A 126,504-nucleotide genomic window follows, 5' to 3' on the forward strand; every position below is an offset into this window, starting at 1 on the left:
GCAGGAAAACCATCGACTATGACTTCATTGATTGGCTGCTGCCCAAGGCGACGCTGACAAGGTAGGGCGTTCTCTTGCTCCTCTTATTCTCCAACTGTAGCTGGAAAGGTACTGTCTGACATTGGTAGACAACCTGTGTCATGGATTCTGAACTCCACTTTTTATACTGAGAGGGGTCTTAAAGAAGTTGACTGATTATTAGTAATTATGGGTCACATTTTAGGATGAGCGCATTCGGAGTTTGGGAGAAGAGATACTCAGGAACAAGATTCGGAGGTGGAAGTATTTAGGGGAGCGCACAACCAACGAAATGAGATGGAGGGACCCTCGATTTAACGTCTCTACATTTCTAAAGTTAAATGTCAGTGCACGCCCCAGGATAAGGATGGCACAAAAGGGGCATTGGAAAGGTGCAGGCCATTTATCACAAGTAATTTGTTATCTCACTAAAGTCTGATAATCTTTTATTGCACAGATACTAAATACACTAATAAAATACAAATGATTTAGGCACATACTCCAAGTTTTCTTCAACTGAGCCGAATGATGATTAATTAGTTAATTTAAAAGAGTAAGGTTCACCTATTCAGGAAGGACTAAGAAGTAGGTAGTACAATCAAATATAACTGAAACACGAGCTTAGCGCTGGCAAACAACGACAGCAATGATCCTAATGATTACAATTCCAACATCTGGAGGGAAAAAGAGGGTGCTTGACATTAATGAACATAACTTACAAGGAGTGTAGGAACATAAAAATTACACAAGTCTGATATCAATACAAATATCCAGTATTTGATCAATCAGAAAAGTCCCTTTGGTATAATCAAGATAATGATGTGGAAAAATAATAAAATACCATTTACGAAATTGAGCATCATACCAATATTAAAACTATTATGTAAAACCCAAACATCAGACCTGGGAATCATGGAATGGGCAGGTACGCCAGGTCAAGTCCGAATAAGATGGTCTAAAATAATGGGCACTTCTGGTTAAATTGACGCCCGCCGATTGCTACGAGGTAGGAACACAAATTATGAGGGATGTTGTAGCAAGACAGGAAGCTGCAACGTCTATAGCCAGCGCGGTAGATCAGCGCGTTCGGTCAGAGGGTTAGCTGTCCTCTGTAATAATGAAACGGAATTAATGGATCAACGAAGAACTCGAATGTGTGTCATGTGCCGTCCGCCCCGAGCAAATGCAACGACAAAAAAAAAAAAAAACAAAAAAAGTGGCTAGCGTCTGCCTGTGGATCACAGGGTCCCGCGTTCGATTCCCGGCCGGGTTGGGGATATTCTTTGCCTGAGAACTGGGTGTTCGTGTTGTCCTTATCATTTCATCATCATCCGTGACATTGGGTGTGTAAAAAAATTGGACTGCGAAAAATTTGGACTTTGTACGGGCGCTGATTACCGCGCTATTGAGAGTACCACAAACCAACCATCATCATCACCACCAGGCAGCGCCTCCAAACTCTACGAACAGGTCGGGAACCCTAAAGCAAATAAGCAAACACACAATTCAAGTATAATAATCATAGAACATAGGAAACTGCTGAGACCAAGACAAGGAACAGAATGAGATCGTGGCCCCAAGCACCAACCAAACTGTACACATTACAACAACAATATTACAGTAAGATTTACTAAAAGGATTAACCGATTAATCTTACAATAAAATATAACCACAGGTTAAAGTAATAACCAGGGGATTCAAACACAATAACTTAACTTATTTAAAAGGTAACAGGCAAATCTTGAGGGTTAACATTCGGACAAATAAAATAGTAATTATACTTCAAACGATAAACACTCGTATTAATTTTTTTGAAAGGGACAAAATCTCCTCAGAGTTATGGAACTTAATTACCCAAATCAGCCAAGAATCCCTGGGCCGCAAGCGTTTGCTTAATATACCCATAGGCAATCTTATAGTCGCTACATTAGTCAGGAAAGCAGCAACTTCCATTACAAATCAGACTCAATCTCGACCTCAGTGGCCACTAATACACATGGCTGCCTAGAATATATAACACAATTAATTTCAATCCCGAATGACAAGCTAAGCAGACATTGAACAAGTTGTAAATAAAACAAATTTTAAAACTCACAAATGTAGCACTCGCATAATTTCAAACAGAAGCACCAAAAGGTATATTTATCACTTTAGACAGAGTGAGGGAGAACCACAGGCAATCTAGCGTAGCGGGAGCAACTCCAACACGGGAGCACGTGTGTCAATCAGGTAATGAGTATCTTAGCACCAAAGCGCAGAACAGACGGCAACAGAGAATGAACACCACTGCAACACCCACAGCAACAACTATGCCTCCTTCATCCAGGACAAACTGGTTGCGTCGACATTAGGCCCAAGTACTGCCTCCGAACACTTCTCTAGCGACCAGCGGGTGCCAAGACAACTGTGTACCCGAAAGCTCTGTGAACAGTTCACCGGATGTCACATGTCCCTCTTCTCTCTCTCTCTCTCTCTCTGACAGCGATCGACTATTCGCCCATCTGGTCAAGCCGCACCAAGAAACTACAATCAAATACTCAACTAACAGGCTGTCGAAGTGCCAGCCGGTGACTAGACAGAGACGGTTCGCGCCAGTAGGCAAAGATCTAAAAGATGTAAAATGAAATTACAATTAAATGAATACCCTAGCTACATACAGGCGTTGATATAAGTCAGTGGGGACAGTTGAAAATGTGTGCAGATGCTCTATCCACCTTTATTGTCTTATTTTTGTTCTATGTATGTTGTTCGTTGTATTTGTTAATGGCGGACGTCCGATGACACTCGTTCACGTTGTTCGTTGATCCATTTAATCAGAGGGTAACCAAACCCTCTGACCGACTGAGCTACCGTGCTGGCTTCCATCTGAGCCACCGTGGACACATGGGGTAGTGCGACTGCAGGGACTTATCTCTGGCACACCTCCCGTGAGACCTACATTCCCAACTTATTGTCCAGCACTATATTCATAGTGCCCCTGTTCATTATACTCATTACTCGAGACTTTTTGCCGATTCCCGTAAGAGTTCGGGCACTGTTTGTGCATCTGTACAGAAGAAGGTGGTCAAATGGCCGGTGAGGCTTAACTATATATATACATATATATAAAGATCTAAAACAAAAAACGAACCACACGTCTCAGATACCAACCACGGCTACTTATGGTAAGAACGGAGCATGATAGGGGTGGATGGATGTGATAACGTTTTATATTTCACGGAAGTGGCCAACCATCTATGACGGTCGGCCCCAGTATTATACCTGTCTTCATTTGCTGTCTTCCTCAGACCTAGCAGTCACTGCCTTTCTGCCTTTTAATTTCAAGATTTAAAAACGGTGGTAGTGGATTAGAGTAATCAAATTTCCGTTTGGGCTGCCAATGTTTGGATGAAATTGCTAATTCGTTTGTGATGTGATTATATGCGCCACGTTAGCCCACTTTAGAGTTTCAGTGTGAAAATATCGAAGTCGCATGGCAGCATGCGCAATACTGACGAAGTGCACATGTTTAAAGGTGTTTGCCATGTTTAGTGTTTCCAGCAGCAAGTCGTTAAGTTCGTGATCTGCTAATCATAACCGTTCTTAATCCAACCCGTCGTCAACAACTTTCTTAAATTATCAGCGAGCGACGTAATCAGATTGCTACCCCCATCCACCTTACAACCTTGCCAACAGTTAATAACATATTAGCGTATCCATCTACATAATAATTACTTCGAATCGCTTAGTAATTATTGTTGAAATCCCTCGAGATTTAACATACAATTACGGAATAAATTAAAAACATATTTTACAAATTGTTTTTCCCTTCGTAGTTAATGAATTCCGTGTCCACAGGTAGGTGTAATAAAAAGTTAACTGAAACCCGCTTAGGGTAGGAAGCTTAGGGCTCCGTAACTGATCGCGCTTTATTAAGTTCCTTTAAGCAACTTAATTAATCAAAATTGGTCCCTGAGTAGTGATCTATTACCGTAACTATATTGTCTAGATCAGTCAGGTGAAAAACCAAACGATTCACGGGTTCTTGCAAACTGATGATGAAATGTTTCAATTACTGAGACCTGGTCATTCACGTTCGTTCATACGACCGCCTTGAGTAATTGGAAATGTTCCAGGACCTGAACGTGATGCTGATTTTATGATAATTCTTTTTGTTTGACAGCATCAGTCTTGTCCGCCACATCTGTTACAAAATGATTCTCCTGTTGCATCATCATATTTAATGAATTCAAATATGTTTTGATGCGACCATAAGAGATTTTGTCACCACTCTACTTAGCATGAACTCAGTTTAAGGCTGCCTTGTGTTCAGCCATCATTCACTGTCATTCTTCAGAAGACAAGTACATCATGTCATCCTTGTTGTTGATGTTATAATCACGTTTCATAATATTGCTAGGGAATGTTTTGCACTTTGTATGGCCCTTAAACGACACGCATGGAACGCTTTTCCCACTCGACATTGACAGATGTACGAGGGCGGTTCAGAAAGTAACCTCCGATTGGTCACAGTGCGGGTTGTGGGGGGAGTAGCGACGCCATCTGTGCGTTCACGCACTCAACAGGTCAGTCGGCATCAAGCCGTGGTCGAGTGAACGTCGTACCTGCGCTAGTTTAGTTTTTGTGGCAGTTTGAAATGTGTGCTGCAATAGAAAACCCCGCCAAATGTGAAGTGCGTGCTGTCATAAGGTTTTTTACAGCCAAAGGATATTCTGAAGCAGCTATTCATCGTGAGCTTTGTGCCGTGTACGGACCAAGAGTTATGAGTGAAGGAGTTGTCCGTGAATGGGTACGTTTATTTAAAAAGTGGACGAGAAAACGTTCATGATGAAGAGAGGAGTGGTAGACCATCATTGGTGACTGACGAACTCGTTCAGACAGTTGATGCAAAAGTTCGTGAAAATCGACGTTTCTCAATGTCAGAGTTGTCTACTGGTTTTCCACAGATTTCTAAGACTCTCTTGTACGAGATAGTGACAGCAAGATTGGGTTACCGTAAGTTCTGTGCACGATGGGTGCCCAAAATTCTTACCGGCCACCACAAAACTCAAAGAATGGCCTCTGCATTAGACTTTCTGTCACGTTATGAGGACGAAGGAGAACCATTGTTAAACAGAATCGTGACCGGTGACGAAACCTGGATTAAGTACGTGAACCCTGAGACAAAAGAACAATCAAAGATGTGGGCACATTCAAATTCGCCTACCAAACCAAGAAAAGCCTCGCAAGATTTTTCTGCCAGAAAACTGATGGCAACGGTGTTTTGGGATGCCAAAGGGGTGTTGTTGGTTGAATTCATGGAACGTGGTACGACCATTAATCAAGACGTGTACTGTGAAACAATAAAAAAGTTACGACGGGCTATACAGAACAAACGCCGTGGTATGCGGACTTCCGGTATCGTTTTTTTGCACGATAACGCCCGTCCTCACTCTGCTCGCAGAACAATGGCCCTTCTTGAGTCCTTCAGGTGGGACGTTATCAACCATCCACCTTACAGCCCAAACCTGGGGCCAAGTGATTATCACCTCTTCATGCATTTGAAGAAATGGCTCGGGTCACAGCGGTTTGATGACGACGAAGAGCTCAAAGATGCGGTCACAGGCTGGCTCCAGGCACAAGCGGGTGATTTTTATGCAGAAGGAATTTCAAAGCTTGTGAAGAGATACGATAAGTGCCTCAATCGCTATGGAGACTATGTAGAAAAATAGTGCAAAGATGTAGTTGTAAGATGTATATATTAAAATATTTTTATTTAACTTGGTGTATTTTTTTAAATCAACCAGAGGTTACTTTCTGAACGGCCCTCGTATTATTGATGCAGAACGTAAGTCTGATTAAGTTAAGTAGTATTGTCAATAGATTTTGCTTGGCTTGCGACAGTGTGACTGTCTTGCTTTAGCGGTGTCTGCCTGCAGCCCGACTCGCGACTACAGTCGGAGCGCTAGGCAGGAGCGTCATTTCAGCGCTCGCTCTCTCAGAGCGCTGTTTGGCCAGCCCTGTCCTAAGGCTTCTTTCTCTAACTTTGAACGCGCGAGTCACAGCCAGCGGGCTTGCACTGCCCACAGTAGACCTGCGTTTTGCTTGTAGTGGTTGACTGTCTTCAAGGTGGTTGACTGTCTTCAAGCTGAAGTTACGGCAGATTAGATCAGAATCCCAGGAGATGTGCATAGTCCACTAGACACAGAGCTCCTGTCTTATACCTGAGAATTATTCTCTGAGGGAAGTAATCAAGATAAATTCCACAAACGGAAGAGAGAACGAAGGATGAGACTGTAGAATGATGTAATTAAAGTATCACTCGACAAAACTTAGCTACCTATGCAACTTTTGAATGTAATAACGCGTTGGCCTTCTTGCAGAAGAATGTCACTGCAGATATCAGGCCTAAGCTGAATCGACGTGTAAAGACTGGATGTATGTCTAAGGGAAGACTGGAAGACTTATTCTTCACACAATTTAAAATAAGCCATAGATATACATGGTGTCCCAGCTATCTTGTCCACCCAAAATATCTCTGGAACAATAACAGCTATTGCATAACGACTTTCACCGGTATCAATGTAGGGCTGGGGCCCATGAATGTACATATTTGGAAACATTCTAAAAACGAAAGCGTATGTGTTTTTTAACACAAACTTACGTTTTTTTAAATGGACTTCCTATACTTTTTCTGCAGCAATCCACAGCATGACAAAGCACATACGCAATGGCATTGATTGCATCGCAATGTTCCCATTACCTCCCGAGATATTAAGACGCGAAGTTGACGCTTGAAACACCTGACATGCGCTGCTAGTGCACGTCCTGAGACTCAGGCGTGAACCCCATGCTGCCCGTAATCGCGATGTGATTGACATGCGTAATCACACTTCCATACTTATCAAGAGGTCCGAAACGAATAATACGGTCTGCTGCCATCCTGCATTAACGTCGTACATTCCAGCAAGTATTTATCCCATAGGCTAGGGGTGATTCGGTTCTGTAGCATATCTGTGTACCGCAACGTTAGTCACAAAGTAACGGATTAACGATAAGCGAAGTTAACTTTGTGACTAACGTTGCGGTACACAGATATGGGATAAATGGGATAAATACCTGCTACGTAGGCTGCCGGCCGTCCAAGGTGCTGCCATCAGCAAAGCGAGGCGCCTGAGCAGCATCCTCTCACCAGGGTGGAATCCCGGGCCCATAAGTCAGCGCCGGCCAGGGTCAACACAGTGAGGCGTGCTTTGCCCCAGTGAACCTTGACAAACCATGTACCGAAGTTGAATAAAGTATTCTTCACTGTCAGCAGTGATTCTATTATCCCATCCTGCCCATAACCCCCATCACATCACCACTCATCCCGACAAGTGTAACTCTCCAACATCTTTGGTTATAAAATCTGGTAGTTGATTTGTGATACGTCATTCAGAATGTTGAAGACAGGTACGATATCTTACGACATGGCAGATACAAACAGAAAGAATTTCTTGTGCAAATGAACTCCCTGAGCATGTGGTAAATACTTAAGACAGGAGAATGTAATCTATATACTACCTCATATATTTAATAGCCATAATAAATTTCATAATAAATTTAGAATCATTCGAGGTGTGGAACCACAAGAAGTAACACACGTTTGAAAGTAACTTATGAAAACTTTCGATTCTACTGGTACTAGTACTATACAAATGCAACCGATAAAAAAAAATACTCCTAAAATCTCAATCAGCATACGAAGATGCAGGATTAATGACGTGATTTTAAAAATCTTCATTTTTGCCCATTCCATATCATTTGGTCAATACTTAAATTATTTCCTTGTTCTCGAGAGAAAATATAAAAATGCAGTCAATGAAGCAGGCGGAAGGTAATTAAACAACGGCATAATGATATCAACAGGAAGTGCAAAATGACTAAGCAGGAATGGCTACAGAACAAATGTAAGGAAGCAGAAGCATATATCACTAGGGATCAGTCAGATACTGCCTACAGGAAAACTAAAAAGACCTCTGGCGGAAAGAGACGCAGCTGTATGAATATCAAGAACTCAGATGGAAAACCAGTCCTAAGAAAAGAAGGGAAACGCGAAAGCTGGAAGGAGTAATCGAGGGTCGATCCAAGGGAAATGTACTTGAGAGCAATATTACGGAAGCGGAAGAGGACGTAGACGAAGAGGATAAAGGAGACATGATACGGCGTGAATAAGTTGACGAAGCACTGAAACACTTAAGTCGAAACAAAGCCCTGGGAGAAGACAACATTCAATTAGAATTTCTTATATACTTAGGAGGCCAGCCATGACGAAACTCTTTAGTCTGGTGAGCAAACTGTATGAGACAGGCGAAATACCCCCAGACTTCAAGAATGATATGATACCACCAATAACAAAGACAGCCGATGCTGCCAGGTGTGACAGTTATTGAACTATCACTTTAATAGGTCACAAGAATCCTTTACAGAGAAATGGAAAGACTGGTAGAATACGACCTCCGAGAAGATCAGTTTGTATTCCAGAAAACTGTAAGAACGCCTCAAGCAATACTGACCCTACGACTTCTCGTACAAGATAGGTTATGGGAAGGCAAACCTACATTTATAGCATTTGTAGACTTAGAGAAAGCTTTTCACAATGTTGACTCGAATACTCCCTTTAAACTATAAAGATGGCAGGGCTAAAATCCATGGAGCGAAAGGCTATTTACAATTGGTTCAGAAACCAGACGGTGTTTATAAGAGTTGAGGGATACCAAAGGGAAGCAGTGGTTGGGAAGGGAATGCGACACGGTTGTAGCCTATCTCCAATGTTATTCGATCTGTACACTGAATAAGCAGTAAAGAAAATAAAAGAAAATTTTTGAATAAGAATTACCGTCCAGAGACAAGAAATAGAACTGTGAGGTTTGCCGAGGACATTGCAGTTCTGTCAGAGACAGCAAAGGGCATGGAAAAGTAGTTGAACGGACTGGACAGTGCTTTAAAGGAGAATATAAGATGAACGTAAACAAAAGCAAAACGATAATAATTGGAATGTAGACTAACTAAAGCAGATAACGCTGCCGGAATTAGGAAATGAAACACTTGAAGTAGTAGATGAGTTTTGTTATTTGGAAAGCAGAATAAGTGATTACTGTCGAAGTAGGGCGGATATAAAAAGTAGATCGTCAATGGCTAGAAAAGCGTTTCTGAAGAAGAAAATTTTGTTAACACTGGGTATACATTTAAACGTCGGTAAGTTCTTTCTGAAAGTATTTTAACGGATAGCAGCCACGGCTGCTGGTGGCGATTCCCAGTCGCCCCGCTGTCCAGTGTGGCCCTGGCGCCGTAGTGGTGCTGCTGTACCCCGGTGACGACAAGCGCCTCTCCCTCAAAATTCAGACATATTTATACCGCTCCGACGTGCAGTTGTTTCACTAAAACCCGGTACCTAGTCCCGTCGGCCATAATAAGCGACTTGAGTCTGTACTGTACCATACCACTCATCCCAATGGTCACATACCACAATTTTTCTCTTCGTGTCCTGACAGTAAATGCAAATAGCTACTCTATTGGCATCACATAACTTCCTAAAAATCGTTTAGAAAAACCGTTTGCGATTTCTTCATTTGAACTGTTATAGCTTCGTAACTTCTGTTATAACAAGAATCAGCAATGGTCAACGGCATGACGATGCAGAAGGCAATGGAAACCACTGCATTAAAGAAACGTAACGTGTATCCAAACGACATGTGACCTGTAATTGAAGAAGTGTCATGATGATCTCTCGATTGGCAAAAGATTCCGGAATAGACTTCCATTCAGATCTCCCGGAGGGGACTGCCAAGGGGGTGGTTACCATGAGAAAAAGATTGAATAACAAACGGAAGGATAACGTTCTACGAGTCGGGGTGTGGAATGTCAGTAGCTTGAACGTGATAGGGGAACTATAAAATCCGAAAAGGGAAATGCAAAGGCTCAATCTAAATATAGTAGGGGGTCAGTGAAGTGAAGTGGAAAGACGACAAGGATTTTTGGTCAGATAAGTGTAGGGTACCATCGACAGCAGCAGAAATTGGTGTAACAGGAGTAGGATTCGTTATGAATAGGAAGGTAGGGCAGAGAGTGTACTGCTGTGAACAGTTCAATGATAGGGTTGTTCCCACCAGAATCGACAGCAAACCAACAACGACAACGATAGTTCAGGTATACATGCTGACGTCGCAAGCTAAAGATGAAGAGATAGAGAAAGTGTATGAGGGTACTGAAAGGATAATAAAGGGGGATGAAAATCTAGTAGTCATGGGGGCCTGGAAAGTGTAGGAGAAGGAGTAGAAGAAATCGTTACAGGAGAATATGGGCTTGGGACAAGGAATGAGAGAGGAGAAAGAGTAAATGAGTTCTGTAAAAAGGTTCAGCTAGTAATAGCGAATACCCTGCCCAAGAATCACAAGAGGAGGAGGTATACATGGAAAAGGCCGGGCGATAAGGGAAGATTTCAATTAGATTACATCATGGTCAGACAGAGATTCCGAAATCAGATACAGGATTGTAAGGCGTACCCAGGAGCAGATATAGACTCAGATCACAATATAGTAGTGATGAAGACTAGGTTCAATTTCAAGGCATTAGTCAGGAAGAATCAATACGCAAAGAAGTGGGATACGGAAGTACTAAGGAATGACGAGATACGTTTGAAGTTCTCTAACGCTATAGATACAGCAATAAGGAATAGCGCAGTAGGCAGTACAGTTGAAGAGGAATGGACATCTCTAAAAAGGGCCATCACAGAACTTGGGAAGGAAAACATAGGTACAAAGGAGGTAGCTGCGAAGAAACCCTGGGTAACAGAAGAAATACTTCAGTTGATTGATGAAAGAAGGAAGTACAAACATGTTCCGGGAAAATCAGGAATACAGAAATACAAGTCGCTGAGGAATGAAATAAATAGGAAGTGCAGGGAAGCTAAGACGAAATGGCTGCAGGAAAAATGTGAAGACATCGAAAAAGATATGATTGTCGGAAGGACAGACTCAGCATACAGGAAAGTCAAAACAACCTTTGGTGACATTAAAAGCAACGGTGGTAACATTAAGAGTGCAACGGAAATTCCACTGTTAAATGCAGAGGAGAAAGCAGATAGGTGGAAAGAATACATTGAAAGCCTCTATGAGGGTGAAGATTTGTCTGATGTGATAGAAGAAGTAACAGGAGTCGATTTAGAAGAGATAGGGGATCCAGTACTAGAATCGGAATTTAAAAGAGCTTTGGGGGACTTACGGTCAAATAAGGCAGAAGGGATAGATAATATTCCATCAGAATTTCAAAAATCATTGGGGGAAGAGGCAACAAAACGACTATTCACGTTGGTGTGTAGAATATATGGGTCTGGCGACGTACCATCTGACTTTCGGAAAAGCATCATCCACACAATTCCGAAGACGGCAAGACCTGACAAGTGCGAGAATTGTCGCGCAGTCAGCTTAACAGCTCATTCATCCAAGTTGCTTACATGAATAATATACAGAAAAATTGAAAAGAAAATTGAGGATGCTCTAGATGACGATCAGTGTGGGTTTAGGAAAGGTAAAGGCACGAGAGAGGCAATTCTGACGTGTTGGTTGATAATGGAAGCGAAACTACAGAAAAATCAAGGCACGTCCGTAGGATTTATCGAACTGGAAAAAGCGTTCGATAATATAAAATGGTGCAAGATGTCGAAATTCTGAAAACAGTAGGGGTAAGCTATTGAGAGAGACGGGTCATATGCAGTATGTACAACAACCAAAAGGGAATAATAAGAGTGGACGACCAAGAAAAAAGTGCTCGTGTTAAGAAGGGTGTAAGACAAGGGTGTAGCGTCTCGTCTGTACTGTTCAATCTGTACATCGAGGAAGCAATGATGGAAATAAAAAGAAAAGAGTTCAGGAGTTGGATTAAAATTGAATGTGAAAGGATATCAATGAGACGACTCGCTAATGATATTGTGAAGGAGAATTACATGCTCTGCTGAACGTAATGAATAGTCTAGTGAGTACACAGTATGGAATGAGAGTAAATCGAAGAAAGACGGAGGTAATGAGGAGTAGTAGGAATGAGAACAGCGAGAAACTTAACATCAGGATTAATGGTCACGAAGTAGATGAAGTTAAGGAATTCTGCTACCTACGCAGCAAAATAACCAATGACGGACGGAGCATGGAGGACATCAAAACCAGACTAGCTATGGCAAAAAAAAGGGCATTCCTGGCCAAGAGAATTCTACTAGTATCAAATATCGGCATTAATCTGAGGAAGAAATTTCGGAGAACGTACGTCTGGAGTACAGCATTGTATGGTAGTGAAACATGGAATGTGGGAAAGCCGGAACAGAAGAGAATCGAAGCATTTGAGATGTGATGCTACAGACTAATATTGAAAATTAGGTGGAATGATAAGGCAAGGAATGAGGAGGTTCTACGCAGAATCGGAGAGGAAAGGAATATGTCGAAAAAGCTGATAAGGAGAAGGGACAGGATGATAGGACATCTGTTAAGACATGGGGGGATGATTTCCACGGTGCTAAAGGGAGCAGTAGGGGGCAAAAACTGTAGACGAAGACGGAAATTGGAATGCATTCATGAAATAACTGAGGACGTAGGCTGCAACGGCTACTCTGAGATGAAGAGGTTAGCACAGAAGAGGAATTCGTGGCGGGCCGCTCAAACCAGTCAGAAGACTGATGACCAAAAAAAAAAAAACTTAATTATTTTTCATACCACCTACTCATAAATATGGTATTCTTTATCCTTCAGCAATGACCACGATGTGGGCAGGATGTTAAATACTAATCTCCTTTTTTGATATCCTTTACACCTCCTATGTACCTAGAATTTAATGCAAAGAAAAAAACCACATAATTCTTCAGACAGACGTACACTGTCATGTTCCATCCTGTCGACCTGCTTCCTTTTCCCGTAAGCATACTGTACTTACGGCACTTACGATTTGGGATAACCTCTTCTATACACAATTCTTTTAAAATTATCAGAGAACTCGAAGAATACAGGGCACAACTGGACAACTGGGCAATAATTAGCGCTACATTTATTAGCGTCTTTCGGTTACGCTGAGGCAACAAATATAAATTGTGAAGACAATTTTTAACTAACCGCATAAGGAGCTGTGTAACGCGTTACGTGAAGCTGTAAGTGATCGCCTGTGATTTTGACCCATCGAAATAAATTCCACAGTATGCGACTTCGCTAATCTTGAATCGAGGTGTGTACTGTCTTCAGAGCGGAGAGGCGCTGTACAGTAGCTATCACGTTAGATTAGGTCGCCTGATAAATTGTTTCCAAAGGTTTGAAGAGTTTTTAAGCCTGTGGCAAATGTTATGTCATGATACCACACTGCCACTCGAGATTGCCGAACCATTGCCATCACGCAGTTGTTACGGGATCATTTCACCACTTCCCACAGGAAAGTAGACCTGTTAGATTTCGCAAGACACACAGATTTCAAGAGTACATGTACTAGAACAACAACATAACAATGTCACAGCGACCTGTGCTGGCCAAGATATATGATTCGACAGAATTACGGCGACTCCTCTTTTCGGGCGGGAACAGCTTGGCTGTTGATCTAAACGACCAATCAGAACGTTCCTTCCAGATCATTCTCGCGCTAAATCTTGCCTTATCCAATCACTAATTTGATGGTAATTAATGTGAGTAAAATTTCAGATTCTTGTATTTTGTTTAATCAGAATAAACGAAGCGCGTAATATTCTTCAAATTCATGAATAAACTTATTCCGCCTCTATCTTCCATTCTAGCTGCTTTTATACAAAAGCCAGCACACACCGATGTGCGTCACCTGAATCGTGGTTGCAACATAACTTTCCCACGGTTCGTTTGTACAAGGTTTTACGTAAAACGAAAGATTAAATTTTAATGTATGCCCTACATACACCCTCTCAATCATGCTCGCGCACTCACACGGCGAAATATAATCAAATAATGATTTGCGTTTGCAGATGGTAGTACTGCTTTTTGCAGAGAATCTGCAAATTGCAACTAAACAGATTGAAGTGCTCAAGGAATCAGCAGTGAAAGTAGGATTGCAAATATCTTTTGAGAAGACGCAATATATGAACATAATTGCCACTGATCCAGTCTGGACAATGAGGACCAAGTATGGCGACATAAAAAGAGTTCATAATTTCAAGTGCCTAGGGAGATTTTGACTCCGAACAATGAAAAGGCAGCAATTGACGAACGGGCAAGAAAAATGGAAATAGCATTCACATTGTGTCAGAACTCATACAAATCTAAATCACTCTCATACCAGGCCAAATTCCATCACTGCAACACAGTCGTCAAACCTGAATGTTTATATGCATCTGAGAAAATAGCCAGGAAGAGACTTTCAGACTTGGAAAAGAAGAAACGGAAATTCCTTAGGAAGATTCCTGGGCCCAGAAAAATATCTAATGAATTTACATTCCGCCTAAGATCAAATTATGAACTTTATCAACGATTCGAAAATATCACCACCACAATGAAGAAAAGAAGACTGTCTTTCTATGAACATATCAAAAGAATGGAATCAGAGAGGCTCTCCAACAAGATTCTTCTCTTCGAGGAAAACAGGAAGACACAAGTTCCATGGGTGAAAGAAGTGCACTGGGATCTAGAAAAATGCGGGACCATGGGAAAAGAAATTGTGAACACGCAGATATTTACGAAAATGGCAGCTAAGGTGAAGGATTTCTTCCAGGAGAAAACGAGGAAGAACAGAGTACTCTAGGCAGAAGAACGTACACGAGGGAGCCAACGGATGAAGGAGTACTGGCGAACGAGGAAGGAAGAGAACTTTAGAAAGTGAGGGAAGTTGTGTAAACGTAGTCCATAGATGGCTGTAACGAAAAGAAATATATAATAATAATTCTGACCGATTTTTGTATTACGTAATGCACAGTGACTAAAGCTTTAATTAGACAATTCTAATTAATTGATTTTTATGCATTGATTACTTTGGATTGGCTTCAAATGATAATGAATGTCAATCTTTTATTGTTCCTAACTTGGTTTTAAAAAAACAAGCATAAGTTTTACGAGCTTTAGGTAATTCTCTTTCTCTCCAGAACAATAGTAAATAAAAATCTAAAATGTTGACAGCATCTTTCCATCAATAACAAAAGGCTGTGTACCAAATTTGAACAAAATCGGATAATAACTAATATGGATTATTTAGATTCGTGGAGGGTATGAATCTTCATATCTACTGAATGTTACGCTATGCAGTTCTCACGGCAGGCAGCGTAAGCTGTGCTGTGAGCAAGGCGAAAAGAAAAACGTAGCCATCCTGCAGCCACCTTACTAGACGGCTTCGTGCCTTACTGCAACGAATGCCATCTCTTAATAACTTGCTACATTACGGGAATTTTAATTAAAGGATACAGGACTTCATATTCTGGTAGTTTCATTTTAGCCTTCAAGTAGATATCGGCAGCTAATGCAACCCCGCAATATCTGTTTTTGTCGTCAGGTAAAGAATTTGATCAAAGAGCTTTAAAAGCGAACTTATCAAGAGGGAAAAAGGAATCAGATCCCGAGAAAGCTGCATCAAAATCCATTCCGTTCTACATCACCAGTTGTCTTCGCCAACGTGTGGAAGTACAATATGCTTTAGCGTGATTTGCTGCCAAACTGTGCAATGAGGGAGAACATTTTGAGCGTGTAAGCCAATTTTGTTTCTAAAGAACCACGTAATTATAAAAGTAAGATGTTTGCAAAACATGTAAGCCGCCGAGAAAACTTCTGATTCCCCTTCTATTCTATCACAGTGCCTGTGATCAGCAACTGTAGCATAATAAAAGTGCCAAATTTCACAACTGTATACCAGGATTTCTTGTACGCCTTATGGACTGTTTCTAAAATATCTTGCTATTCCCAATTCTCTTGTGTCTTTCCTTTCTATGGCTTTGCTGAAAACATTTGCAACTACAATCTACTGAGCATTATTTCGGTTTACTTGCAGCGTATATTGTAAAACCTGAAAGTAAAAAAAAAAGAGTTTCCGCAAAGGTACTCGACCCCAGTGTCACCGGGGTATCGTTCAGTACTCTTCCCGCTCTCGCAGGACTCTCCGCTAGCGTAAATGCCTTGCCCGACCCGCACCAGTTTTTATAAACCCTTTCTTCATTTTGAGTTTCAACTTGTGCCATTTCTATTTCAGGACGGGCCCCACATACAACATAAATTTGGATTAGATCGATGAAGACGAGTAGGCGCGGTCTCTTCGCAAGATTAAGAGAAAGGAAAACTGAGCTACAGTTGGTTTATTATTACTTGACGGTTTACACTTCACGTGTTGGAGATGTCTTCCTCCATCACAGCGACCACCATCACGTCTGAACTGTTCGTCGTTGCCATACAGCTACAACAAATGCTCAATTAACTTCCAATTCCTTGTCTGATTATTTTCTTGTTGCGTTTCGATTCCAAATCATGAGTCCGGTCGTTTTATTTCAGATTTCATCACACACGATAAAGACGCTCAAAACAACAAAATCACACAACGATGTAAACGAAATACACACATTTTGTGCGCTCAACTAGCCAAAGATTACTGGATTCTTTCGCACAAGGCGCGATTCGGCTTCACATATTGAATTATTACCACAGATATCGGCCCACTGGAATGAAATGATCATATGGCATTGTTGGCCGGGAGTTCGAGAAGTACTTTGCCTTTCCTAGACCGTCAAGAATATCGTCAATTCTTGGCAATTGATAAATTAAGGGAGATCTCATTAAGTCGCCTGTAGTACTCAACTGTTCGCCACTTTTTCTTTCCACTGGCATCCATCTTCTTCGAAATTAAAATTAAGGGAAAACTCCAACCACTTGTACTTCGTACTGCAACGTCATCTGCTAACATTTTTTTGTTGCCTACTGGTGCACCTCCTTTTGTGTTTGCGATATCCTGTTGGGTCATGAACGTATCACCCAACCTTCTGCTTCTGGCAGCAGTTTAATTTCGTACCAGATGCTATCAGTGTAAGATAATATGTATCCCGGCAAATGGAGAACGTCGCTGTACGTGGTTCATAACTCTATGATTGCTGCCTTCTCTTCCGCATTCAGATGACTCGTGCAGATGTTCTCCTTTAGCACGCTTATTCTTGAATTCAGCTGTGGCTTATTTTTATTGGCACGTTTCATACTGAGCGATTTACGCAAAAAGGTCCACTCCCGAAATGTTTCTGCTACCACCCGTGTGCAATCTACTGACACACTCTCATCTGCAGTGTTCAGTACACTCGTTAGGCATTCTCCTGTTGTCACTTTTACTAACGCCTCAGGTAAACATACACCCTTGGTGATTTCCTGTTTCGGATTGATAGCCTCTCTCATTCCATTCGCCTCTATTTCTATTCGACACACTCGTTTCTCCCGGGGCCCTAATGTTAATGCTGAAACAATTTGTTTGCGCTCGTTTTGCTTCTCTGTTGCCTGCCTCTGTTGCATTCTGATAGTTAATGAGTTTCTGTCACTATTCGCTCTCGCCTTCCCACATGTTTCGCGCTTTGCGCTTAAGCGTCATTCGCAAGAGTCTTCAACATTGGTTCAAATGGCTCTGAGCACTATGGGACTTAACATGTGAGGTCATCAGTCCCCTAGAACTTAGAACTATTTAAACCTAACTAACCTAAGGATATTACACACATACATGCCCGAGGCAGCATTCGAACCTGCGACCTTAGAACTCGCGCGGCTCCGGACTAAAGCGCCTAGAACCGCTCGGCCACCACTGCCGGCAAGAGTATTCCATTTTATTGGAATGTACAATGCGGAGCTCACCCTTCCTTTTGTTACACGACATTCGCTCCGCGTCTGAGGTTTCTCCGAAAGAGACTTGTCTTTCTTGTACCTGCACAACGATGTTAGCAAGTTTCCGACTTCTGATCCCAATGAAAATCGCACCCTTTTCCGTTTTCATTCTGGTCCATTTCCTGCAGATACACAGGGTTCCGGTGGCATAACTGATCATGACTTCACGTTCTTTGAAAACGTCTCACCCACCAGCCCGCCAAATTGAAGATCTATATTTTGCCCAGTTACCTAGAAACGATGCCTCACTTTCATTCCGTTTCTCGTTCATATTTATAGAGTCACAGTTACCTCTGTCTCTGTAACCGTAATAGCTACTTCTCTTAATTAGACTTATCTGTGTACCGGTGTCCACAAGAAATCTCAGGCAATTAGTAATGCCGTCCTGACGCTCCAATGGTATAAACTCAATTTTACTTGTGCAGTCGACTGTTAATATCTTTCCAGGTAAGGGGTAAGGCGATTGCGTCCTTACGCCGTGACTTAGTGCTCTGGGCTTTTATTTATCCTTTGTGCATTCTGGGGATGGAAAACACTTTCTGGGTATTCTCTCACGACATGGCCGTTTCGTTTCCATTTAAAACACATTACGGATTCTGCTGCACACATGGGCCTCTACGACTTGGAGAATTACATTCTGAGCACCTCACACGTGGTTGATTTCTTTTCCTGACTTTTCTTGATACAACCGGTCCCGTTTCTCTTGTTCTTTTATAAGCACGACTCTATCTCGCCACATAGCCCGGCTTCTCACATGTGAAACACTTGGTGACTTGCTTCTCGTTCCGCGGTACCGCACCATACCTCAGGCGATCATCTTTCCTCAGACCGAAGCTACCGTGGTCTCCTGTGTCAGAGCTATCTCTACAGCCGCAGCTAACGTTGGCTGCTCATCTCATGCACGTACTTTTGTCTTTATCCTGTCACCGCAAAATCCCTTGGATAAACACTGCTCGGCTTAATTTCCAAATGAAAGCAAGGCTGCCTTCTAACTCGGATTATCGCATAGTATCTCTGATGGTTACCCTGAAATTGTGCTGCATCGTAACCATCTTCAAGACCCACTGAGCTGTGCTTTCCCCACGTTATTGCCGACTTACAAACATTTGACACGCGTAGAAGTCAAGTGTCCTTTTACTAGCACAGTTTTCTACTAATATGGCGAGCACATTTCACCACGTGTCACTTAGATCTCTGAACAATAATGTGCTACATGCTGAGACCACTATTAAGTTTTAACAAATTTCAAAAGGGTATCATGCTGCTCTTGGTCTATAAGTTCAAATACGAGATCGCAATTGTCAAGGAATTCATTTAGAGCATTCTTAGTGCCAACAGACAACTGTGGTATTAATTTCAGCACATCTGACAAACTAACAAATTGCAATTTGTGACTCAGGTGCCCCAGAGCCTGTACCGTAAACATTGTCTCCATGTCGTGACTGGCCTGCTATTCTTTTAACTCACCGTTGGAATTCTCACTGCTGACACTGCTTTCGCGCGCCGCCTGCGACTTGGTGCGTCTGTCTGCACTGTCGCCGCTGCTGCCCGCTCTAGGGCCGCGTGTGACCAACGCCGCTGCCCGTCGTCGCCGGTGCTGCTGCATCGCCTCTGTGTCGTCTGCGACCCCGCAGTGTCCGCTGCGGCTGCCACTGCTACTGCGTGCCCTCGCACCGTCGTCCGTGACCACTCGCCGCTGTCCGCAACGGCCGGTGCCACTGCACCTTCTCGGCACACCGTTGGCGACCTGGAGCCGTTGTCTGGGAGCCCCTGGCCGCCTTCCGGGATGTCCACCTCGAACCCGTATGCTATCCGTCCCTCCCTGCTGAGGCTGCGCAGCCCATGGACGCCTCCGGGATGATGATCTCGTTAGAGTTAGCTGCCATTCTTTACACCAATCACAAATCCTGTCCAAGTCATGTTGTATCCTCCTACAGTCTCTCAACGACGACACCTTACCGTACACTACAGCATCATCACAGCCACACATTGCTATCCACCCTATCCAAAAGATCATTTATGTAGATAGAAAACAACAGCGCACCTACCACACTTCCCTGGGACACTCCAGATGATACCATCACCTCAGATGAACGCTCACCATCGAGGACAACGTACTGAGTTCTCAAAGTCGTGCCGTCGTTTTGCTTGATGTCTGGCTATGTTCGAAATTTCAAAGTAGAATGACCTATTCCTGTAACTTGTGGCATGACAACTGTACGCTAACCGACGACCAACCCCATACATGGCTACAGTAACAGAGAACCTCATGTAGCGTCCAGCGAGAGGTGTAGACGGTCAGTCACACTGGAGACTGGTGAAGGTCAGTCCCGTCAGCTAACGTGGAGACGGCAAACTGGAAGTTTGAAATAATCGAACAAAGGAAAGAATTGAATAACTATAGTCGAAAATTGTTTGTCTCAACAACAACTGCATATGACGAATGAAACTACACTACTCCTGATTGCAAAACTTCATGGAGGGAGGTAGCCGGCGAAGTATGATTGCGAGCAGAGCAGAGCAGATCCGTAGTCACTATGCTTCATCCCACTCGTCGAAGTAGTAATTCAGAAAGCAATGAGACTGGCTTGTTACATATCCGCCATGTTATTAAATCTGTACATTAGCCAGGGAAACCAAGGAGAAATTAGGAAAGGGAACTACAAAGAAGAAATACACGAAGGTGGCTAAAGTCGTGGGATACCTCGCTATACCCCAGCGTACTTCAGCGACTCGACATGGAAAGTACTCAAAAAGTCGTTAGAAGTCTCCTCAAGAAACAATGAGCCATGCTGCTGCCTCTATACCCACCCATAACTCTGAAAATGTTACCGGTGCAGGGTTTTGTGAACAAACTGACCTCTTGATTATATCACATAATGGTTCGATGGATTCATTTGAAGTCATCTAGGTGGCCAATTCATTCACTGGAATTTTCAAGAAGGTTCTTCAAACCAATGTCGACTAATTTTGTCATGGCGCACGGTCATCCATAAAAATTCCATAGCTGTTTGGGAACCTGAACTCCAGGAATGGCTGCATATTGTCTCCAAGCAGCCGAAAACATCCGTTTTCAGTCAGTGATTGGTTCAGTCTGAACAGAGGACCCACTCCAATCCATGTAAACGTATCCCACACTGTTATGGAGCCAGCACCGGTTTTCTCAGTGCCTTGTTGACAACTTGGGGCTATTGCTTCGAGGGATCTGCGCCGCTCTCGAATCCTACCATCAGCTCCTATTAATTGAAGTAGTGACTCATCTGAATAGGCCACGGATTTCCAGTCGTCTAGGATCCAGTTTCTGGTCAGATGACTATACGTTAACGTCAACTGAAGCTTCGGAATGAATAGGAAGGTCAGACAGAGAGTGCGTTAGTGTGAACAGATCAGTGACGGGGTTGCTATCATCAGAATCGACAGAAACGAGCACCAATAATAACAGTTTCAGGTACGCACACCGACGTCGCAAGTAGAAAATGTACATATAGAGAAAGTATATGAGGATACTAAACACAGAATTCGGTACGTCTAGTGATAGCAAAATATACTAATCATAGGCGACTGGAGTGCAGTTGTAGGGGAAGGAGTGGAACAAATGGTTACGGGAGAATATGGGCTTGGTAGTAGTTCTGCAGTAAATTTCTGATTTCAGTAGCGAAGACTCTGTTCAAGAATCACAGGAGGAGGAGGAGGTATATTTGGAAAAGGCTAGGAGAAACAGAAAGATATCATTTAGATTGCATCATGGTTAGCCATTGATTCCGAAGTCATGTTATTAGATTGTAAGGAGTACCAAGGGCAGATACGGGCTCAGATCACAATTTAGTAATGATGAAGAGTAAGCTGAAATTGGAGAAACTAGTCAGAAAGAATCAACGTGCAAGGAAGTGGGATAGGGAACTACTAAGGTACGAAGGGATACACTTGAAGTTCTCTGACACTACGGATACTGCGATAGTTCAGTAGGCAGGTAAGTTGAAGAGGAATGGACATCTCTAAGAAGGGCATCAGAGAAGATGGAGGGAAAAATGTATGTACAAGGAAGCTAACTACGAAGGAACTACGGGTAGCAGCAGGAATACTTCAGCTGATCGACGAAAGAAGGAGGTACAAGAAATAAACTACTGGCCATTAAAATTGCTACACCACGAAGATGACATGCTACAGACACGAAATTTAACCGACAGGAAAGAGATGCTGTGATATGCAAATGGCTAGGTTGTCAGAGCATTTACACAAGGTTGGCGCCGGTGGCGACACCTACAACGTGCTGACATGAGGAAAGTTTCCAACCGATTTCTCATACACAAACAGCAGTTGACCGACGTTGCCTGGTGAAACGTTGTTGTGATGCCTCGTGCAAGGAGGAGAATTGCGTACCATTACGTTTCCGACTTTGTTAAGGGTCGGATTGTAGCCTATCGCAGTTGCGGTTTAGCGTATCGCGACACTGCTGCTCGCGTTGGTCGAGATCCAATGACTCTTAGCAGAATATGGAATCGGTGGGTTCAGGAGGGTAATACGGAACGCCGTGCTGGATCCCAACGGCCTCATATCACTAGCAGTCGAGATGAAAGGCATCTTATCCGCATGGCGTTAGCTGATCGTGCAGCCACGTCTCGACCCCTGAGTCAACAGATGGGGACGTTTGCTGGACAACAACCATCTGCACGAATAGTTCGACAACGTTTGCAGCAGCATGGACTATCAGATCGGAGACCATGGCTGCGGTTACCCTTGACGCTGCATCACAGGCAGGAGCGCTACGATGGTGTACTCAACGACGAACTTGGGTGCACGAATGACACAGCGTCATATTTTCGGATGAATCCAGGTTCTGTTTACAGCATCATGATGGTCACATCCGTGTTTGGCGACTTGGCGGTGAACGCATATTGGAAGGGTGTATTTGCCATCGCCATACTGGCGTATCACCCGGCGTGATGGTATGGGGTGCCATTGGTTTCACGTGTCGATCATCTCTTGTTCGTATTGATGGCACTTTGAGCAGTTGACGTTACATTTCAGATGTGTTACGACCCGTGGCACTACCCTTCATTCGATCCCTGCGAAACCCTACATTTCAGCAGGATAATGCACGACCGCATGTTGCAGATTCTGTACGGGCCTTTCTGGATACAGAAAATGTTCGACTGCTGCCCTGGCCCGCCCATTCTCTAAATCTCTCACCAACTGAAAACGTCTGGTCAATGGTGGCCAAGCAACTAGCTCGTCACAATACACCAGTCACTACGCTTGATGAACTGTGGTATCGTGTGGAAGCTGCATGGGCAGCTGTACCTGTACATGCCATCCAAGCTCTGTTTGACTCAATGCCCAGGCGAATCAAGGCCGTTGTTACGGCCAGAGGTGGTTCTTCTGGGTACTGATTTCTCAGGATCTATGCACCCAAACTGAGTGAAAATGGAATCACATGTCAGTTCCAGTATAATATATTTGTCCAATGAATACCCGTTTATCATCTGCATTTCTTCTTGGTGTAGCAATTTTAACGGCCGGTAGTGTAGTCTGGGAAATTCAGTAAGACAGAGATGCAAGTCACTCAGGAATGAAATAAGCAGGAAGTACTGGGAAGCTTAGCGAAATTGTTACATTAAAGATGGGAAGAAATTGAGAAAGTAATGATTGATGGAAGGACTGACTCAGCACATAGAAAAGTGAAAATAATCTTCGGTGGAATTAAAAGCAAGTGCACTGAAAATTCGAATGAGAGGAGAGTGGAGAGACTGTATAAGTGGGAAGGGTACATTAATGCCCTCTATGAGGTGAAAGACTTACCTGATGATGTGATAGAAGAAAACTGAGACGGAAAGGAATAAGTGATCCAGTATTAGCATCTTTAGAAGAGTTCTTCAAGACTTAAAATCAAATAAGGCAGAAGGGATAGATAACATTCCATCGGAAATTCGAAAGTCACTGGGGCCGGTGGCAACAAAACTATTATTCCCATTGGTATGTAGGAAATATGAGATTTGCGATACACCAGCAGACTTTCGGAGATATATCATTTGCTTAATTCTCAAACTGCAAGAGCCGACAAGTGCGAAAACTATCGCGCAATTGGTTTAACAGCTCACGCACCCAAGTTGCTGACGATAATAGTATACAGAAAAACGAAAAAAAAAGAAACAGGATGTGTTAGACGTCGACTAGTTTGGCTTTGGGAAAGGTAAAGACAACAGCGAAGCTGTTCTGACGTTGCGGTTGATATAGAAGCAATTCAGTTGCAATAAGTACAGAAAATTCTCTTGTCAAATGTAGTAGAGTTACATTGAAAGCGTTATGAGAATGGTAGCAAAGTCCTCAATCTACATTGTCATCGAAGGTACGGGAAAACTAAGTCCATTTCGTAATCACAATACACAAAACAATTCAGAGTGGAACATGAAGATTCACAAATTATCGCAAACGATGCAAAGTTTAGTAACTCACACACTGTCTATTCTCAGTTCCGTAAATCAGGCGGAAATAGATCCCTACGATGGAGTGCATTCGGACCTCTCGAAAAATACAGTCCCTTAAGAAATTAGTAACTTATAGTGGCCGTTCGCTGCCCAGAATCTATCACCAACATGATCGAAAATTCAAAATTGCTAGCATCTCTACTTTTTTCAAGAATCGCTCTCTTGAGCTCGTCACTCGAATAATCCCAGTTTCCTATTGATTCTCGTGTTGTTCCGCTACTGTAGTCTTTTACATTGGCTGAAGGCTGTCCTCACTACAAGTACGTCTTTCTCACGTTCTAACAGACACCATTTCACTCATCTTTATCATTTCCCATCAACTTATGTATTACAACTATATTTATGTAAATAAATGTTATAATCATTTGGTCACTCTCACAACATTCGCAATAAAAATATGGGTTTGCCCACAAATAAGTAAGCGAGTATTCTTGCGCAAGTACACTAACGCTAAATGACAACAGACTGTCGTTCAATTTCGTTCACCCAGTTATTTAAGCCTGTTTGTAAGAAGCGTACTTTGGCACTCTTTTATAAAGTTGATGTCAGCTAACACATGTGGTTCACTATTCCTTATATTGCAATAATTTAGCGTTTTCATCGTGAACGCTATTTCAGTAAAGTTCCTGGTAATACAGTAAAGGTTTCTAACATAAATACACAAGTATTCCATTATATGAACTATTTGTGTAGTATTCATTTTCAGTGTAAGTGCGGATAATACGATATTCTGACAAACATTTGCATAATGAAAGGATGTAATGTACGCAATAAATAAACAAATAATTCAGATACAGATAAGTAGTTTTCAGTGATGATGGCTATGGTGCAATGTTGTAATGTGAGATATGGTATTGTGAAATCGCATGAATCGTTTAGAAAATGTTAATTCAGAGGCTCACTGCGAAATATTCATTGTGAAATATTAGTCGATGAAAATTATTAATTTTTGTCGTTTTAGCGACAAAAATACTGTTGTGTCACTCGATGTGCCCCATTTATCTGAGGTCGCAGGTGTATTCAGATTCGTTTTGATATGTAACTGCAATTTATTGTCGAATTTCAGACAAGTGTAACTTAGCCGTCGTTAAGATTGTGTCACACTTCACCGTTTCTTGGAGCATTGTGCGTCCTGCTGAGTTACTGTCCATCGTCAAAGTTTCCCATAGTGAGATTAGTCCACATTTGGCTTTTAACGACGTACGTGCCACGGCTGGAGCGGCCGCGGTGGCCGGCCCGGCCACAACGTGCTCTCGGCTTTGTGCCACACAGCTTCGCAAACAAATTTCGCTGTATTTCGCTCCCGAAATCCACCATAGGACTTCAGTTGAAAGACTTTCGGGACTGCCTTGATGAAAAGTGCACAAAAAATATGATGATGTTTTTTAATGTTCAGGTGTTCTATCCTCTCAGCATTTGAGTACAATGAACCATGCGAAACTGTGACAAATGTTCTTATTAGGGAGAGTGTTTTTCTCGGGCCTCACATTGGCTTAAATGTTGGGCCTCTCATGTGAATTTCTGAACTCTGTCGTTCTGTGATATCTTCATATAAATAACAACGAGTGTAGTTCGTCACCTATACTAATTGTCAGTGAAGACGCAGAGGACGTCCCTGTGTCCATGGTTTTGTTCGAGAGTCAAGGTCTGCGAGAGAAACTTTGCACACCATTATCTCTTTTTCAAAACATTTTGGAGAATGTCTTGAACACTTGATACAGAGATGTTGGTCCAGTATGATTTGGGACACGACAATGACACACTAGGCCAACATATCCACCTATAAACATTGCCTGCTCTCAAGCGACTGGTCGAATGCACATCTGCTGTTTACAGTTCTTAGTTCAAGTTGTCACAATAGTTGCTGTACTGACGTCGCATATATAACAGAAAAAAAATCGGTCTCGAAAGTTTTTTCTTGGACAGTGTATGTTTCTTACATGGGAGGATACTAGCAGTTGTCTTCTAATAAAAACACTCAGCTCATAGTGCTGTATTCTTAGAAGTACCTACGACTGTGTTTAAACCCTAAGCTGTTGGCTTCTGTGCACAATTTCATTACATCTCTTTTGTTGCTATACACCAGAAATACCTAATCCATCGATTCAACTGAAGCGAACAGAATGATTACTGTGTACAGCTGCAGACTACAGCTAGAGCAATGTAACACTATAATTAAATGGATAGTTGCTACTCACCATATAGCAGAGATGCTGAGTCGGAGAAAGGCACAAGAAATAAAGACTATCGGAAAGTTAGCTTTCCGACAACAGGGCAATTGTCAAAAATAGAAAACATACACACACGATCACATTCACACAAACGCAATTGCCGCACACGTGACCACAGTCTCTGGCAGCTGGAGCCAGACTGCGAGTAGCAGGGCAATATGGGAGAGGCAACTGGGTAGGGGTAAGGAAGAGGCTGGGGAAGACAGGGGGACGGATAGCTGGCTAGGGGTGAGAGACAGTAATGTACTGCTGCAAGTGTGCAGGTAGGAGGTGCAGAGTGGGGAAGCTGGGTGGATGTGGGGGTTAGATAGTGGGGCGAGAAAGAGGGGGTCTTGAAGAAAAGGAGACAAGTAAATAGAAGGGATGCGATGGTGCAATAGAGGGCTGTGTAGAGTTGGTGTGGAACAGAGAAGGTACAAATGTTTAAGGACAATGACTGACGAAGGTTGAGGCCAGGAGGGTTACGGGAATGTAGTATATATTGCAGGGAGAGATCCCATCTACGCCATTCAGAAAGGCTGGTGTCGGTGGGAAGGATCCGGATGGCATGGGCTGTGAAGCATTCACTGTAATGAAAGACGTCATGTTGGGTGGTCCAGTTTTCTCTTGGCCACAGTTTGTCAGACGCCATTCATCAGGACAGAAAGCTTACTGGTTGCTGTGCGCAGGTAGAATGCAACACAGTTGTGCAGCTAGGCCTGTATATCAGACAACTGGTTTCACAGGTAGCCTTGCCTTTGATAAGATAGGTGATGTTTGTGACAGGGATAGAGTACGTGATGGTGGGAGGGTGTATGGAACAGGCCCTGCATCTTGGTCTGTACAGGGATAGGAGCCATGAGGCAACAGGATGGGAGCAGGGGTTGAGTAGGGATGGATGGCAATATCATGCAAATTCAGTGGGCAGTGGAGTACCACAGTCAGAGGAATGGGGAAGTTAATGGGTAGGACCTTACTCATTTCAGGGCATGACGAGAGGTAGTCAAACCCTTGCAGAGAATGTAATTCCGTTGCTGTAGTCCAGCGTGGTTCTGAGTCATAAGGAGAATGGTCCTCTGTGGCTGAATAGTGGGGCTCTGGGAGGTGTTGGGTGACTGGAAAGATAAGGCACAGGGGATCTATTTTTGTACAAGTTTGAAAGGGTAATTATAATCTGTAAAAGACTCAGTGGGTTGCATGGAAGGAATTTCTCAATATGGAGAGGGTAGCAGCTGTCAAAGTCGAGGTATTGCTGGTGGTTGGTAGATTTGATATGGGCAGAGGTACTCATAAATTTATCTTTAAGGTGGAAGTCAACATCGAGGAAGTTCGGTTGATGAGTTGAGTACGACCAGGTGAAGCGAATAGTGGAGAAGTTATTGAGATTCTGGAGTAAAGGGTGTCCCCACCATCAATCCATACCACGAAGATGTCATAAATGAATCTGAACGTGGTGAGGAATTTGGGACTCTGCGTGTTTAGGAAGGATTCCTCTACAGGGCCTGCGAACAGATTGGCATATGAAGGTGCTACATGTGTGCCCATTGCTGTTCCCTGGATTTGTTTGTAGGTAATGCCTTCAGTTGTTGATGGGAGTATAGTTAGTTATGGCGACTAGGAAGGAGAAAGTTGGTTTGGAACCCGTTGGGCATTAGGAAAGATAGTGTTCAATAGCAGTAAGAACATGGGCCTTATGAATATTAGTGTAAATGGAGGTGGCATCGCTAGTGTCGCACAAGGCACCACGTGATAAAGGAACAGGAACTGTTAAGAGTTGGTGCAGGAAATGGTTGGTATCTTTTACATAAGAGGGTAGCTTGCTGGTAATAGGCTGGAGTTTTTCGTCTACTAGAGCAGAGATGCCTTCAGTGGGGGCACAATTACTGGCCTCAACTGGTCACACTGGGTGGTTTGGTATATGGACTTTAGGAAGCATCTAGAATGTAGGAGTGCAAGGAATGGCAGAGATGAGGAGAGAGAAGGGCTCCAGAGACAATTTCTGGGATGGGCAAAAGTATTTGAGGAGAGACTCGAGATCCTACTTGATTCAGGATTGGGGACACTGTGGCAGGATTTGTAAGTGGATTAATCTGGGAGGTGGCGAAGTTCTTCTGCAGATAATCCCTGGGGTTCAAAACAACTGTGTATAGCCTTTGTTAGCAGGTAGGTTTATAAGGTCAGGTTCATATTTTAGACAGTGGATTGCGGTTTTCTCTAATGATGTGAGGTTAATTAGCACGTTGAGAGATTTGGGGAATTATGGTGAAGCAGTTTTTGAGGTTAAGAAATTGTAGGCAGTGGAGGGGGGGGGGTCATTTTGGAGCAGTGGTAGTGGGACAGTTGGATGGAGGAGTGAACAGATTCAGACAGAGTTCAGCATTGGTCTTTAGTTGAGTCTGATAAGTAGTGTTTCCACTGTAGGGTCTGGGAGAAGGAGGAAAGGTCTTCAACAAGTCCTGCGTTATTGAATTTGGCAGTGGTACAAAAGGTGAGGCCTTTCGAGAGGACTGATACTTCTGCAAGGCTAAGGCTTTTGGAGGACAGTTTTACGACTGTATTTTGGGCCTCTTTAGGTTCCTGATTCTGTGTGGTGTTGGGAGGAAGTTTCGGAGGGTGGTGTAAATGTAGTAGGTCTGTGCGACAGGGTTTGTCAGCTATGAGGGGACGTCGATGAGGCTTGGAAGTTGTTGTAGAGGTGCTGGATAGTAGTAGACCAAGGTGTGAGTAGTAAGTGAGCAGGTTCGTGGTTTTTTGATGTGGCATTGTGCATCTTTCTCCAGTTCCTGAAGGCCAGGATGTGTATTATGGCATCCAAGAGTTTGGGATTAGATAGCAGGATGTTTCTATAAATGGTAAGAAAGTATCACACAGAAGTTTGGGCGTGACAGAAATGGTTTTGCATGACTATGTTGGTGAGGGCTAAGAATTGGCGGAATCTGAACATATAGAGGACATTGTGGAAGGAAGGGAGGCAACCAGAGATGTGTAATTTGATGGTAAGGCTAAGCAACAGGAAAGAACAGTATGTGGAACTGGGTTCTGAATAGGAAGAAGGAAACTTTTCTGTATGGATCCATGGTGATGGGAAAAACGTGTAAAAATACAGAAATAACGTAGACCTACGTCGGAAAAAGTTCGCAAAAGTACACTCAACCACGTGGGAAAAATAATGGAAAGGAATAAACGGATGAGAAAAGAGGAAAAAAGATGAAATCTGATGGAGTAGGCCGACAGTCGGAGGCGAAAATCATCTGAAATTGGTGTGAAGAGACAATGAGATCAAATGGAATATTAAAATATTTGTAAAAAGGGTTCCAGCTCTGTGGGGGGGGGGGGATAAGTGTCAAGAGGAGGATGGCAGAGGTGACTAGATTCCGTGAAGTTAGTAGATGCGAAATGGAATAGAGAGGGGACTGAGTGAGGCTTGGGGAGGAGTTGGTTGGATGAGGTACGAGTTCGTGTGTCACAGTAAAGGTGTGGGAAATAATACACTAAAAGTACGTGAGGGTGTCGCAGGGAGAGTGATCAATAAGGGGGTATAGGATTAATGACATCGGTGAGTGTAATGTGGGACATAAGATGCTGCACCAACAACCAGCATGGTCCCGTAGCCATCTGCTGTGTGCGGCAAAAGACGATTCATACAGTGTGGCTCGTAGGTACAGCGTGCAAAGTGGTTTTTAGGGCGACAAGAGAAACGTGGTACAGAAGAGAAAGGGCAGACAACGAGTGCATCAGTGTATTAGAAAACAGTGACAGAGGAAAACAGCACGGACCTATGATGAAACATAAGCTGCCCGGTAAATCAAACAGTAGAAAATTTATGTTGGTATTTGACAAAGTACTGAAAAGGAGTTGCTACCCACCGTAAAGCAGAGATGCTGAGTCGTAGAAAGGCACAACAAAAATACTGTTGTAAAGTGACATTTCATTCAGCAAGACCTTTGTGAAAAATGGAAAACACACACGCGTTCACTCTCGCAAACGCAACCCACACACTTATGACCACAGTCTCTAGCGTCTGGAGCCAGACTGTGAGCAGGAGGACATTATGGGAGAACCAGTCATTGAAATGAAGGACGTCACGTTGGGCGTCATGTTCAGCGACAGGGTGCTCCAATTGTTTCTTTGCCACAGTTTGTTGGTGGCCATTCATGAGGACAGACATAATGTAGATTGTCATGCCCACATAGAATGCAGCACAGTGGATGCAGCTTAGCTCGTGGATCAGATGAGTGGTTTCACAAGTAGCCCTGCCTTTGACGTGTTACGTGACGTTTGGGACAGCTTTGGAGTGGGTCTTGCATCTAGGTCTATTACATGGAGAGGAGGCATAAGGTAAGGGCTTGGGAGTGGGGTTGTGTAGAGATGGACGACGATATCTTGTAGATTTGATGTGTGATGGAACAGCACTGTGGGTGGAGTGAGAAGGACAGTGCGTAAGACAGTTCTGATTTTAGGGCACAACGAGAGGTAGTCAAACCGTTGCAGAGACTGTAATTCAGTTGCTCAAGTGCTGCGTTGTACTGGGTTAGAAGGGAAGAGCCCTTCTGTGGCTGGATGTGGGGCTTTGGGAGATGTTGGATGACTGGGAAGATAAGGCATGGTAGATCTGTTTTTGGGCAAGGCTGTGATATTAATTACGACCTATAAAGGCCTCAGTGAGACACTTGGTATATTTTGAGAGAGACTTCTGCTCACTACGGATGCGATGTCCATGGTTGGCTAGGCTGTGTGGAAGGGACTTCTTGGTATGACATTAGTGGCATCTGTTGAAGTGGAGGTATTCCTTGTAATTGGAATTTTTTATATTGACAGAGGTACTAATACAGCCATCTTTCAGATAGAGATCAAAATCGAGGAAACTGGGTTGATGAGTTGAATGAGACCAGATGAAGCGAATGGGAGAGAAGGTGTTGAGGTTCTGGGGGAAAGTGGTGTCCTCACATTCTCTCCATTGGTAAAATTCTCCCTCTACATAATCCCAAAGTCCTTGATCCCATAACACACATTGAAACCCTTGTTCAAATGGTTCAAAAATGGCTCTGAGCACTATGGGACTCAACTGCTGAGGTCATTAGTCCCCTAGAACTTAGAACTAGTTAAACCTAACTAACCTAAGGACATCACAAACATCCATGCCCGAGGCAGGATTCGAACCTGCGACCGTAGCGGTCTTGCGGTTCCAGACTGCAGTGCCTTTAACCGCACGGCCAGTTCGGCCGGCGAAACCCTTGTTCTCCACCAGCTAGAGCAACATGTGCAATGCCACCTCAGAAAACTCTTCTACCTGCTCATTTCCTACACCCACCTTGGACTACTACATTTGACCATGTTTACAACAACCTGCAAGGCTCTTCCATGTCCCCCCCCCCCCATTAACTGTTCAGAAATTTTTAACTTCAAACCTTGTCTCACCATCAATTTCCAAATATCTCAGCATACAACAAACTAACCTTAAATCTTCAGAAAGATCTGCAATAGACCATCTATAATCTGATCCCAACCTTATAATCCCACCCACTGACGATGGTTTCACCACTGTTGTTTTGAACCACAAGGAGTACCTGGCAGAAAGACTTTGCCAGCTGTCAGAACCATCCACCTACAAACCCTGCCACATTGACCACATTCCAGAAATACAGCAGGATCTATAGTCTCTCTGCGATGCCTTAAGCCCATTCCAGAGCCTCTCTTCAGAATCCGTCTCTTTACTCACCCCCTGACAGTCCTCACACTCCTACCTACTGCTACCCATGATGCCACATTGTGGTCAGTTATTGTGTCCCCACTTAAAGAAGCTCTGCAGTCTTAGACTAACGCATTCAGGCTACTACCCACAACCAACACTCCTATATACAAGAAACCAACCATTTCTTTCATCGACTCTCCACAGTTCCTGTTCCTTTATCACTCCTTCGAATGTATCCTGCATTGCCACAACCCTCCATGCCTCAACCTTCGTTAGTCATTGTCCTTAAACATTAGCGCCTTCCCTGTTCCCATTCCAGCACTACACAACCCTCTACTCCACCAATGCCTCTAGTCTTATTACATCTCTCCTTTTCTGAAAACCCTTCCTCTGTTTCCCAACCTGTGTCTCACCTTCCGACTCCACACAACTGACCACTCTGCACATCATCCCTGCATGTTCCCAGCAGAACTTTACCGTCCCCCATCCTACCACCCTACTCAGTTAACCCTCTCCCTCACATCCTCAGCCTTTTCCTTACCCCCACCCAGGTGTCTCTCCCATAATGCCCTGCTGCTCACAGTCTGGATCCAGATGGCAGAGACTGTAGTCATGAGTGTGTGTGAGTTGCCTTTGCAAGTGTGTGCATGTGCGTATGTTTACTATGTTTGACAAAGGCCTTGTTGGACGAAAGATAACTTTCTGACAGTCCTTTTGTTGTGCCTGTCTGCGACTCAACATCTCTGCTTTATGGTGAGTAGCAACTAACCTTTTAATTATATTGTTACATTCCATCCTGGATTTTCCATTGTTAGATTTGGCAATGGATTTTTCAGGCTTTTTATATTGTTAATCTTAGTACCTGTACTGCAGTACATTTGCTCCTTACTGCTTTCTTATTGATTGTAAAGAATAAAAATCTGGTTTCACTGAACTATTATTTGCACTATCATAATGCAAGACTTAAAAAGCATCTTCAAGTAGACTCTGTGTCCTTATCAACTGTTCATAATGGTGTTCTGTGACATGAATGTCTTCAAGAAGCTTCCGTTTAGTATAAATCAAGTATTTGAGAATCCATAACAATTCAATAGAAAATTAAAAACACTCTTCGCAAGGCATTCGTTCTACAAATTACCTTATTCGGGGATTGAATAATCCTGTTAGTCATAATGTAAACGACAGTTCTCATCGTAAAGATGCATTGCAAGTTTTTGGATTGAGTTACAAAAGAAGGTAACCATGTTCTTTGAAAAATTTCATTGTAATCAAGCTACCAACAGAACTCGAAAATCAGCTATGTAATATAAATAACATAAGAAATCAGCAGCTTCTTTCCAGGCTAACAGCTTTACTAGACTATATTTAAGGAGCGTAGGCTCAAATAGTGTTAAGTAGTATAGTGTAGTACAGTTGTAGTTCATTGTTTGTAAATTATACATGTTACATCTTTGAGAGTTGCCTGTCTTTCGTTAGTGTATATGATGACCTGTTCTACATAACTCAAGGTTGCCTATGGACCATGATGAATGAACGTCCACTAAATCCCAGATTATTTGTAAGACTAACATGGAAAAGAGCTGTTACGCTAAAGGAGTTTCACAATGATTGCAGGGCTGGAGGAAACGATCATTTTGTTCTACTAGCTAAGGTTATGATATGATTTTCTCGAGTTTTCGGCAGTGCAAATTGTCGAAATGGTACGAAGGTTAGACGGGTGTCACTCTAATCACCTTCTGACGAAATCTAAGAAGTTTTACTGATGATACCTTGAGTGTCATTGAAATATCGCACTTTAACAGGATTGCACCTGACTACGAACAGCATAAATTTGTACTACCCTACTTTTCAGTCTAATTGCAGCTGTTGTTTGTCTCACTGTGGTGTCTGTTAAACAGTAAGAGGAGCTATTTCTTTATTGTCAATTAGTATTCTACGAGCGTTGCCCAGAAAGTAATGCACCGAATTTTTTTCTTCAGCAGTTCTTTAATGAACATAATGATGATAACACACACGAAAGAATGATGTATTATCTATACACCCTGTTTTTCCACGTAATATCCAACCGCATCTATGGCATTCCTCCAGCACGAAACAAGGGTGTATGTGCCCTGTCGGTACGAATCCTAGTCCTGGTGGCGGAGCCAGTGCTTGACTGCGTGAATCACCTCCTCATCGTCCTCAAAATATCTTCCTCAAAAATTGTTCAAATGGCTCTGAGCACTATGGGACTTAACAGCTGAGGTCATCAGTCCCCTAGAACTTAGAACTACTTAAACCTAACTAACCGAAGGACATCACACACATCCATGCCCGAGGCAGGATTCGAACCTGCGACAGTAGGGGTCGCGCGGTTCCAGACTGAAGCGCTTAGAACCGCTCGGCCACCCCGACCGGCTGTCTTCCTCGAATGGCATCCTTTAATGGTCCAAAGAGGTGGGACTACGTCAGCGCTGTAGGCTGTATGTGATAACACTGTCCAATCTTGTTTTGCGATGCGTTCAGCAGTCCTGATACATGTGTCGGGCCAGTGTTATGGTGTTGCAGCAAAACATCTCCTGGATTGCTGTGGCGCCGAAGTCGTCTGAAGCGCTTGTGAGTTTTGTTAGTGTGTTGACATATACTTATGAATTAAGCGCCTCTTGGCGTCACATCAATGAGAATGACACCTTCACATTCCCAGAATACGGTTATCATGACCTTACCGGCGGAAACAGTTGCTTTGGGTTTTTTCTTCTTTAGGGTGTGGGAATTTCATCGATTGTTGTTTTGTTTCGGGCTCAAAATAGTTAACCCAGGTATCACCACCTGTCACAATACGGGACAAGAAGGTCTCCCCCTAAGCTTCAAAGCATTGCAACAAATGAAAAATGTTTTTTCTGTGCGATTTGTGATCAACCGTTAGACACCGTGGCACCATCTTGCACACACTTTTGAATATCCGAGAGTGAGGATAATTGCATCCACGAATGATCGCATAGCTAATGTCATCAGCTCGCTGCAACTTGTCAGGTGTGACAGCCCTGGATGGTTTGTTTCCCCGACCGCTGAAAATCGTGGAGTTCCGTCGAACCGCCTTCTCATGACCTCACCCTCCGTACCCAGTGACTAACTGTACTTCTGTCGACAGTAGATGCTCCACAGACTTTCCACAAGCGTTTTTAAACATTCCCCAGAGTTTCTTTCTGTGCAGTCAGAAATTCAATAACACCACGTAACTTGTAACGTACATCACCTACAGATGCCATTTTGAAACTGTCCTGCAGCTACGCTGTCTGTCGGAAGCGACGGAAACTTGGCGCGTTCACTCAGGAGACTTCAAGTAACGTTTCGCATTCGTACCACTGTTTTCGGCTGAGAAAAAAAAAATGCTGTGCAGCCCTCTTATATTCAACACCTACTCGTAGTATATTTCTCTAGAATAATATTTGCACTTCCAGTTGCCCTATATTGTTTTGTACCTCCTTCAAGTTCTTCTGCGACTATTATTCCTTAACTTGGAAAGAACTTCGTCTAAACGTTCGCACTTTTATCCTATATCTCTCGTTTTACAGGACATTCCTCAGATTATTATTCTTCATGTAGCCTGTTCCTTATGATGTACACCTAAATATGTTCCATATTCTGCGTATCCCTGTGATACGTGCATGTAGCCAAAGGTAATCTGCGTTGTAGTATTTGTCGAGGCTTTGTGCTGTTTAGTTCACAGATGAAGCAAATTTGAAATAATTACTACTTCTACGCGTACCTTGATACTATCACATTTCTTTTCATTTAAATACTGCTCCATCCATCGAGACTGAAATCTTGTGTGTTATATCAAAAGCACTTCAGGCGAACTCTCAAAGCTCTCTCCGACCTGATTCTAGTCATCGTTTTTCCCATACTTGTGAACCCAATTAACAGTGCTGATAAAGTGCTGTTATGAAACTTGAAAGCTTTCTGGAGAGGCTGTTGGATACTATCCGATGCGATATTACATTCCACTGTATCGTGTTGAGCCGCTAATTCTTTTATGTAGCCTTGGAAAACCCGTAGCCGGGATAGCAGAAAAGGTGACAGCAGGCTTATAGAAGAAGACGTACAGCTGTAGAGCAGACGAAAGCCAGTGGAGCGTGCTTTTAGAAGAAGTTACAAGCGGACTCTGCTGACAGCCAGAAAAGCTGCCGAGCCCTCGCAGTGGGACAAGTTATTATGTTCCTAGCTTCGACGAGCGCTCCCGGGGCTGCAACGCCGTTGAAACCACACAAATACGGAAGCACTATAGCGACAGCGACCTAGATTACACGACGCCCAGGCCCGACTCTAGATGACCTCGCTGTTCTATGCGAAGAGGAGTGACGACTTGGCAAAACAGTCGTGGTTGGAACTGCCATAAATACGTCTTGTTTCTGCTCAGTAGCGTCTCTCGCCACCTGTCACCATCTACGAGAGGTGCTCTACGCCAGTCGTCCTCAGATGGATCACTAAGCTGCAACCAGTAACCACTAAACGCTGCCTCCGCTACCTGCGAAAGTACTACGTGTGCGCAGATCTGATGCACCCAGGAGTCTAACTGGTGCCTTCCAGCCGTGGGATCATTTGCTGGGCCCTTCTACAGACTTCAGGTTACCTACTTTGGGGGACAAGGCTAACGCCTTGGCCTGACTAGCGGGCTTCCTTGTGCGGGCCTATTCTACTACTGCAGTCTTAACCTTGCGTGCTATGTCACTGCTCCCAGCGTTGGGGTTCTTGGTTCAACTCCACCCGCTCAAGTGCTGTACACACTGAGTTTCGTATCTGCACCAGCCGACATCACCCACTTCTGTGGTGTCTTTTATTGCAGCGTGCTGACCGCTTGCCTTGATGTCAAGCAGTGCTGACAGTGTAACATCGCCTCAGATGCCACCTGCTCAAAGTGGTGACGCCGCATGTTGGCTGTCCAGTGAAGCTGCTTGCTGAGGTAAGCACATTCCCATGACCGAGATCAGCCTGTGTCTCTGGGCGCTGACTGCTGCCTTTCAAATCTATGAGTGCTCTATTTTTCCTCAGAATTAATGAATCAATGTAGTTGCTGTTTCTGCGACTTACTGACGGATATCACAAGGCTCCATGAACCTGCCGTTCTGCTAGGCGACGATCAGCACCATCACTGCTTGCAGTGGGATACCTAATGTCGCCTCGCTGGATTAGCCGAGCGGTCTTAGGCGCTGCAGTCATGGACTGTGCGGCTGGTCCCTGCGGAGGTTCGAGTCCTCCCTCGGGCATGGGTGTGTGTGTGTTTGTCCTTAGGATAATTTAGGTTAACTAGTATGTAAGCTTAGGGACTGATGACCTTAGCAGTTAAGTCCCATAAGATTTCACATACATTTGAACGTATCTAATGTCGCCCATCATCCTTATGCCCCACTACAATAATATTAACAGTCATTTTGGGACTCGTAATCTCTTTCTGCCTTCAGTGATGACATGCTCCCACCACTGATAAACGTCTTCCGCAGAATTATGGGTCTTTGTCGAATAGTCATTTTGTTTGCCACAGCGATATTAAGAGTATTTATCACATATTCACTCTAAAGACACTGTCTTTTTATTAGCCATCAGTAATGAATAACGTACAGCCAATAACTGTATGGCAAGTGCTCAGCTACTATAATGTAATCTAAGACCACACGTCATGAAAATATAGAAAAGAGATTCATATAACGAAAGTGCTATAAACTGTCTAGACAGAACCTTCAGGGAGATCACCTGTTGGTCTGAGATGTGATTCAGTGCGAACTATAGTACATAATCTCACTAAAGGCATTTGTTCACTAGCAACGTTTTGAAAACGATGGCCACGCAGAAACTACCACAAGCCCATAGACGTGTATAGATAGCCTATGTGTCTCACCAACAATTGAAGAGGTGGTCTGACTTGATAATCAGGTGCTTTCAGGCAGTGTCTGACTGGGAGTCCATAATACAAAGGAAATAGAAATGCCATTGACGGGAATAAATGCAATGACTCGACATAAATGTCTATTGGTAACGATTTCTGGACCGTAACTGAGTGACATTCCTTTCTGTGAACTGAAACAAATTTGACAAGAACTGTAGCAGACGTTTCAAACCATATACATGGATGCCGGTCTATCTAACGTTAAAGATCTCGCATTGTGCTGTTATCGAGGTTCACAGAGTCAAAACCTGAGGCGGACTGAATCGCCTCATTTGTCGGTGGGACAGTTCTCTTCGGATAGACAACTTGGTTTCAAATCGCACCTCCATTATTCTTTGCAAATTGTAAAAAAAACCGTGAGATTTGGTGAAAAAGACATCCACAACTACGTTTCATGGTAGAATCAGACAATCAACTGCGTTAGTTATAAATAATTTCACTGGTTCATTCACAACCAATTTCAGCGATTATAAGCCCATCTTCAGCTGAACATGAATTGTAAAGCGCTTGGCCGCCGCACACTTAACACCAAGCACTCACCTGTCCGGCACCTGGTGTTCACTGTACAAGGGCCACACGCCTTACTGTTCTTGTACACCTGAAGATGTGCTTTAATCGTTAAAACCGGTAGTGATTGAACCACTAAAACTATTTACAACAGACGCGATTAAATATGTCATTCTACAACAATGGAACATGTTATCATTAATATATCTGACGAAGAATAGATAAACGTGTCAAGCAGCTGCTGTTTTTATATATATATATATATATATATATATATATATATATATATATATATATATATATAAACTATTATTGCTTCGAAGGGCAAACAGTATATCATCACGAGCTATTATGGAAAGCAGAAACGTTAAACGTTACAGACGAACATGAAATGAATTGATTGCTACTGAAGAAAACAGAATGTTCGGTAAAAGAAGGAAGATAATGAGATTATTGCGCCCAGAGTACAATTTCCGATTGGAGAACTATGAGGAACGGCACCAGTCATGTTCTTTCTAAAGAACAGTCCCATAATTCCCCTTAAGCGAGTTACGAAAATCACTGGAAATATCAATGATGACGGCCCGAATAATTCTGAAACGCTATCTCCCAGGATACAAATCCAGCGGCTTACCATCGCGCCCCCTTACTCGATCAAAATCTGATCGAGTATAAGAGAAGTTAGAAAAACGTTGCCGCTATCTTTCACGGAGCTCTCACTGTTTTGCACCTAGATTTGTAGAGACAGTTGTGGGGTTAGTTCTACTACAATCCTGGGAATGTTTGTTCGCTTTTGTTTGGGATGCTGGCTATCTTACTACAGCCGACAGCTTTTTGTTACGGTTTTCAGTCCGTAGATTGGATTTGATGCAACACTCCATTCTAGTCTCTCCTGAGCAAGCCTTTTCCTCTCAGCTTAGCTGGTGCAACTTGCACACATTTTATCGTGCTTAATGTACGTAAACCTTGAACTCCCTATATAATTTTAACCCCTTCCCTTCCACTCTTCCCATAATTATCAGATTGACTATTCTTCGATGCCCCACTATGTGTGTTATCAACCGATTCCTTCTTTTCGTCAAATTCTGCCATAAATTACTTATTTCCGCAATTCCATTCAGCATCTCGCCAATCGTTATACAATAGACGGATCTAGCTTTTAGCCTTCACCTTCAGCACCACATTTAAAAATCTTATATAATTTTCTTATCTGAGCGTCTGAAATTCAACTTTTTATATCCGAACAAGAGAATTTACTCCAGACAAATGGTTCCAGAAAAGACTTCCTAATGTAAACATTTATATTCAGTGTTAACAATTTTCTCTTTTCAGAAATTATTTCCTTCTGTTCCCATATTGACCTCTCAGTAATCGTCACTTATTTTGTGTCCACATGGCAAAACTAATGTGTCACGTTTAGTTTCTCATTTCATCAACTAACTACCGCACTTCACTTCATTCCACTATATTTCATTAACCATGTTTTAGTTTTGCTGATTTTTTTCTTGTAACTTTTTTAAAGACCCATCCGTGCCTTTCGACTGCTCGTCCAAGTCTTTTGTTGTCTCTTACAAAACTGTAATGTCATAGGCAAACCTCAAGGTTTTTACTCTGAGGTAAAAAAAAAGTTATAGTAAAGCGACATCAGCAAACAGAGATGGTGGTAGTATCGCGCACATAAGATATAAAAGGACAATGCATTGGTGGAGCTGTCAGGCGATTCCTGTAAAAAGCTTTCCGATAGGATTGTGGCCGCACGACGTGAACTAACAAACCTTGAACGCGGATTGGTAGTTGGAGCTAGATGCATGGGAAATTCCAGTGTGCCGAGATTACCAAATTTCAGACACTATCTCTCAGCACCGACAACGGTGGCCGACGAACAACACTTGGCGTCCTAGGGAAGTGGTGATTCGAAGAAATGTGAGTGCTAATAGACAAACAACACTGCCTGAAATAAATCCCATCTCTGTTTGCCTCTACACCTTTTACCCCTTACAGCTCCCTCTAGTACCATGGAAGTTATTCCCTGATGTCTGAACATATGACCTACCATTCTGTCCCTTAGTCTTCTCAGTGTTTTCCATATATTCCTTCGCTTTTCGCTTGTAGGGAGTTGTACATAGCGCAGAAGTTTTAGTAATGTTTATTTGAAAGAATAAGTAATATTACCTGTAACATCACAGTCGCAGCCCTGCAGTAAAGAATGCTGTCAAATAAATTATGGAATATTTAGGCACCAGAGATTTTGTGCGCTATCCGATCAGAGAGGTATCCTCTTTGCTATTATTCGTTGGTCGATGTCCGACGTAACACGAAGTTTATCATAATTTACTTTGAGGAGTATGAAGAAGAACAAACTGTCGACCTCACACAGCGTGAGGCAACTTAAGGTTCTTTTGCTTTTTCGAGTTTCAGTTTAATCACTGGAACATCTCTTTTACGTGATTCGGTAATTATTGTTGGTCCATTGTCAGTCGATACAGAATCTGACTTCGTAGATGATCTCTCATAAAACATTAAATAATTACGATGGAACACGCAAGCTCATCATGGGCTGTACAATACAGTGAGCATGATACAGACTTGCTGGTTACCAATATGGAAAAGACTGAGTATCAAAGTTCCAGTTAACTTCAGTAGCAATTACTTGATTTATTAAAAAGGCTGCTGATATAATTTATTCATTCATTAAAAATATCTCTAAGAAAGGTTATAGTATATATTATTAGACAGAATACATTGGTGAGTAGATTATATGATCATGCCCTTATTAATATTATTTAGAAGAGAGATCTTTTGGTATCTATGTAGCATAAAGAATCACATAATACACAATTCCAACTATTAATATTATTTAGAAGAGAGATCTTTTGGTATCTATGTAGCATAAAGAATCACATAATACACAATTCCAACACTGTGTTGATATCAGGATCAGCAATTCACTGTACCTGTAATTTATTAATTAGGGTTTCTCTCAGTGTTCCATACAATTATTTTATTATTTTAGCAGTCACAAGTTTCGAAAATATTTGTTAATCCTCAAACCATTACCTACATTACAAGATACTACGTTATTTAAAAAATATGAAATACAAAATGTTTAGTTACATTAATAATTTTCAAACTTTTTGTGTGCTCAGAACACAATAGAGGAATAAATCTTTTATGTCATGCTTACATTTACAAACATCAAAAAATGTTTTCCATCATCCTCGGTTCCCAGAATTCCTGAAGATGGACGTTGACTGTGGATATTGTATCACAGACTCAGTCCCTTTGACTGTTCAGAGATGTCACTAAACCCGCACAAAGATGTAAACAGCCATGAATGAGCAGCGTATGTTAGACAAAAAGGGGTCCGACAGATGATCATTCCAATAATTCCGTCAGGAAGGAGATAAACTGCTCATGTTGTCTGTTCAACCATTCCGAGATGGTCAATACCGCGGTTCGATCGAGTCCGCATTGTTACTTTGAGCCAGGAAGGGCTATCAACAACGGAAATGTCCAGGCGTCTCGGAGTGAACCAAAGTGATGTTGTTCGGACGTGGAGGAGATACAGAGAGGCAGGAATTGTCGATGACATGCCTCGCTCAGGCCACCCAAGAGCTACTACTGCAGTGTATGGTCGCTACCTACAGATTATGGCTCGGAGGAACACTGACAGCAACGCCACCATGTCGAATAATGATTTTCGTGCGGCCACAGGACGTTGTGTTACGACTCAAACTGTGTGCAATAGGCTACATGATGCGCAACATCACTCCCGACATCCATGGTGAGGTCCACCTCTGGAACCACGATACCATGCAGTGCGGTACACATGAGCTCAACAACATGCCGAATGGACCGCTCAGGATTGTCATCACGTTCTCTTCACCGATTGAGTGTTGCATATGCCTTCAACCAGACAATAGTCGGAGACGTGTTTCGAGGCAACCTGGTCACGCTGAACGCCTTAGACACACTGTCCAGCGAGTGCAGCAAGGTAGATGTTCTCTGCTATTTTCGGGTGGCATTACGTGGGGCCGACGTACGCCGCTGGTGGTCGCGAGAGGAACCATAACGGCTGTACGATACGTGAATCCCATCGTCCGATCGATAGTGCAACCATATCGGCAGCATATTGGCGAGGCATTCGTCTTAATGGACGACAATTCGCGCCTCCGTCGTGCACATCTTGTGAATGACTTCCTTCAGGCTAACGACATCGCTCGACAAGAGTGGCCAGAATGTTCCCCACACATGAACCCTATCGGTCATGACTGGAACATATTGAAACGAGCTGTTGATGGACGACGTGACCCACCAACCATTCTGAGGGATCTACGCCAAATCGCCGTTGTGGAGGGGGACAATCTGGACCAACAGTACCTTGATGAACTTGTGGATAGTATGCCACGACGAATACTGGCATGCATCAGTGCAAGAGGACGTGCTACTGGTGTGTACTGCAATCTGAACCACCACCTCTGAAGGTCTCGCTTTATGGTGGTACAACATGCAATGTGTAGTTTTCATGAGCAATAAAAAGGGCGGAAAAGACGTTTATGTTGATCTCTATTCCACTTTTCTGTACAAGGTACGGAACTCTCGGGACCGAGGTAATGCAAAACTTTTTTTGATGTGTGCATAATGTCTGACTGTACATAGTAGATTTGGTTTTTACATCAAGTAAGTACAACACATGTTATTTGACTGCAGTATGATTGTCTTGGTACTAATAACATTTGTTGTATTGACCAAAAGTAAATATAAATCCATTACGTACAGCGAAGGAGTCCTAATGCAGGTATATCATCAACGATTTATTGTACTTCTGTCAACTGTAATCTGTGCACACGAAATGGTTGTAAATTATTTTAACGTTACTAAAGGTTTTGCATTTCGTATTTCGCACTACCATTGTACCTTCTAATGTAAGTAATGGTTTAACAATGAACGAAAATTTTCAAAGTAGCCGTTAGCAACTATACTGTATGAAGCAATGACGGAAACTTTAATTAATTAATCGTTAGAATTGACGTTGGTTTCTGGACAAGTTGTAAATAACCTTTCGCTCCCTGAATTTTATCTATCCTACCTACAGCGTTTCAAGGAGGTTATTTTGGTCAACATTGTTTAAAGCTTTGGCCAAGTCTACAAATACCATAAGCCTCGGTTTGTCTTTCCTTAATCTGTATTCTAAGAAAAGTGATACGGTCAGTACTTCCTTGCATGTTCCTACAGTTCTCCAGAATCGAAACTGATCTTCGCCGTAGACGGCTTCCACAAGTTTTCCATTCGTCTCTTAGCAATTCTAGGTTGTATTTTGCAGCCATAACTTACGCAGCTATGAGTAATTAAACTGATAGTTCGATAATATTCGCACCTGTTAGCACCTGCTTACTTTGCAACTGGAATTATCACATTCATCTTGAAGTCTAATGGTATTTCGCCTGTCCGATACATCCTGCGTACCAGATAGGATAGTTTTGTCATGGCTGATTCTCCCAACGCTGTCAGTAGTTCTGACGGAATGTTCAAAAAGAAATGTTCAAATGTGTGTGAACTCTTATGAGACTTAACTGCTAAGGTCATCAGTCCCTAAGCTTACACACTACTTAACCTAAATTATCCTAAGGACAAACACATACACCCATACCCGAGGGAGGACTCGAACCTCGGTCGGGACCAGCCGCACAGTCCATGACTGCAGCTCCTCAGACCGCTCGGCTGATCCCGCGCGGCTCTGACGGAATGTCTTCTACTCCAGGCGCCTTGATTCCATTTAGGTCTCTCAGTACTCTGTCAACTTCCTATCGCAGCATGATATCTCCCATTTCGTCTCCATCTAACTCCTGTTCCCTTTTTAAAATATTGCCTTCAAGTCCATCTCTCTATACATAGTACTCGTTTTCCGTCTGAGCTCTTGACAATAATACAGCTCTTTCTCCTCTCTCCAAAGGCCTCTTCAGTTTTCCTGCAGGTGACATCTAACTTTCCCCTAAAGTTTGTAGATCTCTACGTTAGTCATCAAGTCATCTGGTTTATCCATTTCGCACTTCCTGCTAATCTCATTTTTAGGTGTTTGTATTCAATTACTCCTTTTTCATTTACTACATTTTCATAAATTCTCCTTTCATCAATTAAATTTAGTAAGTCGTTGTAATATTCAAAGATTTCCACTTATCCTTGCCTTTTTTACCTGTCCTCTGCTGCCTTCACTATTTCGTCTCTCAAAGCTGCCCATTCGTCTTCTACTGTATTTCTTCCCCCTATTCTAGTCAAGCGTCCCCTGAAGTTCCGTCTGAAACTCTCAACAACCTTTTGTTCTTTCAAATTATCCGACCCTCATATCCTTAATTTCCTGTCTTTTTGCCTTTTTTTTCAGTTTTAATCAACAGTTCATAACCAATAAACTGTGGTCAGAGGTCACATCTGTCGCTGGTAATGTCCTACAATTGAAAATCTGGTTCCGAAATCTCCGTCTTACGATTCTGTAATCTATCTGAAACCTTCCTGTATCCCTGGTCTCTTCCATTTATACAACCATCTTTCATCAGAACACAATTAAATTTTCGTCTGCCCTAACCATTTATACAACCATCTTTCATCAGAACACAATTAAATTTTCGTCTGCCCTAACTACTTGAATACCTTCTTATATCCCATCACCCATACCTTCAATCTCTCCATCATCTTCGGAATTAGTTGGCATATAAACCTGTACAATTGTGGTGGGTGTGGGCTGTGTGTCTACCGCGGCTACGATAACGCGTTCACTTTGCCATTCACAGTAGCGTATCTGCAGTACCTATTTTCTTAGTCATTATGAAGCCTATTCCCGCTTGTCCATATTTGATTTTGCATTATGTTTACCCGATCACAATCCCTGCTCCTCCTACCACCGTGTTTCACTAATTCCTACTGTATCGAACATCAACCTACCATAACACTATAATGCAACGTAACTTGTGCATTGGTATTTGTTCACTACTGAAATATTACGTAAACTCAAGGAAAATTGAGGTTATGCATGTCTTCTTGCACGCACAATTCAAAAATTCATTTCGCAGCGATCTGCACTAGGTACCCTGCAACTGAAGGCAGAGTACTACAACATATCTGTATTACACTATAAAATCGTAGTAATAAAAGGATTTAATTTTGTAAATCTCTAGATTGACCAGCAGATTTATGACACAATTTATGTACCGAAAACTGAGAGAGCGTTGTGATTACTTTATTAACTACAATGTGTGGGTGCCATCGTCTGTTGATAGAACATCGTTTTGTTTTGTTGACCACAGATCGTTGTCCTGGAACCATTAATTGTTCTGATTTACACTGAGGAATATTTATATTGTAAGGTACTATCTTACTTTCCTCAAGTAACCTTCCAACATAATCAGAGGGAGTGTTGGTTACTGCACCTACATCTGCCTCTTCATGGATTTTCTGCAAATCACATTTAAGTGCCTGGCAGAAGGTTTATCGAACCACCTTCACAATTCTACATTATTCAAATCTCGTAAAGCGTGCGGAAAAACGGAACAATTGTATCTTTTCCTGTGAGCTCTGATATCCATTATTTTATTATGGTGATCGTTTCTCCCTATGTAGGTCGGCGTCTTCAAAATATTTTCGCACTCAGAGGAGAAAGTTGGTGACTCAAATAGTATACAGCTCTTTTCTTCCTTTGAGCTACGGTCTTCATCCGGCCGTGTTGGAAGTTAACTGTTGAAGTCAAATTGTATAACATTAATAAGGTTTCAAAATCTTGTTATCAGAATCGGATGGAAACCTATGTTGAAATCACTTCAGACTATTAACTGCTTGCTGCTGTCTGACAGACAGCATACTAAAGAATCCATATGCCTTGCAACCAGTTCAGAATTTCCAAGTGTGGATTTGTACACAGTTACAGTTAAAAGAGAACTATTTTGGTACTTATTCACAAGTACATACTTTTGTGTTCTGACCATCACAAAATCTGCTTGTTTCAGCGTTTATGAACTAATGCTATGCCTTAATATGTGTAAAAACTCCGCTGTTCCCATATTAGTGCTACATAAATAATATGCTACAGTGTAATTTTGTATACTTCTCCAACCCTGTGATTACGTGGTACCCAGATAGGCGAAGGATGGCCATCTTTTCGGAGAGCTGTAAATATTCCAAGCAGACTAGAAGTTCTTTTACGTTATTAAAGGTGGATGTTTACCATAATTTAGGCATCTAAAATTCCACGCTCTCCAATCTCGCTCATTTTTAAAACTTCACCTTCGATATAAATATTTTGCCCACGAGACTTTCTGTGAAACTTGAATATTAAGCATGTTCATGTAGCAAGACTTTTACCAAGCACTTATTTTATTTTGGTTATGTTTTTTATACCTCTGGCAATGACATCTTTCTGTTAAGTTCGTTGAAGTGCACTGCATTTAATTGTAAGCTGCTCATCATTTTACGTGTATTTTCATTTTAACGGTGACGTCAAAGTATTTTAATGTTAACTAGGCTAGTAGAATGGCATAACTCGCATGAGGATGCACTTTCTTCCATTTTACACATCTTTTACTAGTCGGAGATAATAATGCAATTTTTAAGCTTTTTATGTTTATTAAATGCTGACGTGTACAGAGGCAGTGACCACAACCGATAGAAAGTCGGAAACCGTTATTAGTTACGTTATGACGTGTTGTGTAACCTCTCGCACGCTTTCCGCCATCCATCGTTCGTAAGAACCATATTCGTAATGTTTTATAAAACATCGAAGTGGTAGTTCAGCAAGTAACTTCAGCCTGAGATCGTTTTAGTCACAGTTAAGACATAGTTTACATCTCTGTTTACTTTCTTATGTTTCTCACTTTCATGTGGAAACCGAAGATTAGTTATTATGACGTTTGTAGTATCTGTCTTGATTAACGGTCGCCATGTGGGATTAGCCGAGCGGTCTCAGGCGCTGCAGTCATGGACTGTGCGGCTGGTCCCGGCGGAGGTTCGAGTTCTCCCTCGGGCATGGGTGTGTGTATTTGTCCTTAGGGTAATTTTGGGTTAAGTAGTGTGTAACCTTTGGGACTGATGACCTTAGCATTTTTTTGATTAATGGTCGCAGAGAGTGAGTTTGGGGCGAGGGCTACGATCCGCCGACAACAAAAGCATGTAAAAATGGACGGAAGCAGCTACTGTAGTAACTGATTCAAGGAGTGGTTCCAACGGCCGTAATTAAAAGAGGATCTGAATACAAAATGAGAACTTTTCCATATCGCATACGCAAAAAATACATTGTGTGAAGAAGAAGAAATATGGAGGTACTTTTAATAGTCCATTATTATCCCTTGACATGACACTAATACAATGCGAACTTATGTTACCGGATCCTCTACCAGGTCTGCAGTCCAATTGTTTTTAATGACATGTATTTCAGATTTAATAGCGCATCTTTTGTAGTATATTGTCGATAATTCGACAACATACTTAGAGGTATTCTTATGGGTTGTTTACGGCACAAAGCTGTCAGGAATACATCCAGCCGTAATGCTGTATGAATTACTACGAAAATTCTTCTTTTTTACTGGAACGTAACATAGGCATGTTACGTTTGTTGTTTCTTCTTGAAGCTGCTGCAAATTCTGGGACTCTTCCCACCAACGTGTTGCTTTATAATACCTGACGGGCCGAAACTAGCCCACAATCAAATTATTAAATAAAGTGGTTATTTAAAAATAAAACAACATTTTACGAAAGAAAGAGACTTTACTCAGTTTTCTCAGTTTTATCGATCACATTACTGCAATGAAGATGTGCTGATGTCAGATTTAACCCCTAACACACATTACAGCATTGTAAATGTGTAGATTTCATATTTTACGCCACAATCACGTGTCTTTTATGATTCCACTATAGCCGACATATTCGTTTAGTGAAAAACAGCAACTGCATTGATATTTAAGGTAATTCCGATTTATTGTTGAGTGTCAGTTGAACAGTTTAATAAATCTACATTTCCTATCAATCAGGAATTGAAGTAGTTGCGCCAGCAGCCCATCTTGTAGACTCATTTATTAACAATATATACATAGCTTGTTTCTACTAGGCAATTCTTCATTAACGTAGGAGGTGATGAGCGCTTGTAAACGATTTCAGCTCCTCCATATGAATTTTATTATCAGCTTAATTTTCTTGTGGCTGTAGCCACGTTGTTCAGCAGCAATCTTCCTGAATAAGTCTCGACATTCTGGAGGAAAGGAAATAATTCTAAATCTGTATGAAGAATATTGTTACAACTAGTTTTTATTTCATGAATTGATCATGTGAAAAAATTATATGTTACCTATTCCGAATTTCCTTAAGTAAAAAAAATACTGGCCAAAAGTTCTTAGAATCCCTGTTCTATGAACTAGTCTCTGTACGACTTTCTTGTGTGCACATCATTAATAGTTCGTATTGAATGCTTTTATACTCGGAAAACGTTTCTTTGGCTTGTCGCATTGCTCCAACATGTAATCCTTTGTCAATTGTGAAATGAAACTAGCCTACGAGTAAGACGCTATTAATCTCACCACTTTCTGGCAACACTCGAATAATGACCTGTTTAGACGTTTCAGCCTTTCTGTGGTGTGTTCCAACAAACTGAACTTGTTATCATCCTAGGAATTTAACAGAGTCAGTCTCTTACATCTGCTTGTCGTCTTATATTAGACATGTACTCCGAAGAAGTCTCTTACAAGTATTCAACTGTGGGGGTGGAAAGTAGGGCTGAAAGAACTGAGCACAAATAAAAAACCGAAGCCTTACGGAGCATCGACAGTGCGTTCACTTATCGGTTTATATACCACCGCTCGATCTCAGAGCTATAACTGGTGATCGTAATCTATCCTTGTTAAACAGACCGTGATGTAAAAACTTCCTGTCTTCGAATGAAGGATGACAGCATTTTTTGCGGTGTGTAAACAGTCATGTGTTGGAATTCTGAAAATTCTCCTTAGCTGTGTCACTTACCATTTAATCAAGTGAAAACCTAATTGTGGTGTGCCATTACTATTACCTGAATTTATGACCGGACCTTTCTCCAACGAAATCCTTAAGTCAGATGGGTGCGAGAACAATACATTGCAAATATTCTTTAGAGAAATAATAATTAAGTAAAAGACCTACAGCTATTCTTGGAAAACTCTGCAACAGCAATTACCGACGGTTAGCCTATGCCACTATTACAAGTTACGCTATAATAGGGACAATTCTTCCAAGTTCTCTACGAAAAGGTTACAGTATATTAATCACATTCGTAACAGAATTTACCGTTTGGTGCGAAGCGGTCCTTCCGGCAATTGGTATTTCACCACACTGTTGAGTTGCTACTGATTGTTTTCAGCACCCCATCGTCCGTTGTTCTCTAAGTTCACGTCACGTCACAGACAATTTTCGTTATTACAATATTTTTGATTTCTGTCACTCCAGCAACCGTGTAGCAGCCAACGCGAGAGTAAGGGCAGTAGGGAGGAAACACACACAAATGTTAGTCATCCTGATGGCGTGAATCGAGGATATCCAGCAAAATCATGGTTTGGTGACTCACCATAATAAATCCCGCAGGAAACAGCATACTACGCTACCATAAAAGTAGCTTATTTGTCAGGAATGTCAACGTTAGGCACATTATTTGTATTGTACAATCACATTTGCAACAATCAAGTAACGTCTGAACACCAACCATCAGAACGTAAATGTTTTCAGTTATATTAGAAATGAAATGTAGAATCAAACACGTTTGTTATTAATTGCAAAAACAAGCACACTCGATATTTGTCGATTTCAGCGGCATCTACTACGAAAGGGAACAGTAATTTGAGTAAACCGCACGTGTTTTTTGGCTTAGAATCCAAATATGCAATAAAAAGGTGGTTTCCAATTTGAAAATACGACGTTGACACAGCCCGCGCAGGAGAGGTGGTAAGGAGGTGGCCGGATGCCGCACAGACTGTTGTACCCTTTACTATTAGCTTTCATCTGGAATACTTTTTCGTAAAATTCATCGTTTGCTAGCGGTTTGTCTGACTCATTTTAAAAGAAACGCCCTGTATCGAACCAAGCGTCCAGCATAGTATTCATCACGTGCAATTTCTCATTTCCGGTTTCGTTTCTTGTGTTCTGTAAGTGTCCTAGGGTTACGGAAACCGTTTCTTTATACAAGTGTTTTTTATTCCAGTCTTCGATCACAGTATCAATTCCTTTGACGATGACCGGTTTCAGTCACTAATGACCATCTTCAGATCTGTTCTGCACCACGTCCTAATGTGATAAGACCGTAATGGCATCGTCAAAACATATAAATATACTCATCACAGCATATTTATACGTTTTGACGATGCCATTATGGCCTTATCGCATTAGGAAATGGTGTAGAACAGATTTGAAGATGGTCATTATTGACTGAAACCGGTCATCGTCCAGGGAATTCATAGTGTGATCAAAGACTGGAATAAAAAACATTTGACATTATTGGATCACTGTTCATATTCGCGACTATGTCGCAGCTGGTGTTTCTTTATTCACTATGAACGGTATAGAAACAAGGGCAACTGCAGGGCTCACGGACGTGGAAATATTTCGGCTACACTGTGCCATCCAGGAGCGACGCCGCTACGAAAAATTCGTACTGTGATTCGAATCAAGCAACAGGAAATCGAGTCCCAACACCGGAGCAACTGCCCCCGTCATAAATTGAACAACGTGCTATTTGCTGGTATTTCCGAGGTTACCAACTACGGATTATATCCTAGCACGCAAAGAAAAAAGTTAGAACAAAAGGCGAGACTGAAGTCCACGCGCATGCATGGAGGTAGTGACACATATTCGGTCTAAATGCATTCAAATCTTCGGACCTTCCATTCAGGATAAAATCTGTACGGTTTCGGTACTACTTCATATCAGAAACTGGCTGACTATTATACACAGTATGTGACTATATCTACGGAACAGTAGGCTGTCCTAAACATCTGGACGCGAACAACCTTCTTTCCAGTAACAGTATATAAGGAGCTACCCAGTCCGTTAGGATTATGGGAAGCGAGGGAGCTGGATGGGTTACATACGAAATTATCATCAAGCCACTCACGTCTAAGGTATGGGTTACGGCGTTAGGAACCGTCAAGACACCAGACTAGGCTCTGGACTAGGAGACACAACACGTCGCAGTCATCTACGCACTTATCAGATTATGGAACTACAAAAGCTTACCAATCGGTATCTCTAGTGCTCCTGCCATATCTCAACGATATCTCAAGCAAGTCACACATCGATAAGTGCTAAATGCTTTTATCATGTCATCATAACACGTGCAGCACTATTTGGCTATTCTCGAAATGTTTGTACGCTTTTCCATAAACTCAAGGGATCTGTGCCAAAGGTAAAGCCTTGCAGTGCTGTACTGAGAATGTAGATCATGTTTTGAGTAAAAACTGCATAGTTCCTAGGTATCAACATTTTCCTTAGAAAATTTACGCCAAATATTCTCCTGGCGTCCTCTTAAATGTTCCGCTACCACTGCTTCTGAGGCGGAGAGTCTGCTGAAGCACCCGAAAACCAAGTTTCAACCTTCTGTAGCATTTACCTTCACTCAAATTATTTTGCTTTCGAAGCCGGTAGTAACCTTGAAAACTCTTAGTTTGAATTTCTAACAAATATATGTGCATTGCTTTCAAGACAGTTAGCCTCGCTTCCTCTGGCTAAGCAGACAACTGCTCATAACAATGCCCTGAACGCTATGTTTGCAGACAAATGCAATGTGGAATTCACGTAAATAGAATAACCTGCATGCTGGGGGCTCGTGGATTGATCTGGCAGTCGTTAGAAACTGAAGTGCATGGTGATCAATGAATAATTTAGTATGCGTACCACACAAATAGAAATTAAAGTTCCTGAAAATCCAAACGATGGCAGTCACCACCAAATCTTTGACCGAACAGCTATGTTCGGAATTTGACAATACTCTTCTGGTAATTGTTATTATTTCCTGTCACACAGCACTATTTTCTTCTATTTCTTGGAACAAATAACTACACAGACTTGCTTTCCAACTGTCACCCGAAAAATAAAAATCTTTCGAGAAATCGATGTGTTACAGCAGTAGAGCACCCAGAAGAATAGATTCCACACTTTGAAATTCAGCTTGTGCCTCGTCATACCAGTTCCATACCACGTTCTCACCTCTTATCTCACAAAATCTAGTCGGGGTCAAGCCCAGTTGATTGACGACACTCATATAAAATCTATTAGGCGCAACAATCCACTAATTTGACGTTTGGTCTTGGGAACATGAAAATCCTGTATAGCTTTTAATGTATCTAGATCCGGTCGAATTCCTTCAGCGTGAATAGCATGTTCAAAAAGTTTAATGCTAATTCACAAAATTCTGACTTTTCTAAGTTCACTGTGGCACCAGAATCAGAAAATACTTGCAATAGCTTATTTAGAACACGATTATGAGCAGCTCATGATTCTTCAGGGATTACATCACTAACGTAAGTGGTAATTAAATTATGTAAACCATCGGGGAGAGGGTTATTAACAACCTGAATGAAGGTGGCGGACGAAATAGTGTGAAGTTACAAGAGTGATGACACAATCCGAAACAAAAGCCGTGCATTGTCGTCATGCAGGATGAACATCACTTTGCCAGTAGCTGGTTCATCAATCGACAAAGGATAAGATTTTCATCCCATCAAATTTCTGTAAAAGTTCAATCGAAGTCCGAGGCTGATGTGGCTGTGGTATAATAATAGTGTTAATTTGCCTAGTGTCAAGTACCAATATAATTGATACATCATTTTTCGGAGCAATATGTAGATGACTGTAATATGCAGTTACTGGCGGTTTAGTCATTTCAAGTTTAACGTTAACATTACTAAATCTTTTCCATAAACTAATTACTTTGGGGGGAGAGGGGGGTGAATTTATAATCACCATAGAAAAGGTGAAAACCAAATTAGTTAATTATTGCTTACTTATAGTAAGAACATAATTTTGAAGGTGATATTGATGTATAAGTAGGGTGCAGAATACGAAAATATCTTTAAGCGCACTCTAGGCAATACCAACACACCATCAAAATTGTGTATGTCCGATAGGGGTACTTAACACTTACACTAAAAAAGAACTTATAATACGTAAATTTCGTTAACTGTTGTTGACGTTTACTCACAACGCACTTTTTAAAGAGATATTGATGTGCAAGTAGGTTTCTGCACCTGAAAATACTGAATGTGATCAATGCGGCAAGTGATATTTCCTACTGAGACTTAAATTTTTGGGCATGGTTTAAATGAAATATTTAAAAACTTTTTGGAATCTCGCAGAGGAATTAATAAAAAGAAAACTTTTTTAGAATATAACGTAACAGACAAGACGACAATATTTTCAAAAGGTGAGCACAAAGTACCCCAGGCACCTCCCCCCTCCTCCTTGGTATTGCGAAACTTAACATGCGTTGCGCTACAGTCTGGAACCGCGCGACTGCTACGGTCGCAGGTTCGAATCCTGCCTCGGACATGGATGTTTGTGATGTCCTTAGGTTAGTTAGGTTTAAGTAGTTCTAAGTTCTAGGGGACTGATGACCGCATCTGTTAAGTCCCATAGTGCCCAGAGCGATTTGAACCATTTTGAACATGTGTTGAATCTCCTGTTCTACCTTCTCCTTGTGCGTATATCGCCTTAAGCACAATTTACGAAATTTCTTTTATCTCCCTTGACTCTAAATTCTCATAAGAAACTTTTGATGCTACCTGACCTAATAGCAAAACCTAGAAAATTAGACAGCAGTGTCTCGAACAAATAATGGCGGCCTGCATAGGGAAAACCCTCAACTTTATCTACTGGATCCTATATTGCCTTCAGTACATCAACAGACAATTTTCACTGTAAGTCAACCTGACATCATCCATACTATCATTCAAAGACTCCAGAAGAGTTCGCAACACGAAACGACAATGAAAGTTCAAACAATGCATTTAATGCTATTGCTTTAATATCCAGTCTTCTTATTTCAATCTTAAATACACACGTCATCTTCAATTGTACAGCTGCACCACCAAAACCTACACAAATGATTGGATATTTTTTAGGCAATGGAAGTGTAAAAAATTTCGTCGGGAACTTGCGCCTCTGGCATAAAAAAATTGATCAAATTTAGTTGTGAACTACAATTTTTTCCCTAAATGGTTCCTTTTATTTTCGTACACCATAATTCCATGCCACCTCTTCACAGTTACAAAATGTAGTGTCACGACGATAGAAAAACTGCTTCCAGAGCGCAAAACAATCCTAAACTAATTTTAGTCGTGCTGTCTAACGCACTGCTTTCCGGGCGGGAAGGCGTGCCTGTCTCCGGCACTAATCTGCCCGGCGGATTAGTGTCGGGGTCCGGTGTGCCGGCCAGTCTGTGTATGGTTTTAAGGCAGTATTCCATCTGCCTCGGCGAATGCGCACTCATTCCGCCTTAGTTACACTATGTCGGCGATTGCTGTGCAAACACTTTCTCCACTTATGCGTACACCATAACTACTCTACCACGCAAACTTTGGGGCTACACTCGTCTGCTGTGAGACGGTGCCGGTGGTGGGGTTTGGGGGGGGGGGGGGGGCGGGACTCCACTGGGGGCTGAACCACGCAATAACCCTGGTATCACTGTGGGGTGGTGGTGGGGTGGGTGAACTACTGTAGCCTGTTGTGAACCACTAAGGGCTACGGCGGGGACGAAGCCTCTCCATCGTTTCTGGGTCCCCAGTTCAATACAATACAATCTAACTTTACCAACTGAAATCATAACAACAGTATGGATTATGGATCTGTAGCTGCTCTAATTTTCCTCTAATAAAACATGTCTCGTGTCCTCTGAAAGCACAATATTTCTAATGTTGGCTGTTGTATCTTCCATCTCACCAAACGCTCTGCTTAATGTATGAGTCGTTTGTCATTACGGTGTAGAACCGTTTTCTCTCTGATTAATACGTGAGTCTGGAGATCTGACAACAATGATATATTTTTCTCTGCGGGAAAATCATTCCTTGATGATGTTGGTTTGGGGTAAAACTATTCCGGTGAGCACAGTAGCTATTTTCATTCCTTATCTTCTTTGCGTCCGGGGCCCTGTTCGCATTATTTTTATGGAATCAGTCAAGGTCATTAAAATCCACTCTGCTATAAAAGTTATTTATACGATAAGGGTGGCGTCTGAAGCTTCGTCCATCACTCTCCTGATTAATTAAATTGTCCCCTCGGGCATCAGTTATTTAATTAGACATACTGTGATTGGAATTTTGTCTCTTTTTCTTCTGATTATTGTTGATGAGCGGGTGGTTACCATTCTTGTTGTTGTGGTCTTCAGTCTTGAGACTGGTTTGATGCAGCTCTCCGTGCTACTCTATCCTGTGCAAGCTTCTTCATCTCACAGTACCTACTGCAACCTACATCCTTCTGAATCTGCTTAGTGTATTGATCTCTTGCTCTCCCACCACGATTTTTACCCTCCACGCTGCCCTCCAATGCTAAATTTGTGATCCCTTGATGCCTCAAAACATGTCCTACCAACCGATCCCTTCTTCTAGTCAAGTTGTGCCACAAACTTCTCTTCTCCCCAATCCTATTCAGTACCTCCTCATTAGTTACGTGATCTACCCACCTTATCTTCAGTATTCTTCTGTAGCACCACATTTCGAAAGCTTCTATTCTCTTCTTGTCCAAACTGGTATAATTCCAATCCCAAAGAAAGCAGGTGTTGGCAGATGTGAAAATTACCGACTTTCAGTTTAATAAGTCACAGCTGCAAAATACTAACGCGAATTCTTTACAGACGAATGGAAAAACTGGTAGAAGTGGGCCTCGGGGAAGATCAGTTTGGATTCCGCAGAAATGTTGGAACACGTGAGACAATACTAACCTTACGACTTATCTTAGAAGAAAGATTAAGAAAAGGCAAACCTGCGTTTCTAGCATTTGTAGACTTAGAGAAAGCTTTTGACAACGTTAACTGGAATACTCTTTCAAATTCTGAAGGTGGCAGGGGTAAAATACAGGGAGCGAAAGGCTATTTACAATTTGTACAGAAACCAGATGGCAGTTATAAGAGTCGAGGGGCATGAAAGGGAAGCAGTGGTTGGGAAAGGAGTGAGACAGGGTTGTAGCCTCTCCCCGATGTTATTCAATCTGCATATTGAGCAAGCAGTAAAGGAAACAAAAGAAAAATTGGAGTAGGTATTAAAATTCATGGAGAAGAAGTAAAAACTTTGAGGTTCGCCGATGACACTGTAATTCTGTCAGAGACAGCAAAGGACTTGGAAGAGCAGTTGAACGGAATGGACAGTGTCTTGAAAGGAGGATATAAGATGAACATCAACAAAAGCAAAACGAGGATAATGGAATGTAGTCAAATTAAATCAGGTGATGCTGAGGGGATTAGATTAGGAAATCAGACACTTAAAGTAGTAAAGGAGTTTTGCTGTTTAGGGAGCAAAATAACTGATGATGGTCGAAGTAGAGCGGATATAAAATGTAGACTGGCAATGGCAAGGAAATCGTTTCGGAAGAAGAGAAATTTGTTAACATCGAGTATAGATTCAAGTGTCAGGAAGTCGTTTCTGAAAGTATTTGCAAGGAGTGTAGCCATGTACGGAAGTGAAACATGGACATTCTTCTTGAAGTCTGTGGGTATTTCGCCTGTCTCATACATCTTGCTCACCAGATGGTAGAGTTTTGTCAGGACTGGCTCTCCCAAGGCCATCAGTAGTTCTAATGAAATGTTATCTACTCCCGGGGCCTTGTTTCGACTCAGGTCTTTCAGAGCTCTGTCAAACTCTTCACGCAGTATCTTATCTCCCATTTCATCTTCATCTACATCCTCTTCTATTTCCATAATATTGTCCTCAAGTACATCGCCCTTGTATAAACCCTCTATATACTCCTTCCACCTTTCTGCCTTCCCTTCTTTGCTTCGAACTGTGTTGCCATCTGAGCTCTTGATATTCATACAAGTGTTCTCTCCAAAGGTCTCTTTAATTTTCCTGTAGGCAGTATCTATCTTACCCCTAGTGAGACAAGCCTCTACATCCTTACATTTGTCCTCTAGCCATCCCTGCTTAGCCATTTTGCACTTCCTGTCGATCTCATTTTTGAGACGTTTGTATTCCTTTTTGTCTTGTTCATTTACTGCATTTTTATATTTTCTCCTTTCATCAATTAAATTCAATATTTCTTCTGTTACCCAAGGATTTCTATTAGCCCTCGTCTTTTTACCTACTTGATCCTCTGCTGCCTTCACTACTTCATCCCTCAGAGCTACCCATTCTTATTCTACTGTATTTCTTTCCCCCATTCCTGTCAATTGTTCCCTTATGCTCTCCCTGAAACTCTCTGCAACCTCTGGTTCTTTCAGTTTATCCAGGTCCCATCTCCTTAAATTCCCACCTTTTTGCGGTTTCTTCAGTTTCAAACCGCAGTTCATAACCAATAGATTGTGGTCAGAATCCACATCTGCCCCTGAAAATGTCTTACAATTTAAAACCTGGTTCCTAAATCTCTGTCTTACCTTTATATAATCTATCTGATACCTTTTAGTATCTCCAGGATTCTTCCAGGTATACAACCTTCTTTTATGATTCTTGAACCAAGTGTTAGCTACGATTAAGTTATGCTCTGTGCAAAATTCTACAAGGCGGCTTCCTCTTTCATTTCTTCCCCCTCAATCGATATTCACCTACTATGTTTCCTTCTCTCCCTTTTCCTACTGACGAATTCCAGTCACCCATGACTATTAAATTTTCGTCTCCCTTCACTACCTGAATAATTTCTTTTATCTCGTCATACATTTCATCAATTTCTTCATCATCTGCAGAGCTAGTTGGCACATAAACTTGTACTACTGTAGTAGGCATGGGTTTTGTGTCTATCTTGGCCACAATAATGCGTTCACTATGCTGTTTGTAGTAGCCAACCCGCACTCCTATTTTGTTATTCATTATTAAACCTACTCCTGCACTACCCCTATTTGATTTTGTATTTATAACCCTGTAATCACCTGACCAAAAGTCTTGTTCCTCCTGCCACCGAACTTCACTAATTCCCACTATATCTAACTTTAACCTATCCATTTCCCTTTTTAAATTTTCTAACCTACCTGCCCGATTAAGGGATCTGACATTCCACGCTCCGATCCGTAGAATGTCAGTTTTCTTTCTCCTGATAATGACGTCCTCTTGTGTAGTCCCCGCCCGGAGATCCGAATGTGGGACTATTTTACCTCATCTAATTCAAATTCTTGTAAAAGGCTTTGTAATGCTTCATTGTCAACGTTGCTAGCATAATACGCCTCTGTTGGATTAGTAATTGGGCAGACACGTGTGTTTACATTTCACAGGATTGTAAGGGTTAGACATAAGCTGTTTCTTCCGAACCATGTGTTGAAAAAAAAAAAAAGGAAACAAAGAACATGGAACTCTAAAAGTCTGACTGGTCAAAGCCTTTAAGCGTAATAATGCTGCGTATATTGCGGTCTTTGATCGCTTTTGACCAATAACCTGACAATAAGCTGTTTTAAAAGTCTCCATATGTTTTGCTTTCGTGGAGTAGTCGGCGCTTTCTAGTGAAAAGTTCACTTTAAACGTTTCTGCAAATAAATCTTAGTTGATGGTCGGTTGGCCATGTTGGTGCTAGTAAATAATCAAACCGTTCAAGCCATACTCTCGAATGCATTTTAATCCTGATATTTCAAGAATTCTCCCTCACACTGCTGGTTGAATAAGGACTACCTTGTTTCCAAAACAAGTCATGATTTTGAGCAATCTCGTCTACATGTCATGAGTAGATTTGCTCAACATGATTTCTAAGATAACGACGATGTCCCCTGAACTTACCACAGTCCTATAATTTAACAGTTTTTTGTCATTCTTTACAATGTGTAGCGATTGGAATTCTTCTTTATTGGCAAAAGGAATTGGATGAGTGGCTTAAGAATTCGTATAAGTGTTGCTGGATGGAAATTTTTCCTTACTCCACATTATTGTCTAATATTAGGTGTCCAGATACCTCCAGTCAGCCGGGCGTTGTGGCCGAGCGGTTCTAGGCGCTTCAGTCCGGAACCGCGCTGCTGCTACGGTTGCAGGTTCGAATCATGCCTCGGGCATGGATGTGTGTGTTGTACTAAGGTTAGTTAGCCTGAAGTATTTCTAAGTCAATGGGACTGATGACCTCAGATATTAAGTCCCATAGTGCTCAGAGCCATTTTAATTCGAACTTCCGGTAAAATGGTGTTTACACAATGCAGATCACATACCACAAGTAGTGAAGTAGACAGTCTGCCTTCGGCAGTGGTGAAGCGACAATATCTTGTTTGCGTCTCGCTTGTTGTGCCACTTGCAACTGAGCGCGAGCTTGTTACTTCTACATCTACATCTACATCTACATCCATACTCCGCAAGCCACCTGACGGCGTGTGGCGGAGGGTACCTTGAGTACCTCTATCGGTTCTCCCTTCTATTCCATTCTCGTATTGTTCGTGGAAAGAAGGATTGTCGGTATGCCTCTGTGTGGGCTCTAATCTCTCTGATTTTATCCTCATGGTCTCTTCACGAGATATACGTAGGAGGGAGCAATATACTGTTTGACTCTTCGGTGAAGGTATGTTCTCGAAACTTTGACAAAAGCCCGTACCGAGCTACTGAGCGTCTCTCCTGCAGAGTCTTCCACTGGAGTTTATATATGATCTCCGTAACGCTTTCGCAATTACTAAATGATCCTGTAACGAAGCGCGCTGCTCTCCGTTGGATCTTCTCTATATCTTCTATCAACCCTATCTGGTACGGATTCCACACTGCTGAGCAGTATTCAAGCAGTGGGCGAACAAGCGTACTGTAACGTAATTCCTTTGTTTTCGGATTGCATTTCCTTAGGATTCTTCCAATGAATCTCAGTCTGGCATCTGCTTTACCGACGATCAACATTATATGATCATTCCATTTTAAATCACTCCTAATGCGTACTCCCAGATAATTTATGGTATTAACTGCTTCCAGTTGCTGACCTGCTATTTTGTAGCTAAATGACAAAGGATCTATCTTTCTGTGTATTCGCAGCACATTACACTTGTCTACATTGAGATTCAATTGCCATTCCCTGCACCATGCGTCAATTCGCTGCAGATCCTCCTGCATTTCAGTACAATTTTCCATTGTTACAACCTCTCGATACACCACAGCATCATCCGCAAAAAGCCTCAGTGAACTTCCGATGTCATCCACAAGGTCATTTATGTATATTGTGAATAGCAACGGTCCTATGACACTCCCCTGCGGCACACCTGAAATCACTCTTACTTCGGAAGACTTCTCTCCATTGAGAATGACATGCTGCGTCCTGTTATCTACTTTCGCTTAGCCGCTTGTTTTCTTGCCCATATTCATCGACCATCATGGTGTTTTACTATCATCAAGCCAGGATTAAATTACCTAATTATTTTTATCGTGTAAGATCAAAAGTGTATGAATTCAAATGGTTTATCCAGAAGTAATGCGTCTCCCACCACAGGACATTCTAGAGAATCATTTTTCTATCATTAGTAACAATGTGTGTAGAAACTTTGCTATTGAAGAGCCATGCTCCGACGATGTACGGCGCCATACTCATGCCCTCAAGTGGCAATACTCTGACGGCCATGCAGGGCCTGTCATGGCTGATCATGGCGGTTTTGGCATCTGAACGTTGAGGGTTTCCGAACTCCCGTTTGAGATGCCGTCGGCTGTTGTGTCAGCTGCCTGTAAACATTAATGTAACGTCGTCCATCGAGTTACTAAAACGAAAGACTTTCTAAAACTACTGTAATCCTGCCCGTTAGACAAAAAATGATCTGAAGAAACAAGGGCCTTCTTACTTGGTTATTGCTAGCTGCAAGGCATTAGCCATGTATGACGGATAACCGCGCTCTTTTTCGAGTTGTGACCAGAAAGGCCGTGTCTGTTCAGGACGCAGACTGGTTCAGACACATGTTGGAGACGTTGCTCTCCTTGCGTAGTCCATTGTCCTACATCTATCGTCCACATCCGTGGAAGAGCTGCCTCGTGTGCACTCACTGAATCGGTTGGCATTCGGCGTCGCCTCCTCTCGATGACGTGATGGAAGTTTTCCCTATCTCCCTCACATTCCCACTGGCGGAAGTACCAACAGACGGTATGGCAGCAACAAGAAGGCTGTCCTGACCACATGGGTGTTGATCATGGAGCCACAAGCGGCTACACGGGTAGCAGGGGTTGTGTGGCGTGGGCTGGGCGGTTTTTTAGGTTAGATGGCCTTGGGCAAGTACAGAAAGGACAACAGCCTCAACGGATGCGGAGCAAAATCAGGACATGCGGGGACCAAGCACCAATCGGTATTGTAATTGTAAACTGTCGAAGCTGCGTTGGTAAAGTACCGGATCTTCAAGCGCTGATAGAAAGCACCGAAGCTGAAATCGTTATGGGTACAGTAAGCTGCCTGAAGCCAGAGATAAATTCTGCCGAAATTTTTACAAAGGTACAGACGGTGTTTAGAAAGGATAGACTGCATGCAACCGGTGGTGGAGTGGTCGTCGCTGTTAGTAGCACTTTATCCTGTACTGAAGTTGAAGTGGATAGTTCCTGTGAATTATTATGGGTGGAGGTTACACTCATCAACCGAACTAGGTTAATAACTGGCTCCTTTGCCGACCTCCCGACTCAACAGCATTAGTGGCAGAACAACTGAGAGAAAATTTGGAATACATTTCACATGAATTTTCTCAGCATGTTATAGTCTTAGGTGGAGATTTCAATTTACCAGATATAGACCGGGACACTCAGATGTTTAGGACGGGTGGTAGAGACAGAGCACCGAGTGACATTATACTGAGTGCACTATCCGAAAATTACCTCGAGCAATTAAACAGAGAACCGACTCGTGGAGATAACATCTTGGACATACTGATAACAAACAGACCTTAACTTTTCGACTCTATAAGTGCAGAACTGGGAATCAGTGATCATAAGGCCGTTGCAGCATCCCTGAATATGGAAGTTAATAAGAATATAACAAAAGGGAGGAAGGTTTATCAGTTTAGCAATAGTAATAGAAGGCAGATTTTAGACTACCTAACAGATCAAAACGAAAATTTCTGTTCCGACACTGACAATGTTGAGTGTTTATGGAAAATGTTCAAGGCAATCGTAAAATGCGTTTTCGACAGGTACGTGCCAAGTAAAACTGTGAGGGACGGGGAAAACCCACCGTGGTACGACAACAAAGTTAGGAAACTACTGCGAAAGCAAAGAGAGCTTCACTCCAAGTTTAAACGGAGCCAATACCTCGTAGACAAACAGAAGCTAAACGATGTCAAAGTTAGCGTAAGGAGGGCTATGCGTGAAGCGTTCAGTGAATTCGAAAGTAAAATTCTATGTACCGACTTGACAGAAAATCCTAGGAAGTTCTGGTCTCACGTTAAATCATTAAGTGGCTCGAAACAGCATATCCAGACACTCCGGGATGATGATGGCATTGAAACAGAGGATGACACGCGTAAAGCTGAAATACTAAACACCTTTTTCCAAAGCTGTTTCACAGAGGAAGACCGCACTGCAGTTCCTTCTCTAAATCCTCGCACAAACGAAAAAATGGCTGACATCGAAATAAGTGTCCAATGAATAGAAATGCAACTGGAATCACTCAACAGAGGAAAGTCCACTGGACCTGACGGGATACCAATTCGATTCTACACAGAGTACGCGAAAGAACTTGCCCCCCTTCTAACAGCCCTGTACCGCAAGTCTCTAGAGGAACGGAAGGTTCCAAATGGTTGGAAAAGGGCACAGGTAGTCCCAGTCTTCAAGAAGGGTCGTCGAGCAGATGCGCAAAACTATAGACCTATATCTCTGACGTCGATCTGTTGTAGAATTTTAGAACATGTTTTTTGCTCGAGTATCATGTCGTTTTTGGAAACCCTGTATCTACTATGTAGGAATCAACATGGATTCCGGAAACAGCGATCTGTGTGAGACCGAACTCGCTTTATTTGTTCATGAGACCCAGAAAATATTAGATACAGGCTCCCAGGTAGATGCCATTTTTCTTGACTTCCGGAAGACGTTCGATACAGTTCCGCACTGTCGCCTGATAAACAAAGTAAGAGCCTACAGAATATCAGACCAGCTGTCTGGTTGGATTGAAGAGTTTTTAGTAAACAGAACACTGCATGTTGTTATCAATGGAGAGACGTCTACAGGCGTTAAAGTAACCTCTGTCGTGCCACAGGGGAGTGTTATGGGACCATTGCTTTTCACAATATATATAAATGAGCTAGTAGATAATGTCGAAAGTTCCATGCGGCTTTTCGTGGATGTTGCTGTAGTATACAGAGAAGTTGCAGCATTAGAAAATTGTTGCGAAATGCAGGAAGATCTGCAGCGGATAGGCACTTGGTGCAGGGAGTGGCAACTGACCCTTAACATGGACAAACGTAACGAGTTGCGAATACATAGAAAGAAGGATCCTTTATTGTATGATTATATGATAGCGGAACAAACGCTGGTAGGAGTTACTTCTGTAAAATATCTGGGAGTATGCGTGCAGAACGATCTGAAGTGGAATTATCATATAAAATTAATTGTTGGTAAGGCGGGTACCAGGTTCAGATTCATTGGGAGAGTGCTTAGAAAATGTAGTCCATCAACAAAGGAGGTGGCTCACATAACACTCGTTCGACGTATACTTGAATATTGCTCATCAGTGTGGGATCCGTACCCGATCTGGTTGACGGAGGAGATAGAGAAGATCCAAAGAAGAGCGGCGCGTTTCGTCACAGGGTTATTTGGTAACCGTGATAGCGTTACGGAGATGTTTAACAAACTCAAGTGGCAGACTCTGCAAGAGAGGCGCTCTGCATCGCGGTGTAGCTTGCTCGCCAGGTTTCGAGAGTGTGCGTTTCTGGATGAGGTATATATATTGTTTCCCCCTACTTATACCTCCCGAGGAGATCACGAATGTAAAATTAGAGAGATTAGAGCGCGCACGGAGGCTTTCAGACAGTCGTTCTTCCCGCGAACCATACGCGACTGGAACAGGAAAGGGAGTTAATGACAGTGGTACGTAAAGCGCCCTCCGCCACACACCGTTGCATGGCTTGCGGAGTATAAATGTAGATGTAGATGTAACATTACATATTTTACCATAGTTTATGGACTGTTTGAACGATTAATCAGTGTAATTTTTCTCAAGTCTTGAATGTTGTTCCAAAGAATACTTGTACTTGGTGATTTTAAAAGTTGTCATACAGTGAGATAATGTTGGTTTTACAGATATCTGTTTCAGAGATTCCTCTTTTGATCCGTCATGTACCCTCAGCTCCTGTGGGGCGAGCTCTTGTGTTATTAATTGGTGTCGAATCATGTTTCAGCTCAACCACCCTCAGTCGTAAACAACATAGTACGCCATTTCCCTTTCACGCTTCTTTCCGCCACAAATACCAAATCACGTGTGCGTTTCACGTGATGTCTATATATATCTTCAGTACATTAATGTGATCAATAGTTGCTGTGATTGATAATTAATGTTAACTGAGATTCTGTTTAGTGATGTATGGCTACTATAGGCGAATAATCCTCATTTATGAACAGGCGTTGTACATTTAGTTCGTGGTGTCAAGAGTGTTGTTTCTTTGACTTCTTCCTCATATATGACGTTCATTGAAATAAGGGTCTATGGATGAGACATCTGCCTCCTTATTATTTTCGTACAGAAGTATTATTTTAATCAGGTATCTGTCTGAAGACGATATAAGTAACATTACTTTTTTCTTTTCTTTTATTCTATAATGCTGAGTTACTTGTTCTGCTGTTCTCATTAACTGCAAATGTGTCTATGACCTCATTTAGTTTCGGCGTTTCGGTTAGTGTTTGTTAAGGGAGCTTGTAATTGACTCGTGAGGCTGGCACAATTTAGTAATTATATGTTTATCATCGTGTCGAAAAAATGTAATTGTTATGGGAGACTAAGGAAAGTGACTTACGATAAGTAACTAGTGATGCATATTCAGTTGCACTCCGCAATTAGCTATGCTGTGAGTGTTGACGTCTGGAACCTTAAGAGCATAAAGTTTCAAACATTAAAAGTAAACGGCAACAGTGAGAAAATTATCTAAAATGGGCTGATGAACAATATGCAGTCATCATCATCAAATTCAGGCTGGTCGAATTTCAGCCTCACCCTACATAGTCTTCACGAAACACTGACATTCACTCCACACGCAATGATGTCGTTGCTGGAGTGTCATGGAATGGAAGTTCTCATATGTGTAGAGAGGTTATTACATTCTCACTATTTAAACCGAATGATATATTGCTGCATTACTGATTTTGTAACCAGAAGAACTATTTTTATCTCCTCTCTCCTGTTTGAAGTAAAAAAAAAAAAATGGCGATCACTCCACTCTGAACCTGTGGAAGAGTTGTAAATATTTGTCATTTAGTATTGTTTTTCTGACGTGTTCTACATCCTGGAGGACTTCCTCACTACGGATCAACTAAAATGAAAGGAAATCTAATCTAATACTTACTAATAAACGTCGTTCAGATTATTATTATTATTTGATGAAAGACAATGATTTACGATGACTGTTTAGCAAAAAAATCATTTTCTTTTTGTGTTTTATTATTGATTACTGTTAATGACCATGTTTTTATTAGGAAGATAAATATGGACGAGTTTGTTATTAACATAAGGGGGCAGCTCAACAACCTTTAAATGTGTCTTTTTAAGCAAATAGGTGCCAGACTGCAAGTAATTAATTTCTTTCATCGTCATTAATGTGCTTTACCAACAAAGCGCCTCACAAACTTTACACTTTGGTGTATAACGGAGTTGTAGCTAACTTTTATTACAGCACGCACATATACCTAAAATCATACATGGCGGTATGCAAAATCGTCATATTTCAGTTCTGCGTGTAATAAACATTTATAAATTTGAAGTGAGTAAGCTAACTGTCCGTAAATAACCACAGTTAATGCCATCGAACAATAACTACGAAAATATTGACCAGGGTTTTTCGGGGGCTGATCTATTGTGGCTGTTTGGATAAGAATAAAGCGTCAGTGTATGTTTTGGACAATAAATTTCCTTTTTTCTTCATCTTGCACTGGGATTTCATATGTGTTTACAAGAGTATCAAATAGCAGCATTTCCAATAAAACAAGCCTATGTCGTCACTTCGGTATGTGATCAGTCGTGTTATTAATGCTGTATTACTATCACCATTTTATTACAAAACCAGTTCTTGTTTTATTACGTATTGTGCAACCTCGAGAACCATCTCACTTTGGATATATCGAACAAAAAGTATATCTTGTCTAATTTAAGTAGAAGGAACGTTGCATAGGTTGGTGACACGAAGTGTTCTAGTGTGGCTGGGAAACAATCTTATTGTAATGTGATCCTCTGCCGGCCGGTTTGGCCGAGTGGTTCTAGGCGCTACAGTCTGCAACCGTGCGACCGCTACGGTGGCAGGTTCGAATCCTTCCTCAGGCATGGATGTGTGTGCTGTCCTTAGGTTAGTTAGGTTTAAGTAGTTCTAAGTTCTAGGGAACTGATGATCTCAGCAGTTAAGTCCCACAGTGCTCAGAGCCATTTGAACCATTTGTGATCCTGTTGCATATACATTGTTCACAGAAACTAGCCTCGCCACAGTCGCCTCACTACACGCCGGTTTTTTTCGGTTATCCAGGACCGAACGGTAGGCACACTGGAGTAGACCTCAGGGTGGGTGGCCTCAGCTCACCCCGTCGCCCAGGCAACGACACCGTACTGGCTGGAGCCCACCACCATAGGGCCACCGCTGTCGGCCGAGCACGGGGACTTGCCGCCGCCCTCTACGGCGGCGCAAACCATGCGCTCCGTGATTCTGCCTCCATAGGCCTCGTTACACACACTCCGCTTGGACGTGTTGACGGCATGCAGCTGGGTCACGGGGCGGCCCCCGTTGTAGACGCCGCCTCAGGCAGTGGTAGTCACCTCTGTGCCACCAGTCAGCTCCGAGCTGGCGAGGCTCACCACCTGCACGAAATGATTATTATATTCGTAGTACAGTGCAGACAGCCGATAAAAGTCCGCATTGGTGAGGGAAGTCTCTTACTTGAGTACATACGCTTTATCCCAGTCATAGCCAAATCCTCTCTGTAATCTCCAAATGCTATAAGCTTAGCTTTATCTTTCTTCAGCCACTCTTCTAAAAAGGGAAACGCCCCATGCCCCCCTCCCCTCAAATTTAGTTGTAAGATAGCCCAGCGAATAGCCTGTCAAAAACTGAACACAGATCAAGCATGGAATCTGGAAGAAGCTGTACCGAACTATGGTAAAAGAAGCAAAATAGAAACAGTGAACGCTACAAGTTCAAGACGTGCGGCCTCGAGCAAACTGCAAGAACCACGCTTAGTGCTTGAGCAGTTACGGTGTTGAAATTCAAAGCGGAAAGTCTGTGTTCAAATCTCGCTCGTACTCCACATCTTTTTATAAAATTGCGAATTGTCGGTCTGGTATTGACGTCTCTGTTCTCCTTCTATAGTCTTGGCAGTTGTCATACTACACACTGGTAGGAGAATGAGCCATGTGGTAAAAATATACGTAGGTTGGAACTTAAATAGTGTGTAACGCCGGAAATGCATATCCTCCTATTTCCATCTATTGTACTATAATTTTTTTCCTTGTTTTGTTACCTCAGTATATGACATTTCTGTGTCTTTACATATTGTAATTGTTTTACTATTTGTATATATATATATATATATATATATATATATATATATATATATATATATATTTATGCATTTATGTGGATGTATAATTGGTTTGTTTCGTAAATATTATTTGTATTTTTACGCTTGGTCTTGCCTAGGGAAAACTGCTATCGAACGATTACATCCATAGGTCGTGTGAAGAATCAAAGTGTGTAGGATCTTTGGTAGTGTTAACTCGGCCGCGTGGAGCGCGGGCAGAGCAGTGGGAGTCTGGCTGGAGTAGCGAGTGGAGCAGGTGTGTTGTGTGTAGCTCCCGCGAGTTGCCGCGCTTTCGGGGTTTGGCAGCTTGCGATGATAGTTTCTGACATGGTGTCGCGGACGGGAAGCATTAGCTGGCGCACATCAAAAGCCCGTTTCGTTTGGTGACCGTGTTGAGAAGAAGGCGCGCCAACATCCAGCTTCTGCAACAGCGACGGCCGACAATGAGTGACTGTCGCCACTTCCTCGATCGACGGCTTCAAACCTTCAATCAACCAACAAGGAAGACTAAAAGCACGTAAAGTTTCAGAACTGTATGGCAGACCTCAGTTTTTCAAATTGTTCCATTTGCCTCGCAAAATTACAGCAACTTAGCATGAACCTTTGTTGCTCATTGTCCCAATTGCATTGCCAAGCAGGGCCCCTTCCTTTTCCGAAATGAACCCGAGTGTCGTTGAAATTCAAACGCCAGCATTAAAATTATATAATTACATTTCACTGCTTTAATTTCAAAGTTCAGTTAAAGTATTCATAGCTGGCTACAATATTTAGATTACACGAGCACAAATTAAGAGTGCGAGTTTTGTTAGCATATTTTAGCTTACCTGTGACTGCAGCTCAGCTTGGTACGTACTAAATTTTACTATTGTTAATTGTTCAGAATCATTTAATTCAAGTTCAAAGTTAAATCTCTTGTTTCTAAATTGCGTAGATTCAAGTAGCTTTTGAAATGATTGTTGAGGTAGTCCAAGACTAACCGTATTTTACTGAATTTCGATGTGCTTCAGAAAGAAAGCTCACTATTAACTTCAGTCACTAAATTAACTTTCGATTTTCCGGTTTTGTTAATTCTTTTGCTAAATTAAGTCAGAGTGTAGCGAAATTTATTACTTCTGACAAACTTTCAGTTTTCACACTACACGTGTCAACCTTCAGTTGCCACGCTTCTAGTGCTAATTATATGTGTAATAACCTTTCTTTTTCAGTTACTATAGTAATTGTCCTTAGGACTGGCGACCGTAATTTCCCCCAAATCTCAAATATCTAATTACCGCTAGTTAATTGTTAACGTAACGGCCGCACATTTACTTTCTTTATTAACTTTACCCGTTTTCAAAATTAATTTCCACCAGTTTCATTTGCATTTTTCCTTTCATTTAGATGTAACCCTTTTCTCCCTCTTTACCGACAGATTAACTTCGGTGACGATTGCTTTTCCCAAATTTCCATTAAGTACACGCGGTTTAATTTTTCACTGTCATTAAGGTAGATAAGTGAGGGGGAGGTTACACGTGGCGACCTGGTGACAGGACAATCTTCAGATATGAGGTTGTTCTGGACACGAATTTTGCATTGTGCAAATCTCGTAACAAAGCACTGGTTACGAAATGGTCAATACGTCGGCGAGAATATTAGTGTGAGGAATCCTAATTAGATTTGAGATTTGGCATTTATATTGAAAAATATTAAAATGAGTAAAGGCAACACTTGCCAAAATTTGGTAGACTTGGATACGGAACAATCGGTCGAACAGTGGGAAACGCGCACCACGGTACCCATTGTTCAGGGGCAGGCGGCTAGCATGAAAGACGCGACCGCCGAAACGCAACAAAGAGCAGAAATGGAATTCCAAACTTTAGAAATTGTTTCGGAATCGGAAGTGAAAATCAAATCTGAATCCCTTGATGACGAATACGGGGGGACAATTAAAGAGGAAGCCGCTGCGGACGTAAAACCGGTAGTTTCCGGGAATTTAACTGATTTATTGAATGTTTTGATTAACGAAATCGAGAGTCAATCGGCAGAAATTAAAGCTCTGTCTGCCAAACAAGACGATCAGGCTGCCAAGCAAGAAGCTCAGGCTGCTAAGCAAGAAGCTCACGCTGCCAAGCAAGTAGCTCAGGCTGCCAAGCAAGTAGCTCAGTCTGAAAAAATTGAACGAATGCTAGACAATCAGAACAAAGCTATTAATGTTGTTAACAACAATGTTGAAGTTGTTAACACAAAAGTTGATAAAATCAAAGACGATATTGTCGTGATTAATACCGAAATCGGTAATCTTAAACAGGAAATGATAGGCGTTCAGGCGGAAATTGCGAGCATAAATACTCGTTTTGATTCCGAAATTAGCAGAATCGAGAAAAGTGTAGGAGACGCAGTTGCTCCGATCATCGAGAATAAGGTGACGGAACAAATTCAATTAGTGAGAAAAGAGGATCAACAGAAGGTGGAAACTTTAAAGGCTTTAGTATCCGATGTAGATACCAAAGTGACGAAGCAGGCTAATACCTGCGAAGAGAAAAAGAGGGAAGTGGAGACGCTTGCGACAACCACTTGCCAAGTGATTACGAGGGTGTCGGAATTAGAAAGGAAACTTGACGAAAAACAGAGCTATGTGCCAATCTGTGCACATAGTTCGGAGTTGTTGACGAAAGAGGAGCGGTTCGACCCCTTGAAAAAAGGCGGTATGCACCCGACGGATTTCATTAAAAAGTTTTGTCGGCCCAATAACAGCAGAAAACCGAGGTGTCGTCGTTATGAAAATTCCGTATGGAATAATCAACGGCGGGAGAGTGTGCCAGTGTTAGGAGAAAGGAGTACGCCCACAAGTAGTAGATCAGCTGTATACACGGCAGTAGAAAATACATTCACTGTCAGTTAGAACAATGTAAGTAGTGTTCCGGAAATAGATTATAAGTGGCAGCTGTAACACCCACAGCAGAACTGGAGATTGAGTTTAAGAATGATTCGCAAGTGTTGAAAGAAGATCAGATGTCGCATAAAACGTCCGTCATCGAGCGAGGGGATGCAGAGAGGGATGAGGCCTGGTTAAGGCAGTTCGGTCGCTTACACGACGAACTAAGAGATTATAGGGGCCTGTACGGGAGAAGTGTTAATGGGGAGCGCGGGCAGGATTTGCCGCGTCTCGTCCCACAGGAAGATAGTATTTGTGAAGTGATGGAAAGTTCTGGCCCTAACCGGCAGACTTTACCAGAAATAGTTGATATTAATGGGGAGTACGAGCAAGATTCGTCGTGTTTCGTCCCGCGGGAGCTGGATGTTGAAGTAGTAACGGAAAGTTCTGGCCCTAACCGGCAGACCTTACCGAAAGTCGTAGTGGTCGAAGTAGCCGACCCATCCGACGCAAACCTCCAGTTTAAACATTGCGAGAGTATTAAGGAGAAAGATTACGAAAATTTTAGTGATAGCCGGACACGATTGGTAGAAAAGCACATAGATTACGGCGAGTATGAGGTTAGAGCTGACGTTATGCGGTCAGACGGTAGCAGTGTGGGTTGCGCAGATCTAGAGGAAGTAATTGCAGATACTACTGGGCATATTTCTTCAGGTAGATTGGCAGATGAGATCAATCTGACTAAAGAGGACTCAACGAAGGTGACAATTAGTGAATTGATGGCAAAGCAACACTCACTAGTTGACAAGTTACAGGAAAAGGTTTCGGTATTGGAGGCGAAGCTACAGACGAAACCTCAGGACAAACGTGTTGAAATTAAAACTGTATGTGAACAGAGGCTGAAAAAGCCGCCAGATAAGCCGAATTTAGGATCAAAGCCGGATGGTTTTTTCTGGAATGACCTGGATATAGACGAGGATTTACTGTGGGAAAATAATGAAACAGTCGAGGACAAGTGTAGACAGATAGTAGTGTCTGTTAATATGCACGACCTACAACTAAACGTCTTGATTGACACCGGTGCAGAATTGAGTGCTGTATCTGGGAAAATATTTGAGTTACTGAAAGACAGACCCGGCATCGTAGTTATGCCAGTAACAGGAGTGAAAATTATCGGTGCTACTGGGAAGGCCAGTAAACCGGTCACAAAACAGATTTTTGTCAACTTCGAGATATGTGGGGCACGATTTGAGCAAGAGTTTGTCGTCGTGCCAGACTTAACTACGGAAGTAATTATCGGGTTAGATTGGCTATTAAAGTACCGTGCAGTGATTAATTGCGAAAGCAAAACTTTGACATGTACGTCCCAAGATAAAACAATAGTAGTTAGTTTTGACGAGGCAGGAGACGGTGTGGATAGGCAATACCAGCCTATACACATTGTTAACTGGCCGGATGACATTGACGCAGGAATGAATTTGAACTGCTGTAACGTGAGGAATCTCAGCATTGACAATAGAGTAGAAAGTGAATTGGAAAGTATAGTAGACGGTGTGTCAAACGTAACACACGAACAAAGACGAGGCCTGTATGAAGTAATAATGAGGAATAAGAGTGTGTTTTCAGACAAACCGGGACTAGTGGAAGAGATAATCAAATTCCCTCCACAGATTGACATTAGTATTGGTGTGAAAAAGGATCGTTTGCGAGAAGTAATGAAGCTAAAAGCCGATGCTCGCATACGTCGTCATGACGCTAAAGCGCGTTTTGATAAGTTTGCAATCGGAGACTTAGTACTTGTAAAAGCTCATGAGAAATCGAGCGAGATAGACAATGAAATCTCTAAATTTAAGTTTGTTTATAATGGACCATATAAAGTCATTGGTATACCTCACACAAATGCTTATTGCTTAGAGTATCCAAGCTCTGGAAAGCTATTAGGTATACGGAACATTGTAGACCTGAAATTGTACCAACCAAGGATTGATTCGTACCACGGAAGGGTAATTTGTACAGTATGTAAATATAGAGTGTAAGATTTAAGGTCTGCTAGATTGCCATGCTTTTTCCTGACCAAGAGGACATTAAAGAAGTCGTAATTAATAAGTAATTAATTTTACTAAATGATTTAAGAGAGAGTGATTATTTGTCAGTTGAAAAATCCAAGCTGCTAGTTTTAGTTCTCAGCTGAGTCACAGTAGATTAAGGAATGTAAATATGATTTTGTAACTAGCTGTAAGATTTCATGAATATGTGTTTTACTAGTCACTGCCGATGTACTTAGACGCTGTTTTAAGTTTCAGGCTAGTACATGCGTGTGATGATGGACAGTGTTGAGTTATCCACTGTGATAGAATTAATGGTCTCCTTGAGATTACTCGGGAGTGAGGTTTTCCGAAAGAATTCAGTGAAACGGACATTCTGGAGATGCCGTTACACAGGGCGAGTGAGATCAAGCGTGCCGCACAGGCGGGCGCAACAATACTGGCGAGGCGGAGTCGCTGTCGGCTCTTGTGCCGCTGTCGGCTCTTGTGCCGCTGTCGGCATTCTTTGTACTTGCGAGTACGGAAGGCGGAGTTGTTTTTCTTCCCGGACAGCTGATGTGAAAGAATTCTGCTGACAATATCTATGTTTTTTCGATCTGATGTGTATTATTTTCTTGTTTACCGTTTAAGTGGACTCTCATGGCGAGAGTATTAATTATGAAAAGGTTATATAAAATGTGTATTCTATGTAATTAATTATTAATTTGCGTATTTTAATATACCTGTTTTTTTTACCATGTACTCCGATTAATTTTGTAAATAGTATTCCATTTCTTGATAGCGTTACGAATTTTGACGATTTTGGAATAGCTAAACCATTTCTATGTTTTCTATGAATTTTAATATGTTGTCGACCTGTTTTATTTGGTGCAAGATGACAAGAGTGGAATAAGATTAGGAGTGTCTCCACTCAATTTTTATGGTCTAAAAATTGATTTATGCTTAATTAGACGAATGCTAAATTTTGATGATGTTTTGAGCATATGCATTTCCGCTGTTTCTTTTTTGGGACATTTTCTGAGTCTGTTTAGGTTACACGAACATCCTCAGACAATGTGGGGCACGTGTAACGCCGGAAATGCATATCCTCCTATTTCCATCTATTGTACTATAATTTTTTTTCCTTGTTTTGTTACCTCAATATATGACATTTCTGTGTCTTTACATATTGTAATTGTTTTACTATTTGTATAAATATATTTATGCATTTATGTCGATGTATAATTTGTTTGTTTCGTAAATATTATTTGTATTTTTACGCTGGGTCTTGCCTAGGGAAAACTGCTATCGAACGATTACATCCATAGGTCGTGTGAAGAATCAAAGTGTGTAGGATCTTTGGTAGTGTTAACTCGGCCGCGTGGAGCGCGGGAAGAGCAGTGGGAGTCTGGCTGGAGTAGCGAGTGGAGCAGGTGTGTTGTGTGTAGCTCCCGCGAGTTGCCGCGCTTTCGGGGTTTGGCAGCTTGCAATGATAGTTTCTGACATGGTGTCGCGGACGGGAAGCATTAGCTGGCGCACATCAAGAGCCCGTTTCGTCTGGTGACCGTGTTGAGAAGAAGGCGCGCCAACATCCAGCTTCTGCAACAGCGACGGCCGACAATGAGTGACTGTCGCCACTTCCTCGATCGACGGCTTCAAACCTTCAATCAACCAACAAGGAAGACTAAAAGCACGTAAAGTTTCAGAACTGTATGGCAGACCTCAGTTTTTCAAATTGTTCCATTTGCCTCGCAAAATTACAGCAACTTAGCCTGAACCTTTGTTGCTCATTGTCCCAATTGCATTGCCAAGCAGGGCCCCTTCCTTTTCCGAAATGAACCCGAGTGTCGTTGAAATTCAAACGCCAGCATTAAAATTATATAATTAGATTTCACTGCTTTAATTTCAAAGTTCAGTTAAAGTATTCATAGCTGGCTACAATATTTAGATTACACGAGCACAAATTAAGAGTGCTATGCAATGCAATCTACTATTGTCGCTGATAGCACACGTTGTTGACATTCGTACCTTACCTGCAAGCTAATGTAACCGCCTGTCCCACGTCACCGGCGTGAGCACAGTCGGGGGAAACACAGTCACTTGTGAGCGAACGGTCTAATGTAACGGTGTCACTATGTTCTGAAAACAGGAACAACGAGATGGATCAAGATTGAATGGGCCAGAGGTCTTACAGGACGACAGTGTCATAAAGGTCTTCAGGAGGCGTGCGGGGAATCGGCATTGCCATACAGAACAGTGGCGCGTTGGGTAAAAGCTTTCAACGAAGGTCGGCAAACTGTGGCAGACATGCACCGGGCAGGTCGTCATAGCATCTCTGAGGAAGAAGTGAGTGCTGTTGCCGCTTTATTGGACAGTGATCGACGCCAAACGATTCGTGAGCTCGACCACGAAACCGGATTAGTGAATACGACTGTGCTTCTCATCCTGAAGGAACGCTTGTGTATGCGAAAAACTGCATGACGATAGGTTCAGCATGAATTCACTGAAATGCAGGAATGGATGCGTTACGACGCTACTCCGACACACTTGGAGTGCTATGAGCGCGAAGGAGAGGCTTTCTTACGTTGTATCGTAACAATGGATGAGCCATGGGCCACATCGTATGGGCCAAAACTGAAACACCAATCTAACGAATGGCGTCATTATGGGTCGCCACGATTGTCAAAAGTGGGTCAGATCCACAGTATGGTGAAAGTTATTGTGATTCTCGTGTACGACTGAGATGGTGGTATCCTTACGCACTACGTTCCTCCACGGCAGACCGTCAATGCACAGTATTACTGTTAGTTTTTGGAGCATCAAATGCGACCAGCTTTGCGAAAGAAGCGGCATTACTTTCTGCTCAACCCACCCATCATTTTGCACGACAATGCACGGGCGCATACAGCGCAAGCTGTGGCTGCTCTATTCGATCGATGGGACTGGGAAGTACTGTACCATCCACGAACTCTCCGGACTTAAGTCCTTGTGACTTTGACCTGATTCCGAAGATGAAGGAACCACTTTGTGGCATTCGCTTCAGAACTATTCCAGAGATTCGACAGGCAGTAGACATCGCTGGCAGCGGGTTCTACACAGCTCTGGTGAGTACTTTCAAGGACAGTAACAGATGCAAACCTGTAACTCTTTTGTATCGGTTGTTAATAAATAGTTGCCACTATTTAAGTTCCAGTGCTCATGTTACTGTCCCAAGTAAATGTGGTAAATAGTGAGAGCAGGCGAAATGCCGTATGAAGTCTCACAGAAATGAAACAGCTGTGAACTATGTTACAACACAGGAATTCAAGAGTCACAACTTTCGTAACGGAACGGGAGAGCTGTAACATGTGGTACATGCGTAGAACAAATATGAGGTACGTGCGTCTGGAAGTTCCTTCCTCACATCTCACTGTTGCAAACGGATGTTGCACAACGACACAGTCATAAATTTTAATCAAGCCAACAGACACGTCAATGACCGGACGGGCAGTTCATATTGTTGTGCGAAAAATAATATACATATGGGGCACAAGGTAAATTCGAACGCGGATCTCCCACTTCGCAGTCCAACACCATGACCACAGAACCACGACGCTGTAGCTCCTCAGACGACCTCAATGTTACAATCCGTGGCAAGCCGCGTGGCTTTCATGTTAGATCTGTGTTCAGTTTTTGACGGGCTATCCACTGGGCCACATTACCACTAAATCGCAAGGTGGTGCAATGGGGAGTTTTCCCTGTAAGGTGCGCCATAGTGTTAATATTGATTCCCGTGTTCATAAATATCTCCACAACCAGAAACCTTATCTCGTCTTCTACCAGTTTCTCCATTCTTCTGTAAATACACTACCTGACAAAAATAGTGAAGCACCCACAAGACAAGGCCGGACGTCAAATCAGCTTAGTTGCAAGTACGTAAAAACGTGTATCTGTGGATACGTTAATGATTAGAACCACCGTTCTCTGTGACAAGATGAAAGGCCACAAAGGACATCAGTTTTCTTCACGTTTTTTGTTGTCAGGCCAGTCACCAGTCCAGTCACACGAATGTGACCACTGCCTCTGTTCGAAGTCAACGTGCAGTAGCCACTCACAGACGGCAGGTAGCAACACTAACAATGTAATGTATATTAAGCATGTTGGGGAGACGCGGGAAACAGTGCACTCGTTGTCGTAATGCCGAAATTGGAGCGATTTATCCGGCGTCCTGAAGGGCATGTTCATTAGCCTTCCAGCGAAGTGAGGACGTATTCTCTGAGTAGCAAGGCGCATAAACTGGTATTGCGCCACAGCGGTTAAAGTATACTGTGAATGACAAAATGAAGCTATTCAAAATCAGCGGCAAGGCAACTAGGATGCACCTCATGCAATAGATGATGTGTGAACGACAGCTGCAGACGTTTGTGCAGGTGAATATACATGCAACTGTTGAGCAACTAATCGCCTCGATGAACCAATGGGTGACCAAGAGTGTCTCCTCAACGATCATTGACCGAACGTAGCTGCGTCTGGGCGCCTGCAGGAGCCACCTGGTTCATGCACCCATGCTGACTACTGCTTATCAGCGGCGAAGGTTGGAATTTACACGCCAGTATCGCAACTGGACGTCCTTTGAGTGGCCACAGGTGGCCTTTTCAGATGAATGCTCAGACAGATTACCATTGGCGTGTACGGTTTGAAATGTCTGAAAGCAAAAACCGTGTAACTATTGTAAGAAGATTCCAGGCCGGAGATGGGAAACATTGTTGTCTGTGAAATGCTTTGGTAGCATTCCGTGCGTGATATCGCATTCTCATAGGCACAATGGTTAAACGGAGGTGTGCATCTAGCCTTGGGGACCATGTCCACCCCTAATGCTGTTTGGTTTTCCTCGACACGACTGTAACTACCAGTAGGACAATGTAACGTAGAACATTGTTCTCAGTTTACGGTAATAGTTCGAAGAACATGAGGAAGTGTTTACCATAGTTTCTTAGCCAACAAGCTTCCCTGACTGAAGCGCAGTCGAGAATCTCTGGGACCATCACGATTGGGCTGTTGGCGTTATGGATTATCAGCTGAGAATCTAGCACAGTTGTTCCAGGCACTAGAGTTGGCTGGCTCAATATCCCTGACAGTGCCTTCCAGAACCAACCTGATTTTCTTGCTGCACGTTTCACAGTGGTCTGCACTGCAAGAGGTGGTTATGTAGGATCCTGACATGTCGTCACATTGGTCACAGAGTATTGGGATCCCGACCAGCTTTAGCCGTTAAGTGATCACTGTAAAGGTAAGACAGATACCTTATGAGTGTCTGAGACAGCGTTATCAGCACGTGAAAGAATTTGAAAGGGGGAGGTTCATAGTGGGTCTCTGGTTGACTTTTTGGTCGAACTGCATAATATTCGGATTTGACTGTGGCCTGACGTTGGACTGCGTGGAAACATATGCGTAGGCATACTCGTGATCAAGTTTCCGGTCAACTACGTCTGACGACCGGTCGACAGGACCACTTTATTATTCATCAAGCACACTGTAACCCTTTCACATCTGTGCCTGCTGTCCCAGGACATGTAATGGACCTTACAACATTGTGAATCATTCTGGACCACCGATCAGAGACTAGCAATAGGAATAGAATTCCGGTCACGTGCGTAGGCTGCAGTTACCACCACATCTCAAACGGCTGCATTTGGAATAGAGCCAGGACCGAGAAGGATAGAATCCTGATAAAAGACGTCGCATTCAGTTCAGTGATGAACTGCACTTCTGCACTACCACGGATGGCCATCATCAGTGAATACAGCGTTCTGTTCCTCCAGTGTTTGAGAGAGGCACAGCTATGTTAATCCTGGCGTCATGACGTGGATAAGTCTGCGTGATTCTGAGATACTCCCATGATCAGCAACGTGGATGGGATCAGCACGGACGTCATCCCTGTTCCAATTCCAGTATCTAAAATATCGTGGACTAGATACAACTGATATGGATGACCTTGCCGCATAATAGGACACAACGGCTTTAAGACATACTTCCAGACCGAATCGTGGCAGACCAAGGATCGTGAATCACATTGTCTAGTTATTGTATCAACAGTTCAACTAAATCTTCAATATAAACATATGTGAATGAGATCTGCCTCGGGTATGAGATAATTGAGGGAGAATCATGGTTAGACTGCACGTTGTGTTAGGTAAACATTTCTCACGGATCACCAGCCAGTCACAGGAAAAAAATACCCCCACAGCTCCACCTCGCCTCTTGCCATTAACTTTTTATATTGCTTTCCAGTATTAGGGACCGTTAAATTGTTTCTTTTGTGTCAGACTTGCCTTTATCTATTGCTCTAAGATATTCTGATTGTAAATGTTCATGTTACACTTTAATTATTTCTATTTACTGAGGCGAAATTTGGGGCGTGCTGTGGGCGTTTCATTCCGAACGCCATTTCAGGTGTTTCTGCTGCTCATGGAATCACATCTGTGCTAATGCCTGGCGTCTGAGTGGTAAAATTTCGAAAACTTAGAGATGTAAGGCACTCAAGCCACTAGCGTTTTGTATCTATTTTTAATAGCTGCACGGAAGGATAGAAACGTTCTAAGTGCCAGTCTGTAAACTAATGTTATTGAGGGAAGTGACTAATTGAGCGCTACTGCACTATACTCATGTATGAAGACAATAAAAGGAGACGACACTGACAAGACTGACAAAGGCGGCCCTTTATTTAGGCTGCGACCAAAAACATACACGGAAAGCCCCCATTCTGACTAAACAGCGATTTCAAACTCCCTTCCCTCAAAAAATTAACTAAATAAGCACCAAAATTACAATTTCTGAAGTAAAGAATTAAGAGATGAAAAACTGCAACATGGTCTCCGAGTATGATCAGTATCCGACAAAAACCAAAAACCTAATTTAGTATCACTAGCGCTCCTTATTAGTTATTTGGAACCATGGAAAAGTTATTGTTGATCGATATCACACACTGGTGATGCCTTGGAATTACTACTCATTTGCAAGTAGAATCTCGAATAGCGGGAAGTACAGGTACGTTGAAGACTTACAGTTAGAATGTGCTCACGTGTTGAAGTCACTGTAAAAAGTTCTTGTGTTGATCAACTTTTACTGACCCAATTATATCATATTTAAAGAATGTTCTGCACTTCAAACTTGTCTACATGGCAAATAGTTTCATTTAAAAATAGAAAATGATCTTTGAACTCTTTGTACCCATTTTTTCTGTATCCATTGAGTGGGAATCAATTGTGAGTTGGCAATACTCTCTTAGGATTTAAAGGTAGGCTACAGTGCGCATGCACAAGCTCTGGAAACCAAAATATTGTTGTCGCGCTTCGCAGCGCACGGATTAAGTGGTGGCAGTTTGGTGGCCAGTGTAGGAGCCCAACTGCTGTGGTGCGCACGTGAGTTGGGCGAGGGGTCATCACCGAGCTGCCGTACTGCTGTGTCCGCCAGCAGTGACACAGGATTTGGTAGTGAGTTGATATTTTAATATAACTTGCAGCGCGCTTATTAATTTAAAGAAAAGGGTTTGTGTATATGCATAGCAGCAGTCGGTAATTTAGATAATGATAGGAGTTGAATTCTTAAGGGAAACCATTGTTAGGCGAATAGATTAAGTATTGATTTTTGTCATTGATTTCTTTTGTAATTGTCAGGGAATTGTTTCACTATGCATTTAACTGAGAATCCAACCTCAAACTGATAGACAACAGACTGTAGATGAACTATGGCAAAAACACCATGAAGTGGTAAGTATAGCATTACAGAACATCAAGAAAGCTGCAGACAGAAGAAAGATGCTGCATAATCCACGAGTCAACGTCAATAATTTACGGGTAGGTCATAAAGTATTGCTGAGATCACATCGACTATCTCATAAGGAAAAATATTTGAGTAGGAAGCTTTTCTTGGTGTATGAAGGACCCTTCCGTATACGACCCATTGCACACACAAACGCTATGGAACTGGATACAATACGAACACATAAATCGCGAGATCTTCATCACTTATCACACATTATAATTTTCAAGTAATAAGGCCCCAGGGGGTTTACTGATCTTTAGTAAATATATGTTTGGTGAGCATAGGTGCCCCATCCGTTACATTATATTCTTCCGATTTTAATTTTCAGTACTGTTTCATAATCTTTGACTAACATGTTTATCTATTAATCTTTTACTATCAATCTCTGCTGTATGAAAGACCAAGAATGAATGATTATGAATGATTTGTATTGTCTAAGAGAATGAGAACTTTGCAAAGGGACATTTCTGACGAGAGGATTATACCAGCTTTTGACATCTTGCGACTGTTCACTGAAACAATGAAATTTTCGTGTCTTATTTGAAGGAAAATGCAAGAAATAACTATGTACGTTTTTTAGGGAGCAATAACATGAAATAACAGAAACTGTTGACATTATCTTCAGATAAAATATAGTGTATAAGTGGCTCTGAATTGAGAAGGTATATTTGATGGGTAATAGTATAATTAGAAAACCTTCGAACTGACACTTGCTCTGATTTATGAGGTAGTTTGAAGAGTGATGATTTATGTGGATTTTTCATGTTTATTAGTTTGCCAGGTAAGGCGTATTAGGATTTATGGACCACTCATGAATAGTGTGACACAATGAGGAAGCACTTTGAAGGCATTTATAGAACAAGAGAAGGTAAGGAAGTTACACTTATAAACAAAGAAACCCACAATGGTATTCTATGAAGGAAGATATAGCTTATACATATTTGCGTAAAATTTAAGTCACGGTAATGTTAAGGTAGAGTACACACTTACTTAAAATCTAAGTCACAGTAAAGTTAAGACATAGCTATGAGTCACGAAAGGAGTTCTGATGCAAATACACAGCAAAGTGTTGAATTTGTGATGAGTGAGTGCCAAGAATTTTTTTTTTTTTTTTTTTTTTTTTTTTTGCTCTGTGAAATTGTGGAATGGTAAGAATGATACTGTTGCTTCTCTTCTTATTGTTGTTAAGGTTGGCTTCATTGCATTCCTTACAGGAAACATGATCGTAACGGAAGTTTTCTCCATGGCAGAAACGAAAGCACTTGACGTGACGTAATTTTGTGTAGTAAGACGACATTTTCAGATCGGAGCGTAGCACGCTTGCCATTAAGGGTCGCGAGAAGAAAGATGTTCCAGAAACAGTCGGCCATGAAGGAAAAAAAAGAAAACACTGAGCTATGACCTAGATAATTATGTCGTGCATTAAACGATTTCTTTTCTCTTTCCAGAGTGAATGACTCTTACGCCAAGAGGCGAGAGTATCTGCCATATTTTATGAATGTGTAAATAGTATTGTAAAATAAGTCAATTTATTATTAATCAAGTATTTTTCTATTTCATGATTGTCATTTAGTGATGCAATGCCGATTCCAGCACGAGGTTAATTGGAAGGTGATGATTTTTCTCTTGTCATATCATAAATTTATTTCTTCTCTCCTTGATGAATAAACCATTTCTTTCAGTTTCTACTGGACACATGGAGGGGTTTTGTGTGTTGTATTTTGTAAATAATCTATTTTTTTTATTATGCACTTTGTAGGTTGATTCTATTTCTTGTTCTTTGTGACCGTCCAAGGTATGGCCACACAGATTCATACAAAGAGTAGGGAGGCCTCCAAACAGAGACAATGAGGATTCCATATAAAAACGATTGAGACGCTATACCACAGACATTGACGTTTGACATCAGAAATATGGACAGTCATTACAGACGATAATTATGTATTTGGTACAACTTAGTAATTACAGTGTAAAAATTCTGACGCAAAGCCACGTAATTATTCACTAAATTTTGTACATATTCATGAATTGATTTGGCAAACCGTTGGCTAGACTTTTTCTATGTGATTCTGTAACTTTTATTATATATAATAGCATCACAATGGAATTACTTTTCTATTTGTAGGATTATTTAAATATTTTATAACCAAAATGTACATAACTATTATTGTAACAAATATTGTAACAAATTAAAATAATATTTTTTGTGTGGTGCCACATTTGTAATGATTCGTGGTCACAATCAAAACTTTGCCACTGTTATTGACCAAACTAATCGTAAGAAAATTAACTTGCCACCTTGTGGTGAGCCTCATATTATGACTGAATTGAAAAATACATGCCAGAAATCGGTGATTGCTGTGGCGAGAAATTCAAAGAAAATTTACTTTGCCACCATGTGGTGAGCCTCACATTGTTCATGACTTGAGATATATGCCACAAATCTGGAATTGCTGTGGCAATAGAGTTAAAGAAAACATTTAAATGAGCTCAGAGCACACATTGCTGTTCATATGATATAATATTATTCCTTGCTTGATTTCTGTAATTAGGTCAGAAATATCGTATTTTAAAAGGAGAATCTATTTTCTATAAAATGTGACGTTTTCAGTATAGAGAAATACTCGACTGAGACTTGTACTACATACGTTTGAGAAGGTACTTATAGACTAACGCAGTGACATGTGGTTGTCAGTGGACACGAGGTCCCTGAGTCTGCCAACACTGTCATACTGTGTCATCCTGGGAGAATGGACGTTACGTATGGTTGTCAGTGGGCACAAGGTCCCTGCCTCACCAGAGGAAAATTTGACTTCCGGTGTGGTTGTCAGTGGATATGAAGTCCCTCAGTCTGCCTACACTGTAAATTAACTGATGTTGGAATATTAGTGTGGTTGTCAGTGGATATGAAGTCCCTGAGTATGCTGCACTTAAAACATGTGAAACGTCGCCTTAGGAAAATTTATGAATTACTGTGCTGGTAAACCCCTTACGTTATTTTATTTTCAAACAGCTGAGCAGAACTGAACCTACTCAGACATTTCGCTCTTTACTTATTCTGAACAACACTAAACTGACACACAATATTTTTAACGTAACGCAATTTCACTTTCAATAATCCCTACAAAAGAATGGCCCTGACTAACATTAACCCCACCACTGCTGGCGGCTCACCTCCAACTGCGCAACGCTACGCGCTGTTAACAGCCAACTGCCCAACACTACAGGGCGACTGTTCCAACAATGCCACCCAGCCTCAGACTACACACAGCACAGCCAGTGATTTTCATACAGAGCGCTATGTGGCGTTACCAATATAAAAACCTAAACAGCCTGCTTACACATGTAGACCTGGTTTCTTTTGACCAGAGGGAACTGCGAGCATAGAAACGTAAAATATCATGTAGTCAGACAACTACTGATTAATGTCATGGAAACGTAAGTGCCCAAATGCAGAAAATAAAATATTATTTTTTACTGGTTATTAGGTTATGTTAGCTTATTGAAGACTATTCAATGCATAAGTAGTTACTGTTACACATCTCTTAAAACTTATATGAACTTGTTATATTTCCTTTGATGTTTCCTTATTACATACATACTAGGCTAGCAACATTTTCATATTATTTTTGTAAAAGGAGCCATGTTTCCTCCTTTCCAATCAATTAGGCAAGCAACGTTTCTGCCATTTTGTATAAAATTTTAACATTTTTCTCTTGCCTATATGCAATGCAAGACAATTCTCGTCGTTTTGTAAAAAAAAAAATTTCTTAGATGCTAAGCAAGAAATACTTTTAGCCATTGGATATAAATTGTAACATTTTTTCTGTTTGCCTACTTTTTTGTCGTTATGTAAAAAAAATTTCTGTTTGTTCCTTGCCAATATGTTAGGCAAGAATCACCCTACTAAATATTCAAAAATGAGATTAGGGGTTATGAGAGTTGGCAATACTCTCTTAGGATTTAAAGGTTGGCTACAGCGCGCTTACACAAGCTCTGGAATCTAAGATATTGTTGTCGCGCTCCACAGCGCACGGATTAAGTAGTGGCAGTTTGGAGGCCAGTGTAGGAGTCCGCCTGCTGTGCTGCGCACATGTGTTTGGGCGAGGGGTCGTCGCCGAGCTGCCGTACTGCCGTGTCCGCCAGCAGCGACACAGGATTTGGTATTGAGTTGATATTTTTCTATAATTTGCAGAGCGCTTATTAATTTAAAGAAAAGGGTTTGTGTATGTGCGTAGCAGCAGACGGTGATTTTGATAATGATAGGAGTTGAATTCTTAAGGGAAACCATTGTTAGGCGAATAGATTAAGTATTGATTTTTGTCATTGATTTCTTTCGTAATTGTCAGGGAATTGTTTCTGTCTCAAGAGTTTGATTAATTTATAATATTTCTTTAATGCCACTGGAGGCAGATTTACATACGAAGCGATTTTTCAAAGAGCTTCTAGCGTTTGTTAATTGAATAAGAAAGAATCGCTTTCTGAATACAGTTTTTTTTTTTAAAAAGGGAATTAGATTTGACCAAACCCTTTCTCTTGAATTATATGCAGTTGTAGTAAACAGCAGCAGCCGCAGCAACAGCAGGAGCCGCCATACAGAACATGCATTGCACTCAGCATGAATAATAGGTTTTTTATGTTTTTGTTAAATAATGGAATGCAGCAAAACAAGCAGTGGCAGCAGAAAGACCAAGTAAGTTATTTGTTGCGCTCAAGACCAATTAATAAAAAATAAAGTTTAGGCGATCTCTGTAATAGTAAAGTTAACAAGAGTACAAGCACGATATTTTCAGTAGAAAACACGAGATAAGAATAAAGAGCTCGCGACCCCTCGCCCAACACAATAAATATTCCTTATCCGCATCGTGAGCACTCTCCCGTGTAGTTTTTGAGCGTATAGAATTCGGACCTATGACCAACAGTGCGTTAGAATGCCTATTTAAAAATGTTGACTATGTTAAGAACCGAAGATACAGTAACAGCAAATCTGTTATAAGAGCATAGGAGAAGTCTAAAAGGTAAGATCTCGAAACATCACACATATGCACCAATGAAAACCGAAGTATCCGAATTAATAGGAAAGACATTTCTCACAGAAATGTGAATAACCCTAGTGAAATTCTCATTTATGTTGCACTTCAAAATATTTACCACGATCCATATTTACGAATCATATCATAGATTTAGCAATGTATACATTACTCACAAGACTACTTAGCGCAATTCCTCCTAAATTAAGATATACTTGAATTAACCATCGATTTTCAATTATGACAGAAACAGAAGAAATGAGTTAAAATTTGTGCCACGTCCAAGACTTCACACCCAGGTCTTCTTTTTATTAGGCTGATGTGCTAGCCATTACTCCACCATATCAGTACAGATAACACAGCTGCATGGACTACCTAGTCCAAAGGAGTCCTTAATACAAACTTCAATTCATGAATTCAGCGCCGTGCGGGGTAGCCGTGCGGTCTAGGGCGCCTAGCCGCGGTTCGCGTTGGTTCCCCGTCGGAGGTTCGAGTTCTCCCTCGGGCATGGGTGTATGCGTTGTCCTTAGCGCAACTTAGTTTAAGTTAGATTAAGTAGTGTGTAAGCCTAGGGACCGATGACCCCAGCAGTGTGGTCCCATAGAAACGTACCACAAATTTTCAAATTTTCATGCCTTCAGCTTATTTTCCCCGAATCGTAAGTATTGCTGAGGCTCTCCGGTATTAGAATAGCATCCCAGCGTTGTACGTACTGGGGAATCACATGTACCTCAGGCATAGGCGCTCTATAGATCTGATGGGATTATATTTCCCTTGAGACATATGAGTCTGAGCTTTATTTTCGATAACGACAGAAGCTGAAGAAAATGGGCTGAAGGCTTGAATTGAAGTTTGTGTTACGGAGGGCATTGGATTATGGTGGTCAGGGCAGGTGTGTTGGCTATCTTGCTACCGTTAAGTAATAGCTACTACACAAGCACTATAAGCAGGATACGTTGCCTATGTCCTAGCCATTACACAAATTTTAATTAATTTTTTCAGTTTCTTCCATCAGATCAACCACTGACCTTTCTTGAACGTCCTACAATAGCCGTATTTGCAGACTAAAGCAGGAGGCTTCATGTTCACCTGTCATGCAACTAACTTCTCTTTTTAATGCCTAAAAATGTCTCTGCATCATTGTACCATCATCTGTTAACACTTGTATTCTGTTTTTATACTACTTTTACCAGCACAAAGGTACCGAATCGTGGTTTGGCATTGAAAACACGTTTGCTAGTGTAGTAGTTGGATCAGAAGTACCATATATTGCAATTAAAATATAAATTACTGTACTGAAAAACATACATCTTTACAAAAGTGTTAATTTTTTTATGGTAGCAGTACCTGGACGTAGCTGTCAAAGGAGAATGATCCAGAAAGCTCAGCGAATGCAATGTCGTAGTCATGCGAGGTGGAGTTGTGCTTCTCGTGCGCAATTACGCTGGTAGCGTTGTAGATGGTTCCGCCGCTGTCCTGCACTGAGGAACCAGCCCTCACAGCCACGTAGTTTACGCCAGCACGGGCTACGCAGTGCGTTGCTGTCAGGACCCACGTAGGGCTGATGATTGAACCGCCGCAGCTGTGGTAACCGAACACCTGCAGTGAGATCTGCCATGGGTATTGCGAGATGTCCACTGGCTCACCACCTAAGATGCGGCCATCGAGTTGAGGTTTGGGTCGGTCCCCCGTGCCTTGTGGAGAGCGCAGCGCTGCAGGCAGAAAACAGCAGCTAGAGAACGGCTGCATTCTTGGACATATCTTTGATGGCGCTGAACAGCCTCGGTTCATCCAAGTATTTATAGCGAGATGGCTTATCAGTCCTTTGGTAAAGGAACGACTATCGGCGAATAAAGTGGTCTCCCAAGTTGCCTGGATACTGTCCAAAGAACTAAAGATCATATGTCGCAGTACAGCTATACGGCTGACCTCTTAACGCACGAATGGCACCACGTTGACTTCAACCAAACGTATAATGTTCCAAACTAATGCTCATCATTATCACAATTTTTCATTAACAAGATAAGCAACAGCTATACAGGCCTGTCAAGCTGTACCGACTGTACGACGTACAGAACTGAAAACAGTGGAAATATATTACGTGGAGCAGAAGAAATGTTTGCGTAACTCATTACTGGAAAATCATTAACCGTCGTTTCCACTCATAGAGAACGGAGAAAGGAAAAAATTAATGGAAGAATAAAGGGGTACTGCAGTTTCCGAGCTCTCAAACACTCTCACGATATGAAGAAATGATCTTTGTCATTCCCTGTAGACTGAAGAGAGATAAAAGTGATGACTTGAGGAACAACTTTCGAGGACATCTGGGCAGACGCAAGGTAGCGTCAGGCGACCGTAGGCAGGGCGAGTACAAATTGTTCTGATGTGGATAGGCCCCGGCGAATTGTTTGACGATTTTTCTTTCTCTAGGCTTTGTTATTACTGGCAGGCTCGTAAATGAGGTAAACTCTTTCTAAGCCTGCAACAGACAGAAGTGTGGTTTATTTAGGGGTACACGAGTATGATGGTTTAGGAACCTTGATTTAGGAACCGATATTTTTCAGTAAAGTGACGGACAGATTACTAAACTGACTTTAGATCATTATTGTACACGCGTAATATTTTGTTATGTATGTTTTTTTTAAAGTTAAAGCTTGCACTCAGAGGACACTGCACGACATCGGCGAAAGGCCCCTGTAAGCCACAATTTTCGACTTAGAACAAAATTCATAAACTGATGATAAGTGCTACAGTATAAAAAGAAGCCGAATGCAATAACATATGTTTCATGAGTTATTGCTTCTAATACCTTGAAAAATGTGTAAAAAAGTAAACGTTTACTGTTTTAGCTTTTGTTGTTTAATATTGTCAATGAACTAACCCTTAATCGCCAACGCCACACCGTATAGTTGGCCTATCTTTCGCTGATGTCGAAAAAAATCTCATTCTGACGAAGTTGTATGAATTAACTGACTTCCAAAACCAATCGAAGCGCTTTTTGCACGACTGGTATTACTTTTCGAACCTTTTCTATCGGTAGAAAACAAGCGAACTGACAAGTTAAGGAGACGTGAGACAAGATCGTGGTTTCATACTATTGACCACAAACGAATCATGTTCGAAGAAATGTCTTGTTGAGAATAGTATAAACTAAAAGGACTCATATTCCATCGGCAACTGCTATGGTATTACATCCGTTGCATTTGGGCTCTCGGATTCTCTAGACCCCCTTGCAATACATCTTGGTTTCAGTATAATAGGAAATTGCTGCCAGACTTTGTATGAATTTATCTTTGAAACAGACACTCTGAGGAACATTTTAAGCCAGTAAAAAAATTACGCTAATCAAAGCTATACCCGGGTCTACACCCTTAAACTATGGAGAAATTGGGTTCGTTAACACGTCTTTCCTTTTGCAATGCGCGACTTTTACCTCAGACAGGTTGTGCAGCATGGCAGTTCTATGGAAGGATACTTTTTCTGTGGAAACTTCCACATCCCACAGTGTTACCAATATTTGTAAATGGCTGATCAGTAACTTTATTTCAGTGTGTACAATATCGAGTCGTATTTACTCACTGGGTAGTCAGGACAGCCGGTTAATGTCATTGCAATCGAACAAGGAAATGAAACTTCTGAACGGGCTGTTATCCACTGCAGGCACAGAGAGCAACAATTCTCATAGAGCGTTACGAGAAGAGTATGACATTTCCACGTTCGTTGGTGGGGTGGATTGACGTTAGATTGGTACACCTAAGATATGGGTACACATAACATATGGGTTCTGTTCCCACTGCATGCGTTCGTTTTTAATAGGCTGAAAGTAATCCTATTTAACTCTAATTCTGCAAAGTGAGGATCGTAATATTGCACGGTGGTTTCAAATGCACTTGAAACATGATCTCTTTTTGCTACCGACCAGAATTTAGGTTGAGTCACTATAGTGGCGGAAGTGGTGGCATGTAGAAAATCTGTCACCCTTAACCTTTCTTAAACGAATAATTTTATTTTAGTGATGTACAAAACGCCATGTTATACGGTAAATATTTCATATTTTATTTGAGCTTCAAATGTTGAATATATTGGCTCTGGAGTGGGGTTCGAAGAAGTATCTTCCCATTCATGGGATCTGATCCATCCACGGCGATACAGGTACATCAGTTGGTTGCTTCTTCAAGATTTCGAACTACTCGAAGTCTACACTTAAGATGGATGTCCTACTTCGAATCCTGGTCCGACACAAAAGTTTTTCAAGCTCTAGATTGAGCACACCTTTGATTTTTAACGTCTCTCCATTCGGTGACAACAACAGAGAAATGTAACGATTTTCCGTTTCGACTTTGTCAGACACAGAACTTTTCGTCACAAGATTTCAAGTTCGAACTTGCCACTCCTAGTAACGGTGAAAACGAATTCCACAGTCAACATATCCTCGAGTATAATCAGTGACAGTATGTGAGGGATCTGATTCCAGTCAGCATTGAACTCTTAGTCACGTTATTTCTAGCCCACATTTGCGCACATCTCGCTGGTGCTGAAACAAAATTATATTTAAGATGCATTCGTGGCTGGGAAACAAATATAGGTCCTGGGCTCGAATCTTTTGAAGACATAAATTATTCAATTATCTCCTTATTCCCTTTTCAAACATAGCTCTGCAGCTGAGAATATTAGGTATCTGACTTCTGACAGTGCTTAGTTAACCATCTGATTCGGTACTGGATCCGATTCCCCATCCAGCACAAAACCTTAAGTCAGTTTACTTTACTTGTGAATGAAACCAAGTTTACCGTTTCTCGCGGTTAGTTGAGAGGCACACTAGATGCTGCATTTGGTATCTATTTCTAGTACCAATAACTTCGGCATGTAGTTTCAATCTCATTTTCACTAACTAATACTTGCTTAAAATGATGTGTATCACGTCTCTTCACGCCTAGTCAGCAATCAGAATTGGTCCTGTGCTCGGAAAGTACAATATCTTGGCTTAGTAGCATTGCCTGTAGGTGTTAGGTTTGAATCGCGATCCGGAAAAAAGCAGTTCGTCATGTTCTTTAAAGTTCAAACACTTGGAGAGCCAGCTGCTAATGGATTACTAGACTTTTAATGTCAGTTTATGTCAAATAACAATGCTGATAGGTGACTTTAAATTGCAAATAGAATCTAGTGAAATTACTAGTGATACATTGTTAATGGTGATTACAGACCGCTTGAAGCTGTTCATCGTGGTTTACTAACTTGTTATTTCATTATCTATCTTACTTAAAACCACTCGCCAAGCAAATGGCGGTAGGTACTCGCAATACTTTTTAAGGAGCAAGAATACTTCGAACTATCCTAGAACTTATATTCAGACATTCCTGAAAAATCCCATATTTCCCATGGAATTTAGTTCTGAGTAAAGATTACGGAACGATTTATGTGAGTTATGAGAATTAGTTGTTTCAGATACCAATGAGAATGCTATCTTGTTAAAAACATTTAATTCTAAAATTTTGAGTTTTAAGGACTGTTTCATCTATCTAACCTAACACAACCTACTACATGTCTTTCGGACATATCCGAAAGAACAGACGCCACATTCATATAAACTTGGTGTTAGTTTACATCAGGAGTTATTGCCATACAGAACATGTTCTCTGGTGTTCACTTGTGTTAACCATTTTGTAGTCAAAAAGACAGTACTGAAAAGTGAGCAGAGGCATCTGCAAGACCCTTGCGACGTGTGGGCTGCACGCAAATCAGGTGGAACACAGTACAGGGGATTCGTATGTTTTGACCATGATAGTACACGAAATAATTGATACAACGGAAATGTTTCTCTGGGAGATCCAGGGTGTTCTTCGAGTGGAATGACCTACACTAAACATCATTAACATAATATTTTTGGTTCAGTTTTCGTTCGGATAAGTCTCAGTACATAGACGTTGCCATTACAGTAAAGCAGAAATATCAGTTACCGTTTAAACTGAAACACACATGAAAGTAGTTGAATTAATACTGCAAAAGATAACCCTAATGTGGTCCATCTTATAAATGTTAAAAAAAAATTTTTTGCATCACTTATACAGGGTGTTACAAAAAGGTACGGCCAAACTTTCAGGAAACATTCCTCACACACAAAGAAAGAAAATATGTTATGTGGACATGTGTCCGGAAACGCTTACTTTCCATGTTAGAGCTCATTTTATTACTTCTCTTCAAATCACATTAATCACGGAATGGAAACACGCAGCAACAGAACGTACCGCGTGACTTCAAACACTTCGTTACAGGAAACGTTCAAAATGTCCTCCGTTAGCGAGGTTACATGCATCTACCCTCCGTCGCATGGAATCCCTGATGCGCTGATGCAGCCCTGGAGAATGGCGTATTGTATCACAGACGTCCACAATACGAGCACGAAGAGTCTCTACATTTGGTACCGGGGTTGCGTAGACAAGACCTTTTAAATGCCCCCATAAATGAAAGTCAAGAGGGTTGAGGTCAGGAGAGCGTGGAGGCCATGGAATTGGTCCACCTCTACCAATCCATCGGTCACCGAATCTGTTGTTGAGAAGCGTACGAACACTTCGACTGAAATGTGCCGGAGCTCCATCGTGCGTGAACCACATGTTGTGTCGTACTTGTAAAGGCACATGTTCTAGCAGCACAGGTAGAGTATCCCGTATGAAATCATGATAACGTGCTCCATTGAGCGTAGGTGGAAGAACATACTGACGAAAGTAAAATGAACTCTAACACGGAAATTAAGCGTTTCCGGACACATGTCCTCATAACATCTTTTCTTTATTTGTGTGTGAAGAATGTTTCCTGGAAGTTCGGCCGTACCTTTTTGTAACACCCTGTATATCGGCGACAGTACATCAATTTATTGTGAAACGAAGCAGGGAATGAAAGAACAGCTCAATTTGATGGTTTGCCCTTCAGTTTGAATACTGGTTTGGTCCTGCTTTTGACTCTAATCTATCTTGTGCAAGTCTCTTCAGCTCAGAATTACCACTACAGCCTACAGTTACTTGATGCTGCTTAGTGTAGGCAATCCTTACCAATATACCAAAATTTTTTACACCTCACACCTCCCTTCATTACTTAATTGTCCGCCCCTGATAGCTGAGTGGTCAACACGGCCCGCGTTCGATTCCCGGTTGGGTCGGAGATTTTCTCCGCTCAGGGACTTGGTGTTGTGTTGTAATTATCATTATCATTTCATGTCGCCGAAGTGGCGTCAACTCGAAAGACTTGCACCAGTCGAACGCTATACCCGACGGGAGGTCCTAGCCACACGGCATTTCCTTTACTTAATTGACCATACATTCATGATCAAGGATTTCGCAACTATTGAATTGCATGTAATTTACCACGAAATGTCAGAGATCATTTACTTCACATTCATCATTTTCTTAACTTCAAACTATAGTTAGACAGTTATGCAAGGATTCTGTGACGATTTTCAAAAATGGCTCTGAGCACTATGGGACTCAACATCTGAGGTCATCAGTCCCCTAGAGCGTAGAACTACTTAAACCTAACTAACCTAAGAAGATCACACACATCCATGCCCGAGGCAGGATTCGAACCTGCGAACGAAGCGGTCGCGCGTTTCCAGACTGAAGCGCCTAGAACCGCTCGGCCACTCTTGCCGGCTGTGAAGATTTTACTTTCTCACAATACATGTAGGATAAAGATACTCAGATCTTCATTTTGAAGTCCTTGGTGCATTTCCTGAACTTCAAGTTATAGCTTGACATCTAAGCAAGAATTCTGCAAAGATTTTTCTTTCACATAATACATCTGGGATATTTAGTACATCTGAGCCGAATTTCCAGATGGCTGTTAATACGAGGAATTTCAAGTTTCGGTTACTTACATAGGATCTCTGAAGGTGTTTCTGTGTGTTTGCACAAGGTGCACATTTAAGGCTGCACCGGCATACCTGTGCCACTCGGCACTTTCAGGCCCATCTCAGTACAGTAGGACAGTTTCGAAACGTCTGCGGCTGGTGCTATATGTTTCCATTCATACACCCACAGGGAACCTTTTCCTAAACTTTTCATACATGTCCCGCGCCCGGGTTCCCGGGTTCGATTCCCGGCGGTGTCAGGGATTTTCTCTGCCTCGTGATGACTGGGTGTTATGTGATGTCCTTAGGTTAGTTAGGTTTAAGTAGTTCTAAGTTCTAGGGCACTGAGGACCATAGATGTTAAGTCCCATAGTGCTCAGAGTCATTTGAACCTTTCATACATGTAAAACACTATACTAGCTTTTAAGAAGTCCCAATCTGAGCGAATAAGCGCTTAGTTTCGTAAATGCTAGGTGTCTGGTAGGAATCTCGCTGCTCTTGCTTCCTTTTTCGTTACCACATGCTTCTAACAATGGATTTATTATGGCTGTTAAACCTTCATCCCCCCTCCTCCTCTTAAAGATACATCCAGCATGCACATTCGCTAACAGAACTTAATCGCCGCCCATTTTCATCTGCTTCTTTTCGATCTTGTAACCGTCTGATGAAGCGTTTTCTTCATTTTCTTTGGAGCAGACCTTCGTCGATTTTTGGTAGGCAACTACTTCGTCTGCTACCATGGGTCGTTTCTCCTCTATAATCTGAAAATTGGTGCGAAATATTTCTTCTCCAACTTCCATGTGTTCGTATGCTCTTATTATACAAGAATCCGAAGTGATGCTATTGTTTCATACAGTGTACATGAGTGATATTTTTAATCTCTTTTTCCTAAACTTCACTGTAAAGCGATTGAGCTTCACAATTAGGTTCACTTTCTCTTTCTGTTAAAGTACCTGGCACCTCACCACATTTACACGTGAAATTATTTATGTTCGTGACTGGCAAGTAACAACTTTGGGGGCTAACGTACAAATGAAGTATTCCCTTTGTTTTTGAACGGTTCTCCTTCCCCATCCACCAACCAAAAGCTGTCTATGCTCAAGCGTTTTTTTTCCGGTGGATCAAAACTACCTCCAAGAATATTGGGAAACTACGTTCCAGCGGTGAGTCGTACCGTACCTGGATGTGTATCAGGAAACGTAGTTCATGGTAGGTCCGAACGTACCTGCACAGATACCGGGAGAACGGACTGATTTTGAACATATCTGCCGGAATACGGTTAAAATAATAAACTGTTCCCCAAAATTTTAGAGAAAAATTGGCACGAGCGCTGACTCGAGCGGCTGCGGACTCCTTCAGCAGTAGCTAACATACACAATTCTTAAGCACGCTTAAATGTTTAAAACTCTAATTCCTCGAAAACGGTTCAGAGTTTCGTCTTCCTGTTTACATATGAGGTACACGGTCCCAAAATACGCCTTATCCATTTTTTATGAAAATTGAGTTATTGCCTTATCTCTATACCTCATGTTATTTGGCATCTTTTCTAATAAGAAAAATGTTCTGAAACCGGCTTTTTCACCATGTAAATATAGCACAAATTCAGGTGACGTTTCCAAAACCCAAATTATCCTAAGGTGTTGTTTCCAGAATCCACCTTATCCGAACAGGAGGTACCGCAACGGGAATATATGTCAAATAATACTGTATGAAGTAAACGTTAGTACGATGTTTATGAAGTGCCGAGTTCACTGTGTATTCTTTGAAGCAGTTGGCAATACTGCTCCCGATTATTTCCCGCCAGTTTCTCACACGCACACGCATACGCACGTTTTTGTAAGACATACCAGTGGTCTTTCGAATTTCAGTAAAACAGAGTACCTTATTTTCTGTAGGAATGGAAGACGGAAGTGCATTGGAAATCAGCCACATACATAGCAGGAAGAAGACAAGAGATGCTTCAAGATGGAGAAAGAACACAGCTAAATGGAACAGTTGAACGCGATTACCTATATTTTGCTTCAACATAACCTTTTGTCTGTCTCAGAGTTTACTTATAAAAACTATTGAAGTTGGTTCGATTTATTTCTTAAACCACAGCACCGCCTTACTCTTAACCGTTTCAGGTATGTTTCTAAACGCCTGTCAACAATGCCCACATGCAAACAGGTGAAAACTGTCTTCTAGTGCAATGAACTTAAAATGCAAGCTGTAAGGCGATTTCAGCAAGCGCATTATTCTGAGATACACAACTCAAGAAGCGACTAAATGAGAGAGAGCTGTGAAGCCGAACAGTTCCAAACAATGCATGTCTGTCACGTATTTCATCAGAGTTAAGGCCAGCAGTGGACCCATATTAGCGCAGATTTATCAGAAGACCTTCTTATCAATATTGGGCATAGGCAACGTCAGAGTGAATGCAGTGTGTAAGAAATCATTCACCACTGGTCCGTCACCAAAGGAGAATAGAGGAGGTGACTCTAACTCTCTAGTATGTCAAAATGCGAGAAGAGGTTAAGGTCTTCATTGACAAACTACAGCCAGTCGATTTCACCATTGCAGACACAAATCTATGAGACTGTATTTGCCTACGGAACTAAGTATTCGCAAATTATGGGGAAGTTATAATTCAGGAGCCCTCCCGGAAATAAAAGTGAATTACGATTATGTCAGAACAATTTTTGTGACTGGTTATTATATTAGTTTCACGACACCAGCTACTGATGTAAAAAATATCCCCAATGACACAATTTCGTGTTAATAAGCTCAAGGCGGCTGCTTTTAAAGCCGTATAACAGAAACAAGTGTCAGCGGTGATCAAATTTTCTATCGACTGTCAGAAGAATATGGTCTTGCCGAAGCTAGCAGATCGAGCGGCATATTATTCCAGGTAGTTATATTCCTACAACCTTACAATTGGCAGAGCTGGGTCAAACTCTCCTCAGAACAAAGAAACGGTTACGATCTATAGCCACAATGGATGCAATGAAATAGTTTCCCCTTTACACTACAACCTAATCCATTCTAATCTACGGGAAGTTACAGCTGTTGAACTGTATGCAGGCGTATGCCCTGGCAAAAATAAGAATTCAGCAATGGTTGGAATGCCGTGTTATTGGTTGCAGCTTGAATCTCCCATAACTTTCAGGAAGTACGTTTCCTGTTCTTGGACATTCTTTCCTGCCTCCAGACTATTTGGAAGAACAGAGAAGAAGGTGAGGAGAGGAAATGTCATTGTGGATCCTGAGGAATATATTGAACTGTCTGAGGAAGAAGGTACTGTTCTAAGGCTCGGAGGTGATTTTCCAGTCCAAAACTGGAAACATGGTGTATCTCACATAAATAAATGTCGATGTGTACAACATCCCTTACTCGAAATTCGCAGCACACTACAGCCAAACACAAGTGATTACATTGGTAAACCATCTCGTGAAGTAAATAGTTCGAGAGAAGTCGCAACTACGTCCATTACATAAATTCTACACATGAAAAAACTTGCAATTTTTAAAAGAATTCCGTGTGTAATGCCATCATCTCACAGCGAAAACGGGTTTGAGGAGGATCTTTTACTTCACTGAAGAAATTGAAGAATTTCTTGGTAGAACCATTTTGAGCATATTACATAAATGTGGTGTTTGGCCACATACTCTTTTCATTGTATGTCAGTGATGTGTCGTCCGTTTTGTCCTACTGCAAATATCACGTGTATGCTGACGGCTTCTTTTTATACCGAAAAGCGAAACTATTAAACCTGACGACAGCTATCGAGAATCTCAGTTAAGACACGTATGCATTACCGAAACGGCAAAGAATAAAAGAATATGGGGTTGAAGGTCAGCCATCGAAAACCCAAGCGGTAATGGTGGACGATGCTAGAATCGTTAGCCCGATATCTCTGGAATCCCTACCACCTATAATCCTAAATGGAAAAAATATCAATTTCTCTCCCTCGGACAAGAGAGGAGGAGCAGTAACAGATGAAAGTATAAACTGCACTGATACCGTAATTGCAAAGCGCAAGAAGGTATCAGCATCTCTCCATACAGCGGGCCGCACCTTGGACCATATTTACGCAATCTTCACGTCTGGCAGAGTTGTTAGCACAGGTCAATCTGGTCGCTGCCCCACCTGGCCACCCAGGTCACCTGACCTGTCAGTGTGCGATTATTTTGTGTGGGGAGTCCTGAAGGCCAAGGTGTATCACAACAACCCTCATTGTCTTCAAGGACAGCAGCAGAACTTTTCCGATGAGACTGCAGCAATTCCAGCAGTGCAGCTTCGATCCGCCTTCGGCAACTTGCTGGCCTGGCCCCAGAAGTGCCAAGAGATTGATGGTGGTTACTTTCAACATCTGCTGTAGTCAGGTTCGTACTGTACTTCCCTTCCCCTGCTGTGTTTATTTGTACCGAGGATCTGCTCTCGGGGCCACTTTCATTTGCCCCACCGTGGACAACTCTTCCTTCTTGATCCGACAAAAATGTGTAAGTACTTATATTTACAATTATTGAATACAGTGATACTATTTTGCAAAGTATTCCTCAGGAAACCTGATGTACATTCGATTAGTCAGTTGTGTGCAAACAGTGTGAAGTTATACTACGTTGTTGTACAACAAATCGCAATGGAGCAACATCACTAAATCAAATGTTCAAGACATTGTACACCATGGTTTGCAGAAGAAAAATATCTGTGCAAAGTTTGTCCTGCACAGTTTTTTCTCGTAAGCGAAAATCAAGGACGCTTGGACGCCTGCTGAGATTTGACTGAAATGCAGAACTCGGACAGTTCTTTTCTGAAAAAATAGTCACATGCATTCAGGGTTGGTGTTATCAATATGAAACAGCCACAAAATGACAAAAGACATAAAGTTAAACATGGCTACAATAAGGATCAATGTATTGACGACATAACCGACATTCAAGCCAGTGTGTCGTGTGAGTTGAACAAAATCCCAAAGAAGGACTTCTCTGGCCGTTTCACATGGCTGTATAAACATTCAGTGCTCTTCACTCAGATAAATAGCCTAGACACATTTTGAACAGACAGAGTATACTTGAACTACGTGGGTACCCGGCTTCGCTCTGGGAGTTGATGTGAGATTGTGTGCTAGTTGGAATGAAAGGATACTAGGCAATTTTTTTTTATTGAAAACATATTCTAGCTCCTTACAATAATTAGTAAAATATAAGAGTAAAAGAATTTTATCAAAAACATACTCTAACTATTTACAATACATGGTTACAAACAACATTTTTCATTTTGTTATCTGGAGTATATATGAACAAATTTTTCGAATTTCATACTCGGGAGCAACCTATGTATATTTCACCGTTAAAGAAGCAGCTGTCTTTGAGGTTGATATCGCAATGTTTTAAAGTCTGTACTTGCGATTTTTTAATTTTGAAACTGCAGGGTAATTTGATTGGAAATTGCAGACTTTTAAATTAGAATTGTTAAGTATAGGTCAGGGGTATTCTGGGGATAAATAGTGTGTGTCCTTTGTACTTATCAGTCTTAAGTTCGGCTTCGATTATGTTATTCGATTGCTGTTTGCCTATCATCCTTGTTTTGGTTATTTGAGATTTCTGAGTTATGTGGTCGGAGACCCAATGTTAAGTGGAATGCAGCGTAACGGTATTATAGACAATTGCGAAGAGGTTAGAAGTTGTGTAGGGAAGTTGGCGCTTTCGTCAACGTTTAGCATCGTGTCGATCGATTTCTATGCCTTCACTTCAACGGGATTTTCTTTTCAGTATTTAAGTTGACATCGTCATCAACATTATTTTCAGTTGCCAAAATGGCTGTTTCAAAAAGCCATTCTGGATTGGTATAGTTGTGAACAATGTTTAGCCAAACGCCATTAAGAGATGAAAGAATGTACCACTACCCTGTAATTCATTCTCTAGCGAATTAAATACATTCTCGCTGTAAGTATAACACGTCTTATCAATTCTGGAAATCTATAAATATTCAAACTGTAAATCTGACAATTTACTTTCTGTAATCTGACGATTAAATACCCGCTATAGCACATTTGTCATAACCATAAGATGGTTCTAATTTTAAAGATACCTTCCTTAGACATCAGTAGTTCAGAAGGCATATTATCTTTCTGCTCAGTTGTTTGAGTCAAACAGTCAAACCGTCGAGCGCTTTATAAATTACGACTCCATCAGTGGATCACTTGTTTCATGATTTTCTGTGTCACCGTATTACACTATAAGTTTTCAGTATCCCATTGTGTAGTTTCACAACCACTCCAAGACTGATTGTGAATTTCTGACTGCTCTTCTGCCATCTTTCGACGAATAGGACTGGTGTACCAGAAGCCTTCAGATGTTATGGTGATAAGCTTTTATTGGAAACTTTTATAGTGAATGTACCTGTAAATTCAAAGTAATGCAAAAGTATCCTACGTTGTTGCCTATGTTCACGTACAAGATAAAAACAGCCAAGTTTTCCCAGAAAGATAAAGCCTTGTAGGTGAACATTTCAAGGATGCACAAACTGCAACAGCCAGTTGCAGCACATACGTAGAGATATGGTTTTTTAATTGGCAGTCGACGCACTACCGTTACCTTGTAGAAGACTGTAGGTCGAGTTTGTGCATAGCTCCTTGAATAGGCTGACATATAAGTCTATGGCGCTAAATGGCGATATACCACCTGTCAGAGTCTGAGGAACGGTTCGCAAAGTAGGAGGCAATTAGAACTCTCCAGCACCTCCCCGATACAGGGTTTATGCATGCAGCTTGTGCACGCTTGAAATGTTATCCATACAATGCCTGACACAACATTTCTGTCGTACATGAAACAAGCTCTAATTCTAATAGTGTCAGGAACGAGTTACTTTCCAATCAGTGAAGCACAGAGTGGTTAAAAGTTCTTAAAAGGCACGGAGACATTGGTCAATCATCACATGCTGAAGCCCACTCAGTACACGTGCCACCCGCCTCCGTAGCCAAGACCGCTAATACACGCTTGTGCATTGGCACTGGACTCGGAGGTGGGTTGGTTTGATTTATGGTGGTGAATGCAATTTTCACTACCATTAGTTTGCCAGTAGTGGGAGTGAAGGTGCACTTGTAAAGCTCTTGATCATCAGTCTTTGTGCCAATGGCCTGGACTAAATTCAAAACTTTTACCCAGTGTCTAGTGAAGTCAGAATACGTGACACTGTTGCTGGTGATCCGTCCATCGGACGGGGATGCGAGGCTCTGCAGCTCCCGTGGTGCTATTCGCGAGGAGCAAGCTACGTGCCAGCACCTAGTGTCACCCTCGCCGTTCTATAATCTTTTTCAACACGAGCACAATAGTAGACGTACGTCTGTTGTAGACACCTACACTTAAAAGTTACACTTACATACACAGATCATACTTCGCGACGGAAAGATGCCTGTCCGTGCGAAGGATTGGAAAAATCTTTCAATTATGAGGCTAAACCTGTCATTTTGGATCTCCCAGCCGTTCACACCAAACGACTGTATTCATCTACGTGTGCATGCGGCCACGTGCAGTACATAGAAACTGCTTCTTAAAGCCCTATGACGAAATGGGCTGCGATGATGCTCGCAGTAGACCATGTATTGCTCCATATAGCTCTGGAACGGCTACGTGACGGCCATTCGTCACACAGGAGCTGTTAATCCCGAAATGTTGACTGCTTCTGTAAATCTGTGATGTGTAGGTCATTGCGATGTGCAATGACCCAAGCGTTCTGTACTCCATGTTGAATTAACGATATGCTGACATGTTCACTGAGTACCTGTCAGTAGGAAACTCCTTGACTCGTGACATATGCTACATCTTGTAGCAGTTTCGGCGTCATGCAAGGCATGTCCTTTTAAGGGAGAACCCTCCCCGATAGTTTTGGTTACTAACTTTTAATCAGTGTTGATGTTATTCTCCCGGATATCGAGCACTATTTTCACGCCAGCAGCTTCATATGATATTACAGTCGAGTATGAAGATCAGCTTTGTGTACAAGCACTACCTGAATTTTTGCCAGAGTAACAACCGATGGTGTGTTCATGAAGCAGAAGTACATTTCTTCCCCTTGTCTGTTTATTTAAGATATAACAGAACATTGATTGTCCGAATGCTTATCAACCGATAGCGTCTCAGTTGTTCAAATTTTGCAGCAATTTCACTGCCCAATTACGCATTTTCTCCCTCTGCACTAACCGTCATTGTTGCTGGTCTGCGTTGATGTGAAAATCTCCACTGGTAACAGCTCCCACTATTGTTGAGGTTAGGCAATTGTGATTAAACTCAAGTGATTGCTCTAAGTATCTCCGATAAACTTACGATAATAGGCCGGATGATGAACGATGATACGTAATTAAGCATAGATCAAGAACATGAAGCTAGAAAAGCGTAGGTTTTGGATATTGACACCTATATAAAATTAGCGAGCGTTCGTAACAGTTGGGATGGAAGCTTGCACAGAAAACGGTTAAAATGGGAGTTAGCCACTGCAAAAATCTTGGAATAACCTCCTTCCTTCAGATGACTCTGTCACTCCACCTGAAAAACCACATCCGGTTTGCATCTGAATTAGCAGGATATGTTAAAATATCACCACTGTTTGAAATAAAGAATGTCATTCGATAACGACTGGAAGGTGAATTTCTTGCCCATGACTGTCACCTATTGACGGAGGAACGAATTGCCAGTGTCATCAACGAACAATATTCTTACGGTGAGAAGAAAAGCCAGCGACAACGGATGTACCCTGAATACTATAACGGAAAAAAATCGTCAAACTTAAAAATAATTAATGTACGATAATGACATTTATCTAGCCGGCCGATGTAGCCGAGCTGTTCTAGGCCCTTCAGTCTGGAACCGCGCGGCCGCTACCGTCGCAGATTCGAATTCTGCCTCGGGCATGGATGTCTGTGATGTCCTTAGGTTAGTTAGGTTTAAGTAGTTCTAAGTTCTAGGGGACTGATGATCTCAGCTGTTAAGTACCATAGTGCTCAGAGCCATTTGAACAATTTATCCAGGTAACATTTGATTAACAACGCAAAATTATAAGTTAATTTCAGTGTTAGATAAGCAACAGAAAATGTGAAATGCTGGTACATTAATAATCGGATATGTACACGGTTGTTGAATGTAAGCATTTAAAAGTGCTTGCATTGTATTTTTTAGGTGCCGTATGTCAGTTTGTGGCATTGAGTTCCATGCCTGTTCCACGTGGTCCTTCTGTACAGGAGCGGTTAATGTTGTTTGTTGACGACAATAGAGTTGTTGTTGGATTATGTCCCCTATGTATTTCACTGGAGACAAATATGGTGTTGGAGCAGACCAAGGCAACATGTCGACGATCTGTAGAGCATACTAGATTACAACAGCTATATGTGGGCGAGTATTATTCTGTTGGAACCAAAACCACGGAATGTTGTTCATAAAGACCAGCATAACAAGTCGAGACACCAGACTGACATACAAATTTGCTAAGTTCTAGGGGACTGATGACCTCAGAAGTTACGTCCCATAGTGCTCAGAGCCATTTGAACCATTTTGTTGCAAGCACTCAGCAGGCCTCCTTCTATCCAACCGAGGGCCATCACTGGCAACGAGGCAGATCCAGCTCTCACCAGAAACACTGACAGAATCGATACCGACCTCCAGTGAGCTGTCGCTTGACACTACTAAAGTCGCAAATGGCGGCGTTTTGGGGTCAGTGCGTTGCACGCCACAGGTCATCTGGCTCGGAGTAGTCCCTGAAGAAGCTCATTTTTAGCGTTTTAGTATATTACTATGGTTCCAGCTGCTGTTGAAATTGCTACTGCAGATTAAGTACGGTGCGTCAGAGGTATACGCCAAACACAATGCTCTTCCCTCACGGCAGTGTTCTTGCGACTATACATTCTTGTGACCACCACTGCCAACAGTTATTTACAGAAACAACATTCCTGCCACGTTTCCTGCAGTATTGCAGAAGGAAGATCCAGCTTCTCGTAGTCCACTTACAGGACCTCGTTACTCGTTAAAACTCAGTGATATGTAGATAACGGCGTCTTTGTCGCCTTAAAGGCGTTCTTAACATCAACTCACTGCAACCAGTCTCAAAGGTAACTAACGCTCACATCTCAGCGTGGATTTAAAGCAAATAAAATTTGCATTCTCATTGTGGCGCTATTAGCACCACTTTTATGTGACTGGAACGAATGTTAATTCGACACCATTTTTCAGATGGGAAAACACGCCTACCAACTTTCGTTTATGTAACGCAATCCCTTCTTGGTGCTGTGATTATTCTTTTCCATCTGTGTGGGTCATAGATCACTAGTGACAGCCCTGAAATAAGATGCCTTTGATGTGGTTAGATCAGCAAGAATAATGTGACGCTCTCCTTTTCGAAATTTAGTGACAAAATTACGAATTTCGGTTGTGAGATCTACCTTCGACACCTACGTTCATTACCTTGCAATCTTGTCCTTCTCTGTGCCACTGGGTTTAGTATGACATCACAAGCGAGTTGTAAACATATATTTCCAGTGTTTCCGAATCTATTGTTTTCAAAATATATGAATTTCTTCTTCTGAGCAAATTGTATCCAATGATGTTTTGCTGATTTTTATGTATATACGAACGAAAATTTATTCAAAGCCTTCTGCAATAGCGCTGGAGCCATAAGACCGCTATTAAAATGTTTGTTTCTTTCTTGAATGTAACATTTATGAAAACAGAACTGTGATTGTTGTATTGAAGAGCTGTAATGTTATTTTCATGTTAAATAAACAAAATAGTGATGATGTACTCCGTTTAAATTACTTGGGGGCTTTATGACCCCAGTGGTACTTACTGAAACAAAAAAGAATTCTGGTATTAGGAGATTTAAACAGGTTTAAAGACCATTTGTAACTTTCCATACTTCTATATATGGTCAGATATCTGGTTCATATGTAAAACATGTGACACAAAATTTACATAACATTTGCACTGAAAAATAATTTGAGTCAACGATGGCTAGATCCAAACGTTACAGCTTGTGATTCTGAAGTTTTTAATTAAACATCATTTCTAATTTTTAAGTTATGGATTCATCGGGCACGGAATTTTAAAGTTGAATTGTTGCATGTCCCTTGAAATGTGCATTTATTATTTCGTTGATTATTTCGGAAGCACCCTGGTAATTGTTCGATGTTGGACGGAAATATTCCAAACAAGTCACCATTCATCCATATTATCAGTGGAGCTGACACAGAAATATAAAGAAATAATAAGATTGGACACAGTTGCTGATCCTTCACTGAACACGAAGACAGAATTCTGGAGAAGTTTATATGTACATTCATGTGTTTAATTAATTGTTTTTTTCTTTCGTATTCATATTAACACTAGTACAATATATTTTCATAAATGACTCTGGCACAAAGAAACAATCGAACACACCGCCCCTCCCCGTCATCAGTTAACTGTGATAATCAACGCTGTACCTTAGTTCCGTGTCTCCATGGCCTCGTAAAAACCTTCGATTATCTGTGCTGAAATATGGAACCGTTTAACGACAGAAACGTAAATAGTTGCAGACAGTTTTACATACATAGAAACACACAGATTGTTACAACAGCTCCGGCGTGCCACGTTAAACGCCACTGGTCTCGGTTATCCAGGAGCGCAGGTAGGCAACGTTGGAGTAGACGCCAGGGTAGCGAGCGTCGGCGCACCCGGAACCAAAGGAGACGATGCCGTACTGCGTGTTGCCGGCCACCAGGGGCCCGCCGCTGTCGCCCTGGCAGGCGTCCTTGCCGCCCTCGGGCTCGCCGGCGCAGATCATGCGCTCAGTGATCTCCGTGGTGTAGGCGGCGTTGCAGTCCTCGCGCGACACGATGGTGGTGGTGACGGCCTGCAACTGCCACGCGCTCTGCCCGTCCTCTTTGAGGGCGCCCCAACCTGTCACGTCCACCTGGCTGCCGACCGGCGGCTCCGACGTCGCCAGCGCCACTGGCTGCCAAAACACATTGATTGCATCAATGGTGTAGACGATGCCTTGGAAAAAGGTCTTAAATGTTGTCTTTGATAAGGAAACTGGACTGCTTTTGACTGACAATGTCTTGTCTCCTCCACTGAGAAAGGTTTTTCTGCATCAGAATACAGAAGGAGAAAACGAAGGAAATAGCCTGTAACGAGGACAGAAGGAAGGCACTGATCACCTTGTTAACGTCTGGGGAATGTTTAAATAGCGTAGAGTGAAAACAAGAATCCAAGTGGAAACATGGCCGATCCTGCCAAAAAAATCATCGTTGTAAATCAAGTGATAGTACGAGGATCACTCTAAAAGAAATGCACACTATTTTGGTAAAAATAAAGATTTCATTCTGCGTGTATGAAAGTTTTACAGTATGTAGATACATCCTTCCCGCTTGTTTTCAACCTTAGTTCAACCAGTTCCTGTGAGTAGCGCCGTTACAGCCTGTCTTCAAGATGGCTGCTACACTTGACGTTCGTCAGAAGCAACGTGCTGTCATAGAATTCCTGTGCTGTGACAACGAGACAGTGGGAAACATCCACAAGAGGATGAGAAAGGTGTGTGGAGTTGCTGCTTCGATCGCAGTACATTTCGTCTGTGGGCAAACAGGGTACGTGATGAAATCGGGCACGGCAATATTGAGGACTGTCCTCGCAGCGGCAGGCCCCGTACTGCACACACTCCAGACATTGTGCAGAGAGTTAACGAATTGGTGACTGCTGACAGACGCATCACAGTGAACGAATTGTCCCGTTACGTTGGGATAGTGGAAGGAAGTGTTTGCAGAATACTGAATGTGTTGGCGTTAAAAAAGCTTTGTGCCATGTGGGTTCGCAGGATGTTGACAGTGGCTCACAAAGAAACAAGAAAAACGGTATGCAGCGAACATTTGGTGGAGATGAATTTCTGGGAAGAATTGTGACAGGTGATGAAACATGGCTCCATCATGTTTCACCAGAGACGAAGAGGCAATCAGTGGAGTGGTATCATACAAATTCATCCAAGAAAAAAAATCAAAACCCCATCTTCTGCTGCAAAAGTTATGGCTACAGTGTTTTTCGATTCCGAAGGACTGTTGCTTGTGGTCATCATACCAAGTGGAATCACCATAAATTCTAATGCATATGTGACGACACTGAAGAAACTTCAAGCTCGACTGAGTCGTGTTCGACCACATCGGCAAAAGCAGGACGTTTTGCTGTTGCACGACAATGCACGGCCACATGTCAGTCAAAAAACCATGGAAGCGATCACAAAACTCAGATGGACAACACCAATACCCGCCTTACAGTCCTGACCTGGCTCCATGTGACTATCATCTCTTTGGGAAACTGAAAGATTATCTTCATGGAACAAGGTTTGAAGATGATGACTCCCTTGTGCACACTCCCAAACAGTGGCTCGAACAGGTTGGTCCAGAATTTTACCGTGCGGGTTTACAGGCGCTACTTCCAATATGGCGTAAGGCAGTTGACAGGGATGGAAATAATGTGGAGAAAAGAAAATATTGTTCCTAAAGGATGTATCTACACACTGTGAAACTTTCAAACATGTAGAATAAAAGATGGATTTTAAAAAAATAGTGTGCATTTCATTTGGAGTGACCCTCGAATTACTTCAGGGGAAACGGCTAATTCGACAAGCTACTACTCCTTGCCGTATTCCTAGAAGTCTTTGAAAATGTAAGAGAAGACGAATATATGTTGTGAACGTCGTTGTTTTGCGAATCCATGAGATTTAAGTCAATGCAATAATTTTAGCACCATCCCCCCAGATCTATAGCCAACTGAACATCTGCTGGACTACATTGGTCGTAATTTTCAGTATTTTGATAATATCCATAACAAAAGAGGTTGAAAAAAAAAACAGCCAAACCGTTGCAATAATTTTTTTTTCTTTGCAACTGATTGGCTGATGTTTTCAACCTCTTCATATTTACACAGATGCTGATTCGCAGCCATGTTTAAGATCTATATGTAGCGAGAAGCATTTCAGACAGTAAGGCAACAGAGAGTGAACCTATTTGACACTTTCAGCTCGACTAATGTGTCATGTGTTGCAAACTTTGATTGGTATACATGTATGTGGGTTCTCATAGTAGTGCCTTACTTCTGATGTTGCCCTTCGCTAGATTAACTCATAGTATCTTTTTACGATCTTATCGCAGTCGAAAGCTTCAAATTTCGCATAACATTTCGATTACTAGGTCGGTCGTCCATATAACGTATGCAATACAGAATCGTAAAATAATTTTAACTTATGAATCCTTGATTGGATTCACACATGGTCCCATTTTTGTTGTGTGTCTACATAAGTACCACATCCAGCAAGTTCTACATTCAGTTTTGCATATTATGTCTCTGTCTGCCCGTACTGCTTTCACTTCCACTACTACTTCCATCGGCAGGTAAATTATTAGTGGATGTCGTAGCAGAGTTTCTTCGTTGAAGCATCATTCGTTGCTAGAACAATTAATTATTTATTTATTATTCGTTTAGTACACTTGTTCTTCTAATGCATGTCAAGTATCTATTAGACCCCTTAGCAAAGGAGCTGTCTTTCGAATTGATTGTAAATAATTGTCTGTTGAGCGCTACCGTAGCTGAATTAATCCTTGTTTCTGAAAGAAACAGCTTTCTACTGTATATGAACTTTTACAGGAACGTCGACAGTTTCATGATATCAACCCACATCTGCAGATGTACATATGTCAATAAAATACTGAAGCCCTGATACAGGAAGGAGGGAGACTCATCCTTCTCAAAATGAAATGCTGTTATCCGCAACTAAGACGTCCTGCTTGTTGGGGGGTATCAGCAATAAGCCATTCGGAACAATTGCTCTCATTGTTTAAAAGTCACTGGTGCTGTGAAAGCAGCACCTGAGATTTATTTGGAAAGATAGCTGTATTTCAGAGTTAGAAATGTCTCTACCTTACAGTGTCTACATATATTTATGACAAATATATATATATAGTTGATAACACACACATACTATCCAATGTATAATACTATATAATGTCTTTTGGACACACATGCATGCACGCTTGTCCGAAGGAACACACACTGCCGACCATCTACTGCTGTATTAAGTTGAAGACATGAATTCACAATCTGCGAGCACGTCACACATCTGCTGTTGAAAATATGAATTTATTTCATTAAGTCCAAAATAATTTCACGTGAGTGTAGGTGCCATGAAACAACAAATCGTTTTATCTTTTCGTAAATCTGAATCAGGAATCCATTCTCATGACCAGAAGGCATATACATATACCTGCAACGTGACAGTCAAACAACGGCCTTTTGTCTTACGGATGAAAATAATGAATGTACCACCTACATCTACATCTACATCTATACTCCGCGAGCCACCTTACGGTGTGTGGCGGAGGGTACTTATTGTACCACTATCTGATCCCCCCTTCCCTGTTCCATTCACGAATTGTGCGTGGGAAGAACGACTGCTTGTAAGTCTCCGTATTTGCTCTAATTTCTCGGATCTTTTCGTTGTGATCATTACGCGAGATATATGTGGGCGGTAGTAATATGTTGCCCATCTCTTCCCGGAATGTGCTCTCTCGTAATTTCGATAATAAACCTCTCCGTATTGCGTAACGCCTTTCTTGAAGTGTCCGCCACTGGAGCTTGTTCAGCATCTCCGTAACGCTCTCGCGCTGACTAAATGTCCCCCTGACGAATCGCGCTGCTTTTCGCTGGATCATGTCTATCTCTTCTATTAATCCAACCTGGTAAGGGTCCCATACTGATGAGCAATACTCAAGAATCGGACGAACAAGCGTTTTGTAAGCTACTTCTTTCGTCGATGAGTCACATTTTCTTAGAATTCTTCCTATGAATCTCAACCTGGCGCCTGCTTTTCCCACTATTTGTTTTATGTGATCATTCCACTTCAGATCGCTCCGGACAGTAACTCCTAAGTATTTTACGGTCGTTACCGCTTCCAATGATTTACCACCTATGGCATAATCGTACTGGAATGGATTTCTGCCCCTATGTATGCGCATTATATTACATTTATCTACGTTTAGGGAAAGCTGCCAGCTGTCGCACCATGCATTAATCCTCTGCAGGTCCTCCTGGAGTACGTACGAGTCTTCTGATGTTGCTACTTTCTTGTAGACAACCGTGTCATCTGCAAATAGCCTCACGGAGCTACCGATGTTGTCAACTAAGTCATTTATGTATATTGTAAACAATAAAGGTCCTATCACGCTTCCCTGCGGTACTCCCAAAATTACCTCTACATCTGCAGATTTTGAACCGTTAAGAATGACATGTTGTGTTCTTTCTTCTAGGAAATCCTGAATCCAATCACAAACCTGGTCCGATATTCCGTAAGCTCGTATTTTTTTCACTAAACGTAAGTGCGGAACCGTATCAAATGCCTTCCTGAAGTCCAGGAATACGGCATCAATCTGCTCGCCAGTGTCTACGGCACTGTGAATTTCTTGGGCAAATAGGGCGAGCTGAGTTTCACATGATCTCTGTTTGCGGAATCCATGTTGGTTATGATGAAGGAGATTTGTATTATCTAAGAACGTCATAATACGAGAACACAAAACATGTTCCAGTATTCTACAACAGATTGACGTAAGCGAAATAGGCCTATAATTATTCGCATCTGATTTATGACCCTTCTTGAAAATGGGAACGACCTGCGCTTTCTTCCAGTCGCTAGGTACTTTACGTTCTTCCAGCGATCTACGATAAATTGCTGATAGAAAGGGGGCAAGTTCTTTAGCATAATCACTGTAGAATCTTAAGGGTATCTCGTCTGGTCCGGATGCTTTTCCGCTACTAAGTGATAGCAGTTGTTTTTCAATTCCGATATCGTTTATTTCAATATTTTCCATTTTGGCGTCCGTGCGACGGCTGAAGTCAGGGACCGTGTTACGATTTTCCGCAGTGAAACAGTTTCGGAACACTGAATTCAGTATTTCTGCCTTTCTTCGGTCGTCCTCTGTTTCGGTGCCATCGTGGTCAACGAGTGACTGAATAGGGGATTTAGATCCGCTTACCGATTTTACATATGACCAAAACTTTTTAGGGTTCTTGTTTAGATTGTTTGCCAATGTTTTATGTTCGAATTCGTTGAATGCTTCTCTCATTGCTCTCTTTACGCTCTTTTTCGCTTCGTTCAGCTTTTCCTTATCAGCTATGATTCGACTACTCTTAAACCTATGATGAAGCTTTCTTTGTTTCCGTAGTACCTTTCGTACATGATTGTTATACCACGGTGGATCTTTCCCCTCGCTTTGGACCTTAGTCGGTACGAACTTATCTAAGGCGTACTGGACGATGTTTCTAAATTTTTTCCATTTTTGTTCCACATCCTCTTCCTCAGAAATGAACGTTTGATGGTGGTCACTCAGATATTCTGCGATTTGTGCCCTATCACTCTTGTTAAGCAAATATATTTTCCTTCCTTTCTTGGCATTTCTTATTACACTTGTAGTCATTGATGCAACCACTGACTTATGATCACTGATACCCTCTTCTACATTCACGGAGTCGAAAAGTTCCGGTCTATTTGTTGCTATGAGGTCTAAAACGTTAGCTTCACGAGTTGGTTCTCTAACTATCTGCTCGAAGTAATTCTCGGACAAGGCAGTCAGGATAATGTCACAAGAGTCTCTGTCCCCGGCTCCAGTTCTGATTGTGTGACTATCCCATTCTATACCTGGTAGATTGAAGTCTCCCCCTACTACAATAGTATGATCACGAAACTTCTTCACGACGTTCTGCAGGTTCTCTCTGAGGCGCTCAACTACTACGGTTGCTGATGCAGGTGGTCTATAGAAGCATCCGACTATCATATCTGACCCACCTTTGATACTTAACTTAACCCAGATTATTTCACATTCGCATTCGCTAATAACTTCACTGGATATTATTGAATTCTTTACTGCTATAAATACTCCTCCACCATTGGCGTTTATCCTATCCTTGCGGTATATATTCCATTCTGTGTCTAGGATTTCGTTACTGTTCACTTCCGGTTTTAACCAACTTTCCGTTCCTAATACTATATGCGCACTATTTCCTTCAATAAGAGATACTAATTCAGGAACCTTGCCCTGGATACTCCTGCAGTTTACCAATATTACGTTAACTTTTCCTGTTTTTGTTCTCTGAGGACGGACGTTCTTTATCAACGATGATAATGTCCTCTCTGGTAAGCCGTCAGGTATTTTATCGTTTCGCCCAAGGGGGGGTCCCTCTAACCTAAAAAACCCCCGTGTGCACGCCACACGTACTCTGCTACCCTAGTAGCTGCTTCCGGTGTGTAGTGCACGCCTGACCTGTCTAGGGGGGCCCTACAGTTCTCCACCCAATAACGGAGGTCGATGAATTTGCAACCATTATAGTCGCAGAGTCGTCTGAGCCTCTGGTTTAGACCCTCCACACGGCTCCAAACCAGAGGACCGCGATCGACTCTGGGCACTATGCTGCAGATATTAAGCTCAGCTTGCACTCCGCGTGCGATGCTGGTTGTCTTCACCAAATCAGCCAGCCGCCGGAAGGAACCAAGGATGGCCTCAGAACCCAAGAGGCAGGCGTCATTCGTTCCGACATGTGCTACTATCTGCAGCCGGTCACACCCAGTGCGTTCAATAGCTGCCGGAAGGGCCTCCTCCACATTACGGACGAGACCCCCCGGCCAGCACACCGAGTGCACACTGGCATTCTTCCCCGACCTACCCGCTATTTTCCTAAGGGGCTCCATAACCCGCCTAACGTTGGAGCTCCCTATAACTAATAGGCCCGCCCTCTGTGACTGTCGGGACCTTGCCGGAGAATCGGCCACTGGCCCAACAGGCGAGGCATCCTGTGGTGGCTCGGAAACGATGTCATCACCACTAGGAAGCACCCCGTACCTGTTGGAAAGGGGTAAGGCAGCTGCCACGCGGCCAGATCCCACCTTCGCCTTTCGGCCAGGCACGCGCGAGCCCACCACTGTCCGCCATTCATCCTGGAGTGATGGCTGACCGGTAAGATGCTCACTGCCGGAAGACGCAGCGACATCAGGGGTTCCATGTGATTCCAAGGCCACCGAAGTAGGCATAGGTCTCACCACAGTTGCCCCAACGCCACTACGAGCCGACGCCTGCGCCTCGAGCTCGATGAGCCTAACAGACAAAGCCTCCACCTGCCCCCGAAGAGTGGCCAATTCTCCTTGCGTCCGCTCACAACCACCACAGTCCCTACACATGACTATGTTTACCCTACTCTATACGGTGACAAATTCCCAAGATAATCTTCTGATGAGCTACTCTGATAATCAAGAAACACTCACTGAAATACGAGACGCGAAAACTACGCTAGGTTTTCCCAGAAAAACTATTTAAAAGCTAAGCGCAGCAAATAAGTACAAAAACGCTTTATACAAACAGTACTCGCTGCTGCTGGTGCTCTCGCTCTGGCTGTCACAAGACAACTGCTGATTCAAGTGACTAGTGGCTAACGGCCGCGAAACAAACAAAAGACGGTTTTAGGGCGCTTTCTGTTCTAAATGATCAAGAAAACACTAAGAAATCTAACACGAAAACTACGTAAAGTTTTATCAAGAACTGTTAGTTACTATGCAGAGCAGATAAACACAAATAGAATCCCTTCCTTAGTGGAAGGTCGTAAACAAAATGCAAAATAAACGCTTTATACAAACAGTACTCGCTGCTGCTGGTGCTCTCGCTCTGGCTGTCACAAGACAACTGCTGATTCAAGTGACTAGTGGCTAACGGCCGCGAAACAAACAAAAGACGGTTTTAGGGCGCTTTCTGTTCTAAACGATCAAGAAAACACTAAGAAATCTAACACGAAAACTACGTAAAGTTTTATCAAGAACTGTTAGTTACTATGCAGAGCAGATAAACACAAATAGAATCCCTTCCTTAGTGGAAGGTCGTAAACAAAATGCAAAATAAACGCTTTATACAAACAGTACTCGCTGCTGCTGGTGCTCTCGCTCTGGCTGTCACAAGACAACTGCTGATTCAAGTGACTAGTGGCTAACGGCCGCGAAACAAACAAAAGACGGTTTTAGGGCGCTTTCTGTTCTAAACGATCAAGAAAACACTAAGAAATCTAACACGAAAACTACGTAAAGTTTTATCAAGAACTGTTAGTTACTATGCAGAGCAGATAAACACAAATAGAATCCCTTCCTTAGTGGAAGGTCGTAAACAAAATGCAAAATAAACGCTTTATACAAACAGTACTCGCTGCTGCTGGTGCTCTCGCTCTGGCTGTCACAAGACAAGACCACCCTATTGCCTTTTGTCTTACGGGTAAAAATAATGAATGTACCACAGTAAAATGCCCTGTGCTTATGTCCAGGGGTAGCATCCCAGCTACATGGTAAGTCGAAGTAATACGAGATGAATTTTCCTCAAGAAATTATGGTAAGAAATGTTACAGCCCCAAATGGAGAGGAAATTGAATAATCCTCGACTCCAAACGGGGTTTCTAAAAGTCAAGACACGCTGTGAAATGACCAGCAAAAAGAAGACGGAAGGTCACGAAAACGAAAATGCTTCCTGTGCATCACACCAAACAGGCAGAAGAAAATGTTCGAACACATTGCAAATGCAGAAGAAGATAGCAAATAACCTACTATAATTATTTGCAGAGTATTTTAACTAACAAAACTTCCAGGGCTGATGCAATGAAATCCGACGATTCTTGTTTAGTTACTGTTACAAAGGCAAAGCATATGCATATTTCTTTCTATTGTCAATGCCATAAATAAATTCAAAGAAATTTCTCTACAATTTCGCATGTTTCTCCAGAAGATATTGTTTATTTTATGGGGAAAAGTGAATCGTGTAACATTAAGAGTGCAATGACAATTCCTTTGTGAAATATGTATAAGAGGACGGGTAGATGGAAGGAGTATTCAGTGAGGGGGAAGCCTTTTCTGACAACGTGACAGAAGAAAAAACAGGGGTCGACAGGAAAGATGAAGGACATCCAGTATTATAATCAGGACTTAGAAATCTTTGGAAGACTTAAAAATCCAATGAGGCGGAAGTGATGGATAATATTCCATAAGAATATTTAAAATCATTCGGGTAACGGGCACATTCTGGTGTTCAGGAAGTATTTTATTGGCTTTCGGATAAACATCATCCATACAATTCCGAAGAGGAAAAACTACCGCACAGTCACCTTAGCAGCTCATGCATCCAAATTACTGACGAGAATGGTATACAGAAGAATGGAAAAGAAAACTGAGGATCTGTTAAGTGAAGATCACTTAGCTTTAGGAAAGGTAAAGGCACCAGAGAGGTAGTTATGACGTTGCATTTGATAATGGAAACAAGACTGAAGAAAAATCACGACACATTCAACGATTTGTCGATCTAAGGAAGCGTTCTGCGATGTCAGACGGTGCTAGATATTAGAAATTCTAAGGACAGAAGGGGTAATCTATGAGGAAAGACGGGTCATTTACAATATGTACAAGAATTGAGAGAGAACAATATGAGTGGAAGACCAAAAACGAAGTGCACGGATTAAAAAGGGTGTAAGACGTGGATGTAGTCTTTCGTTCCGGCTGTTCAATCTATACGTTGAAGAATCAATGACGGAAATAAAAGAAAGGTTCAAGATTGGGATTAAGATTCAAGGTGAAAGGATACGAAACAAAAGATTCGCAGATGACATTGCTATTATCAATGATACGGATTGAGAGTAAAGACGAAAGAATGGGATTAAGATTCAAGGTGAATGGACACGAAACAAAAGATTCGCAGATGACATTGCTATTATCAATGATATGGACTGAGAGTAAAGTCGAAAGAAATAAGAAGTAGGAGAAATAAGAACAGCGGGAAACTTAACATCAGGAGTTATGGTCACGAAACAGACTATGTTAAGGGAAGCAGCAAGACTACCAATGACGGACGGAGCAACGAGGACGTCAAAACCAGACTAACACTGGCAAAAAGGGCATTCCAGGCCAAGAGAAGTCTACGAACATCAACGACAGGCCTTAATTTGAGGAAGAAATTTCTGAGAATGTACGTTTGGAGCACAGTATTGTGTTTATGGTAGCGAAACATGAACTGTGGGAAAACCGGAACAGAAGACATCGTAGCATTTGAGACGTGGTACCACAGACCATTGTTGAAAATTACGTGGACTGATAAGGTAAGGAATGTGGAGGTTCTGCGCAGAATCAGAGAGGAAAGGAATATTTGGAAAATACTGTAAAGGAGAAGGCACAGGACTATAGGAAAACTGACTAGTCAAAAAAAAAAAAAAAAAAATCTAACCTGGACGTTGGTACCAAACTCAATCGTGTCCTTGGTCTGCATGAGGCCGATGTCGTAGTCTATGGTGACCCAGCTGAAGCTGGAGTGGAAGTGCTTAGCGGCCGCCTTGTAGATGGTGCCGCCACTGCCCCTCGTGGAGGACCCGGCGCGCACCGACAGGCCGAACAGCGGGAATCCGTCGAGGCAGTGGGCCGCGGTCAGCACCCAGGTGTCGCTGATGACGGAGCCACCGCAGTTGTGCCACCACGAGTAGCGCACCGACACCTGCCATGGGTACTCGGAGATATCGACGTCGTGGCCGCCTACGATGCGCCCCTGACCGCCGCCCACGCTTCTCCTAGGGGCGGAAAAGGAGGGCGGCGCTGCCAGCGCGGCAGACAGGCAGAGTGCGACGGCGACTATCGCGGCCTTCTGCATGTTGTTGGCTGCAGCATCAGTTCTGGCGGCGCTTATATCTGTTCCGCTATCTGCTCTGCACACGAGGGAAAGCCACTTTCCCACACGTGCGCCGACCTTGCTCCTTAATCTGTCATGCATTAGTTCTGTCTCAAGAACTCATCAATTACAGCTAACACTTCGAAAGATAATATCATCAAGAAACACCAATTTTATGTTTACTCAAACAAAACGTTGTTTCCGAAACTACCATAACGTCGGTAGTTTGATTTTCTGCAGTGTGTCACGGAAACACAAGCGTTGAGTGCCCAGTTTGTAAGGTTAATTTGTGTGAAAAATAACAGACAAAATTGACAAATGATGTATTTTACAGAGCTGGCTGGTGCCCAGTGTAAGATACCACTCCATCAATACTGCCAAGTCTGCCACATAGTCGAGGACATATTGCTTAAGTGTAACTCATAAGCAAGAATGTAAATAATTCTAAAAAGCAGTTTAGACCGTTAGAAGACTAATTTTTATGAAGAACACAGGCACAACACAAAACAGCCACAATCATTAGTGAAGTATTTATATAGATAACCGGTTCGTCACCATCTTCGGATCTTCAAGTTCACAGTTCACACGATCTCTGACATCTGCGATCTGTATCGTGTCATATTGCACTCCAGCAAAGACAGTGGTATAACTCAAAAATGCACTACTACACATAAATCGACTTAAAGAATTCTATACAACATATACTGAAACAGTATTAGTATCCTTTAAATTTCAAGTAAGTAAATTTGCCAATAAATTCCACTGTAGTTTATATACCAGTAATGTAGTATATATCGGTTTCTACTACAAATATGTCAAGGAACCTACTTTAGTTTGTACAGCCATTTTCGAAATCAGGTCGACCATATTGCTAACACTGCGACAACATACCGCACACAAGGTACTGCTGTTTGTGAAGGGCTATTTCATCACCACTAATAGCGAATAATCTTGATGATAGATATATTTTACAATACTTCAGATAAACTAGCAACGCAACTCCAAATTCGGTGTTAACACATATTGTACTCATTACTGAGTGCTTCACTCTCCTCTTCTTTGTCAATAGCTCTTCAGTTCATGGAGTGTCTATTGTGCATTCCAAAGGACTTGGGCAACTCAAATAGGTCAATGCGAGACCCCTCACATCCAGAACTGCTACAGAGTAGCTCCAGGAATAATCTACTGAGTTAAAATACGTCTGCTGGCCACCAAACTCCCAAGAGATGGAAATTATTGAGAGTATCTGGGATGTCTTGCAACGTGCTGTTCAGAAGAGATCTCCATCCCCTCGTACTGTTGCGGATTTATGGACAGACCTGCACGATTCCTGGTGTCAGTTCCTTTCGGCACTATTTCAGACATAAGTCGAGTCCTTGCCACGTCGTGTACCGACACATCTGCGTGAACACAGGGCCCTACACTATGTTAGGCAGGTGTACCAGTTTCTTTGGGTCTTCAGTGAAGATCGAGAGTAAATTTAACAAACAAGAAAGTAGTGAGAAGAAGTAGCAGAAGTGACAACAGCGAGGAACTTAACATCAGAATTGGGGTCACAAAGTAAGCGAAGTTAAGGAAATTTGGTATCTATATAGCAAAATATGTCTTGATGGTCGTAGCAAGGACTTGAAAGGCAGATTAGCACTGGCAAAATCGGCATTACTGGCCTAGACAAATCTACTAGTGTCCAACATCTGCCTTAATTTAGGAAGAAACTATTGAGAATGTACATTTGATGCAGAGCATTCCATGGTAGTGGAACGTGTGTGCTGGAAAAACGTAAATATAGTTAATTCAAGCATTTGAGATGAGATGCTATAGAAGAATTATGAAAATTAGGTGTAGTGATAAGATAAGGTATTAGGAGGTTCTTCACAGAATCGGGGAGTACAGAAGTATATTGAAAATACTGACAAAAAGAAGGGACAGTATTATATGGCAGGGATTAATTCCATAAGGTATTAACTTCCAAGATACTAGAGGAAGCTGCAGAGGCTAAAAACTGTAGAGGAAGCCAGAGATTTTAATACAACTAGAAAATAATTTGCTACTTTGAGACCAAAAGGTTGCCACAGCAGAGGATTTCGCGGTGGGCTGCGTCAAGCTAGTCACAAGCCTGAAAAGAAATTATAAAAATATTACACCAGCTGTCTAACTCACTAGCATTCTGAGCCATCGATACTAGCATGTCAAAACAGTTCTAAGTTGGATACTGGCCTCTCGGGGAGACAATATTAGACATATATTCCCACATGACCTGCATCGCGGTACCTCACACCTCAACACCGTTAAGTGACAGCGTTAAGTCATGATGAGCTTGTAATACTAATGCTACAATTAAGTCTATATCTTCCATCCCTCCAAAGAAAATCAAATATGATCCTTGCCATCTGTGCCAAAGATCCAATGCAACTTGTTAAATGTATGAAACTCCATTCTTTAATTATGTGAACATTTTCGTAATCCACAATTCACACTTATTTTGAGCACCTTTACTTTTGGACGTTTGTCATACACTACTTTCCATTCTACAGTTGAGTCCCTCAGTTTATTACATACATCAAAAACGTTTTGCATCACGCCCATTCCCAGAACTCCTGGAGATAGGTGTTGCTGTATATATTGTATCACAGACGCAGTAACTTTGACTGTTCAGACATGTCACTAAATTCACCCGAAAATGTAAACAACCATGCATGCAGCGCGTATTAGATGGAGAGGCGCCGACAGCCGATCAGTTCCAGTGATTCCACCAGGAAGGAGGTACACGGCTCATGTTGTCTGTAGTTCAACCATGCCTAGTCGGTCAATACCGCTGTGCGATTGCGTCCGTATTGTTGCTGTATGCCAGGAAGGACTCTCAACAGGGGAAGTGACCAGGCGTCTCGGAGTGAACAAGAGCTATACTGTTCGGACATGGACGAGATACAGAGAGACCGGAACTGTCGACGACATGCCTCGCTCAGACAATCGAAAGGCTACTACTTCAGTGGATGACCGCCACCTACCAATTAGGTCTAGGAGGAACCCTGACAGCAACACCACCATGTTGAATAATGCTTTTTGGGCAGCCACAGAACATCGTGTCACGACTCGAACTGATTGCAATAGGCTGCATGACGCGCAACTTCACTCCCGACGTCCATGGCGAGGTCCATCTTTACAACCAAGACACCATGCTGCGCACTACAGATAGGCCCAGAAATATGCCCTCAGGATTGGCATCACTTTCTCTTCACCAATGAGTGTCGCATATGCTTTGAAGCACACAATCTTTGAGGACGTGTTTGCAGGGAAGCCGGTTAGACTGAACGCCCTAGACACACTGTCCAGCGAGTGCAGCAAGGTGGAGGTCCCCTGCTGTTTTGAGATGGCATTATGTGCGGCCGACGTTCGCCGCTGGTGGTGATGGAAGGCGCCATATCGGCAGCATATTGGTGAGGCATTCGTCTTCATGGGCAACAATTTGCGCCCCCATCGTGTACATCTTGTGCATTTAATGCTTCGAGAAAATGACATCGCTCGACTAGAGTGGCCAGAAGGTTCTCCAGACATGAACCCTATCGTACATGCCTGGGATAGGTTGAAAAGGGCTGTTTATGGAGGACGTGACCCTCCAACCACTCTGAGGTATCTACGCCGAATCGGTGTTGAGGAGTGTGACAATCTGTACCAACAGTGCCTTAAGGGACTTGTGGACAGTGTGTCATGACGAATACAGGCATGCATCAATGCAAGAGGACGTGCTACTGTGTTCTAGATGTGTCGGTGTGTACAGCAATCTAGACCAACACCTCTGAAGGTCTTGCTGTAAGGTGGTCCAACATGCAATGTGTAATTTTCATGATCAGTAAAAAAAGGCGGAAATGATGTTTATATTGACCTCTGTTCAAATTTTCTGTACAGGGTTCGGAACTCTCGGATCCGAGGTGATGCAAACTTTTTTTTGTAACAAACTACGCTACATTATTCGATAAAAAGTGTCCTGCTACTCAGCATTGCACATTGCTATGGGTATTTCTAAACTTAGCCTTAATAATAGCTTGCACTCTACTGAGGACACTTGCAATGAGATTTCGTAACGTCTGTGGAGGAATGGCCGCACGTTCCTCCTTATGACACTAATCAAGTGATATTAATTACTGGGTTCTGGAGCACAGTCCATGTTCTGTCCTATCCATTTGTGTTCCATCGAATTGAAGTTGGGACTCTGAATAGACCAGTCCATTTCAGGAATGTTACTTGAGCCGTGGCTAGCTCAAGTTATGGGTTGGATTAAACCTTGGTTTCCATTCTGTGTTTAGTCTCCCGCAGTTATCGCGATTGTGCTGTTATCCTCTCTCTCTCCGAGAGTTGCAGAAGCGGTGTGTATCGATATTCGCACCTTGTAGTATCTTTGGACTGGCGCTTATAGTTTCCGGCAGTGCTGTGTGCGACCAGTTGGTCGGTTGGCGTGGAGCAGCGAGGAAAACTCCATGGCGCGCAGTTTGGTTGGGACCACTGGCGGCGTCTGCGCGGGGTCGGAGTGTGTGGTGCTGTCCCCATTGCTACTAGGTCCGTGGCTCACCGATCCTGGACACGAAATTTGAGTTTTTACTTAATCTACCAACAAGAGCCGACCGGTGTAGCCGAGCGGTTCTAGGCGCTTCAGTCTGGAACCACGCGACCGCTACGGTCGCAGGTTCGAAACCTGCTTCAGGCATGGATGAGTGTGATGTCCTAAGGTTAGTTAGGTTTAAGTAGTTCTAAGTTCTAGGGGACTGATGACCTCAGTTGTTAATTCCCATACTGCGCAGAGCCATTTGAACCATTTTCTACCAGCAAGTCATGACTTTTCACATTGTGTCGGCCAGCCGCGGTGGTCTAGCGGTTCTAGGCGCTCAGTCCGGAACCTGCCTCGGGCATGGATGTGTGTGATGTCCTTAGGTTACTTAGGTTTAAGTAGTTCTAAGTTCTAGGGGACTGATGACCACAGATGTTAAGTCCCATAGTGCTCCGAGCCATTTGAACCATTTGAACATTGTGTCGTTTGGATTTCGTTGTCGGTTGTTGGGACATTCCCACGAGCAACTACGTATGTTTTGAAGTCGGCATATTTTAGCCACCATGCAGTAGAGGTTAACAGTACATGTTTATGTTGAATTAAAGTGCACCAGCGGAATCTCCTGCCTTGTGACCGTTAACATTCAGGTTACCTGCCCTGGCCGTTGACGTAAATTCATGCAGTGTATTGTCCTCATCGTGTTGTCGCTGTCTGTCACGCTGTATAGTTTGACAGCTCAGTGTACAATTGGCTGTGGGCGCCAATACGTTCTACATTGTTCCATTGAACTCCCTGTTGTGTGCTGGTCAGGTGGAACGGAAGTTATCTTGTCAGTGGGTCCGTTGATTGTCTGTCTGTTGGGCTATCGTCGGATCGAGGATGGTTGGGCCGACTGCCTGTCTCATCTAAGCGAGCGTTAGTGTTTGAATTCCAGGCCGACCCTTGGAGACTTCTGAGCGCCGTCGGGTGTACTGCCTTTTCTTATTTGTTCTTGTTGTTTGTATTTGTATGGCTTCTACCCGATTTTTAAATTAAGGTTGTTTTGCCCTTAAGGCGTAAGATTGTCTGGGCTTTCAGCGTGATTTAAAGAACTGTTTTATAGCAATGCCTTCAGCCTTTTAAAAATTTGTTTGGTTAGAGTCTTACGTTATTGGCCTTCAGCCGATTTTAAATTAAAGTGGTCTTGACCTTAAGGCATGACACTGTATGGCGCATTCAGCCAGTAATTAAGTTCCAAAAGTTATTGCTGTCTATTTTAAAATATTTTCTTGGCTCTTCTAAGGTTTGGTCAAATAAATAAAGTTGTATGTTCGAATGTAACTGACAGCCTCTTATTTTGGCCCCCTTCCACAATTTAAACTACCTGTCCTGTCCTGCGGGTTTAGCAGGGCGTTTCATTACTGTGGAAGAACTTTTGTTCTACAGACGCTGCTTTATGGCATAGTCCACTGTGGTGCTGGTAAAAACAGGCATCATGCCTTAACTCTCCTACTGTACGTAGTACAAAATGATATAAATGTGTTCATTTTCCTCCACATTTTGCATTTTCTTCTTGTTGAATGTATTGTGAAATATATGCATCCCACAGCTAGATGACCATACCTTTTGTGGGTTTAATTCTTTCAGGAGGATAACCCCATGTCACCTGGTAAGAAGATACATCCTGTGGTCTGTCAGTATGTCATCCCTTTGTCTTCTTCCGCTAAAACCTGCTTCCACTTCAGTACGTTGTTTCCCACATTTCTTTTAGTAAGAGAGCACTTAAAAAGTTGAATGTTGCATTTCTCATTTGCGTCTTACGACGTGTACTGGCTTTGTATTTTCTGCTCCGTCATTTGATCGGATAACGCGTCCCATCTACTTAAAAGCACAGAAAAACGTTCTGGTGTATGATACTACAGATGTCCCGTAGTGACGACGGAGGGGTTGTTTCTCCTATTTTGGCTGATTGGAGCGTCCCTGCCATGAACAAAGGACCCAGTGATCTGGGGACTAACCACGCCTCTATTCCAGGTCCATTACAGTATGTTAGCCAAGTTTAATTTATCTGCATATGCAATACATTTGGACACACTCTCTGCAAGCTTGTTTACAGCATACAAAGCTACTAAAGTTGGCCACTTGAACCAGTACTGTTCATAGTCTCAACGTTTAATACTGAGGTTATATTCGCTAACAGTTTTGTTAGTTTTGGGTACAGTCCTGCGAAAAACCATTTAATGTGATTTACATTAAAACCCAGTTTCTGTATGTCGTTCCTTCCTTTCATAGCTAATCAATAACATTAGTCGAGTACCAATCATCATCAGTTGTATATGTCATTCAGTTCAAATATTTTCGGAAAAATATCATCTACAAAATTTCGAAGAAAGCGAGGGCCGGTCAGTGCGAGAACTCTAGCATAATCAGTTCAACAGCACATGCGTCCAAACTGCTGAAAAGAATTACGTGCAGAAGAATGGAAAAGAAAACTGAGGCCTTAGGGAAAGTAAAGGCGCCACAGTTGTGTTTCTGACCTGGCGCCTGATAATGTAAGCAAAATCGAAGAAAAATAAAGACACGTTAATAGGATTTGTCGATGTAGAGACTGCGTTCGAAAATATAAAGTGGGGCAAAATATTCGAAATTCAGAGAAAATAGGAGTAAGCTGTATGTACAAAAGAGCCAAAAAGAAGCAGTAAGACTAGATGAGCAACATCAAAATGCTCGTATAGAAAACGATGTAAGACAGGAATGCAGTCTTTCATCTTACTGTGCAATCTATACACAGAAGAAGCAATGAATAAAATAAAAGAAAGGTTCAAAAATTGGATTAAAATCCAGGGTGAAAAGATATCGATGACAGGATTCTCTGACAACATTGATATCCTCAGTGAAAGTGAAGAGCAAATTACAGGAGCAGCTGAATCGAATGAACAGTCTAGTGAGTTCAGAATATGAACTGAGACTGAACCACAAAACGACCAATGTAATGAGAAGCAGCAGAAATGAGGTTAGAATTAAACCTAACATTAAACTTTGTGCTCACAGAATAGATGAAGTTAAGAAATTCTGGAAGCAAAGTAACCCATTATGGACGAAGGTGGGACGGCATAAAAAGCATAGGCGCGGAGGGTATTCCTGGCCAAGACAAATCTACTGGTTAGAAACATAAACTTAAATTTCACGAAGAAATTTGTGACAATGTGCGTTTGGAGAACATCATCGTATAGTAGTGAATCATGGACAGTGGGAAAAAATGAACAGAAGGGAATCGAAGCATTCGAGATATGGTGCTACAGAAGAATGTTGAGTATTAGTGGGACTAATAAGCTAAAGAATTAGGAGGTTCTGCGCAGAATCGTTGAAGAAAGCAGCGTATGGAAAATACTGACAGGAAGAAGTAACAGGATGATAGGACATGATACAAGACATCAGGGAATTAAGCTCCATGGTATTAGAGTTACCTCTAAGGGCAGAAACTGTAGAGAAATATAGAACTGGAACACATCCAACATATGACTGAAAGTATGAGTCAAGTGTTACTAGGAGATTAAAAGACTGGAGCAGGAGATGGACTCGTGACGGGAGACATTAGACCAGCCAAAAAATTGATGACGCAAAGAAACGTCACCAGTTCGGGGCTTCGCGAGGTGCCCACAAAGTAGAGAAGCAATAACCGACGATTGGAACACTCTATAGGTCTACACCTGGTAGGGATGTTAGAATATATGAAAATGGAAGTGCTGAAGTTCTATTACGATATAGTAGGGGTCCGTGAATTGAAATGTAAAGAAGATAAGGATGGTTTTCATCTGAGTCATCAGAGAAACCAAGCCGAATACAATAGATAAGGCATATCGCATATGTGTCAAAATCGCAAGCAGAAGATAAAGAGGTACAGTATATTGGGTCACTAAACTGATAATTAAGTACGTAAGTCATGCGGCATTGGAATGCGGGTGTATGGGAAGGAGTAGAAGAATGATTTCCGGTAGAATATGAGACTGGTAGTAGGACTGAGAGAGGAGAAAAACTGAGTTCTGTAATCAGTTTCAGTTGGTGATAGCGAATAGTTTGTTGAAAAATCATAGGCAGAGGACACATACTAGGAAAAGACCCAGAGATACGGAAAGATTCCAGTTGGAGAACATCTGGCCAAGCAGACTCTAAGTCGCTCCCGAATTAAGTCGTTTCCGAATTAAGTTACCTTATCTCACCCTGTTACATTAAGTCTTCCCCGTCCTCCCTGTAAATTTCTAATTTCACATTATCAATCTGTATAATAAATGCAATGTGTGAAAAATACCTACTTGTGTCCAGGCTATAACGTTTTTAACGTTTCAGAAGGCTCTCCAAGGTTTTACATAAGTTGAAGCAAATGCAAGTTATATATGTATATAAATATACTCTACGGAAGCACACCACCATAAACAGTAAAAATAATGATTGTACCACAATTTTGAAATACTGGGAGATAAGAATAAGCCGGCAAGGAATATGGAAAGGAATATTGTCATATCAGAGATAGAACCAAATCACAAGTTTCCCCTGGAATGATTACCGACGTGAGCGACTACCAGGCTATTTCTATGCTAACAAGCTGTGGCGAGTCTTAAAAACTGACATGTATCTACCAATCCTACATTTACTAAACCGTAAATAAACTACTCTTAAGCTTCATTTCAGACTCGATGCATAGCGCTACAGATTCATCGTCACTAACCTGATGACTACGGAAGCAAAGGGAACAATGTGCAAGCATCAGTCGTGAGACAACTGGATGTATATTGTCAGCTGATTACTTCTGCCTCCGCGAGTCATCATCGTGAAAGGTACAGAGTTCGACGCGCAAGCCAAATCAAAGACTCTAAGACCTGAGTTTCTCCCGCCGTATACTATGTTCAAATAACTTAACTGAATGCACGACAACCGCCGATGATTCGACAGGTGACTATCCCGTTATTTTCAAGGCAAAATTGCCTTCAAAATGACATTGTGATCACCTGCCGAAGTTTTGGCGGGTATCGACGACGGCACCAGGCTGCATTCGAGTAAGTTATTTCAACAAGTGCAAGAGTGCTTGCTGCCGAATAGACCAATCTCTCTCTCCAGCCGTGCTTGTGGCCGAATAGCTGAACAGACTCTTCCTGAGTACTGTGGTGCTCTTCTCGAGAACCTCTAAAGACAATAAGAGAAATAGATCAAAAGTTTGTACCAATGACGGGATTT

At 42.1% G+C, this 126,504-nt stretch overlaps 2 protein-coding genes across 2 annotated transcripts; both read right to left on the bottom strand.

Moving 5' to 3' along the window:
* Nucleotides 1–19,308: 19,308 nt before the first annotated feature.
* LOC126474431 (trypsin delta-like) lies at nucleotides 19,309–87,942 on the bottom strand. Its single transcript, XM_050101902.1, has 2 exons — nucleotides 87,541–87,942; nucleotides 19,309–19,554 (listed from the first exon to the last, which is right to left on the bottom strand). Exons 1-2 carry the CDS (start codon nucleotides 87,940–87,942, stop codon nucleotides 19,309–19,311), a joined length of 648 nt encoding a protein of 215 aa, XP_049957859.1.
* Nucleotides 87,943–105,631: 17,689 nt separating this feature from the next.
* Nucleotides 105,632–116,732, bottom strand: LOC126474432 (trypsin-1-like). Its single transcript, XM_050101903.1, has 2 exons — nucleotides 116,316–116,732; nucleotides 105,632–105,994 (listed from the first exon to the last, which is right to left on the bottom strand). The coding sequence occupies exons 1-2, from the start codon at nucleotides 116,730–116,732 to the stop codon at nucleotides 105,632–105,634; spliced, it is 780 nt and encodes a 259-aa protein (XP_049957860.1).
* Nucleotides 116,733–126,504: the final 9,772 nt, after the last annotated feature.

This window comes from Schistocerca serialis, chromosome 4 (assembly GCF_023864345.2).
Source record: "Schistocerca serialis cubense isolate TAMUIC-IGC-003099 chromosome 4, iqSchSeri2.2, whole genome shotgun sequence".
NCBI classification, from domain to species: Eukaryota; Metazoa; Arthropoda; class Insecta; order Orthoptera; family Acrididae; genus Schistocerca; species Schistocerca serialis.

What these genes read in the sequence shown, in the direction of transcription:
- LOC126474431 (XM_050101902.1), bottom strand. Translation starts at nt 87,942, where the DNA reads ATGCAGCCGTTCTCTAGCTGCTGTTTTCTGCCTGCAGCGCTGCGCTCT. An exon ending in CCTTTGACAGCTACGTCCAG is followed by an intron (nt 19,555 to 87,540) that starts GTACTGCTACCA and finishes CGTTGCGGACAG; the next exon opens with CGGCGAGTGGTCACGGACGA.
- LOC126474432 (XM_050101903.1), bottom strand. Translation starts at nt 116,732, where the DNA reads ATGCAGAAGGCCGCGATAGTCGCCGTCGCACTCTGCCTGTCTGCCGCG. An exon ending in AGTTTGGTACCAACGTCCAG is followed by an intron (nt 105,995 to 116,315) that starts GTTAGATTTTTT and finishes GTGTTTTGGCAG; the next exon opens with CCAGTGGCGCTGGCGACGTC.